Below are 144,179 nucleotides of genomic sequence, written 5' to 3' on the forward strand. Positions count from 1 at the left end.
ACCAGAAAATTAACCCAGTGCTGCAGTGCTGTGGTAAGAAGGACACTTTTACTATCATAATGCCACAGAGGGCATTGGTCATAGGTGAGTAGTTGAGTCTGCAGATAACTAAGAGAGTTTTTGGTGTGATTCTATAGTAGATGTACAGGAGATGACCTGTGTGTCGGATCCCATGATGTGCTGGCAAACTGGGACACATCAAATAGGAATTGTATTCTATTTTCATTCTAGTTTTTCAAATTTTTCATGAAATGCTAATTTTGCTACAGATGCATTATTTATGAAACTGAAAGGCTTTCTTCCCCCCCTCAGTGCCAGAGGGATTTTACATGCATAAGCCCCATTTAGTGTTAATGGCAGATACCAGTACACAAGCTCCATTCACTGGGAGCAAAAGAGTCTAGCACACCTAATTAACTAATACTGAACCACTTGCATAGATAATATTTCCTGTTCACTGGTGTTTAGTATTCTGGGTAAAAGCACAGTCTAGCAAACAGACCTCCAGATTGCATATCTAGCTGAAATATTCCATAGGAAAATTGACTTTATAGTTTAAATGTACACTGTTTCCTTTTTCTTCAACAACAGCATAGCTTGTATGATTCAATAGCTTACACCTATGTGGCTGTTAGATTTTCACAGCAAAGCAGCAGTTCGGATGTGTCACCCTATTGCTCTACAGTCAAGGTCCAAGGTCCATACTGGGGCTTTCAGTAAGTGGGAAAGAGCAGCCCCTCAGTATCAGAATCTCTCCATTGCCCTCACTGAGCACTGAAAATGGCTTTATGCCCTAATTGCTACTCTGAAGACTATAAAAATCTAGCTATTTTCATTAAAAGTATGGCTCTTACTGCTCTCAGCTTCTAAATTAATGATGTATCTTAGCACTAAATACTAGTTAGATAACCTACAGTGGTGTTTGTACTTTTATATTCAATCCGATAAGATCTTTCTCTCAGGGATTAAGTCAAAGCCTTGCTTTCTTTCCTTTAAAGCAGCTTCCTTGATACCATCATATCTATATTTTCCTCTTTGTGAGGGGTAGATGCTATCCTAGTCAAAAGAGGGCTAGCTGAAGAGCTGTCACTGTAGCTACAGCACTTTTGTCAGCCAGAGAAAACGCTGGCTTCAAACACAGCAACAGAAGACGGTTCATTTGTGGGGCCAGGACAACATTCAACTTCCCTTTGCCCAGACTCTTTGCAGAACGCTGTAATGGGGGATGCACACTTGCCATATTAGGGGTAAAGAAAACCGTGCAGTATCTACTAAGGTGTGAAAGTGGGTAGATGAGGATCTCATTTGCACCCATAAAGTGGATGAGGAAGAAAAAGAAGTGCAAGGTGTATAAGTTTCTTACACTAAAAGCATGATGTGCTTCTTTCCGAGGCACTGTGTCCCAGGATATTAAATATGGGCTTGTGTAAGAAGAGCAAATTGAAATCTTTTTGAACTTTACTTAAAGTTTGGGCTACTGTGGAACTTCTAGCCTCAGACCTCTCTCTCAATAGATTTACAATATCAGAGTTATGCTGTAATTGGTACCACACTGACACATAATGTAAAGTGTTACCTACATTTAAAACTTGAAAATAGTATTTGAATTCCATATTCACAGGTAATAAGAGTTCATCTTCCTGGTGGGGAAAATGAGTTTCAGAATGACAGCTCCTAACCTGGATTTTTTCCTTTTTCTTTCCAGTTTAGTTCATATGGTTTTCTCAATGTGGGGATTATTCTGCAGTCCTTGTTCAGGCAAAATCCTCCCTGAAGTCCTGAATATCGCCACAGTGATAGCCATTGAGAAAGTCTTATCATTATAAATATATCTTTGTCTTTTAGTCTCCATGTTTCCAGTGCAATATTTATCAAAAAGTGCTGCAATAGTCCACGCTAATACCAGCAGCATTATGGTATGTCTGTAATTCCATGTAAAACATTGAATTTAAATACAACAGTAATTGGCATTTCAACTTTCTCCTTCTCCAGGTTTGCAGAGCACTTCCAAAGAGTAAGTTTATTGATTCTCACAATAGCAAATATCTGTCAAGTCAAGTATACCTGGACAAGATCCAAAGCCCCGTTGGAGAACGCTTTGTCATAGTACCATTGTGCTTTTGCCTGAGAAAAACCTACACGTTCCAATTTCTTTGGTGGATTTCCAACAGAAAGTTCCACAACCCCCTGAAAAACAGACTCCTTTTATTCAGCCAGCTCTTCTCTTTACCCTTAGGTCATGTTATCTCTGAGCAATACGGTAAATCACAAGAATTTGCTTTTGCAGTGTCGTGAATTGACATTTAAATTATTCTCCTGATTCAGATCTTCTGACAATCTGGCAATAAGGTTGACACTTGAGTCCAAATTTGCTTATTCTGTGGCATTTGTGACAATCCCTGGGTGAGTTCTGCTCTTTTAAACACCAGATTTCCTCACGATCTTAGCCTGGCAGCCTCTATGGTGGGGATCTGTTTCAAGCTAAAGCAAGCTCCCAGCAGAGGAGTGGGCAATCTTTCCACGGTGCCTGCTGTGAAGCTTGGGAAGAAAACCACATGTATTCCCTCGTGCTTTAATTTTTTCTCAGAAACAAGTATCTAAAGATGATGGACCACAATCTGATGCCTGTGGACAGAGAGGGAAGGGAGAGACAGCTCTGATCATCTTTGTGCTAGAGAGGTGGGAAAGCATCAGTTTAACCTGCATCTTCAGAGATTGCCTCAGAAGATGTGATAAGTCTGCGATTGGGCACGAGCAGAGATGAGAACTATTCTTCCCTTCCTTCCCCTTGAGAGTTGCCATTCTAGGCAGCTGGCAAGCAGCTGAGCTGTGTCCCTTCACAATTAGTCCATCAGGCATGGTAAGTAGCTCACAATCTCACCACCTTCTTCATTGCATGAGTGACTGATTAATGAATGAATGGGTTTTGGGTTTTTTTTACAGAGTAATTCAAAGCTGCAGTATAATCACTTTGATAAGATTAAGATCCTGTTTGACATTTTAATAAGAATAAAACAAGCATTTGCTTGCTAGGACATGATCAGGAAATACTGTGGTTGCAGATAAATCAATACGTAATAGAAGTTGCTCTTTAGAAACTAAAGAAAATGTTATTTGTGTTTGAAATACCACATACTTTATGTCTGTGATCTTGTCTTTGGCTGGTATATTGCAAGGTTTTCTGTTTCCATAGGTCGAAGAAAGGCAAGAGAAGATAAAAAGCCATGCACAGAGCTAAGAAACACTGTCTGCATATGTTATTGCTGTGGCAGCATTGTGCCTTTCACATGTTAAGCACCAAATGGAACAGCAGCTAACCAGGAAAAGGTATCCTATTCCCTTTTGAGTGGTGCGATCTAGACTACTGCTGTATAGCAAATGGTTATGTGTTTTTCACAAACTGGATTGGTGACAAACATGAGTTAGATGTAGGTGGGAAAGAATGCTTTATTTAAATTCACATTAGCCAAAACTTTGATATTTGGCATCAAAAACAGCACTTAAAAATTGCATAGAGTTGTTTTTGTGGTCATTCAACTTCTGTCCTTTTCAGATTCAGCGCTTACCTCTCTCCTACCAGTGAACTTTGGCTGATGACAAGGAAGGCTCTGGGCTGCAAATTCATAAAGAGTTCAGCTTAGAAATGGTTGCTTCGATTAAAAAGTATTGCATGTATGAGGATGAGGGTGTGGATGTGCCAAGCAGAGATTTACTGCTTGTTCTTATGCGCATATTGTTTTCCAAGGGTACTAATAATGTGAGCCTTTGGACTTCCCTTGCTAATTGTGGATGGTTAAGTAACTCTATGGCTGCCAAAAAGCACTGAAAGGCCTGTGTTCATGTCCACTATCAAACCAGGTGATTTCATCAATCTAAATGCCTGAATCTCCTTCCCTCTCAGAGCCTGGCATAATGAACAACTTGTATAGGATCAGGCAGATATGAATTTGTGGAGATAGCAGAAAAATGATACCTTCCTATCTTGGGATAATTTTTAAAGCAGGAAGGAGCCAGGTATACTGCAATGAGTGATTTTAAACTAGATCCTCCATTCATGAATGTCCATATGTGAAAGGGCAATTGGCTTCAAAGCACTGCTGCACATTTATTAATGTTAAATATTATATACAAAAGCCATGGGGATGCACTTGCTTAGGCTGCCCCAGTACCCCACTGACATTTGTGCCTGTGGGAACAGAAGTGAGAGTAAAGATGAGTAATCATTTGATCTAAAGAGGGACACAGCTGTATTTCTAATGGGAATCCAGGCCTTCCAATGGCCAACTTCTTTCAGTCTGCCTTAGAGGAGCTGTGAACATCTCATTCAGGCATGTGCACATAAATACAGCAGCTGCCATTGCTGATGGCTTCGAAGTGTCTTGCAGTCAACTGCTGGCGCTGGTGGCTCCATGCCAAACCATGATGTGATTCTGATCCTGAGAGATTTTCATGCAAGACTGGCGACAGAGGTCATGGATCAAATGTAATGGGCTGACATGTATTAAGAAAGATGGCTGACATGTATTAAGAAAGATTAATGAGCCTGGGCACAAATTAATTGTGTTCTTATCAGATAAGCAGCAGGTCTTGCTAACGCTTACTTTCAATTGTATGAGAGGAGAAGAATATGTGTTGGGGTCTCTCATGGTCAGCTATAAGGAAACAGAGTATTTATCGTTATTTAAATGATATAAAACATAAGTTTTGTCTGGTATAAAATCTTATCAAGGGTTATTCCAGCTCAGGTCAAGGCTATTTTTCCAAGCTCCGCATTAACAGGGAAAGGAGCTGCAAGAACTGCCTAGGTTTATTATAGTGTCAAGAAGAAAACCAGGGTAGTGCAGAAATAAGCCTAAGTTTGTGATCTGAGAATAGTGAAGCAGCAGAAGGGTGGTGATGGGGTACAAAAGATGCTGCCAAGAAAATCATGTTATGACTCACTAACTAGAAAAGATTTAGTATTTTCATTCAGTTAAATGCTACTAAAATGTGAATCCAAAGGGGATTCTGTTCTGTAGGATAGTTTCCTTTTAACAAACAACCACAAATTCTTCCCTAAAATCCAGCTGTTTCTTCCAAACGTTTTTCACTGGCCTGAGGAATCTGAAATCATGGAGGGGCTCAGGAAATGTATGTGCATTTGTCATGCCTGTTCCTCCATTGCTTTTTGTCTTGTCTGGGTTGTTTGGGGTTTTTTTTAATGAGTTATATACTAGAGCGTTCAGGTTGCTGACTTAAGCAGATGCAAGTGAGGAGATAATGGAAGCAGCAGGTTATTGTGTTTAAAATTTGTATCAAAGAGCCTGCAAGTAGACAATTAATGCGTAGAATATGAATGAGGGCATTTCCTCCTTTTTCAGTGCCTTTTCTATGGAAACAGCCCATAGCCTGGGATGAGTGGGCTCAAGTTCTTGTGTCAGATTGCGTAAATCTGGGTGAGTTTCAGCGTGGTCCATGAGGTTAGTTTGGGTTTACTGAATCAGATCAGAACATATTGGCAGCAATTGGTATATTTTTCAGGTTTCTATGCAGCTCTTTGTGGGAAGTGTTTCATCAAATATTCCAAATTCAAGCTATTTGCAAACCAAAGCTGTCACAAACCAAAGCTGTCACAAACCAAAGCTGGATGTTCTAAATACATAAACGACAGTGGCAACAAGCAAAGACACATGAAGATAGATATGCGCAATAGAAAACCAGCTACTAATATAAATGAGTCAAAAGACAGGCCTCGACAAATCCCTCCAGGGGCACCTGTCCACTATATGTTTTAGAATAATTCAATGAGAAAAGAACCAGGCCAGTCCCAATTCTTCCTGTGGGAGTATTCCCAGGAGCATCAAGAACACCTCCAAGAGAAGAATATGAACAGCATTCACAATAGAACTTGGGAGGAGAGTGGGCATAGTTGTCCTTATTTCGCACCTGAGTTTAAGGCACTTGCCAAGTAAAAAGCTGTTTTTCTCTCTACCTGAGGTTTCTCAGAGAAAAGGCAATCCATCCTTACTGAAAGAAATCCCATATCCTTGAGCTTAAGTATCACTTGGCTGAAGTGAATGAAGGTGTACCTCTTTACCTGACAGAGCAATGACATTGGGATACTCAGGGTTTGATGCCAATAATGGTTTGGTGCATCTGTATTAAAATAAAGAAATAAAAGCTGGAATTGTGAAATTTCACGTTTAACACATTAAGTACCATTTAACCAAGTGCTCCCTAAGTGATACAGAGCTCCCCTTTCTTCTTCTTCTTTAAGCCTGAGAAGTAAGTTATACTTCTGCAGTTTCTTAACCCAGTGAGTGGGATTTGGAGGGACCCATCCTATGTTTGGGTGTTACTGTTCATCACCATTGTTCTGGAGTCTTAGCTAAAAGGTGTGATGAGATGGCAGGTCCTAGGGGGATTCCTTCTCTCTCAGAGCCTGGCATAATGAACGACTCATAGCATCAGGCAGATACAAATTTGTGGAGGAACACAGGAGATGGCAGAAAAAGGAGTGAATAAAACAGCAACAGAATAAATGGAGTATTAGTTGACCAGTGAAACATCTGTGACACAGACTCTGATTTCTGGTTTTGCCCAATTATTCTCCTTTCTCTTTTCTACCTGCAGAAATTCACTAACTAGAATGACAACACAAAGCTCGTATGGCAAATGTAAATCAACACAGTGCCACTGGAGCCGATAAAGCCTGGCTGTTTTAAAGTGGTTGAGGAACTGGCTCATTTTGTTGCAGTTCTTGTTGTCTAAAGAAGCAAAGCATGATTTAAAGAGAATTTCTTCAGTTGTAATGAGCCCTTGTTTTTACAGTATACGTAGTACAGTGCATGGAAGTATTTTACCAGCCTACCTTCCCTTCAGGAAAATGACACTATAAGGGTTTGATACAGTCAGTAAGTTTGGGGGTTTGTTCTGTAACGTTGCCCACTTTGGGGTTTTATCACATTCACAGCAATGCTTTGAATTTTTATTCATCACCATGTGCAAGCCCATAGCTTTTCACTGCTGCTTGTTAGTGTACATTTTGGACAATGTTAACATCATCTCAAATATTCAGGACAAGTGAGGAACTTGGTTTAAGTCCTTAGGAGAAGCTAAAAAGACTATTAACAAGCCGAGTCCATAAAAAACATCTGTTCCAGTCATGCTGCTGACTTTTTATTAGTCCTTCAAATCCATAGCAAAGATCTCTAGAGCAAGAAAAATGCTCTAGTGTGGAGTGCAATTTCCAATTTCTTAGCTAACCTGATTTTGTTGATTCATACATATGCATGATTCAGTACTGTTCCTGAATACAAACAAAAAAACCAACCCCTTTTGGGTCGTACTTTATTTATTTTCCTTGAAATGCCCTTGAAATTTCATTTGCTCAGTGAAACCAAACAAATAATTGCATACTAAAAGGAAAACGAAGAGTTGCAAGCTAAATAATTTGTAACATCAAATATTCCTCTCGCTGTGGTTAACGTTCGCTTTGAGGGGAAACAGGCAGCAATAAACAGCCCAATGTATCTTAAATGCAATAACTAATATCAATGTCAAATGCATGAAGTGAAAGTACCTTAGGATATGCTTTCACAGTTCTGCTCTATTGCTGCTAAATGGAATATGCTATATAACTATAATAGCAGTCAGACTTGTCATATTTCTCCTGATCTCAAAGGAAAAATACCCTTGGAGCCATTATGGGGCTTACATCTTTTTCTAGGCAAAGTTGTATTTTGATGGGGGTCTTTATGGTGGTTTTTAAAAGTTTACGCTCTGAAAGCAAACTTATCATAAATTGTATATTATACAGCTTATACCAAGTCACACTCCTGATAATTAGGGACATGCCAGTACTCTGTTGTGCACATTACTGCTAGCTAGCTGTGTAGTAAACAACAAAAGATTACTTCTGATTTGGGCTATGTAATGCTCATCTGTATGAAAAAAGGCAAATAAGCAAATTCTTTTAAGCAGGATTTCTGACAATGACCCCGTTAACCACACTGGGCAAAAGTTATCACTGGTGTAACTCAAACAATACCAGTGGAGTAATAGCAGGGATTGAATTTGACCCATTTTAGCTAAAATTGCACTCATTTCCCTCAACACCCCAGGCAGAGGCTTCATATGGCGATGAGCACTTTTCACTATGTTCCAAGTGTGAAATGTTGCTGAATGTAAAGTTTGTAAATTAAAATGGGCATTTTGGAGTCAGTAGTTGCCAGTGAGCACCCTGCTGAGAAAACAGTATTGTTTGTGATGCCAGCACTTGCGTGGAAACCCCCTCCCAAAGAAGACTATAGTAAGTCAGATCCTTTTCTGCTGGAAATATCTTCTTTTAAGAGGAGAATCATAGAATCATAGAATAGTCTAGGTTGGAAAGGACTTTAAGATCATCTATTTCCAACCCTGCTGCCATGGGCAGGGACACCTCACGCTAAGCCATGTTGTTGAGGACTGAGTCTTTGGGTGCTATCGCTATGGACTGTGCATTGCCATACTGTGGTCCCAAGGAACATTCCTAGCAGGATATAGGGTGATGATTTCATCACAGCCTGTCCTTCTCTTGACCTCTGTTTTGGTCTTAGTGCTAAAATAGCAGCTCCTGCTCTTTACCCTTTTGTACACTGTGATGGTGATATCTGCTCCGTTACAAGGTAAAGAATTGCCTTGGTCACAATGTGGTTTAATGGGTTTCTGCAAGGGGGGAGTCCTGATAGGTAGCAAACACCTTGATTTCATCATTTTCCTTCCATGTTTCAAAAAGCTGTACCAGACGTGGGTCAGAATGTGACTCCTGCACATTCAGTGACGTAAATCATTCTCCTTACGCTTATTATGCTGATTTCTTATTGAAAGTCTCCTCTAGCTCTCTTGAAAGACTCCTTCTGTGCAGAGACATGGAAGCAAACACTTGTAAGTTATTTTCTCCGATGAATACAGGGAAGACCAAGAAGTTGTAGAGTAGCTGTACACACAGGTGTGTGTTTAAAGATTTGAGTCCATTAATTTGTGCACTGTATGGTTCAGCTAATAATGAGAAGAATTGTACTTAAAAATGCCTCCTAAACAACATAAGCAAGTTAAGAACAGAAGCAGATGTGGGGAAGACAAAGAATGATGACTTGTAGCTATAGATGTATGTAAACCATAGAGGTTGACTCGATTAGTGGATTAATGGTGGAGGATAAAGTGACATTTGTGTGTCAATAGACATGAAGGTCAGTGAAATAGACTTCCAGAAGAAAATGCTATATGTTCTGCCCTGTTGGAACTGACTGAAGGAAGCTCTCATGAATGTTTCTATTGGCTGCTTGTTGTGGGGATAGTGTGGAAGGTAGCTGGGAAGGGAGGTCACCAAGGCCTACATCAGGAGTTATTTAGGCTAGTGAAATGTTTGGGAGAGAACTAAGACCTTTGGATAGCTTTCTTTGTCTTCCCGGCAAGGTAAGGGTTGGGAAAACAGATGACAAACTATTCTGGTCAACTTTGCAGTTGAGTGTTTCTATGATTTTCCCCCTGTTCCAGCCCTCCAATCTATCTAATTCCCCCGCACACCATGACCCTATAGAAGGATGTATAAAGAGGACTCTGGAGAACAATGGAATAATACACTGGTAACCTCACTTTTTCAGCTAGGGCTACCTATGTATGCCTCACAGAGGTGTATGCTCCATTTTCTACCCAGCACTATCATTCCTGTAAGCCTGTGTGATGTAGTTCAATATAACGTTTGTTACATCTGGCTAAATTGTACCCAATAGCCCCAATTTTTTCCCCTGCTGGAGATGTGTGAGCTGCTTTCTGGCTGTGGTGTCAGCCTATAGAGTCCTTACGTAGAGCGTGGAAGCATCTGGAGAAATCGCATTTTCATAATGTAGCAGCAATAAGTCATCATTTGTTCCGCTTAGATCTGCTCTGCAAATCTGATAGGAAGATTTCTCCCCAGGGATCTCATCTTGCTTCCTTTACTTGTTCACTGAAGACCATGAGAACCACACAAATGGGGTGAGCACAGTTTGACCCTTGGTAATTAAGATCACTTACCTTAATATGTTTGCTAGTTTGAACAGAACCAAGCACAATGACTTAGGACATTTACAGGGTTGATTTCCTTCATGCATGAAATACTGGAAGACAATATGAAACAACCTTTTAAGAACGATTCTGCTTTTGAGCCCATCCCATTCCTTTATTAGCAAATTACTGTTTTCTTTCTAAGGTGCTCTTTGGGAAGCAGACACAGCAGACAGGGAGAGATGAGTTGGTAAACTAATACCAGCTTTGGAAGACTTCTGTAAAGAGACCACGTTGCACCGCCAACATCATTACGCTTGGGTCTTACCTAAATGAAGTAAGTTGTATCCAAAACAGTAACCAATGTTTAGTGCCTAAAAATAAATACCAAGTTCAGGAAAAGCTAATATATATGTCAATCTGAACTTGAAATTCTTGGGGAAAAAACCTTGGCCTTAGAGCTTTGGAAAATAAATATTTTTGCCACGTGGCAATGGTTGTGAAGTAAATATGTCCCGCTGCTCTGATCTTACATCCTGTCACATTAATGTTTCAGAGCACTCAATATAAATATTAAAACTAATAGCTTCGCTCTTCAGCTATTACTCCATCATTCCCTGAAATCATCATAAAACATTCAAAGCCTTTTAGAACATTTACACACTTGAATCTGATGGTGGGGAAAGGAGACTTAACAGAGCACAGCTCGCGAGCTTAAATAATAGTGGAAAGCTGTTTATGGAGTATGCTTTATTTATTCATCATTTCAAGTAAAGTTTCAGTTTTGATGGAGAGGAAAAAAATCAAAGTCTAGCCGTCAAGGGAGAAGGCTGAAGTATTGCTTTTCTATACTGTGGACTTGTGTAAAGAAATATGGAATAAAAAAAGAAGTTAAAAAAAATAAAGCAGAGTCCATGAGAATCTCAGTCCAAGGTCAATCAATCTTAGGACTGTGGGTACGTAAACAGCTAATGGATTGTAAAGACACATAGCAGTGTTATGAATTTTTAACGAGCAACTCTTCAGCACAGACCCCTATAAATCAATGATGACTTATTGGCTGGATCAATTATGCAAACGTTAAAACATTTAATGACAGGTAATGAACAAGTCTCTGGAGCCCACCAGTCAACAGTGTTTTGCAGTTGTAGTTACAACTGCTTAAGTGAAAAGTCTGCAGGAAGCCTTTCCTTGGCAGTGATTTAAAGCTAAACTGAGGTGGTGCTAAAGTAAAAGAGCATGGTTGCGTTTCTCTTTGTATATAACCTTTAACAGGTTGGTAGGTGGGCACAGTTTTTAATGTACTTGTAGGCATGTATATTATTTTTTTACCCAATGGTATGTTGTGACCTTGGGGAACCTGCTTTCCCAAACCTTATTCTGCAGGTTTACTGCAAGGTATGTAGATATAAATGGTGCAATTTTCAAAGCAAAAAAGGTTGGGCTTTTGTGAGCAGACTAAATAGCTGTTTCTTATAATGCTTTATGTTGAAAGTTAAGACAGATGTCACAAAAAAGAAGATTAGATGAGAGGAATGATAGACTTTATTACAATTAGCCAGCACAAAAAAAGGACTGAAAGATGAGTGTAAGCTGAATAATATGAGAGAAGTCTTATGGAATAACTGGTGGCATTATGGTGGTTTAATTGCCTCTTAAAATTATTATCCAATGAAAGATGAAGGATTTTTTTTTTTGTGGATTTTTGAATTTAATAGTTATTTTAAATTTTAAACATTAACCTTTCTAATGGTGATAATTCTGCAGATTACAGGCACGTTGTAAATTAAACATACCATTCAAGAACAGGAACAGCTTTATAAGCCCCTGATCCAAATGCCACATTTCTCTGTTAACTTAGATAAGGCTTTACTCGGATTGACTGAGGCCTGCTGGCTGAATCAGTGAATTGAGTAAGCACTCCTTATTGCCATTTGCTTTACTTTCCCAAAGCCAACAAATATAAATGAAAGCTTGGAAAAGAGTTTGATCTTTGGTCTGAAGAATTAAAGTTTAAGTGTTTTGTAAAAGTGGTAGAATTATTGTATAATGAGAAAAATAAAGTTATTCTCAGCTGTATTCTTTACAAGGAAACTGCTCAGAGAGCATCCTAGTATCCCAAGACAATGTATATCTTAGCTGTTTAAACTCACCAGTAACGTCCTGCCTCTTTCATGTTTGCTGCCAGCAGCAGTTCATGAAAGCTCCTGTACTACCACCAGTCCAGCACCCCTCACTTGGACTGAATAGCACCTTGCTCTGAAAATTGCTCTGGCAATTGCAAGTGAGGTTTCATGTGAATAAGCAGATACTAGACCCAGCAAGAAGAGCCTGTTTGGGTTTCTTCATGCCATGCTCAAAGTTTGGGACGTGAGACATACAAGGGAAGTGCAGTCATGAGAGACTGTAAATAAACCAGAGTCATCCAGGAATCTGGAGTAGTTCAAAACAACTGCTATTTTGTAAATAGTAGGAAATACTAATAAAGCTCTGGAGACTTCTGATGAAATGAGGAGTGGCCCAAATGTTGAGCATCACTTCCTTTTCCAAGGGGGAAATGGAGAAATTGCTGCTCCTGGTTAAGGAGCTCAGTAGAACTCCTGAGAAAGATGTTTGGTGTGGTCAATCTTTTATTCTGGCATCTGGCATGCTGGCAAAACAGCGCATTGAGAAAACAGCAGATGTCTCGAAATTCATAGACTTTTTAGCTTCTTATTGAGACTGACATTACACTCCTGTCATTATTCTAAGTGTTACAAGTTATATCAATATCTCCAGCAGCTTAAACATATCCGGTGTGGAAGTTCTCCATTTTTATCAGTCATTCTCCATATTCAGGGTCTCTCATTGGCTGTAAACATCGTTTGTACCTGCACTGCAAGTATGATGCCAGCAGACACTAGGAAGAAAGGATTTAAAAGTTACCACCAATGAAATTGAGGGCAGATCATGTGCATTTCAAGGATGAGCTTACTGCAGAGTAGTGATACACCTTTTAAATGTAGATACCTTGGCTGGATGGCTTTTTTAGGAGCTCAATGGACAGAAGAGTCAGGTTGACAAGTGAGATGCTGCTGAAAGGAGTAAATACCCATTCCTACCTTCTTCCTACTGTGTCCAAGAGAAGGAAGTTACCCTTTTGATGCTATTTTACTTAATTGGTTTCTACATGTGAAAAAGCAGTGGACACAACTGGACTGGTGGGTTCTGCAAATGACCTAAGAGTCAATACTGAGGGGTTGGGGGCCGTTTATTACTTGTCAAATTAGAGCTGCCACTTTAAAGGAAGATCTGCAGCAGGTGGTGGAAGAAGCAAAAAACCTGTTAACTTGATGTGTTGATCCTTTTGGTTGCTTTCATTTGACTTTGCCTGATACAACTTCTGAGTTTTTATCAGGTCTTTTTATATTGTTTTCTTCCTGATTGACACTCTCGGGTTATTCTAAAACCTTGGATCAAGTAAGGTAGCTAAGATGTAGTAAGCGGGTTCTTTCATGTTGGAAATTCATTGTCACATTTGCTACATAAAACAACCCCTCATTTCACAGAAGAAATAACACCATCTCTTTCAACATCTTGTTTTAGGCTTCTCAGTGTATTTCATAAAAGACTGATGGACAAGATAATTTGACTGACACCAACCTAGTTTTTCCTGACATCCCCTGCACACGCAAGATCTGACAGCTGCCTTCCAACCATCTCTATGTCTCTGAAGTTCCAGTAAGTGCTGCTTCTGAGCCCATCTATTCTGTGTGTTGCACCAGTGGTGGCCAAAACCCATGGAGCCAGCATGCCTTGCCTGAAAAGGTGAGTTTTAGCTTGTGTAATACAGCCGTGACTGAGTCGTTGGAAGTGAGCTGCATAGAAGAGTCTGTGGGTCACACATCTGTAATTGTCGTATATCTGTATGCTAATTGCAGAGGTGTTTTCTATTTGACTGTGTGGTAAAATAACCAAAATGCCTTAGTTTTATGTTTCTGTAGTACTTTTGAGATTGTCTCCATGATAGGCTGATGATAGGAAGAGGAAATGGCCTCAAGTTGCTCCAGGGGAGGTTTAGACTGAATATTAGGAAAAATGCCTTCACCAAAGGGGTGATCAGGCATTGGAACTGGCCGCCCAGGGCAGTGGTGGAGTCACTGTCCCTGGAGGTATTTAAAAGATGTAGATGTGGCATGTTTAGGGATGTGGTTTAGTGGTGGGCTTGGCAGTGTTGGGTTAATGGTTGGACTTGATGATCTTAAGGGTCTTTTGCAACCTAAATGCTTCCGTGGTTCAATGGTTCTATGATGTGAGATGCAAATGAATTCACAGGAAAGTCAGTATCATTATTAAGACAAAAACTAGCTCCTGTGAAAAAAGCAATGCAATTCTTGGTTGCAGAAACTGGGGATTAGTTTTCAGTTAAAAACTATTAATTATTTTTACTTGTATTTTTTTCTTTGTGATATTCACACCTTGTGATCCCAGCTAAGATAGGAAAGACAAAGCAGAAAAGAAACCCCGAAGTGTGTGTGAGCTCTCTCTAGCAATACTTTTTGCCTAGATCAAGCAAAGAATTGGAAATCTTAGGAGAAAAATATGGAAAGCAAATGTTCTCAAGTGATTTGCAGCTTGCTTTTCAAAGCAGTGAACTATGGGTAAGACTGTTTTGCTTGCAGTCAGATGTTTATCTGAACTGAAGTGGAATGCTGTGCCGATATAAAGGTATTTATTTGCATGTGCCTTTTTTTGTTGTTCTGAAAAAAGAAGTTGTCTCTGGGAGTTCATTTCTGAAGTTATTGACTGCTTGGTAAATCACATCCTTTCCTTGCGCTAAGCTAAGAAGCGATCAAGTCTCCAGTGCTCAATTTGGTGATGCTCAATGTGTTTATTTTGCCTTTTTGAAAGTATATTTTTGCACTTTTTTATCTACTTCAAAAGTAAGTACATTAAAGCAGGGGTCAGAAGATGCTGACTGTACTTCACAAAAGAAACTGTCATGTGGAGTTGCAAGAATTTATTGAGGTCAATGCTGATGAGAAATTGATAGAGTAGATTGAACAGTCTACTGACTTTTCAGTATAGTTTTGCAGTGCTCTAATGAAATTATTGTCACCCTTTTGTGACTGTTCTATGTGCTCTCTATCTTCCTATGGGTGCTCTCGATCTTTCTGTTTATCAGGACACTGTTAATCTTGATTCTTCCCTCACTGTCTACTGCCAAATTAAAAAGTTGAGGGAACAAGCTGAGAGAAGAACAAATTGCAATAGCAAAGGTTCTTTTCCCCCAAAATTGCATATATTTTTGGACATGGGCATTACAACTAATGTTAAATGAATTTAACATAGAAAGTTCCTCGTACACAAGGCTTAGATTACAAAGCTTGGGTGTTTTAGTTTCACCTTGCTAATAGGTGCACCTTCTTTCATTCGCAGCAGTCTTAGCCTTCTAGACATCTTCTCTCCCACTCCTTTCACAGTGACAAGCTTTGCAAGTCTAGTTATTCCCTATTATGAAGTTTCTGCACTTCTTCTGCAGCCTGTGTCAGTCTTTCTCTCATTCCTCCTCTGTGTTGGAATCATCTCTGGTGTGTCTGTGAGCTAACTATTAGCACACAGCCTTACATTGCTTTTCTCTCAACTCCCCAGTGCAGCATTACCATGTGGGGGAACTGATGCTTCAGAGCAAGCAGTTCTCCAGCCAGCAAAGGGACATGTATTGAAGAAGAGCTTATCTGTGAACTCCCCAAAGCGTTAAACAGGTTCATAGACTTTCAGTCTCATAGTCAGGCAGTGATCTGCAACATTCTTCTGCTATTAGCTGTATATGCACAGACATGTTGGCCCTTGCAAGAGATGACCCTCACTTTCAACACCTACTTCCTAAGCAGGATCAATCATTAGAAATACTACATGTCACCTTGATTTAATAATGGACAAAATCCCTGCACATTACGAGGATTTCACTGTCTCATTAAGTTGGGACTGGGCTTGCTCATTGCTTTGTTGGGTTTAAGGCCTAGCATGTTCCTGGCAGTCTTTATACAAAAACCTGCTCTTCTGAACTTGGGTCCTGGAGTCAGAGTTCAATTGCTCTGGGGAGGTTGCATCATGGGAGCATCCTGGAGCACAAGGTGTTTGAGATTTTAGTGCAGTTCCTGTTCTCCTTCAAGCCACCAGCATTTTAGCCAATATAGAACTTCGGGAGTTTGGCATTATGTACAGCTGAGTAGACATCCAGAGTATCCCCATTCCTCAGCATGCCTTTTGTATCACTGCATCCCCACGAACACATCTACAGCTCTTTGGGAGGTGACTATGTTGTATAAGGTGTATGTATGAAATGAAAGATGTGTTATGCTTGCTGTCACTCAGAGCAGTGGTGTTACAACCATTAGCTCTTCTGATATGGATCATGACAAATACATGGCTGCTGATACTGGGTGATTATGGTATTCATGTTAATGGTGACTCCCGTGCTTTAGCTGGAATTTCATAATTGCATGGCACCTGACTCACATAAGGACAACTTTGTCCTAGCCTGGGAGAAGGTTAAAAGGGAAGAATAATGCCATGGAAAAGGCAGGACTGAAAAAGGGATGTGTAAAAACACATTTGTCATAAGGTCAAACATAATCTTCTGCAGATGAAACTTCAATCCTTTTATTACTCCAGGTGGGATTTTGGCTGTCTTCCTTGGATTCTGTAATTTATTGTGTCTCATTAAACAACTTAAGTGAGGACAACTAATCCTTGAATAAGGTAGTGGCTGAGTAATTGCAAACACTGATTTATTTTCAACCCCCTTTGGGAGGTGAATAGGTAGTGTAACCCTCATCTCATCCTCTGTTGCTGAGACCTTACGCTCACAAGCTCCTACAGAATTTTTTGGTGCCCAGCAATGCCTCGATTCACTGTACCTGAGAGACTGCCTGATCTTGAGACAGAGTTGGAATGACCAACCAGTCTAGTCACAAAGGGTGACAATGTGGTCTCGCCCTTTCCCAGCAAAAGAGCCATTGCAGTCAATCTGTGCAAAGATCAGCTGTAGTCAGTGGACAGGGTTTCTCAGAAGACCTGGTTTATCTGTTCATAGCACAAGTACCTAAATAAGAGTGTTCTCATCCCTGGAGAAAGACCACCACCAAAATGAGATGTGAGTTGAGTGTGTTGTTCTAGTGAATTGTCTCGCTGATCTACCCCTCTGTTAGCAAAGATTTTGGAAAGAAAACATCCAGTTTTGACCAAAAAATGTCTCAGTGATAAAGACATCTCAACATAACACACCATGCAAACTAATGTCCTTCACTGTTTAAAACGGGCATCTTCTTTTCAAGCCAAAATTCATCTAGCTTTTTCTGGATATGAGATTTTGCTATAACTTCCTCCATCAGAGAACTGGATTTCAAATATATATGTATTTTTCTTTTTTCCTAGATCATTACTAGCACCTGATGCATTTTTAATAACTATGTATAGACACAGTATGATCCAGAAGGGTGTCAACGGAAACATTATTTTCCTCCTGTAAGGAAGGAGGAAAATATCCAACACTTTGATATCGTTCTTGAAAAGCAGTCACCAGAACTACTAGTCACTGCATATGACCAGTGACAGCTTCAAAGCCATAGCCACTTTTGAGCATGATGAAACAATTCCTTAACCTTTAAGACTCTTACAGTCAGAGTAACTGCAACAGAAACTGCACTGAAACACGGCAGGGAGGTGAACCTCAGAGAGAAATGGGCTGGAGCATTCGAATAACCTGTGCTCCCATCAGTCTCTTCCATACACACTATATACAGAGCCTGGAGTCCTCCCAGTGCAGGTGACTAGATAAGCATGCCTTCGCAGGAGATGGCTCCAGGAGGGAGTAAAGGTGGTGTTAACTTCTTGTATAGCAGTCAAGGGAGATTGTAGTGGCCCCTCCCTCGACAGTGAGTCTGCTGGGTTGCAAGAATAGAAAAGACATGGAGTCAGAAGGAAAGCAAGCAAAGGAGGGTGTCTACCTCAGCAATTCAGCTACATAGTGGGAGGGCGAAGAAAGCAGTACAGGCTTTTATAGCCAGTAACTTCTCAATAAAAAGATCCCACAGTGGAACTCTGGATTAAATTTTGCTGTTTGGAAACTGTTCCCAAAGTGGTAATTGAAATTTCCCGTCTTGTTACAAAGGGTGCAGTAATTTCCCTGGAACCAGCCATATGCTGGAGTTGTGCAGTGTGAGCATTGCAAGGCAGTTCTTTCTGCCATTCCTGCAAGGCAAAAGCGAGAAAAACATTGTTCATTTAGGCTTTCTGGGCAATGGCTTTTAGTTCCAAAGCGTGGAATCATAAGGATACTCATTAATGAAGAAATGTTGATATATTCATTCAATTAACAACTTGGTAAGGCAAAGCATGAAACCTTTCACGTTGCTTGTTCTTACTGCAACGTGCATGAGACCTGTTCCTGCAATATCCATGTTTACTCATCAAATGGGGAAGCACTCCCAGTGTCAGAGACATTTATCTGCATTAGTCATCAGTACATGCAGTAAGTGTTTGTACAGTCAGGCCGTTAGTAGTGGATCTCGACTGGAGATTTGAGAGAGAGCTACTTTCTTTACATCAGCTCTTTGAGATGAGTGTTAACCTCCTCTGAATTCAAATTTAACATTAATGATGATATGATCTCCAATAATATGCTGACCTCAGTCTCACTTTCTGTTTTATTTTTCACTGCTGTACATCACTCAGTGGTGACAATACAGCTTTATTTCTCCTTCCATTGGCTCACTGACTCCTTTCTACCACACTATCAGTTTCCAGGGAGAAATGTTAGCATCTAAGGTCGGGCAGGTTTGGGTACTTTCAGACTACCATGGGTGAAGACTTCGATGGACATTAGTTCAGGAAAAAAAGAGCAGAGGAATATGCAGATCCCAGTCCCAGGTCAGTGCTCTTTCAGTATCTTGGTACAGCCTGTACTGTGCTGTTTAGACATACTCCTGTGATACAGTTGTTGGTGCTGATGCTGATTTAGGAACAAGCGATCAACTCTTGCATATTAAGCCCAGAGACTCACTTCTACATTTGTGGCTATGACTGGCTTGCATGAGCCTGACTGAGTTACTCATGCTCCATCTGGAGAAACTGCTCTGATCCTACCTGGCTTAAAATGTCCTTTCTTCTTATCAAGTTGGTTTTGTTTCCAGGTTTGGCCACTCTCTGGAACAGGTAATTTGTGCAGTTCAGAGTGATTTATTTTTTATCTTCACTCGAGCTCAGATGGAAAATTCTGACATAAAAAAAGATATTTCTCCTTTGTTTTTATAGGGTTTGAAACATTTTTCCCTTTTAATGTAGTTGAACTACCTCCTATCATAGTATGATTTATTTCTAGGACTGGTTCTTTTTGTAGGGTTTTGTTCCTCCCAGTAAAAATAATTCATTGAAATAGGGTTGTTTTTCTGCATCACTATAATTTTGTAATACTACATCATTTTCATCACGTAGTTCCTCCTCACGCCAAACAAGGGTAATATTCCACAGCCAAAGAATATGATGAGCCTAAATTCATTGATCGCTGTAGCGTGCTTCAGGAACGTGTCATATTCCCAGGAATATTGCAGAGATCTGCAGGGGAATATTCAGAGTTAACACTAAAGGACCCTAAAAGCAACATTTTGTGTTGACAATAAAGGTTAAGTTCATGGCACACTCTGCTGATGCTTTAATTTCACAAATCCTTGTCTGGAGCCCTTTCTAGGTTTATATTTCTGCAGGATGACTGGGATTTTAGCTGACTGACTTCTGTTTGACTTCAATGGGAGATCTGCATGTTAAACCATAGTGCAACATTTGGAGAAGTTCCTCGTAACGTCCAGACTAGCATTGTTTTAAATCTGTCCTTGGCAATGGCAAATGATGTGATTAATATTCGGTTGTTGCAAGATGGATTCAAACAAGGCGAGGTGAGGGCTGTTCTTCTTTAGCATGGTTCTTGGTTGTTAAGAAAGTAATAAACCTTCCTCGTCTCTGATGTTAGAGCGGACAATAACCATTAGCTGATCAACAGAAGAAATGTCAGGTGTGGAATCAATGCTGATAGGAAAATATTTCATCTGTTTACATGTACGAAGGATCACTGATAAAACCTTTGATCCCATTAAGGATATAAACTCTTCACATACAGTCGATGACAAGCGTGATGAGCTAGCTGAGCTCCACCAGCCTCACTGTGCTTAGTGAATGTTCAGCTAAAAAGGGATCAAATTGACTCATGAATTTCAAGATTCTGAGGAAATTACCATTGTGAGGTGACCCAGTTTTTTGATTAGTGTCATGAAAAGACAGGTCTCACTGAGAAATAAACGTAATAATGTCAACCATGTGCTTAAGTTCTTCTCTCCGTTATACACATTCACTTTCAAATTGTTTTGTCATTTTAGCATAAACTGTATCACTTGCTTTCATCTGAGAAACACAAGCTTAGCATAGTTCTGTGCAGAAATCAAAGATGAGCATGGAAAAAAGGCCCCTCTTTGCCTATTGAATCATTGATCAGACAAGCACAGCAGATATTTGCATGGATCCTTAGTAGTTAGGTCTCAGTAGCTGCCTTAGATAATTGTTGGAAGGGAAAGAAGAAAAGAGCAGCCAACTTAGATATTTCATCCATCTGTTTTTCCAAGTAATTGCAGACCTTCTTATACGTTGCCCTCTCACATCTATCCTTCTTCAAGCACGGGGGTCACCAATTGATATTGTTGAGGTACTGGTATCCCTTTGGAACCATCTAGTTCAAATCAGACACAAGAAATCATGAAATGAACTGCCTTGCCTTGTTAACAAATGAACACATTGAGGGGAAATTGGCTGACTGGGCCAGGAAGTGATGGAGAAAGAGACAGGGAAGCAAATCAAAGGTTCAGAAGTGCCATCAAATCTGAATTGCAATGGGACTGATTTCACACTATTATTCTCTCTTCAGAAAGCCATTTGACTGAGTTGGAAAATACACATGCAAATACTGTGAACTCCAAAAGATTTAGGAAGTTTTCACAGTGACCAGGCTATGGTCAGTCACTGGCTGCTAGTTGGAACCACAGTATTCCTGCTTTCTTATGTCACTGAGGGCTCATCATCCCCACTCAATTTTCATGACGTAACCATCCCTACCTCCATTTCTTAGCCCTCATCTCTTCCAGTGTTTCCAGCTCTTCCAGCTCTCTTTTCTCTCTTCCTGTTTCCCTCTACAGGTGCAGAGAACTTTCTGTGCTGAAAAGAGGCCCACAGTACAACAAAAGGATGTGAGGAAAGCTGCCTCTACAAAGAGAACATCGGTTCTTGTCTCTCCCCACTGAACATCCTGTGTGCTCCCCTCAGGACTCGTGACAGCTCAGTGGAGAAGAACCAGTGAGTATGCCCAGATAAAGCAAAGGAGATTTGCCTTAGTAAGAGCTAGGTGGGAAAGTCATCCTTGGCTCGTGATCATCACAAATAGCTTTATTGCAAAACCAGAAGCAACACAATTTCATATGTTTTTCTTAAGAAGTCTTAAAAGTCAGATGAGTTGAAAAAAGGAGAAGAAAATCTCTCCAGGTTTGGTAAGTGAAAATAAAAGGAGGGAATCTATTAACGTACAATCACAGCTCTTCCTCAGTGTGTCAGCAGCATCTGTTAAAAAATACAGGACACCTAAAACTGACGAGGAGCTCTTAAACCCTGGTTGAGCTGCAAAACTGGACTGTGCCAGAGAGCTGGTTGCTTCAGTCTGTTAAGATAAAGTTTTCCTATTAACTGCTGAAGTACCAGTGCCTGTGGATTCTTGTTTCTTCCCCTTCTCCCTTTCCTCTGCTTCTCCTCCAGTGCCTGCCAGTTATGTTAAGAACTAATATTCGGTCTTCTGAGGTACCTGTTGGCTTTGACCAGTGTTATAAGCCACCTGGTAATGGGCTGTAGTAGAAAAAGCAGTTGCCACTGGAGGTGAACACAAGGTGACATAAAAACTGAACAAAAATATGGCATTGTACTTTTTAAACTGCAAATTCAAGTCCAAGGTGTGAACAGCATAACCTTCAAATAATAAATGTGCAGACAAATCTTCCAGATGCACTGTGAGAGCTATTTTGGAAGACGTAACCGCAAGCCACATGAGTTAGGTGTAGTGATTGCATAGATGTAGGCTGCTCTAGCTACATGTCTTTGGAATGAAAGCAGAGCATTTAATGAAGGGCCTCATTTGATTTCACTGCTGAAGTTAATTTTGCTTTCTGAGGCTCTCCCAACATCTCAGCTCAAAGAGGAGGATATTTCAGGAAGAGTTTTCAGTTCTTCTTATGGCATATGCTTTTGGTGGAGATTTTCCTACAGAAATTAAGCTTATTTCTGTATGATATAATATGGGTAGCAGAGGTCAAGGTGGGAGGGAAGGACCCTCTTCATAATAACAGGCTACCACTGGCACAAAGAATCTCAACTGGTTAAACTGCCTACATTTCTCTCTTAAGTTAACAGTAGAATAGCCAAGTAGAAAGCATTCCCCAGATGTTACAAGTGCTCTGAAATCTGTTTGAAACTAAATACTTCACACTTCTTATGAATTCATATCCTGGTCCCAGAAGAGGATCCAGTGCGCTCACCATGGACTAATAAACATTTAGAAAAGTTAAATTACTTACAGATATTTAAGTATCATATAAATATGTGTAAAGTGTAGACACTCCCCAGCAGAAAACCCAACCTGCAAAGGTCTTTGTCTGTGTAATTTCATTGTCGTTCACCCATTTAATGAGGATTATTTTTTAACCTCTCCATTTCCAAACAGAACTTCAAATTCTATTGTAAGAGAGTGAAGGAAGAGAAATCTTAAACCAGGGATGTTTAGTCACCTGCAGAGTTAGAGAGATTGAAAAGGTAAATGGATTTGCTGCCTTCTAGATCAGTTTGCAGGCAATTTGTTTGAATTCCTCTTGAATGAATTTCTGCATAATAGTGGCCTGAAATGACGCAAAATGGTGTTGGAAACCAGACTCCTTTTGGATCATGGAAAAATCCTCTCCCTGAGTCCTTGTTATTCTTTAAGTTATCTGTTTTCCCTTCATTTATTCTTTCATCTTGTGCTCTGCCTTCTGGCGAGTGAAACACGAAGAGGAAGTGGGAAGGAGCAAGCTTTGTGTTTCCACTGCTTCATACATCTGTGAAGAAGAAGCAGACCCACATCATAAAACCAACTGAAAGCCATGGAGGTACCTCTCTAAAAAATGTAATGGACTGTACTGAAAGCCTAACTTTGACTGATGTGAGGTTTGGGACTTTATCCAGGTAAGAATTCATGCAGCAATGAGCACAGATAAGGCAGATGACCCAGAGTAGGGCCAAACTGTTTACCAGCAGATGTGTTTTTGAAAATCTTCCTTAACTGGTCATGGCAGCGGAAAATACCCTGCTGTTAAACGCATCTGCAATCCACTGCGCTCCCAATCCACCTACAAAAATTCTGACCTTTAAAGAAATGATGGAGAAGCTGGTGATTTTTTCCATGGCATTGAAGCTCAGTCTATTTTAGGCTCCAAGGCAATTGCAGCCCTTTTTGCTCCCTATTTCACATCATTTTTAAGTCTTGTTCTGGCCACTATGAACCCTTCAGCACTTCTCCCTGTGCAATCACTCGAGTCAAGATCTGTGATTTGTGATTTGCAGATGACATGTACATTTCTTGGCTGATGGCTGTTAAAGCAGTTTGCAAACCTAAGGCAATAAACTGCAGGGATGCGTTTGAAGCTCTCTATTGCCACACTAAATTGCCATTCTCATGCAAATGAATAACAAGTTTCTTTAAGATGGAAAATAAGCTGTTGTACATTTCCAGTGTTGTGAATTTCTGCATTAATATTTTAATGAAGTAATTTTGTCAATTTTTGTTATATACCTTCTGGAGATGGGTAACTAGTCTGTGTATCAAAACCAGTAATGCAACTTGCCTTATAGGAAAAAGAAAAAAACCAAACAGCTTCTGCATTCACCACATCTAAGACCTTTAATCCCTTCAGTATGGAAATCTATTATTGGGCCGTAGAAAAAAGTAACAGTTCCTAAAGTGTTAACGCAGTTATTTATACATTTCTGAACATCTTTCATTTAAATATTTATAAAATGCATACTGGGAAGTATGTACCTTTTAGAAAACTATGTCATTTTCTTAAAATATTCACTTCTGTTCCTCTTAAAAGATACCTAAAAAGAAAACCTGCTGGATTTTAAGTGACACTATAAATGTACAAACAAAATGTAATCTTAAAGAGAAAATAATATGATTACCATCAGAAGGATTACTGTGGTTCATTGTTCAGAGAGCAGGAAACACAAAATGATTGTTTCTACTACTCAGCCTTTGCTTGCAAAAAACCAAATGTATTGAAGTGCTTCAGTCTTAATGTGCAGCCTAAAGTCTACATATTGTATAAATTCCTAATCCTGTCAAAATGCAAGTCTGAAGATTAGCAGAATGTATAATAAATGTGTCCATGTCATTACACATAAAAATAGTATTGCTAAATCAAGTGTGGCCCTTTATAAATGTAAAAAAGCCCAACTTAAGCAGATTTGCACTTTATAATTCTACAGCTCTGAGGAGAAAAAAGCAAAATTGACTAAAACAGGTTCCCCATTTCTCTGATATAAATCAGTTTGCACACACACACACATAAAAGCCATTGGCATAGATTTCTCTAGCAAATAACTTAATATTTATTGAGATTTCTTGTTCATTTAATTATTAATGTCAGCAGCGTTGCAGTATTTCTATGAGGTTGCTATTACTGACCTTGTACCTGTTGGGTTTTTCCCTCCTCATATTATTTCCTCTACAACCATGAAAGCATAACACTTACCAATTATTTTGTGTGACAGAGTCAAAAAGACTTATGGTTTTGTTGTCTGTCGCTAGGTCTTTTATTTGTCAGCATTTCAGGGCTTGACTGACTGTTGTTTTACAAAATATTGCTTAGTTTAATTATTTTATAGTTGGTGCACTAGGTACCTTAATGATAAGCATATATAGAGCTATACATTTCTTAATGTATTGAAATGAGTCTTGTAGAAAAGTTCACTGAAGCCAGAAGAAAATATAAACCACGTTATACAGCTCTTTCTTCAGCTGTTGATATAACCTAGACACAGTAGTGCTACTCTTATAAGGTGTGCTGATTTGGACTGTTAAGGTAGAAAATTACAGGCACCTTCCTATAGGAGGGATCTTTTATGATACTAATTCTTTTCCCTTAATGAGATAGAATAACTAAGAATAATAGAGATTAATAGGGAATAATCATAATAGAGTAAGGTCAAATTACAAACCTACTTTGTTGTATATATTGTAAATATGAAGAATGATGGGAATAATGTCTGATCTCGCTCTTTTTACTGAGTTGTGACACTTCTGCATGGTCTAAAATGGAAAATAAGTCATTAATCATCCTGTTGGTGGAAGAACCGTTTTCAGACAGTCTTTTTCCTCCTACACCTTTTAAATAACCCAGCCAACCAGAGAACTCCGAATGACTGAAGCCAGCAGAAAGCTGCAAGATGCAGCACTATTGAACTCGTGGTAAAACTCTCACTGACTTCAACAGAGGCAAATTCCTCCCCAACATTTTCAAAGGTGCCTGGAGGGTGCGCATCACCAACTTAAGGAATTTTAAGGAGGTATTTCACACTGCTTGAAAATCATCTCTTTCAGATGTGTCGTATGCAGACGCTGAGATGTAAAAACAGCTGGTATAGCAAGCAATAAAATAGGGCAGCTCCTGTTCCTTAAGGATGAAAATAGCTCTGATCCACCTTCTGTGATCAGCTGGCACGTTGTACCAGTTTTGCAAGTTCTTAAGTGTACTGATCCAGATTCTGAAGGTCTTACATGCACAGTAACCCTCCAGTCATTGAGGACAGCGGGAGCTCTGCTAGAGTCAAGCCCTCAGGACCTGGCATAGAATTTTGTCTTAGGCTTATTATTTCTTTCACTTGAAGAACTAAAAATGGCCAAAGACCTAACTGTATCATTTGTAGCAGGAAATGAAATGTCCTGATCATCTAAGTCTTTCACTAAATCAGGAGCACCTCTAGCATAGAGTATCTTGGACTATTAACACATTTATTGGGCAGGACTGCATCTGGATCTGACACACACAGGCACTGGGAGAAGAAGTACTGAAGGCTGAGTGTAAAAGCACAGCACTGTAATCTCTGTCATTATTTTCTCATTATAAATTCACTAGGGGACTCTCAAAGAGTCAGGTCTCTCCCTTTGTGCATGCCAAGAAGCTTCTTCCTAATGCTAGTTGTTTGGGGAAAGAACACATCTGCCTCTCATCTGCTGTCTGGGAACAGAGGCACTACCCAGCCCAGCACCCATCCTCACACCTTTCCAAAGATCCCCTGACCCTTCCATGCACAGAGCAGCACTACTCCAGCAATTCCATGGACAGAAAGAGGGGCATCCCTAACTTGTAGAGATCCAGTTTCAGCCTTCTTTCACCCTGCTCCTGTACCAGAGGCAATGAGTACCGTACCTGAGAGCAAAGTGTTGTAGGTTGTCTCCTACAGTGCAGAGAGAGGCAAAGAGTGGTAGGTAGCACAATACTACTCCATAATTTGTAATCCCAAGGATTCTTTGTGTTTCAAGTTGCAGCGTGGCTGTGGGAGCTGTATGGTGCTCATGTGTTCAGCAAGGAAAGAAAGGCAGATGCATATCAACCCTTACTCCGGGTCAACTTCAGGCAGTTCTTTCTTTTTGTGCCTCCAGTGGACAAGCTGTCAGGTCACTTAAATGACCTTATGAGAGAGATCGAGATCTAAAGGCAAATCTATCACCTATGCTCTATCAGGAGAATAGGCAGGAGAATCCTCAGCCCCCTGGTTTTGCTTCTTTAAGGAAGCCAGCCTCTCTGGAAAAGGGTCCAATGGCATGCTGTCTGTGCTAAATCAGGGCAGACAGGGTTTTCCCATACAATTTGTTTGGGAAATGGCATCCAAACTGAAATCTTCAATGGGAAAAGAAGAATGTTCATAACAAGTCCTCACTTGCCACTGAAAGTAGGACTGGTGCCGGTGACCCTATACTGACAGCATAGAATTCAGGGCTTTCACATAAGAATATGTGTATGTAATAAGGAAACAAAACAGCTAAATCATTAAAAGGTGACAATTGCTTTGGCTCTTCTGCAGCCTGAATGTCTTCATTAATGACCACTGAAGCCAACAAAAAAATTCCTTCTTTGAGTAAGTTTTGGGTATGACTGCATATTTTTCTTTTGTTATAGGAAATGCTGCCATGTCACTAGTACCTCTGACAAGCAGAGTATAACAAGCAACAGATTCACTGGGAAAATACTTCCTATCTGTTAGAAGAAGATGACAGTTTTCAAATAGATGATGCATGATTTAGATTTGTTGGTGAGATACGTACACTGGATTTCGCATTAAATCTATCACCGAATACACATTTATCATGGTAACAAGAAAGCATCATTTAATAGAGCTGCTAATATGCCTGCTCAGGATATGTATTGGTAAACATACTTTAATTTTCTTTTTTAAAGATCCACAGTACATCTTTTTGTGTTCTATTCATTACAATATTCATTAAATAAGGAAATGAACAGCAATCAGAGAAAGTGTGATGGATGAAGAAAAAACTGTAGCACTAAAGAATGGTCTAGGGAATAGCTCTGATATGGTGATTGTTTTCTTCCAGCATGCTCTTTAGTATTGCCTTTTACCCCAGAAAAGCTTTCAGATCACAGCTGCTTCTATATTGATGAGTATGGGGAACAGGACAAACGCTAGCTGTGAATGTTCGATCAATCTTTATATAGGTAAAATTGCCACTCTCCAGCTGATTTATGTAATGATTTTAGTTTGTGCCAGGAAAGCCATATCAGAAATCCACTCCTGTGCAATTAATTGTTTAAATCAAATACACATCCTTGCTGCACAGGATACTTATGCCTAAATTTTGTAGGAGACAAGACTATACCTCTTGAATAAATGATGCAGAAACTGGTTGAAGTTTACTTTCTGTTATCCAGAGGCCGTAGCTGCTTCTTGCCTTCTTCAGATGTAGTCTATTTAATCTCCTGGAGTGTAGGAAATTATGTTCAAAATCTCTGTGATCCTCTATCCCTAGTAAGTTATGCAAGTAGTGGCAAGTATACACCATAAGTCTGGAGATTATATCTGTAATGTGTGGCTACAGACTGTTGATCAAGAGAGCCTGGAAGAAAAACATTATTTTCAGGTGTGAAAAACCGTCACCTTTATCAAATAATTTCTCTGGCATCTCTCCCAAGGCATTGTAGCCTATTTAAACTTGGGAGGTTAAGTTTGTAGCATTCATTATGACTGAAAATTTAGTTCACACAATCATGATGTTCTCTTTATTAAGTGTTACCGTTAAACAATATTAAAATGAACACAATGTGGTTGGCCTTTTGAAGGGTTCACGGGGTATTTCTTTCTTTGCCTTGTCTCTTAATTGTGTCTGCTTTTTAATATTCTGATATGCAAGCTAATATTGCTGCTGTACACCTTATTTGCCACGTATTAGCTGATTTATCTATGTGTATCTTACAATTTACAGTTCTGTCTGGTGCATATAATTGAAATGCTTAAGGGTAATGTAAATGTCTTTTGACAGAGCTATGGCTGGAATCTTTGGTTGGTAGGTTTTCTTGAACCTCAAATCAGACATAAATTCTGGCAGATAGGCTGGCAGTTTTACTGTACCTAGCAAAAATACATTCAGTGCAACTCCTCACCCATGTCATTAGATGAATTATTAGGTAGAATAACAAGTTTCGGAAACTCTAGCAAGAGATATTTGTGTATCAAGATACCCACACTAAAAGTGGTTGCCTCACCTACTAGTCCTTTCCTAATCTGATCTTGTTTTGTTTGGTACCTTCAGCCCCAGTTCTTCACTACTCCTTGGTAAATCCTTAGTCTCCATCCTTTGGAATAACTGTTCTGTATCCACTGTCATGACATGTGAAACATTAGGCAGGGTACTGACCCAGCCATGCTTATTGCTAGCAGTGGATTAGGAGTCCTAAAGGGGTCTTTCAGTTAAACTTTGGGGAGACTCCTCATGTAGTCCCAAGCGCAGGACTCTCAATGCACATAGTATATGTGTGCAGTATGGGAGGGCTTTCCTACTACCCATGGCCACAGAGTGACTAGAACTTCAGGAACTTCAGAAGGTGCCAGGATTTGTGCTGGAAGGCAGATTCCTGCTGTGTCCATGCAGCCTTGCTGACCAGCAGAGCTGGCAGATACATGAAGATGATTCTCTCTGCATCCCTCCAAAATGGGTAATGCTGAACATGTGTTCAGAAATGTTTTCCCATCCTCTTGCTAGGGGTTGAGTTGGCTCCATATTGCCTTTCACTATGGACGGCACCTCCTGGGCCCAATGCAGTCCTGAATTATCATCAGACAAAACTGGTGTAAGATCATTTACTCAGACTGAAGAATCTTCAGAAAGCACTATGTTCCTTGTGCAAACTGTGTTCTTCCCTCCAGCCATCCAGGAAATAAGCTGGGCAAGAGCAGGGCAGCAGTTCAAGCAGGCTCATTACTGCAATTTGGGTGATAATTTCTACATTTAGAAAGCAGATTGTTAATCATTATTGCTTTCCTCTCTGCATGCAGGTCCTTTCCAGGGCACTGAGATATCAGTGCTTGGGTTTCAGAGGCCCTGCTTTCAGCAAGAGCTGCACTTCCGAAGATCAAGACACAGACTCTTTACAACAGACTAATCCAAGGTGAAAACAAACAAACAAACAAACCTGAAGGATATGGGAGTTGGATCTTTCTATGGAAAAAATGAAGAGGCCTGTGTCATTTGCTCTGCCACTCAATTGGTCACAAATCCTATTCTGGTTAGAGAGATATTGCTGACTTTTCTTTTTAATAGAAGTGGGAGATGGGTTAGAAACCTGAGCATCGAAAGGCTTTTTGAAGATTGTCAAGTGCTTGGGGGAGAAGCAGGCAGTCAGCAACATCAAAACCTAATGTGATTCTCCTGAAAGGCACTCCGATGCACTGGAAATACCACATCTCCACTCCTGGGACCTAGTGCAGTTATCTAGGGAAAACTGAGTAATTTCCAAACTATTGACTTGCCAGTAGGGCTACATCAATGTGGCCTGATGGTTTCCAGCAAAAGGCTCCCAGTAGTCTTAAAAAAGCTGACAAGTCATAGAGCTGTTTGTTGCTGTTTGTGAGCCAGAAGAGTATGGGACATCAGTTACCATGAAGAAGGGGTTGCAGGTGTCATGAAAGCAAGTGGAAGTAGACTCTGCTTTGCTCACAGGACTTCTCTGTATGACAGCTATGGCCAAACCATTTACTGCCATCAAGAGGCAGCTATGAGAGAAGAATATGAAATATGTTCTTCCTTATCCAGGAAACATACAGTGTTTCCCAATGACCAATTTATTATTTTCACCCTGTCCAGCAATACAGAAGGGTGCATCAGGGATCTGCCTTTCTCTGCTCTGAATAACTTAAGTCAGGCTGCAACGTGTGAAATAATTGAGCTGACCAGAATTTACAGCTCTAGGTGGAGTTTCTTCTTTCTATTGGCTTTGTGAGTCATGACAATAAGAGTTACCACATGATGCAGAGTGTACATGCTCGTTTCTTTCTCATTTTTCATTTTCAGACTGTTCCATGGCTCAGATCAGCTCTAGCATGGTCCAGCTCTCTTAGGCAAGAGTCTCTACAGTGATAAGGTATCATCTTTAAAAATCAGAGCAACAGACAGATCATGCAAGCTATGCTCTTTCATTTTTCACTCTCATCTTCACATAGTAAGTCCCGCATGACTTTCAGAGAGGCCTGTCTTGTTTAATGTGGACTTTGTTGGGCTGTAATTTATTTTACTTAATAATTTATGGCTACATTATGTATATTAGCTGCACTTGTCTAAATAACAAGGGTTGCAATGGAAGACTTGCCTGTTCAGCTGATTATTTCTTGTTACTTTCTGCATTTCTTAAGGTGATTTTCTGATGTGTTTAGGTTGCTCTTTATTGTTCCTGGACTTGTGTCTAGCAGGAACACTCTAGCACAACAATATATATAGGCATAAGCAGAACTTAAATAAATGGACACCTAATATTGAGGGTGATTTCAGAAGGATAGGGAAATGTTCTAGAACTGAGTGGACGAAAGATCACTCCAAGCTAATTATTTGGTTAAAAGTGCATTTAAACCAAGAGCTCTTTTTATTACTTACTGTCACAATTTTGAGACTATTGCTATTTCTTTTGGATTCTATTTTTCATTCATAAAAAGAAGACAATGTATGCCGTAGTAAAAGGAAACTTCCTCAGAAAAGAGAAATAGATTGGAACATTGGTTTCTTGTCTGACACATTCCTTTGTCTGTTTCCTAATGCTCGCTAACAGCTCGCAGCCATGGCAGGCAGCTCACAGACCAAGTGCAGGCTAACCATTTGAATATTGGTAGGGAAAATACCCTGAGCACACTTTTCATATGGGTTCCTGGGACATCAATAGCTCTATAAAATGTAAATACATTCTTAATTACTTCAAGTGCCCCTCCTGCCCAAGTGCTTCTTTTGCATGAAACACATCTCACTGGTAATGAGCACAAATATTGCTAATGGACTGTCAAGGGCATATTGTGTAATCTTCTTGTTGCTTGGTACCACGCTGGCAATGTGTACACTTCACTTCTTGTTCAGTTCAGGAAAGTTCCTAGTTTTTCCAACCCCTCAGTAAGGGAGCTCTTCCGAAATGAGAACCACCACAGTCTTATTCTGACTGATCCTGTATTTCTTGCAGTCTGTCTTGGGCTCTCAATGTCAATAAGAGGAGACAAAAGCTCATTGAAATGTGTTATAGCTTCCATTTTTTCCTAAAGGAAATACTTTCCCAGAAATTCCTTTCCTTTTCCTGCTCCCCAGGTCTGTCTCAGGAGCAAACTCCATTTCTGCTCTTTACCCTCTCTTGGCAATACTGTCTCACACGTCTCCATGAAGGTCTGAGCTTGTTCATTCAGTTCTCACACTTTAAGGTGGATGTTACGTGTTGAAAACTGCTAGTAGGAGAAGCCCAACCTCTGAGATACTAGGGAGGAAATTGCTGGATTTGGAACAGAGCCTGAATGAGGCCCATGGTGGGGATATTACCATGAAAGGAGCTGTAAGGTGTGAGAAATGGAGTTTGCGATTCTTTTTCTCCGAGCAATGGGAGACTTGCTTAGAGGCTACAGAGTGAAAGATGTATAATTTAATGGGCAGGGAAAAGAGAAGGGCCACAGTGCCTGTTTTGAGAGTTGTACAGGAGGGAAGTTGGAAAAAAGGAATTCTCTACCCCTACACTGCTGCATGCTGACTTAAAAACTGTGCACTGACATTTTAGAGGTGAGTGTGGCTTTCTTGAAAGCCTGCATGAGGGCAGAAGATAAAAAGCTCTGAAACCTGCTGCTGCTTGAGAGGCTGAGATCTAGGCCTGGCTCTGCTGCATTGCTGCCTGCAAAAATAGGCCATATAATTTTAAGCCTTAGACTAAATAAAGCATGAATAAATGTAGGCTTGGAATGAGAAGGGTGCATCTGAGTAGTGATGTTGTCTCTGGAACAGCCTCCAGTTGGGATAGTGAGGGCAAGCGCAGTTGATATATCTAAGGTGCAGCTTCAGTTCTTTGAGAGAGATTGTATGATGACTGCAATAAATAGCAATTCACTCATCCAGAAAGGTCTTTGTAGCCTTCTGATTATTTGTAAAGGAGGCACACTGCTACTACTGGTAATTGTGGGGAGATGCACTCACCAGCTGCGAAACCCACAAATGGTGCTAGTAGCGTGGAAATGTCTATGTGTAAGTGAAAATTATGCATGTTGCTACCAAGAGCTTGAGGGGAGTTGGAGATGTGAAGGTGTCTGAGCCTTGTTTGTTGCTGCTGACATTCCTTAATCTCCTCTGTACACTATGTGCTTTATCAGAAGAATGCAGCTTCTGATAAAACAGTGCCCCTTTTCTCCATTTTCACTCCTTGCTGAAGAATCCAACAACTACCTAGAAGGTGGGCAAAGAATAGGGAGAATTGAATGAATCACAGAGTTGATGAAGACTTTCTCAACAGTTCTTCTGATGCTTTCTCTCAAGCTCAAGAAGAGGAGTATGGTGGGAGAAATAACTTTATCTAAGTCTTGCAGTGACCCTTTCAATGGGGAGGATTATGTCTCCCTGTAGACTATGTTACCCTGGCCAGTGACCTTGTCTCCCCTGTTACAGTCTCTTTTGCCTGTGGCAGTGATCCTATGGTTGGAAGTTCTGCAGTGCTTCTCCTGGGGTGTCAGGGTGTGACTAGTTCACGCTGCTGCAGCCATGGCACTGAATGTGGAAAGATGACTGTGGTAATAGAAGAGTCGAGGCAAAGGAAAAAGACCTGGAGAGGGAAAAACAAAGCAAAACCTGGGACAGAAAGGCAGCTGATCTAGAGAACTTGGCTGAGTCCTTTGGTGCAGACTGCATCCAGTGCTGGAGAACATAAAGTGTTTCAGAGAGGAAGTAGATTTACTCTTTCTGCTGCTGTGCTATCATCAGATATGTATCTCATTTACTCTTCCCTTTTCTTCCCCTCTCTGCAGATACATAAACTTGGTAGTAGGAAGTTCATCATGCTCCACAAAATTAGCACATCTGTAATTTATATGCCTTTTAACTTCTAGTTACATTTCATAACAGAAGAGCTGAGGGTCCCAGCAAATCAGTTATGGTACCAGAAAGCTGTGGGAGAAGATTGCTTACTTCCTAATTCAGTGTGACCCAAAGAAGTGATAGAAATAACTCAAGGCCAAGTTGTTTCCTCTGGAGTGTTTTATACTGGAGTGGCCCACAGCAATAAGTGCTTAAGTGGCATAAGGGAGTAGAGGAAGAGTATACAACCAGAGATGATATCTTTTCTAATAGCATTTTTAAGAATTAAAGAATATGACTCAGGAAATAGGATAACTGAAGCACAATGAGCTAGAAAAGGAGCTTTCTCATTAGGGGACAGACTAATGAAAGACTAAAGTTATCATCCGTGAGTTTTACTTGGGAGTGATTTTTTTTTTTCCCCTCTAAGTTTTCTTTGGAGATTCACCAGCCTCTTCCATGCTTCCCGTAAGCTCAGAAACAGTCATCTTGTCATGTTCAATGTGGACATATACTAGTTTTGGGGGAGAAAAAGAAAGTGTAGCATCTAATGCACATGTAGCAAAACCATATGGGGCAATTATATCCTCTTGGCTTATGACTCTTCAGAAAGCATGAAGCGGGTCCTCAAGGCTCTCTGTATTTGGAAGTATCATGTAAAATACCTGAAGGAACATTTGTGTCATTACACAACTTCATTTTTCTAAACATAGAGAGATTTCTCTAACAATTTTGAGAATGTGCATTAGCACATAAGAATCATTGCTGTAGGAGCACTCGATCTGTTGATTTTATTTCCGTGGTGGACTCTCTACAGTCTGTATCGTTTCCACTCCACTTCACTGATGGTGGAAAAGCTTTTTTCATGGTTTATTTAGCAGAAAGTCATTTTGATTAGCAAGATGAGTAATACTTTACAGCTGTTTGCAATTACTGCATCTGTTCTATCAGTGGATTCAAATATTGGAGGTTATATTGACAGGGACGCGAAATGCGGTAGAAACGGGTACAAGAGGGGACACACAGACGCACATGCTCACTTCATGGGTCTAGTCATGTTAAGAGAAATTAAACAGCTTGTTAGGCTCAAATCTGTGCCACAAACTCAGAGCTGGATTTAATAAATTTGAAAAGCAATTTCCTGTTTGCAGGTATGGAGGTTTAACAGAGGTTTTGTCCCAACTCGGTATAAAAGCTACGTGCTAATTCCGCTCTGCTAAAATACAGTAAAAGTTTGGCCATTCACTTCAAGGAAGATCAAAACTGGAGCCCACAAAGATGGAAAAGCAAAATGGAGTATCTGAGAACACCTGGAGGCTCTGTACAGTCTAAATACACATAATTCTATGCCTGGAAGCTTAAAATAAGGTTTTAATGCTTCTGACCTTATTCTTCCAAATACACAGTGCTCTTCTATCTTCTAAAGAAGGGCTTGATTCTTTTCAAAACTTCAGGTAAATTTCTGCCTTCTACATTCCCAAGTAAATCACTTTGCCATTCCATGATTCCACATTAGTGGGAGCTTCATGCAGGGGAGAAGTCAGATATCAGGGAAGCTGGATGAAATCAAGGTCTACCACAGCGGGGTACACCCTTCATTTAGTTGAAAAGGGGAATTGTGTTTATGTCTAGGTCACACTATGATTATAAGTAAACTCAGTTATTTCATTACTGGAATAACTTAATGGCAAACTGATATTCCCACCTCATGATTTTCTAATGGGCAGCATAATATTTCTTCCTTGATTTTAATATTTCTATTTCTTTGTATTCCACAGGCTATTTTAAACAGGTCATTTTGGTCCAAGACTCTTCAACTGTTCTTCCTATATGAACATCTCAGGGCAGAAGCTGAGCTTCTTGGCTTCATGAAATCTCTGTGCTCTGAGTGTAGATGAGTAGGCAATCTGATCTAACAGTTTTGTTACCATCTTTCAGGATGAATTTCCAAGTCCTTTGGATTTATCCATGCTCAGGGCGTTCTCAGAAGCCTGGTGGTTCAAGTAAGTGAGTTCATGTCTTTGTAGCAATGAGTACCTCTAGAGCACTGATTTCACTACATCATTTGCCCTGATGTGGTCCTTCTCTCCAGACATCATACTTGTGTGTTCATTTGATTTAACATCATGTTCTCTGGTTCTGAAGTATTCCGTCACCTGTGATTGCAGGAGCAGTGTCTGGATTTGTTTGGTACTTCTTTAATAACTAAACGGAATTGAGGCATTGCTAGGTGTTCTGAGCTAATGTTTTATTTATTGGGGTAAATTAGGGCCATGAGACAAAACCAGAGCTGCAGTTTGTCACTGGCTGTGAGATGGAGGCTTTGTCCTGGGTACAGCTGAGGTGTTCCCACAGCAGCACTGGAATCCAGCTCTGAGAACAAGCTCTGCTCGCCACCCCAAGCCCTGTACGCATGCAGCTCCCTCTCAGGTCATCTGTCATCCCAAACTGTCTTGTCTTTCCTCTAGATTGCCAGCATGCTCTCTCTTGCCAAATAGTAGTTAATGAATGTCTTTCCTTTAGGGACCCTGGAAAAAAAGGTGTTTAGAAGAGTTTTGATTTCCCACTAAAATTGGGTTGGGATGGCTCTTCTGTGTTATTGAGTACACATAGTGTCTCCATCCTTGGATATGGTAATAATAATTTTGTCTCAGCATTGCCCTTAGAAAGATTGATGTTGTTTACAGTGCTTTCTATGGGTTTGTATTGTATCAGAGTCCTGACATTCATCAGTGAAATTTATGTGATGTATTTGCTTGTCCATTTCTTTAGGTTAGACAGAAATGAACTGGGCAGATTTTGATCTATCTCTATACATGAGACATCTTAATGCCACATTTCTTTCACCCGTTACAGACTGCTGAAAAGAAGTACATTCTTATAGCAAGGATTAACACCGATTCCTGTAAAGGATCTTACTGAAATGTGGTCTTCCTCATTTATAGGCAGAACTGCCTTTCTAGAATACTCTTCCCACATCTGAAGCAACAGCTACAACCTATAGAGGAATGAGTCCTCTTTGTTTACAGAGCAGAAAACTGTACATGAGTGGTCACTGTAGTTATCCCAAATACTTCGTGAAATTATTGATGTTTCGGGAGTTTATGCCAGTGTCTCATTGCATATTTACAGATGATGGAGGAAACTTGTTCTCCTTACACAATGAGGCCTGAAGTCACCTGAAGCTATAAATTAATCCACCTTACTTGCCCCCAAAAGGATGAATTCTACTTGTTGTATTCCAGCCTTTAAGGTATAGCTGTAATTGCTTGAGCATTTTGAAAGCCACAGAAGTGAGAAGTGGAAAACACATGATGAGTCGTGATTATCAAATGAAATAGAAGTGCTGTCTTGAAGAATCTGAATTGAGAAGAAAGGATTTAAATCTATGAAATTTCATTTAGAGTATACATTTTATTTAGACCATATTTGTAATGTGGCAAACTATTCTACAAATCTGGCTGAAAATTAAAAACCTTTTGCAGAGAGAGATCCCTGTAGCTTCAAAATATAGCTTCAGGTGCATTCACATTCACAAACAGCAGCACCTACACTGTACTGTTAAAGAGTCTTTTCCAGCTCAGCTTGATGGGCATGTTGATGCAAGTTTGACAAAGAAAACATAATTCAGTTTTGCTGGTGGTGGAGATTTTAACAGTTGCTTGAAATAACTGATAATCTGCTACAAGAGAGCTAAAGAATTACTGCACGGTATTTCATTTGACTAATAACAAAAGCTGTTTCAAAACTCTGAGAACCATCCTTGAAGTACAGTGAAGAAGCATTTTTTTAATGAATTTTGCAGCGACTATCAGGATTGTTTTTTCACTCATACAATACTATTTTCTGTTCTCCAGAAAGAAAAACAGGAAAAAATGACGAGATAGTTCATTTGTCCTTTCTAATACTGTTCCCACACAGGATGGGGGACAGGTGGTGAGAAGGACCTGTGTATAGCTGAGAAGGACATAACCGAGATGACCAGAAATCTCCCATGGAGGTAAGTTCAAGAATGTCTAGACAAAATACAGGGCACTACTTTTTCTTTCATGCCCCTCAACATGTCTTTTACATCTACTCATATTCCTTCTTTCTTGCTGATTTGTGACAGTAAAAGGATGTAACTGCCCTTTACCTGTTATCTCATGTGTCACGTATCACTCTGCTTAGGAGCAAACCTCATGTAGGAACACTGCCCAGTATGTGTTTTCCTGTGCAGCATTTTAACTGCCTTTGCAGTTCCAGAACTGAAAACAGAGAAGAGGACTCGGAGGTCCCTAGGAGGAGGATACAGTTGTTTCCTGCTACAGAGACAGAGCTCAGGCTGCCCTAAGGGTTCAGTAGGGATGCCAAGGCTGTCCCACCAGAGCAGTATACAGGCAGCCACAGAGCACATTCGAAGGGCTTTTTGCAATTTGTGTGGCCTCCTCAGGTAAGCTAATGTGCTTGGAGGAGTTGCACCTTTTGCCTATCAAGACTCACACCAGGTCACCAAGGGAACCTAACCTGCACTTGACATCCATCCTTCCTGAATTTGGCATTGCAGCTGAAGGCTGAGGTCCTATGTTAGGAAGGGGGCAGAAAAGGTCTCACACTTGCCCTAGCTTAGATGTGTGCATAGGGTGGGAACAGACCTCGTTCAAGACAAAATTCACCCCCCCAGGATTAAGAAGCGCCATCTCACATTTCATCTTGATTTCCTCCCTCTGCTTTCTGCTTTGAGTTTTTATTTTCTTCTCTGCTGTTTTTGTAGATCTGGATGTATACGAAATAATATTCCAGCCACAAAGTTTTATCAGTGTCAGGCAATGTGATGTTTTTACCATTTTGGAGATAGGGAAGTCATATCTACTCTGCTAGACAGCTTTCGTGCCATGTTGAACAGCTAAAACACACACTTTTTACTAGCATCGTAGTACTCGATTATGATTAAAACCGAAGCACATCAGGAATCATCAGATTTTGTTACATAAATATTAAATAGGATTTCTTGAAAAATAACCATACTGCTCACATCTTAAGTGCTTAAAATGAGAGATGTGATTTCCAAGTGCTGAGTGTTGAGTAAAAAAAGAAAGGGGAAAACATTTTTACACTGAAAAGTGGATTGTGTGCCCTCTCCAGCATTAACTTCCGATCTTACATGCAAGGCAGATTGGTATTTATTCATGAGTGGGGTCTGCCTGTGTCATGCAAGTTCTTTGTGCACTTTTGAGGTCATTTCTGTAGTTCAGTATTTCCCATTCTGTCACACATCCATTCTTTTTGTTTCTTGGTTGTTTTTCTTCCTTACGAGTAGGTAAGTGAACACTTCTGAGCTGTGCACCACAGGGGACATACAATTCCAAAAAGGGCAGAGACAGATGGAAAAGTGGAGTTTCAACCTTTACAGAGGAAAATGTGTGTCCATTTAATAATAATAATATTAAAAAAAATCCAACACCTCAACTCAAAAATATTGGCAGCAAATTGAAGTCCCAACAATAGCTCACAGGAAGTATGGGACAGCAGAGAATTATTCTATGAGCAGCAACAAAAGTAATGGCCCAAGAATCTGTGCTGCCACTTGGTAGCTGCATACACACAAAGGGCCAGTGCAAGGCTTAGGTTTCTTTGACCTGCTTCTTTACGATGAAAGAAATCACTGCTTAATGGTAAAAACACTATGAACTTTAATAAAACAGAGAAAAGGGTAAAAGGGAACAAGAAGGGAAAAAGAAAGGCTAGGAAGATTAGGAAAGCTAGCTCTTTTCCACTAGAAAGATGTTCGGACAAATACAGATGACATTTCTACTGTCCCACTTACCCACCTACATTTCTGCTCTCCCTTTGCACAGTAAATATATATCTGAATTGGATATTAGGACATCAAAGTTAGGGATGCCCTAACTTTGATGTCTACTCCCTCTAATTCTAGGAGCAAGTCTATACTGTACCTGCTTCCAACAATTGAAATATCATTGCCTTGAACTGAGTTTGTTAGCTCAGAACATGACAAAGAATTGTGAGTGGAAGAAAGGAATCACTTTTCCCTTGGCGTCTTCACTGTTGTCCCCTCCTGCTTCTCCATTCCCAGTGTCATGAAAGACTCCCCCAGCCTCAGTGACCTCCACTGACAGTGGTTTCCCCCTGCTGAGGAGTTCTTCAAACTCCAGGTACGTGGTCCTGCTTCAAGAAGTTGCACAATGCTCACTGCCACCAGGCTCTAGAAGCAGAGACAACCCTGGGGTCCTAGTGTTTGCTGGGGCTTTACCATGTCATGTGAATCATTGGAGTGGGCTTGCTGGCCCCGAGCTTTTGCTGTTTCTAGAGAGTATAAAGATGTCAGAGCCTGGGAGAGAATCAGCACTGAGCTGTGAGGCCAGAACTTCAGCACACTGCTACACATTCACCCACAGAAGATGGGGCACTTGTGTTTCTGTGTGAGCACAGCCTCCACGTGAGTCAGTACTGGGGTGCTGTGGGCCCAGAAAGGTTGTGGGAGCTAGTTTGTAGGTAAAGGTATCTCTATGGGAGCTGCTTTGTGCTTGCGTCCAGTTCAACTACTTTGGATATCCTGGGTTTGTTTCTTAAGAAGATCATAGAATCATAGAATGGTTTGGGTTGGAAAAGACCTTAAGATCGCCCAGTTCCAACCCCCTGCCATGGGCAGGGGCACCTCACACTAGACCATGTGTCACCCAAGGCTCTGTCCAACCTGGCCTTGAACACTGCCAGGGATGGAGCATTTACCACTTCTTTGTGCAACCTGTGCCAGCGCCTCACCACCCTCACAGTAAAGAACTTCCTCCTTATATCTAATATATCTAACCCGAACTTCCCCGTTTAAGTTTGAACCCATTACCTCTTGACCTATCTAGAACTATTCTTTGTCCACCAAGCCAAAGGCATAGATGTATTTTCCTCTCTTACCATTCCCCATCTCTCAGTAGATTTTTCCCTTACAGTTTCCTTGTAGATCTCCTTTCCTCCCACTGTGGCCTTACCAGCAGGATCCGTTAGAGTTTATCACCCTTCCTTCCATAAGTCTCAGCTTGCTCCTTTCCTTTGCCACAACTCACCTTATTAATGTAAAATAAAAAAGATAGAACTTGCATACTCACAGGAAGGCCTGCAAATCCTGTAAAAAAATACAAAGTTGGAAAAAAGATGGAATACAAAGGAAAGAATTGAAATGAGTTGCTTAAAAGGTTTGTGAAAGTGTGAAAAGACTTACTTTGGTTGTCCAATATTTGTCATTCATTTAATCAATTAATTTACTTCTCACAGCCAAAACACTGCCATTAAAAAGGCTTACTCAGATGCTTTACCCTGTTCATATTGATTCATTTTCAGTGAAAATATCAATATCTTTGTATAGATCTAGACCTTAAAGTTACTTAATTATTGATTGAGAAACAGTTGCTCAGACTGAGCAGGCAGATTTCTGCTGTGTTCAACAATAATAAGAAACCAAGCTTTTGCATGGATAGACATTGTGTAGGACCATCCTTATTCAATGTATTACTTGTCAGAGGGGAGCAGAAGTCTACCAAAATGACTTTTGTGTGACCTAGTGTGGTCAGCAATTCCCATTTCATTCATCAGCTATTGAAAGCTAACTTAGAGAACTATGTACCCTGTTCAGTAATTGTTTCTTACTGTCACTCTGAAGACAGAATGAACTTTCCTGGTGAAAACCACAATAGTAAATAATACATTCAAATCATGTCACTTTTCTGGCAGCCTCAAAGCATGCATTTGAAGCATGAGGGCTTTTTTATATTGAGATGTAATTGATTTAAACATTTGGTGGTTTTGGTGACCTGTGAGTTCTGTTGAAACAACTGCTGGTGGAATCTTTGTAAACAGGAATCGGAGATGAACAGGGCTGAAGTTTCATCTCACATTCTGTAGCTCATTTCTTGGTTTGTAAGAAAATCTGGTGTTTTGACAGTACCTAGAGGTGGAAACAAAAAAGGGGGCAAAAAAGTTTTCCAATGACCACGATTTTAAGTGAGGAAGACAAAGCTGGACACTAAGAATTCCCTGGGGTAGGAGCAAAGCTTGCTGCTGTGAGTGCAAATGAGGTGGTTCTGTGCAGATCCTGAACAAAGGTATATCAGGATAACTAACTATAACCTAAGTTACTTAGTGCTTCTATAGGACTTGCCAAGTCTCAGCCTCTTGCACTTCACAGCCATGGGCTGAATGACAGGGTGAAAACACTACGTGTGCCAGCCAGAGCTGGCTCAAGGCTCCTCAGCAAGGCTAGCAAACCTGAATGTTGTCACCCCAAGAGTGAGGGGTTGGAGCCAAGGGAGAATCCCAGCCCTGCATCCGATGGGGAGGGCAGGAGGGCAAAGAAGGAGCAGAGCTGAGCTGTGTCCTCCAGCAAGTATCCCCAACACCACACAGCTGAGTGTTTTCTTTGGTGGCAGTAGCTGCACAATCCTGTATATCCAAGTGTCTGCTGTAGGGCAGTCAGGTACTGGCAAGGAGTAGTTTTAATAGGTGACCATGGTTTTGCCGGTGTGGTGCCATAGATAGTTGCCATTTCAGGCCATGCCTGAAAGTGAGCTTGTAGCCAAAGCATTAGAAATATAGAAGCAATCATCCTACATCAGCCATGTCTTACCTCTGACCAAGACAAGACTACAATTCATTGACTCAGAATGCACAAACACTGTTAATGATAATGATTTACAAAATGCTGCATCTGAAGTTAATCAGACTTTACTGTCTCTCCAGCAAGGTATCATTTTCAGTACTTCTCTAGGTGTGATGGACCAGTTTGAAAATGCTCAAAGGTCTTCAAGACTTTACTGCAACCAGGACAAAGAGCAGTGGAAAGTTAGTCTGGAAGAATGCAGTGATTTGAGCTGGATATCAGTTGTATTGGTGATGAAATGCCAAGGTCAGTCTATCTGTGTATCAAGATCCTATGAGTCAACTGGTCACTGGTAAGTAAAGGCCATATCAGGTTTACATGGTTTAGATCCTCAATTCTGCAAAAACTAAATTGGGTAATAAATGGAAGACCCTTGAGCTCAGATGGAAGCAAGAGCCGCCCAATGTACAACTGGGTCAAATGAAGTCCTAAGAGCTGATCATATTTCTATAAGGAAAAAACCCCACCATGGCTTTTCCCTGGATGTTCTGCAGTTTTAGAGGTTTGACAATAATCAGATTATATATGAATTTAGCTAAGAAGAGTGTAGTTTAATAATGTTTAAAATAATTTGGTTGCCCTGCATCACATAACTACTAAAGATAGTAATGTATCAAAAATAGAAAAATATGAGAAAAGGATAAATTTATTCTACTTTTTCATATTTTATAAAAAATTTTATAAAAAATTTTTCAACTTTTTATAAAAACATTTAAAATGGAAAAGATGCAGAGTTCCAAGGCTTATTGTTACCACAGGACCTGATTTTGCATGAAGTTACGATGTTTGCTGTTCAGTTGTTAGGATGCTAATAAAGAACAAATCACACTATGATAAAGTAAAGGCATCTGTGCAAAACTGGCATGTGATCAGAGTCAGGCCAGGTTACTCTCTACTGCAAATTGGCCAAGAAAATAGTAGATCATCCCTTTTCCTATGGAAGGAATGATAATTGGGCTACACTAAGAAAGATTGCTTAAGACATCCCCAGTATATATGAGCCTATTTACAGCGTATCTTCCAAGCAAATCCTCCATTTCAAATGCCAGCATGAGAAACAGAGATTAAATTTGTGCTTTAATTTGTTTTGGGTTTGTAATGTTGATTTTATATTGATTTTAATTACATGTCATTGAATTCTGGGTTGCAAATCGTGCTCTCTGTTCAGTGTGTATGGGAAGGGCAAGAAGCATTCTTTTAGAAAGATCATATTCTTCTCTGACTCTGTTCTGCATATTCACTGTTGCCTGCACATGCCTCTCTTCCCCGTGGAGTTCATATGCAGAATGATGTGGTACTCTGGCTGTCCTGTGTTTGCAAAAGCATTAGAAATACAACAGGTACATTGGATCTACATGGGTTTGGGCCAAATGCAGATGTCATTGGCAAGGCACACATAGGAGTTTCTTTTTAATCATGCCAGGGAGCAACACTCATTTTAATGAAGACCATGCACTTTCTTTTACCCTATGCCATACATCAGAGGAAGTCTCCATGAGCATGTAGAGCACAGGAAGTAATTGGGTTTAGAGCAGTGTGATGAAACTGTCTCAGCAAAATCTTCTCAGTCTTGACAACTTCCTTTTCTTGCCGTTTTCTACCTTTGCATGCAAAGATGAGAAGAACTGATTGGAGTCTTTAAAAGGAAGACCTAAATGCTCATACCTCTATTCAATGAACTCTCAGTTATTCAAAGCTGAGAGGTAGATCCAGAGCACCAAGACAGCTTCCTGCACAGACTCATTTTACATGATCATCTAGGAAGAACAGACTTGAGATTAATGGAAAGCTTAAATCTACTTACATTTTTCAACACTGAACAATTTGACAAAGATGGCCTGTTTCTGAAAGGAAACTTATTTCTTTATCACAAGCTTAAAAATCAGCTCAGTGTTTCCTTCTTGTGTAAAATCCAGGTACTCTGGTGACTCCCTGGGTTACCTGAAGAACCATTTGTTAAAGAAAATCTATCCAGGGAACAACCAGTTCAATTTACTCATTCTTGCTTGGTCTTTATTTTGAAAACTCACAGAAGTTATTCAATTCCCATATGGTTCTTTTCCTTTCACTGTTAATATGTTGATGACCCTGTGTCCTTTGTTGGCTCTGCACCACAGGTGGAGCAGCAGTGTCGATATCAGGACATTCTTTCAGCGCTGATCCAGAAGTGAGAAAGCAGTGCACAAATTGCTGTGTTCTCCTGAAGTCCTGCAGCAAGTTGAGTACACAAAAAATCACAGGTATTTAAGCACAGATTTCACATCTAATGAAAAGTCAGAGCTATCTTCCATGTATCTGGAAGGCAGTGGATATTGGAAGCAGAATATTCTTAGGACCTGATTTCCAGATAACCTATGCATGGAAAATGTGAGTCTATTGAGCATCTAGCTTTTGTGTGACTTAGAATGATTATTTGTGTGTGCAGGTACCTTACTTTGCATCTGATAAAGTTCTAAGACTGTGTATAAGTTAGGCCAAAGTTAGGCATCTGTACATAATCCTTTAATATGATTACTACTCATTGCTATGATGAAAATGGTTCAGCTAACTTGATGGGGGTTTGCCTCAGATATCCTTGTTATTGTTTTGGATATTTTAAGGCTCATTATTAAACATTAAAGGCCCAATAACCGAACTGTGTAAAAAAGCACAGCTCTCTGACTTCAGTAGAGAGAGCCTGATTTACACCAGCTGAGAATCTGATTGTCGCTTTTGAGCTATCGTAATTGCTTAAGTGAAACAGCCAAAGTAATTGGTGCAAACTAATACAACTGATGGAAAAAGATTCAGTGTTTGTCAATACCAACTATGCTATGGAGAACCTAATCGATGAATTAGTCTATCAATTAATTAGTCTAGGCAGAAAATGACTCCCTGTACCGTTAGTCCATGAAAAGATCAATAAAGTCAAATGTCTAGTTTAATATTTCTCATGTAATGATTATATTATGAGAAGGATATAAAACCCAATGTGTATACTGTTTCAATTACAATTGTCAAGTGTTTAAGATGCATTTTCAAGGGACTGACGTTCCTGCAAAGAAGTAATACCACACTATAAGGATTTATGTATGCTGAGCCCCCATTTTCTCAGCTCTTTTACATGGGGAACTATAGCAAGAACAGCTGGCTTTTAGGCCAAATCCTTCTTTTTGGCAGGGACTAGACTGAGCCACCTCTCTGGGCTGACTTTGGCAGTTCACAGCTGTTGTAGTGTCAGCATCAGAAACACACTCAGCTGAAAACTGAGACCTCAACCTTTTTCTGGTTTAGTTGGCTGAAGCACTATTATTTGTGCTCAATATGGCTATATGGACACCCACACTTTGAATTATGCATATTTATAATTGACTTTGAAGCAAAAATAAGCAAACACATCTTCTGTTACAATCTGTTAAAGTCCCTAATTGTGAAGCCTTTAAAGTCTGGCTGTTTGCCCTATAGCATGAAAGAGAAGTAGCCATTCTTCCTTCTATGCACACACATAGAATCATAGAATAGTTAGGGTTGGAAAGGACCTTAAGATCATCCATTTGGTGGTTCTGAATTTTAAAATCATGCATTGCACCACGGAATTAAAAAGGGGGTTGGATATCACCTGCATAAAATGCAAGAAGTGAAAATTCTGTGGAAACCCAAGTAACTAGCAATTAGTCAAGCTTGGAGGCTGTTGAAAGCAGATATTGCAAAGGGAGGTGAAAAAGAAGTCCAAATCACCTGAAAATAAGATTTTCCTGAAAGGCAAAATTCGTTGTGGTAATCCTGTGATAATCTGCTGTAATGAATACGAAACATATCAAAATAAGGGTATCTATAGTCCGTGAATAATTCCTGCTTTGAGATGATCTAGGCTTTGGTGAACATGTAGATTACTTTTAATGTTGGACATAACCTTTTACGTTTTTCAGCCAGTTTCTAGGCTACAATGCTATCTTTAAAAGCTTAGTCTGTTGCAGAACAATAATGTGTTACTTCATGTTTCATATTCCAGTATCAATTTTTCTATTAAAAATAGATTAAATTTTAAGTAACTAGTGATGATATGTTCAATAAGAGCTGGCGGGATGAAAAATTAATGTCTGCAGTCCTCCTGTTTTGCAGGGATTAACTGAACTAGTCAGAATAAAATTTACGTGTGCCTGCTTTTCTTGGTTTCAGCATATGCTGCCTAAACCTCGTACTTTGTACATGCTTTAAGGTGCCAGTAATAATAGATTTAAGGTATCAATAGTAAAATAGTGGCTCACTTTGGGGTAGGGAATGGTCACTTCCAAGCTGTCACACAGGGAGTCGTAGGACGTATGTGTCCATGTTACTTTGTGTCCTCTGGAATGCCTAGTTTTGAAGAATCCCAACCATGTTGCCACCATGCTAACATCACTGTTGTGTAACCTCTTTGCAGGAGATGTCTAGTGCCTGAAGAACAGCCTCCCAGCAGATGAAGAGTTGGTAATAGAAGGAGTAGATATATTTAACCCTTTTTTCATATGGACAACATTCTGGGACACAGGAGGTAGACAATCCTTTTTCCCATAATGCACAACATAATGCTAATGTCATGTTCCTAAAGCACAACCTTGTCTCAAGGATTAGCTGTGTCAGAATAAGACAATAAACTCCTACTTACCCAGCTCACTTCCCAGGATGAATGTCCCTAAAAGGGCATTTTTCAATCTAGACCTAACAGAGTGTGGCGTGGTTTTCCTCACAGTGAATATCTGCAGGTTAAGAAGAAGCCTTGAATGGTGTTAGGTAGCCTCAATATCCCACAAAGGTTGCTGTAAGAATATATTAAGGCTGGAAATTTTGGGGGCATGAAGGAATTGGCTCCTTCAAGCAAAAATTTGCACAACATTGTCAGCAGGACATTTTTTAATGCAGATGTGGAAGATGTGCAGGTCTAGGATCAGTCTCTTACAATGGTCCTCTATGAGAGTAACCAGTATTCATCGCTGCCTAATCCTTAATTCACAGTGTCACTAATCCTGATGTACGTTATCTGGATAAACTTTTAACTAGATATTAAACTCCCTGATGAGTGCACTACATTTTCTTAACAACCAGTATGTTCTAATGCAACTAAAGATAGATGAAGTAAAGATACAGCTGCATTTATAATTTCTGCAGCTGGTGGTAGCTGACACCAGTCTTTACATGGACACTTCTGGAGACACTAATGTGTGTGCCTGAAGATAAGAGGCTATTTAAAAGAAAATATATCAACTCTCAAGTGAGAAAGAGATTTTTATTCTCCTTTTTCCCCCAAGGTGTGGATCAGAATAAGAAACTAACCAAACAGGTTTTAAAGTCAGACAGGATGCCGGCAATCTGGCTGCAATCTCTGATGGGCCTCCAGCTCAAACACACGTCTAGCTGGCTTTTCACAAGACAGAGGTACTCCTCCTCTGTGGCTAAAGAGGTACCTTGAGAACTCATGCAGCACATTAACAGAAATCTGGTTTTTAATATTAATGGTGTTTTGCTTGGGGGGGGGGCTTCTACTGCCCAAAACAACAGAGTGCTGCTCCACTGGATCTGAACAATCACAGAGATAGTTTGAAGGAGTTTTAGCTTTTTCAGGTTTTCTTATTCAAAGTCAGCCTGTAGCAGCTACAAGGTTAGCAGTTATGGGTGGATGTATGTGATGCACACATTGCCATCAGAAAACATTGACCCAGCTCCTTACCTGGTTCAGGATGACTCACTGGTGTCACTGTGATGGGATTGCGCTGGAAGAGGCAAGGATCCCACACTTTGTTCACCAAACATTTCCAATCACTTCATATTAACATAGCTTTTATGTCCTGTTTATGGACAGGGGCTGACGTGTGCTTGGCACTGAGCATGAGACTGCCTCAAAGAGTTTACACCTATCTGCCAGCACATGAAGAGGGCAAGGAAATGCACTCAGCTCTGATGGGACAAGAGAGACACCAATAGGCTGTGGTCTGTTTCTGCAGCCTGAGCTACCAGCTGGGAGAAACCAGGAAAGTGCTTGTTTAGAAATACCTCAGTGAGTATTAATACCACAGATGGAGTAATTGCCTTGGTATTTATGACACTTTATTTGGGGATGGGTTGACGTGCTGTTATGCTACTGTTTAAATCTAAAAGGGTTTAGAGAGCTCAAAAATCAACATGCACAATGCTATGTTCTTTCCCTTTAAATAATTACCCCAGGTGGCACCAAACCCCATGGACTCTGCAGCCAGGTCTCCACCTGCACGGGATCTTCGTGCCTTGGAGTCCACCTAAAAGCCAGATTCTGTGCTGGATCTCAGTGATGCCTTCCACATCCAACTGGGAGCGTCCCAAAGAGGATCCCACCCAAAGAAGGCTAGTGCACACCAGCTCATAAGGCTGGCACAGCTTTTCTCACCAGTGTTGAGTAAATCCCCAAATGCTGCAGATGCTAGTGAGCAACCAAAAGTTCTAGTGCTTGTCAGAGTGCTTTTTCAGACTCCTAGTGAGCCGTGTCTGTTGGTACAGCAAAATGGAGACTAGAAATAGGATCTCTCCACAGAGCCCTGTAATTCTGCTTCCAGGCCCCTGGGGCAGCAGCAAGAACCAAGGTGAATAAAAATGGGGAATAGTTATTCACAGGGGGAGAAATTTCTTGCTGTAATCACAGCAGCTTTGCATAGAGTGTAATTCTTGACTTTGAACCTGCAGAACATTTGTCTTGGTTCTGGTTTGTAGTTTGGACTGAGACATACATGAGCTCTTTTCCCCACTGTAGCTCTGGCAAAAATAACAAGCTCTAAAGCTTGTCCAGTATGCTTCAGCAAACCAGGCAGTAACGCTCGCTGCACTGGACCATGACCATATGTACATGCCGGGCTGTCTTTTTACTTCCCTTTTCTGTGTTCAGACAGTGTCACAATGTCTTTGATACAAATGATTTCATTGACTTAATAGTTGATTGTATGCCACAGAAGTTTGCATTAGCCTTGGAGGTCATTTTTAATAACACTGTTTTGCAGAGCCCAGCTAGTGCCTTCAACGTACAGAGCTATCCATCTGCTTTCAGCTGTACCACGATCCTCTTCATGCCCTACATAGCCCCATAGCCTGCTAAGTGTGAGAAACTTCCCAAGGGAATGCCACCCAACCCTGCTGAAAGCAGGCATCTTCCAGGCAGGACAGTGGAACCTTTGCATTGCTTTGTGCCACTGGAGTTGGTAGGGTTTTCACATGTTGTATTTCACTCTTTCCTCGCTCCTAATGCCTAAATAAAGCAAACAGGAAGATCTAGCAGCTGCCATAGAAGCAATCCTTATGACCTATCTAGATAGGCAGAGATGAACCCACTTTGTTCAGAGGCCTATGTATTCCAAACCTGATGCCTAATCTGCTAAATCAGCTCCTTGCAAAGCCTGTTGCTGCAGGGAAGAAATAGGTGATTTAATTGCTGATTTTTGATGTATTTCCTGAGTCGAACTCTGTCTAGAACTCCTCCATGTTGAGGAGACATGGAAAGGAAATTTCTGTAAGATGGAGAAATTTGCTTATAAATGATATAAAAATAATCTGGTGAAAACTGTGTTTAGTGACTCATGCAAAAGAGTCTTGAAGAGTCAATTAGACATGCACAAACTAACGAACTGCAAAAAAAAGGCTTTCTCGCCATTAAATTCCTCTCTGAAATCATCAATATTCTTAAAAAGTGTAATGATTTCTTATCAGTGCTTGAATGAACCGTAAAACTACCTTTTGAAATATTGACATTTCCACAATTTTGAACACAAGAATGTTTTCCCTTCTATATAGAAGCTGACGGGCCATTGTCTTGCAGTATATTTTATTCCTGCTGGAGTACATACTGTGTAATGCAAATAAGCGCTCAGTAGCCTACATTTTCCCCTTAACAGGTTGAATGAGGCTCCTTTGTTTCACATACTTTAGCTTTTGAATTAAGGCTTAATCAAGACATTCTTTGTGTGGAGTGCTTTGTATGGATAAGAGAGGTAGCTATCTTGGTCTTTGGAACTGATAGCAGAAACATTTCACAACTGGCTTATGCTCTCATTTGTGGGGATGCTTTAGCAACATCAGGTCTAAGGGATTATCAAATCATGGTAGCTCAGTTAATGTCAATGAACTATAATGATTTACACAGTCTAATGTCCGGCCCCTGTGACACTCAATAGCACAAAGGAAACTATCATAAAAATAGATTAAGCCATAGGTAAAATCTGTGGTATGTAATACTGAACTTCCTTATTCTGCAGTGGATTATAAGCATGGTTTATTCCAGAACTAATATCTACAGTTAATTATCTACTGCAGAAGTCAGTGGAACAGTTTCTTAAAAGGAAAAAATGAAATACTCTATTTCATAATTAGAAATAGATTATAATATTAGATTATAAATATAGATAGATGTATAAAATATAGATATATAAATATAGATATATAGATACAAATATAGATTATAATAATAGATTATAAAGAGTATTTCAATTTTTCCTTTTGGAAATACTTGTGTGTGGCTTATTTAAAACTGGACTGTGTTCTAGATGACAAGACAATTTAAATATAAAATGCCAAAAGCAAGCATTTGAAGTGATTTGAGACTTCTTTCCCCTCCCTTTTCCCATTTTACTTTCATTTTGGAAGAAAAGTAGATTTTGAAGCCTCCGAGTCCTCTTGGAGTAGGTTTTCCCCTCTCCAGTGTGCTCAGCTGATGACACCTAGTTGGTTCCCTGTGTATTTTGGTGGTGTTTGTTGGGTGTTTGGTGTTTTGGTTGGGTTTTGGGGGTTTTTTTAAGGAAGAAAAGGAAGAAGGCATAAGTAACAGACTTCTATTGAATGAAAGTCCCTAGTGGTAGAAGCAAAGGAAGTGGTGGTCTGGGCAAAGAGCCATCCATCCCATGTGTCTCACGGTGTCTCTCTGAGCATCAGGGCACTGGGAGTTTCCTCCTGATGTTCCTGCATGTTCCTGCCCCTGTGCTATAGCCCATGGGCCCCTGGGAGGTGCCACTGCAGCTGTCTGTAAAGAGGGTAAGTGAAATGATTGCATTTAAAGTCACCTTTCCTTTTGTGTCCTAGCACAGACAACACTGAACCTCAGGACTAACAGCAAGTCCCTCAGGACTAACAGTAGAGTTTCTGGTGTTGCCACCTTTGCTGGACTTACCCTAATATTAAAAGCAGTTTTGAGGAAAAAAGCCGGTGCAGACACATCTGTGTTTCTTATCCCAGCCTGGACTGAGGAAATCTGCCACTTAACAAGGATACTCATTTAATCACAGACATACCTTTATCTCTAGTCTGCCTTATAACTACATGACAGGAAAATGCAAATCCTTCACTATGCTACAATTTAACAGCAGGACTCACCAAAGCCTTACAATATTTATTAGGTCTTTTATTTATTGTCAGTTGCCTCCTTTTAAGTATGGCACGGACACACACCGACACCTCCACTGTATTTTACTTATAACAGTGGGTGTGGATCATTTTCCTAAACTAGTAAAAAAGGCTTTTAAAAGGTGCCTGTCAGCTGCAAAGCTTTTTATTATCCAGTGTCAGCCACTGGAAATTATGTACAAACTAAAGTCAATGGAACAAAAGTTAATTATCTAGTAGGGCTATTGTTATTATGTAGAGGAGCCAGCTCTTATTGATTAATGAGTCAGTGCTGTGTTTGCTCACAGGAATATTAATATCTTGTGCACAAGAGAAGTCATTAAAATGAGCAAGGAAGACCTTGACTTTAAACTTAAAGTGCACATTGCTCTAGTTATCTGAATCATTTTGTCAGGTATAGCATCCTAGTTATAAATTATTGAAACAAGTAGTTATTGTAAAGATAGTTCACACAGATGGTTTTAAATTAAACAAGTCGATACACTTTTCCCATCATGTTCTGCACTGTTACCATTAGTAGGCTTTAGGTGGGCAGAAAAAGAGTTAGGAGGTAGGATAAGACTCTGGTGTGTGAGCCTTTGCCTCACCTAACCCCTCACAGCACGGGAACACTGAGAATAACACCATGTCCATGCTGAGCTGATGGGAAGTGTAGGTGTAGCGGACAAATGCAGATGGGTCAAGAGAGTTCTCTCATGAACTGACTGCATAGCATTGCAGATGGCCTGATAATAATTAGCAAGTAGGTATTGAGGCGTATTTCCGAATCTGAGTTCCAACACATTACCTCTTCTAATATTCCCAAAGCCACAAAATTATGCACTGAAAAATCTACATTACTATTTGATGAAAATGTATGTTGTGGCATTATGAAAATGGAAATTCAATTACACCCGCTTTTAGATCGTGCTAAAACCTGAAACTTGGAAAATCAATGTGCATCTGCAAAGTTGAGGTCCAGCATCCATTTACACTAATGTTATGTTACCTCGCTCAGACAGAGTAGAGGGACAACTAAATGGGACTATATTTTATTGCCTCTAATTTACATAGTATTACTTATCAAGAGCAAGCCAAAAGCAGTCCTGATATAAATAAGAATTAGGTATCGTGTAACTTAACAGGAAAAAATATCCAAAGGAGATATAATTTAATTAGATTAAAATATAAGTAGAACTAAGAAAAAAGGTTAAAACTTTAAATTATTGGAAATATTAAGCAGTATTTGGGGCACTGATTGAATGTTGTTTTGAATATATTGTAGGTACTGCCTGTTCCTGTAAAGATTCAGATACAAGGCTAAATCTAAACATTGTGTCTCCTTAACTTCCATGAATTACTCCTGCACTTCATGGTAAGCATATGTCTTGGGGTCTTGCCAGAGGGTATTGATGCTTCCAGAATTAAACCCTATGTTTCATAATACAGATCTGTGGGACCAAACCTGTATCATCTTTCCTGTGAGCCTCTGCCAACCTCAGGGAACAGTAAACCTCTCTCTTTCATCAACATAACTCATTTCCAGGACCAACTGTTACCTTATTTGGCTTGTTGTGACAGCAGAATAAGAGGCAAATCTCCAGAAGAGGCTGATCAATTAGAAACCCTCCAGAGGATAACACAGAAACAGCCAGTGGTCTGGAAAACATAATCTACTAGGGAAGATTGAGTGAGTGGCATAATTTAACCTGGAGAAAAAGAGACTGAGGAGGGTGTAACTGACTTCAACAAATGCGAAAAAGCTATGGCAAGGAAGAAGGGAATAATCTGTGCTTTGTGTTCAATTCATATAAGGAATCTGTTCTCAAGGGTAGATAGACAAAAGCATCATCAATTTAAACTGTAGCGAGGAAGATGTCAATTAATAATTGGTGGTGGACTGCATGGCAGGTTTGAGGAGATTCATCCCCTTGTTCCTTTTATGTTCCATTGTTCTGAAGCTTTTTCCTCATGCTGGTCCTGCAACAGAGGGATATGAACAGGTTGTAGCAGGAACAGAATCTGCCTAGAGAGTTGCAAGGTGGAGGGAATTTGGCCTCTTCATCCCACTTTTCTCTCTGTTCCAGCAACGTCTTTAGCGGGGCCTGGGGCAACGTGCAATACTGCTGCTGCTGTGCCAGAAGTCTGGATGTGGCTGACCCAGAGAACCCTGCAGGATAGAAGAATTCAGCAATGGGAGATCGGGTGAGAGCTGTAATGATTTTTTCTTTTAACCATTTGGGGTCGAAGCCAAATGTCAACAGAATTTCGGGTGGGGCAGCAAAGCTGCTTCTGGCCAAGAGGATACCTCTCAGAGGAAGGAAACTCCCAGCTGCAAACAGCAGAAAGAACATCTCAAAGTAGAAATTACAGAAATCTTCTCAAATGGAGCCTAAATCCAGAGTAATTCCATTCCTTCCACTCTGGACTGCCCTGGTATGGAGAGCTAGCACTTCATCCTGGGTCTAGGACATGTGAGCACGTATGTACACAGCACCCAGGAGAATCCCATTCCTCCGGGGTCCCAGAGGACTACATCAGCACGGACTGGGCTGGCACGGAGATCACTAAATGATACAGTAGTCTCAAGGGGCACGTGCTGTTCTTAATTAGCCCAGCCCACCTTAATGGCGTGGATTTGTTCTAGCATTTCCCTGGCTGTTGATGAGCTGCCATGCAAGGAACTGCAAAAAACAAGTGTTTGAATGCCAGTCACAATGCCATAAAAAATGACAGCTTCTCAGAGGACACCTTTGATGTTCTTGAACTGCATTACAGATACAATTTTCATCATCCAACGAATAAATATTTTGGGTGAGTTTAGTGTATTTCTAGCTCTTTTAGCCATGGGTGGGTTTCTGTTCTCCCACTGCTAACTTGCAAGGAGAGAAAGAAATCAAGACAGACCTAATGATTTCAATAAAGCATCTTATATTTTTGCATTTTTAGAAAGAAATCTATTAGATTTGCACTGAAATGTTTTAAGGTTAATAGATTACCTCTGAACCCCAAGGAAATCAAGCTTCCTGTGCCTGCCTGTCATTTACTGGAGTGGTTACTTATCTGTCAATATTTCTTCCTTTTTTTCAAGTCCCAGGCCTACTTGATCTTGTCCATTTGGCACTGCTGGAGGAATAACAAGTTTCTTCCCGTCGTGCACCATTCTGGGATACATCATGACAGAGAAATCTCAAAGCCCAGGTCAATTATAACAGAAGATGTGTAGCACCTCTGCCCTCACAGAGTCTTCTGGGGATCCACTTGGCAAAATGATATAAAACTATTTCTGAAGACTTCCCGTGATCTGGCCCTGCTTGGAACTAAGTCACCAGCAAAAATGCAGGGAAATATGCGTATGCACCACTGGTTACCTTCCCCCTTGTTTGCCATAGAGCCGACTGACGTGACATGTGTGGGGAAAGGCCTGGAGCTGGCAGATTCCTCACTATCCGGTAATTACTTTTTAATTAGAATTCATTGAATACAGAGAGATACCTTCCATCCTGATGATTTTAATATCCCCTGTCAGGCATTATGAGGCAGTAGCTGACAGTGAGTTACACGAAGTAATCCTGGAGCTGGTAGTGACTTACATAAAGTAACCAACTTAACCATTTGTCTTAGATAAAATACGATCTCCTTCCTCGCTTCTTTGCGCCAAGTCTGTCACCGGCGCGTTGATGTAGTGTTTGTTTACCCTCGTTCCTGCAGGAGGAAATATCATAGTTCATGCATCAAATTACTGTAACTGACTGCAGCAGTTGTATTTAAAATCATGCACAGTGATGTATTTCCATGGTGTCGTCGATGTATTTTCAGGAGCTCTAATTTTTACAAGTGTATCATCTGAATATCATTTATCCGAGCGTGCAGTTGTAAAGTCTGCGGTAATACCTGATCTCATTAGAAAAATCAGCCCTTAAGAATGGAGAAGAGTAAGTAAATCTGGAACTGACTGGATATTTGTGGTATTTTGATAGAAATAAGAAAGAATTTCAGGGTTTTTCTTTTTTTCCTTTTTGCTGCAGGGCCTCTAAACATAACCTGACATGTGATGTATTTTTGAAGTCAAAGTTAATAATTCTCTTTACATAAAAAATAAATACCCCCTATTGAATACGCGCTCTAAAATTAGAATTGCATATTTCTAAGTAATATACCTAAGGAAAGTGATTTATTCTAATGCAATAATGGCATAGATTTACAAAGCTTGAGTGATACAATGTTTCTCGTTATGGTTGTAAAATATTTGTTGCCACTGTGGGATTTTCTAGATCATTATTTTAAAGAAGGAAAAACCCACTTTGACAGATGAACTGGGGCCATTCTGAGCAAATCACAGATACTTCATATAACAAGGCCTCCAAAGAGGGGAGCACAGACTTATTACTATGGCAACCCAGATCAAAACACTATTTTAGTGGAGAGTTTCCAGTTTTACAATGCAATGATGATTGTTTATAGTACCATTGAAACCAGATTCAGCAAAGGTTCAAGAAATGAGCTGACAAGAGGAAAATCATTATAGATAAACTGGGGATACTTGAATGACATATTGTGGAATCTGCTATTATTTGATCAAGTGATGAAATTGTTACACAAACATAGGTAAATAATGGTATAGAATACAGGCTGATGAACCATATTTTGTTAGTAGTGTTGTATTGTGTATCTAGAAGATAATTATTGGTTCAAAGTTGCAAAATACAAGATTTAATAATAGAAATTACTTAAAAAAATCCCTGTCTATTAATTGTCTCTAATAACTCGAAACATTTAAATTTTACTAATATTTTACTTCCCAAATAATTTAGTAACGCCTACATAATAACAAACGTTGCCTACACTTGGCATTTAGACAGCACCTCTGGCGGGGTGCTTTTTTTCCTGAAAGGGCATCAGATGGCACATGGGCTGGATAATACATGCTTAATCCCATAATAACTTTGATATCAGCTAATCAGTGCTTAAAGACTGTTAATCCTACAGCAATGAACCTCTTCAAACCTCTCTCGTATCTGCAATGGCAGGACAAGGGGATTCTTTTGTGGCAATAGTCTAGGAGCAGCTCTGGGCTCTCTTCAGCTGCTTTCTGCCTCGTATCTGCTGGCCCAGGGAAGTGCACTGGTTATTAACCTCCTTCCTTGCTGTAATGGTCCTACTGGTTTCAGTGTAGGAGCCGCAGGAGTTTGGGGACACTGATCTGGTTTTGCTTAGGATTATTTCTCAACGCAGGAGCCATGGGTAAGGTTACTTGTTCTGGCTTCCTCCCAATTTCATGCCGTCCTTCACCTCAAGAGCAAATCACAACCACTCCCCTTACCAACCTTCTTGCTAGCCCTGCTTTCTCCTCTACTTTGTCATATTGATGCTTAAAAACCTGAGCTCCCCTGTCCATGTAACCATGGCAGCATGGTTAAAGCCTCTGCTCCCACAGCATGAACAGAGGAAGCTCCTAGTTACTGTAGAAGCAGCCAGAGACAGAAAAGCTCCCAGTTTGAGAAGCAAAATGATAAAGAAGAAAGGTGGATGAAGACTGACCACAGCAAATTGCCTATACCTGGAAAAAGCCTGACCATGCCTGAGCACGCCCCAGACACAGGTCCTCCTTCTGCAGGAAGGAGCTTGCTTTGATGTTTCCCTTGGTGGGACTGGCTGATGGGACAGCTCTAAGAGCATCAGGGCCCCAGGATCACCGTTGGCACATAGTCTTACCTCTCCATCCATAGAATCATCGAATAGTTAGGGTTGGAAAGGACCTTAAGATCATCTAGTTCCAACCCCCCGAAAATAGTTTTCTCTATGGGTTCCTCAAGGTGAAAGTGTCTGTGAACTCAGGGCAATTTTATTTCCTGAAAGAAATCAGAGATTTACTCACAGAAGCCTTTAAACATTGGACTGAAAGAACAAAGTGGATGAAATGTGTTCAGGGGGGTGATTTACTGTGTAGTTTGTATATTATTGTGGGTGGAGAGAATTTGGTTCTTTGTGGAAGTCTGAAGCAAAATTTTGCCTTACATTTGGTATTTCAGATGATGCAGGGAAAGCATTTTGTGGTATAGTCATACTTGGACCAGAATACAAAACACATCCTTTAGTAAACTGCGAAGCTTTAACTTGTTCAAGTGACACTTACCCAACAAATCATTTTGAACTTGGAAGCATTAGAGAGGTCACATTTTTACACAGCTGATCTGCTGCTGAACAGTCTATTTTTAGGCATTAAGAACACCCAGGCTTTTTTCAACACCAGATATCATGTCTCATCCCTGAATTACATTTTCCTGAGTTTATTATGACCATTTCAAGGAAAATTAAGCCACTCCATTAACATCTGAGACGGGAGCACCCTTCAAAAATCCAATCCAGTAGAGCAGTTGATGGTATTTATTGCTCTTCCCTAATGTACTTGTATTTTCTCTGCCATGCAAGGTCTATTCAGACATCATCATACAACTATCAGGATTGTGTTCCTTGTCTCAGCACCTAAGAGATGACACTGGCACATACTTAATCATGGAGCAATTATAATCTAAAAGACTTTCCAGAATACAGATTTAAGTCCCCACACAAGTATAAGGAAGCAGCAAGTGTTTTCCACTTATTCCACTATGTCTGTACACTCTTGCCTTTTCCATCTAACCTCACAAACATCTGTCTTCAGCCAAGGAACAGCAACAAAGATGTCAACATCTGTTCTACTCAGCCAAGTACAGCGCTGATGTTCAAGTTTTCCAAGATCACTGATGTCCTACATTATTAATCAAGGGCCTCAGAAATAATTTTTCTGCTGACAGGCTATTTATAAAATACATCTCCTGTCTTTAAAATATGGTTAGTGCCTGATCATATAGCATGGAGCAGGGATGAAGGCTGCTGGGCTGAGATTCAACTGGTGAGGACTGTGCTAGTCACTTGGAGGTCATTAAAAGCATCTGAAAGAAATGGCCAAGGTAACTGCAGGTCCCTCATTGCTCCTTGTTTCTGGCATGGTTACATTTATTATGGAATGTCCCCATTTAACATGAGTCTCCAGGAGTTCATGTAACAATAATGACAAAGAACATTCCTTCCCTTTATTCATCCTTGCTCACCAATAATTTACTTCTGGTTATCCAGTTTACCTTGATGCCCCCTGTGGTGGATGTCCTGTCTGGCCAATGTTAGGGAACATCTGAATTCTGTTTCCTCAATGTTACTTCTGACAGTGCTTCCCACACCTCCGATCTACAGAGGCTGTGAGTTATGCTGAGGTTAGGGATAGTAGAGAGATAGTTTCTGTCTTCCTGTGATACTTCTTGATGGGCTGAGATAACTGAGACAGTAAAGGTACCAGTCTTCTCATTTAATACAATCATATACACCAACACAGACTCTTTTTCACCTTAGGCCCTGCTCAGTCTGATAACTTCCATTCTCTTGATCTTCAAGCTCACCATCAGATCACTGTCTGAGGCCTCTGGGATGGTAAAAATGACCTAAGCCTGAATTTCTCCAAATCAGTTTAAAAACAAAATGAAAATAGGAGGTGAGCTCATGATTTTGATATTAAATAGACACAGTCTTCAAGGGAAAAAGAAAAAAAGGCATCAAAACCCCCAGTGATGACCATTACATAAATCTCCTTGTAGGCTGGGCACGGAAAATGTGGAATATGAAAATAAGTCTATGAGAGAGAAGCAGAACAACCCTCTGGCTTAGAGATTTCTCTATTCTCCTCTTGGTCATTTTCTTCCACTCTGTCTCTCAACAACAACTTGTAGCAGTCAGAACGTCTTTAGCATTTCATCCCCAGCCCACGGAGCCAGTAAGATCTTTGTTTAACAGCAGCTTCCAGATACAAAATAACTCACACATTTGAAATGCAAAGCAGCTCCTAAATTTCAGAGAGCTGCCAAGTGAAAATACCCCTGTGAGGCGCAACAGTGGCTCTGGGGAAGACGCTCTCCAAGGAAGGAGCAGCACAGAGCCAGGCTCGCGTGGGTTTCTGCTCTCCATCACTCACATAGATGTTGTTAAGAACTAATTGCATAACCTCATCATCTCCATGCTTAGAAGTCAGCACAGCTTTAGTCCTGCCCAGCTCTCCTGCCACAGGATAAATCCTCTCCATCTATCTCATCTATCAGCTTTGTATAAGCGCTCCATCCAGCTCTCTGTACTGTTTTTATCAACAAGCACTGTCAGGTTAAAAAGTGGATGACTTACTTCCCCAAGCGCTCTGAAGAATTCAGTGCCACAGAAACATGTTTAATGCTGGATAACCATCCACCTTTCCCAAGTGAATCTTTAATGGCTGGGGCTGCCTTCCGTAGTGCGCCGACCAGAAGGAGCTGTGATTAAGCCCCACACTCCGTGATTTCCATCCAGAATTTTCCGCTCAGCGGTGACAAAATCTGATGTAGTTTTCACTAAACTCTCCCCCAATTTCCCACTGGCTTTTAGTATGTGCAGATAATTCAGAATAAAGCCCCTTGTCACAGTAATATGTATTCTAGCGTAGCGCAGAGGAGCTGTTTCACCATGTAAAAGCCATATTGCCGAGCTGTATTATGCTTTACCTGTCACCATGCCAGGAAACATTTAACAAGGAAGGAAAACAAGGAGAGTGCATGTGTTGCCAGCTATTCAATATAGGCCATTTACTATTAAACTGTGGAAAGGTGCTGGAGTTTAAATGCACCCTGGCTTTCTTCTGTTACTGGTAGCAGAAAGCTGAAAGGTTTTGCACTGTTGACCTACTGTTCAGTGCTGCTAATTTGGCCCTGGACTATCTCACCAGGTCTTTATGGTTCACTGGTCTTTTCTGAGCCTCAAGGGGGGTTGGTTGGTTTGTTTTCAAAGGATTTATACCACCCCTGAAAGTGAGGTTCTGGCTGAGTGATTGGTTTCAGTTTCTGCAAGAAAGGGTGGCCCAGACTGCCTGAGTCCATGCTGATTGCCTGAGGGATCAGGGACAAGGCTCAGTCTCATGCAAAAACTAGGCACAACCTTTAGGTACAAGTGTCTTGCCATGGTAATGCCTTCATCACCCAGCCAGCACAAAGCCCTGAGGTTCCTACTGGTGCCCCCCATGGAACAAATGGTGCCTTTGAGCAGCACTAACACTCACCAATAGGGAAATGCTGGAAAACAGGGGGTAGTCTAACTCTTCTCTTTTGGGAGATGCCCAACAGTGTCACCCTTCGGTTCTGCTTCCTGCCACAGGGGCTGTCTGTGCAGTGCATGTGAAGCACTAGTTTGGCGTGAAGCTGGGACTGCAGGACATGTTCTCCCTTTAGTAAAAGATGGAAACAGAAGGCTGCACCATACATAGCATCTGGTAAATCAAACTTTATCTTCCTTTCTAGGAAGTGGAGTGGCTTTGCTGGAAAGGATGGGACATGCCTTCTGCACAGCCCCGCTCTGGGTAGCCCATGGTCTGCAGAAGGGCAGAGGTGTCCCTTCGAGTTCCCGTGGGCAGAGCAGAGGACAGACTCACAAGTCCTGCCTTTCAGCAAGAAGATATGGTATAAAGCACCACCTAGTAAGTCTTAGTAAGTAGCTGTGTAGTTAAGCTGTGACATGATGGGTATTTTTAGTTTGTATGACTTGTTGCTTTCATTGTTTTAATCATTTGTTTTCTATATGGTTGCTTTGGGCTGTTGGGGCACGTGCACATACTGTTACAGTGTGCTTTTGGAGTGAAAATTCGGATCGTGGATGCAGAGTAGTGAAAGAGTAGCTCATAGAGAAGGCCTCTGCCAGGCTTTGTCTTCCTGGAGTGTGGACCTGTGTGCCTCACTTGTCCTGGAGTCTGATTTAAGTACCACAATGAAACCCAGGGAGACAAATGATTGTTGCAAAAATGAGGTTGAGGAGTGTTTTGCGACAGCCTTGTTATAACGTGATCTACTGTGATCAGGTGTGTTATTCTGTCACTTGAGCATGTGTCAGTGTAATACAGTTTGAATCCAGGGCACGAGGGGATAGAGGTGCCCTCCATTTACAGTTGTTTCCATGTAGGAACCTTAAGCTACAGGGAGAAAAACCTGAGCTAGGCAAGGTATTATACACTGAGCAAGACCCCGTGAGGACCTTTTAGTGCTTAAAACAAGGGTGAACATTGCAAAGTGTGGCTAGCAGCAATTCTGGGCCTCTCTACAGAGGCTTGGTTGGGGATTGAGGAAGAATAAGGCTGCTCTGAACCATACGAGCTGTGAGGAACGATGGCAAGGCTGGTGCTGATGGCTGTATAGTGGCTCTCTCTTCCCCTGTTGCTCCTGTAAGGACATCTCAAGCCACGGATTTGACTGTTCCTTCCTTTCTCTTTAAGTGCTTTGAAAATACTATTTCAAAGTGGAAACAAAAGGCACAAATAGATGCAGTCAGCAGGCCCATCTCTCCTTCCTCCCCCCAAATAGCACCGTCGTGCTGACCCTGGCAGTCATTGTATTGGCCCCCTCTTGACTGGCCTCTATGTCTCCCCACCTGGTGCTCCAGTGCTAATTGGTACAATTAGCCTCTCCCTCCCTGGGCTAATTGCTAATGACTGTCTCACCATCCCCATGGGGACCAGAAGAAACTTGCACAAGGGGGAAGGCTGCAGTCACAGAGACACCAAAGGGGGAAGTAGAGAGCTGGGACAGGCTGGTTGCTCTCCGTTCATGTCGCGTTCACTCACACAAAGCATGTAACTCTTTCTCTCAACAACATATAACATTTCTATGCATTGTATTATCAATAAAGTAACAGGGTGTTCAGCACCAGGGAGCCAGTCATAGGGTCTGTAGGGCCCTTTGTGGCATTCGAGCACTTGGGCTGCTAATATGCACAAAGTAAAACTCCTTAGCTGTCGGTCCAAGGTCTTTATAAGACATGTTTTATGCCAGTACCTATCTAGAGAATATTGCTGGAAGTTGCTCAGAGGCTTGCAATAGTAGAAAAGTTAATATCCAGATTGTTCAAAAGGAGCTGGGAACAAAAGCCCTATTGGTTCTTCAAAGGAACAGTGTGATCTCTATACAAAAAAAATACATGCTCTTGAAACTGCTGCATGTTTAATATTAATACAAGTATTTGTTTGTGACTATATTTGAAATGGGTTCAGATGGCAAGTTGTCCTCTGTTGTCCTCAGCAGACAGGGAGCCTTGGTAAGAAGAATCTGGTTAGAACTAGAGAACAGATTTATAAAAGAAAATATTGAAACTGTCTTTTCATGCTGGGACCCGCCAGTATTCAATAGAACCTTTTCTTTTTTAAAGATACATTAATTGGATGTATAAATTACACTACTGCCCGTGCTATGTGTTAGCTGACCTGGCTGAAATCAGCAGGTGAGGATTGAGGGGGTGTGCTCAGGGATATGACTTTCCAAATACATGGATCTAGATGAGGGCTGGGGAGCTTTCCTCTCTGTGTGTGTTTAGCTCTTGCCATGTTGACGAGCGAACCCAGCTGAGCAGAAGAACAGAGTCAGCTCAGTGGAAGATCAGGCTAAACCCGAGTGGCACCAGAGCTGGTGTCATGTACTGAAAGAGCTTTGCCTGCGTGGGAATGATTTTGTGTTGGTTTGACCTGCAGTATAACACCCTGCCCCACAGCTTAGCCAGGGAAAGGGAGGAGTAGAGAGGGAGTCCCTGACAGTTTGAACTTGTCAACCTGGAGATCAAACCTCTGTAGACATGCAGGATTGTAAATAGGTGCTCTGTTATAGATAGATACTCAGTGTATCACTTGCAGGCAAATGGAGAAGTGTTGAGGGTAGAAACAGTGGGGTTTTTTGGCTTAAATTCTCCAAAACTACTGCTGAATGTAAATTCTTTATGTTCAGGTACAAAGCTGTGAGAATTAGACAGAAAGGAGATTGCTGTGAAGTTGATTTTATGAACTGACCCCGAAGAAAAGAATACCTGCAGATGAGTGCAGCATGAAGGTATTTGCTGTTGTTGAGAGCACATATGTGAATGGGCAGAGAAGACAAGCATCTGTCAAGCCTCACATGTGACTAGTGTTTTCCAAGAGTTATTGCATTTTCCTAATGAAATGACCTCTTTGAGATGAGGCAGTGTTTATTTCAAGCTATATAATGTCTTGCACTATCCCAGCTTCTTCAACCTTCTTCAAACTTGAGCTCAGTTTTTCCAAGCTGTGTTCATCTTGTAAAGCTATTCATATATCCAGGCATGGGTCTGTACATCAAGATATAATTTGTGGATAGACACTGACATTTAGAAAAAAAACAAACCATCAGACCAGGAAAACATCTGCCGTGAACAAAGGTTTAAGGAATTATTCTTGTCTCATGAAGTAGATGGATGGATGGTCCAGGGCACTTCGCTGGCTTTGCTGTGAACTCTACACTGTGGGGAAGGCTATGTGGTGAGGGGGGCAGAGGTTGGCACAAACAACCTGAAGCAAGAGGGAGGCAGGTTGGGCCACGGAAGCACTCGGTGCCCTTGAGTAAGTGGCTTGACTTGCTCATTCCTTAGGGTGGCCTTGGACAAGGCTCTTAAATTCCTTTTCCTCAGTCAACCCAGCTGGCAAATTTGTTTGGGGGTGAAGAAACACCAAAATGACATTGAAGAGCAAGCTGTGCCCCTGCGTTGCCCTTTCCAGGGTAAACAAACCATACCCCAACATCCCCCCCAGCCCACCATTGGGGCTTTCAGTGTGTCCTTTCTGGAGCCCTGTGGAAAAGCCTGGATGCAACATGAACTACACAAATGGTACAGTTGCATATTCAGATATAGTACAATGTTTGTTCATCTCTCAAAACGTGTGTACAGTACTGATCACTGTATTATCTGTGTGCTTTCTGCTAATTAGCAATGCAAATACAGAAAGATTCTTCTCCTTCCCTCCTTTGCCATAAGCGGCTAGAAATGCATTACTTTTATCCTCCGTTACCTTTTCCATGATAAAAGAGATGCTAGACATAATAAACCAGTGTATTCAGCATCTAGTGGAAAGATAATATTATAAGTGCGAAAGATGGTTTTCCTGCAAAAGGACAGTTTTATTCATGGGCTAACAGAAAGCATTAGTTTTACAGTTCAGGGTAGAAACTGCCATAATTCTGGTCGTATTGTTTCTTCTGGCAGGGAATAAACTCTCTTCTTTTTTTATACCTAGAGGTGAGTTTTTACTCTTTCTCTTTGAATTACACTGGTGGTCATCAGAGTGGTGGTGGAACAAGAGTGTGATGTTGCTGGAGTACTTCAGATGTATTTGCTCAAAGCACTGCCACTATAATTCAAAGTGAAGAGAGTAAAACTTACAGCAGGCGCTCCAGAATGGAGGACACCGAGGTCTTTGTTTACTGTCCTCGTCCTCCTTCCCTTTGGGCAAGAGGCAGCATCTGACATCTGCGTTGCTAGGTACACAGAGTTACCAGCCAATTACTACTTACAAGCACAGAGGAGTGGGGAGGAGAGAACCAGGCAAGAAGAGGTGCCCCTGATGCCATCTGGGGACACACAGAGGCCAGTGCAGGGTGCAGGGGCTGCTCCTTCCCAATGACAGCTCTCATCGAGACCAGCAGACTAATTTAGGGAATAAAAGAGATTTGAGGGCACCTGGGGTTGGAACTAGATGATCTGAAGGTCCTTTCCAACCCTAACCATTCTATAGACAAAGAGTTGCACACTTGTAGTCAGCAGTGCTTCACTGCTGAAAAGCTACTTGGGGTGAAGAGAAAAATTGGGTTTGTTTCCATGCTGTTGTCACCCCTAACCTTAACTTTGCACCATCTGCAAAAGATTTAAGCATATTTATCTTTATAGAAACCTTACCATAAGTTGCAGAATCATCCTATGCCTATATTCCTAGTGGGATGTGTATTTATGTAGGATGGATCTGGGTCAAAATCAAGGATACCGAAATCCAAAGTTCTCATTGAGCATTTGTGATGCTGTCATCTGCAGCTCTCCTTTGTGTTTGTTTCTTCTGTGGAGAGTCATATAATTTGTTGTGACCATTCCCAAATACATCATTATTCCAGAAAATTACTCAATCCTTTCTCTTTATCCACTGGACAAACTGTGGATGTTGTCCCCACGGAGCTGAATATGTGCATTTGGCACAGATATATCCCAACATGTAAAAATAGTGACCTGATCATGCACAGAGCTCTTTTGAGCAGCTGAATACAGAACCCCCTTCTACTAATATTCTTGCCATTAAACCAGATCTGATTGCTGGCCTAAGACATGCTGTGGGACACCTGAGTGGAGACAGAGAAAGTGTTCCCATACCAAACTTTTCTTTAAGGATTACCTGATTCTCTGTGTAATTTATGGCAGCCCCTGCAAGAAATTGCATCACATCCACGTGAAAAAAAATACAACCTAGTGGAAAGAGTGAGATTAGACATAAACTTGCAAGCTCTGCTTATAATGTGGAGCAACAATACATGAATGTACTGTTCTGCTGCTGCTGCTACTCTGGAGAAAGAATGAGGGTAAAACGTGTGAGAGAGCCACAGTTAAATTACTCACTATTAGCCCCTACAGTGTGCTTCCAACCTGCGTTGATATATATATACAGAGAGAGCGAGAATGTCACAGTTAAATTTTTTTTACTAGTATAATGAGGAAAGAGACCAACAGAAGAAGTTCCCTTGGCTAATTTTCTAGCCAGCAGCCACTGCAATGTTCCCACTAGGAGAGACTGAACATGTGAGAGAGTGATATAATAAATAATGACTGGCTTTGCTGGGAAGGAGAAATTATCACTGTGCTTGGGGGATCTAAGTATGTGCTCACCCAAGATACGGGCAGGGGGAGGGAGGCAGGAGCGCTCTGTCGTGTCTTGAGAAGAACATTCAGCGATGTTGGATTTAAAAAGGATTTCAGCCACTTCTTTGTCTGCTAAACCAGGGATGGGAAAGGCTGGATGGAGCCATTCTGTGTGAGATACATGAGGAAATGTCAAAGAAGTTGCCAATCTAAGCTAGTGTTTTATATCTGCTCCCTAAAATGGAGTCTAAAGCAAAGGTGGGCTCACAACCATGCCCAAGGGTGTGAAGCCCCACTGACTTCTCCAGGGAGTGCATTCCATGGGCACAGCCCATGGTAGGTCCTTCCCTTGGTGTGCTGCTCACCCTCTGGCACAGGCTGAGTAGTCTCAGGCCATGGAGAAGTCACTTCTTGGAGGAGTTCCATGCAGAAGCTGTGTTCAGCTTGGGATTTCACAATGGCCAGGGTTAAGGCTGTGCTGCTGGAACCCGTGAGCTCTTCTTGTGGGAAATAACACTGAAATGGTTCAACCCTGGCTGTAATGTCTCCTCAGGCATAGAAATTAGCCACGTATTTTAAAATCTGGAAGGTTTGTTTCTATTGTTTAGATTAAAAGGGAGAGCAAACCAAGATAAAGTCACATCGGTACAGCTGAGCACTATGTGCGTGTGCCTGTGTGTTTCTACTCAAAGCCCTGTCTTGCAACGTGGCACTTGCTCCTGCAGGCACACATAGTCCTTAGAAACACAAAAGTGCAGTTCAGAGAAAAGGTCTCTTACAGGAAAGGAGTGTTATGGCTTGGCCAAACACAAGCTGTTAGGGCAGCTGGGTAAGGTGCAATGGTGCGTAATGCAGATGTCCATTCAGATGGTCAAATGGTTCTGCCCACACTTAGGTTCTATTAATTAAACTATGTGGAAAAAATCATAGGAGTTGTCTTTGCTAAAATCTCTTGGCCTTCCATAATGAAAGAGTGAAATCAACTATTCTTGTGAGATTTATTTTACCCAAAAAATCTCCTTAGAAAGGCTTGGAGAATTTTGGACCCATCTAACCTGATGGGTAGATTCCTGGTTCAGGCTTCAATTACAGACATTAGGCTCTAAACAGGGCCTCCTTTCCCGTTTCCAAAATTAGTATTCTACTTTCTACATCTCACTGTTTCATATACAGAAATAAACAATCTGGGATTTAGTATGATTTAGTTCATTTAAATGAAAGCGACTTTCACACAAAGAGTTGAATATTCTGCTTCTTAGACTACATTTCAAGCTTTTTTGCAGAAGAAAAGCAGCACCCTTTTTTTGTGTGCTCCAGCATCATGAAAATTTGCATGGTGAGATGCATTTCTCACCACATGCCGACTGCAAATTGTATTTGAAATGGAAAGTATCAATTAAATAAGCTTTGCTGAACTGCCTGGTGACAGCTGCCATGCTGCTGAATGTTGATGACACTCGCAATATCAACAGATATGGGCCCTTGCACTGAAGATTATGAAACACTTTCTAGCCATGTAAATACTGATTTAACAAGCAGATTAAGATCATAATTTCAATCATTAAAGGTAGAAACGTTCACTGGGGAAGCCTTTCCTCCACCAGCACACCCAATTGCATCTACACTGGTGCTGGTTCAATGGTTTCAAACCCTGCGTAGGCTAATGGAGGGGCAAGATGAAATTGGTGCTCTAGGTCAGTGGGAGGCTGGGCTTGAGTGCTCAGACAGGCAAAATCACCCTGGAATCCAGGGGTGATACTGGAGGTCTGAAGACCTGGAGGAGCCTCTCATCTTGCCTAGCCAAGGGGCTTGATCTGGCTGAGGGGACAGGGCAGCTCCCCACCAGCTCAGCCCCAGCACAGTGGGCATCAGGAGGTGAGGCTGGATGTAGTATTTCAAAACTAAGCCAGTTTTCTTTACAAAATGCCTGTTTGCTTAAATCAATTGTTCTTTTGAATGAACGTGGCAGGTTTGAGTGGAGCTGCCTTTTTTTTCCAGGTTGCAGTTCCTGGCCTGAAGTGGAAGGCTGCAGAGATGCCAGGGGAGAGAATTCAACTGGGACCCTCAGCATCCCTGTTAGACAGTGTGCCTGTGGAGCTGCTGGCTGTTCTGTGGTAGGGTTTTTGCTCTGTGGGTTTCGTTTGCTAAGTTTATAAAATCTTGTATTAAGCACAAATGAAAAGATCTTTTTATATATAAATTCTTTAAAATCTTGTGAAAAGAGGTAGAGGCATCCTTGTTGCCAGAGAAGCTGCAACCCCCGGTGAAGGGGAGGTGTTAGAGTGTATGGACCTGTGACCAGCAGGTCGAAGGAGATGATCCTCCCCCTTTATTCTGCTCTCGTGAGACCCCACTTGGAGTGTTGTGTACAGTTCTGGTGTCCTCAACATAAGAAGAACGTGGAGCTGTTGGAGTGAATCCAGAGGAGGCCATGGGGACGATCAGAGGCTGGAGCACCTCCCGTATGAAGACAGGCTGAGAACATTGGGGCTGTTCAGCCTGGAGAAGAGAAGCTGCGTGGAGACCTCAGAGCAGCTTCCAGTGTCTGAAGGGGGCTACAAGGATGCTGGGGAGGGACTCTTCATCAAGGTCTGCAGTGGTAGGACAAGGGGTGAAGGGTTCAAACTTAAACAGGGGAAGTTCAGGTTAGATATAAGGCAGAAGTTCTTCCCTGTGAGGGTGGTGAGGCACTGGAACAGGTTGCCCAAATAAGTGGTAAATGCTTCATCCCTGGTAGTGTTCAAGGCCAGGTTGGACAAAGCCTTGGGTGACATGGTCTAGTGTGAGGTGCCTCTCCACTAACTGAGCCATCACCTTAACAACCCTCCCATTTCTCAAGCACAAACTTTCATTTCAAACATGCGTTTGCCATCCTCACATGAAAAAAATCCCAAGTAAATGTGAGTCATGGTCTGATGTCCCTGTGCCAACACACAGAATGTGTGTGATCCGGCTCCTGCAAAGTCTTGGCGAAAACATGACCTGGGTATTGCTTTTATGAATAGGACATGCACTGCATTTTTAATTTGAACAGTGTGCCTAATCATGTCTGGTGTACAGTACTTAGGTTAACAACATAAGCTAGACCTTGAGAAATACAACTATTGTAATCTCTTCATTATTTATCCATTTTAATCTCTATTAGGAGACCATGTATAATTTATTTTTCATTTCTGCAATGAATAATATAACTAAGACCTCTTTATATTATTTTTTATTTGAAAATTCTGTTTTAAAGCACTCTGTTGGATAACATTAGCTATATTTTCCTTTTTTTGATAATAAAGTGAAAATAATGTGCTAAGCTTTTGCACGGGAATGCACATTAGAATGCCCTTAATGCAGTGGTGTGCCTGGCACTCCAGAGACTCAAGGCTGCTTCAGCTGTGTACTAAGACCTTGAAGTTGTATGGCCCAGCACTAAAGGCCTGAATACTTATGCTAAACTGTTGAATTTCTGTGCTTTTATAATCCTGCTTTAAATTTCTTCTCCCCTTCGATCCTATCCAGATTGTCCCCCTTGAAACTGTTGTTGCTGTCACCAGAGCTGCTCATTTTGCTGACTGAGTTTAAATGACGACTGGGCATGGACCTTAATGCTGCAACCTGGAGTAGGCAAAATCCTAGATGGGGAAGGGGTGAGTAAAAGATTTTCTGGTCAGAGAAATGTGATCCAGGACCTATGGCTTCTGCAAGCATCTGTCTCAGTAGTCTTGAGCCCTTATCTCAAGCTGTGGAGAGCTTCCCAAAATGTCCCATGTTCGGGGGGTTGCTCCCCAGAGAGGGCCTTCAAAACAAAACCTTCCTCTTTAAAAGTGCAAATTGCGAAATACAAATAGTCCTAGACTGAGGGTCTCCTGAAACAAAATCCCAACAAACTGTTTGGAATGACAGATGAACATAAAGAGGGCTGCTTCCACCAGTTTGTTTCTTAAAGGGAAGTGGGTCTGGGTCGAGGGGGCAATGCAGAAAGACAAGGACACCCAAGTCTCAGTCCTGAGAGACATACTCTTTGAGCAGCCTCTTTCTGGCGGGCCTGCACTAAAATCCTGGCTCCATCCCTATGCTGCCATCAGCCTGTGCTCCCCAGGAAAGCTCAGCTCTGGTTTTAGGGGGCCTATCTCAACTCCCCCCAAGAGGTGGCAAGCAGACAGTCTGGTCCAAATCTTGTCCTTGAAAGTTCCTCCTCTATTTTAACGGTTGCCATCACTCCCACAGGTATTTATCCACCTGGAAAAACAGAGCTAAGGAAAAGAAATGGGGCAGTGCTAGTCCCGTGGGATTTATATACTGAACTAGAAGATTGGTGCAACCTATTAAATATGAGTCTTGTTGGTCTGGGGACACAGGATTGCCTGACTTATTTGGTGTACGGTTAGGTCAGCACCCTGCCTTTCAAAATTCCCTGCATGACTGTGAAAATCCAGCATTGGTCTATCTTAATTCAGGATTAAAAGTCTTCAGGAGGTACTGGTTTAACTCCTCTGTGGTCTCCCTGCTGCCCTCCCTCCCTTGCAGTTTGCAGCAGCAGCATCTACAGTAATGGAGAATAGCTGTGTAGTTTAAGCAAAAGCCAAGAGCTTTGGACACCAAGAAAGCAATCCTCTCCACTGCCTGCCTCGAGGAAAGGAAAGCATTGTGCCCATAGATGTAGGGCCCTAGGGTGGTTTTAAATTAGCTGAAGACTCTACTTCTGCGTGAAGTTTGGCTGCAAGAACAGTGTGGTAAAACACATATTACCACTTTCCTACATTATAGTTAATCACTATTTTCTAGAACAGTTAAACTGCCATCCCCTCCCAGAGAATAATTACTGCTATTTAATTGTATTTATAATTTAGTATACACCTGAAAAATATGCTATAAAATATCAGGGGGGTTCCCTTTAATACTGGTCTTCCATTTACAAACTGTCACATTTATAATGCGTCTTTAATCTTCTGTGGTCTGCTAGAATTTTATATTAAAGTCTGCTTTGTGCTTTAAATATTAAAGATTCTGCAGTACTTCAAAAGATGATAATGCCTGATGCTCTGGTGGTGCTTAAATCTCAACAGCTAAATATATTGAGGAATGTTCGGTGGCCCTGGCTTAATTAAACATGTATGTGTATTTTCAAATGCAATCTTTTTCTGCTTGTTAGGTTTTTGACAAACCTCCAAACAGGTCCAGGTGGAACAAAGCATGTAAACAAGCTTGTGAATGCAAGCTTAAAACACTCAAATTAGCACCTTCTTACAATTAATATGCAAACCCTGGGATCTCTGTTATTGATAATGCCATTTAATATTATTTGCAGCTGAGCCTTATAGTCTAGCCTTTTCAGTTTGCTAAACCATGTCCACTTTAATTATGTGAAAATGTACTGTTAGAGACTAGTCATCCAATGAGACCCTATTTACTATGAGAAACTTACTCTACCCTGCGTAACATAGTATGAATTACAGGGCTGCAATAGCTTTTCAGCATGCCATTTGCATTACGGTGTCTAATGGTCTAATTTAGCACATACAGCTAAATCTGGAACCATCGAGGCAGGCGCACAGGTTAACATGTAATCTTTTTATTGTTCTCATTGCTTGTTCCCCACCCCATGTTTATTAACATGGCTTAATAAATTCACTTATTGCATCTTCTCCTAGATTGGATTGCAAGTGCTATAGTCGAAATGCAAGAGCAAACTTTCTCCAGTAGGAATGATACCCACTGTTGGGGCTTTGCTCAGAGCCAGGGCAGGATGTGAGCCCCTATCGGCACCCTGCTACCGAGTGATAGATTTATTAGGAGCAGACTTTATTTTTGCTCTGACTTCAGCATCTGCTCCTGCAGGTTTCTAGCAACAGCAAAATGTTTGGGAAAGGTTTTGTTCTTCCCAAAATAACAGGAGGACAAAGCTCAGCAGCCCCGGCACAAGCAGAGATTGTGCCCCATGGCTGGTCCACTCATGCAGCTGGTTTGATTGGCAGTCATGCTAATCTGACTCCTTTTGCCCAGTTAGAGTAATTGGTGCAGTCACAGTGTGTGTCATAAGGTAGCTTTTGCTACCTCAAAATTAGTTCATATCCAAATGACCTGACTGGTCATTTCCTTTTACATTTTGCACTTTAAACTGTAGGGTTTCTATTAAATTAAAGTTAAATTCAAAGATTTAAAAATAAAGCAAACATGTATGAACACAGACATATTCATGCATAGGTGTATATGACACAAATACAAACCAAATAAGTCTGCATCTGTGTAGGAGCATTGCCTTCCAATTCTGCATAAATAGAGACTGTCCATAATTTGAACAGCGAAGGAAATATTCCATACCTGAAGAGATGTGGGGAATTATTCCATCTGGTTTAGTGCAAATATGCAGCAATTGTCTGAATGCTGTAATTGTGTGAAATATGATGAACATATCTATGAATGCACCCGAGAAATGTTCTTTTATTCCAATGTAATAGGTAAGGTGATGGCAGAAACTGGGGAAGCTGAAATAGAGCTGCTGCAGTTTTACAGGTGAGGCAATGTTAGCAGGAAATGACAAGCAGGCTATAGTTATTATAATACCTAGGGCAAAGCAGCAAGCATGCACAGTGATAGACAAATCTAAATTAATCATAGCGTGGGTGGTGTGGCATTTTAATGTAAACTTACTCCACTGTAGGGAAACTTGTAAGAATATTGTAAAATAGGTGAAATACCAGTCATCATATGTGACTACCAAAATGGTTTTTATAGGAAATATAAATGCAAGCACTTTATCTTGCATTTTAATATTCTCCTGTTCAGACAGAAAGGGATGGGTTAGCTAGTCGTCATTAAGTCCTTATGAGAGAAAACTCTTTGTTTCCCTGTTGGATTCAGGATGTTTTCTCAGTCTGTAACCACCACCTATAATTAAAATGTCGTCCCAACAACATCAAGGTGCAGAGAGTAAAAGAGTCAGCTCACCTCTGGAGCTGCACACTTTATGGTGCTCCACAACCCCTCAGAAATGGAAGCTCAGAGAAACTGTCTCTGTGATCTTTAATGGATTTTTAAAGATGACAAGAAAGGAAATGGGAAACTAAAGGCATGGAAGACATAAATTCCCTAAAGGTGCATTCTGAAGTAAATCAGAGCAACTGAAAAAGTGAAATCTTTGAGCCCTGGGATATCTCCCAGGTTTTTCAGCTGGACACTTACGGCTTGTCGAGTCCCTGAACACCTCTGCTCTGGGCATGCTTTGACACACCGAGTCACAGAAAGATGAACAACATCACCTGAAGTGCTGTTTGAGGGGCAGAAAATTGCTCCCATTGCACACTGTGCTGCCTTTACTCTAAATCACATGACTTATTACAACCTTCCCTTTATAAAAGAAGTGCCATTTAGGTATGTTAACTTCTCCAGCTATAATAGGCATGTTTCCCTCCTTATTTCCACAACAGCCAAATGCAGTCGAAGAAAGAGGTAAAGATCAGGTTTTATAAAATCAAACTCAGATTGTTCTCAGGGCTACAGCTGCATGAAAGCTAAATAACAATAGGCAAGAACAAGAAGCTTAAAAAACCTCTGTGTTACCCAATACGTGTTACTTAGATATGTCTGTTTCTACAAACTGGTAGGGGAAGAAAGAAAATCAGTTTTCCTTCCAAAGACATCTGACCACAGTTGTGCTTTGTAGTTCTCAGTGAATAATACACGCTGAGGCTGAGTGCAGCCAAACACATGAACTGGATATACTTGAGTGGGAAGGGGTTTTATGCAGACCTGGTTCAATCTCTTATTGATATGTGGTGGGCGAATAGCAAATGCACCACCTCCCTTGTTTTGTTGGTGTGGTTGCTGCCGTCCCTCTCTGGTTTCTCTTCATGTGGCACCACACAACCATGTATTCCTGCTGCACTGAGGTCCCAGCCCTGCTCCCAAGGCTTTGCTGGGCAGGAAGGACTCAGCACACTGTGTTATATTGGGAACCAATATAATATAAGACCTAAATCTGTCAGGGCAGCCACGGGTGTCTGCAAAGCCCGTACCAGCCTGCTTACATTTTACCAAAGCTTTAGGCTGAAACATTAGAGGAATTACCACATTGTAGTATTTAGTTACTTTGGTTCTTCTGGATGTTCATCTTCATCAAAAGAGAAGAGAGAGAAAAATTCTGTATTAAAATCACCTCTTACCCCCTATTTGTCTGCAATCTCTTGGTAATCGATTTGAATAAATGTGATGCTTTGAGTTACACACTAGCTTTGGAGAAACTTTAATTCCCACCTTTTATATTTTTTGTGTGCAATATATCTATCCTCCAGGAGAAGAATAAATCCTTATATAGAGTGAAAAGAGGAACATTGGTGAAGATGGTGGTAAGTATTGCAGAGGAGTGTTCTGGTTATATGTGTACCAGACCAGTACCTTTAGACCATTCTGCTTGGGAACCGTTATTCTGGCTTTCTTCTCCAGTGTGGATGGCTCTATGGAAAATGTTACCCTTTCCCAGTCAGTCACAATTTTACCCAACAACCATAAATAACACCAGTCAGATATGAGAAAAAGACACATTTTCTGTATTATCCGGCATTGTGAATCATTGATTCTGCTTTCAAGTGTGAGCTAAAGCATGCAAGAAAGAGGACTTGCTCAAAACTACTGGTATTACAAACCTAGTACTGTGGCCTGGAAATCAATTGTAAGGTTCATGTACCAGCATCATTCCTTCTATTTGTATTTTAGTAAAACATGTTTTAGGAGGGACAAGATAGGGCCTTTAACATTATGACTTTATTGCCAGTGTGGCGTGCAGCTGTGTAAGAGGCTGGAGCTAAATCCTTTGGCAAAAGGCAGAGCAGTTTCCTTCCCCAGCAGGTAAAACATGAATTCAAAGGCCACAGGAACTTTGGGTCCAGTGCAATACAATCTATCACTTCATAGGTGCAGGATGAGTGCTTTGCTAGAACATCTGCCAATATAAGCTTTGCTTGAGCAAGTGGCACAAGATCAGCCCCTCAATCTGAGCACCTCTCTGTTACAGTAGGTTTGGGTTCTATTGGCTCTCTAGCATTAGAGCCCTGTCCATTAATGAGCATATCTGGAGACCTGTATAGGAGGAATAAGTGAGAGGGATCTGATCACATACTACCTGATACAGCACAAGGGGGATGGCAATAATCATAGTGAGAATTCAGGGTAAATGCCCTAAGAACCTGTCTTTAATCAGCACAGCTCTCTTGCTCTTTTTTCCCCCTTTCACCTTTCTACTTCCAGCCGCTTTTCTATGCAGCTCTGCCTCTTACCTTTCTGATGCCATTATCTCTAGGAAAAGCATCCCCAAACAGACCTTTATTTCTGGCAATCTGTTGGCACCTTTGTTTTTAAAGCATGATTATAATTAATCAATCCCATGTAATTACTTTTAACCAGAATTAAAAAGCAATAGATCATCTCATTGTGTCAGGCTGCTTTCCCGTAGGTTATCATTTTCAGACTCCAGCGTACTTTTTGCCTGGTGAAATGTTCCTCATATCTCTATCAGACTGATTTATTGGATTGTTGCTTTTCTTTTTCTTTGGGGGGGATTATGCTGGTCATTTTTAGCGATGCCTTTGCCTCCAATCAGAAACACCTTTGTACAGCTTCAAAACACGTCAGGATTCACAACCTGTAAATGTCTCTGGTTCTTGATTTCCTTTTAAGTGCCTGCTACATTGGAGAAAAGGTAATAGCAATTCCAGAACCGAAGGAGAGAGAAATCTTGCTGTGTATCAGCCAGCTGCTGCCTTTTCTACTCATAGTACTTAATTGCATTTACAATTTCCTCAGATTTCCAACTATTTCTGTCAGATTTGCTTTTAACTCACTACAGATTGTGTGCATTGACTGTGCAACAACCTCACTCCGAGCTGAAATATTTAATCACTACCCGTGGATAAATGTTTTCCTACTTTATCCTATGTTGTTTAGAAGTGAGGCATATATAAGGAACAAAAAATCTGTCAGTATGCATTTCCTATTGGAATGTTGCATAGGTTTTTAATTGGAAAATAGGCTTTTAAAGGTAATCATTGCTGAAGACTGGAGTTAGGAAGTGAAGCATATTTTTGCGTGATTTTTCTTCTTAACATAATGAACCTTTTTGTGTCTGTCATGGAAAACATGGAAATTTCATTCTCTTCTCTGTAACTATCTTCACTTAAATGTTTTAGGTTCAGTTGCTTTGAATGGTTTGCAAGTAACCTAAAGGGCTGTGTTAATATTAGCCTGCAGTGAGCGTATACTGGCACTTTGTTGCTGTTTGGAGAAATGACCGGTTTACTTGGTTATATTGACAGCTCTACTGTAAAATTTGCTGGCATTAAAGGTCAAAAAGACCCAGTTTTTCCTCCAGTTGCTTCTATCCAAAAGAGAATAAATCTCAGAGCAGAATCACTTCTCTGACAATAATTTATGAATTATGCACTGACTGTGTTTGAATTGAGAAAGGCTTTCATATCCTTTCCATTAGCTCAGATTAAGTTTTCATATAGATGCTGGGAAGCATGCTAGCAATATCCTTAGCTCATTTTTATGAAAATTTTATCAGTGCTTTTTTTTGTACTACACTTCAATTGGGATGTCTCAGAATCTAAAGCTCAGCTTTGGACATGAACTTCTCTCAACCTGGCTGGCTGCTGCTCTAAAGGTTTCAATATTTTATGGGCTCTGGCTAACTCAGCCGTGAGATTCAAGCTGCAGAGATTTAACTCTAATGTAAAATCATGAACGGATGAAAACTGGGATGTCATAAGTAATACATCTACAAGAGCAGGATGCAGTTACCATTTTTAAAAGGTTTTTAAAAAGAAAACAGCATTCTCTACTCCCTCTTTGTATCCTAAAATGAAAAGCCTCTGAGCTATTGTACTAATACATAGCCATCTTTTCTTGCCTGCTTTTCTTCAATTGCTGCTTAATTGTTGTGGGTTTTTTCCTTCAGGTCCACCATCAACAAGAAAGCCCCTAATGTCAGCTTCCTAGAGAAATGGGCATCACATCGCTTAATGTTTATAGGCCAAATCCATTCCTTAGCATCTTCTCTTTTTGTCTCAAAACTGATTTAAAACATTTGGAAAATCTGTCTATTCAGCCGGAGTGTTCTGGTGCATTCTTTCCTAGAAACAGTGGGGTCAGATGCGATCTGTCTGATGGACTTTTTTGCTGCAATCTATAGCCGTTTCCCTTGAGTCCTGCCGAGCCTAGCAAAGCAGCGCAGCCCTATAATGGCCCCGATGACAATATGTTCTTTGTGTGAAAGAATCCAGGGGGAAGTGCTGGAAGGTGCTCTGGTCAGTAAAAAAAAATAGTTTTAGTGCTTGCTTATTTTTATCATTATGTACGTTGCCTCCACTGGAAATATTTTCTTGACAGTAAATAAGCGTCACCATAAAACATTTAACAAGCATGAAGAGAACAAATACAGAGTCCTTTTCATCTTAAAAGGCTTCAGTTGTTAATGTCTGTTATTAGCACGTTTCATTTGAGAGGGCATAAAAGAGGGACTGTATCTTATGCATTTTCGGACCCACAGTCAAGAGTTTAGTCTGTTCACAAATGCAGCTCCCTTATGGGCGATGACAGAAAGATTTCTCTCCCTCTTCAACAATGTGTCCTAGTCCAAAACTCTGTTAGGACAAGATGATGACTGAGGTTTGTAGTTGCTCTTTGGCAGGGCTACTCAGGCATAAAGTGTAGGTATAATTAGGGAAGCCCCTCTGTAGAAACAGCTTCAGCTGCTCCCATCATTGGTACCCATCTCATGGGCACTCATCTTCCCTGACATGTTGGTTCAGTGGGCAAGTCTTGCCTTTGTTTTCAATGGGTGCCAGCAACACCTATTCACCCTGCTAACTGCAAATCACACTCTGCTCTTTCAGCTTTACACACTATTCATTGACAGCTGGGAATATTCAGAATCAGAAACATCTCAACCCTGTATTGATGGTGTATGAGGCAAAACACAGCTGTGCTGCATTGGGTCACAGTACCCCTTAGCATTAAGTCCTCCATCACTCACAGTTAACAGATAATTTGAGGTACATACGAGTTGGACATGTACAGGTAAATAGGTGCCTCTTTTTTATTTCTTTTCATTTCCATAATTAAATTAATTTCCATAATTAAATTTTCATAAATAAATTATGATTTGCCTGATCATAATCACACTGTAAAGCTGTCACAAAAGTGTGGCTTCTGCAGTGAGGGAACACCAGCCCGCTGTGGTGGAAGGGAAGGATGGAGACATTTAAAAAGGTCAGTAATAGACCAGGTTTTACACTTTAACTTCAATTACCCACACACAGGCAAGGCAGAACATTTATCTGGCTTGGCATCACCCTGCTGCGCTTCCCCTTGGCAATGCCAGTATATGGGCAAGCCTTGATGGCAAGAGCATGACCGAGCATTGCCAGCAACAGCCACACTGAGCACCTGCTGAGCCGGCCGGACACTGAGCTTTTCCCCACGAGCCCCCAGTGTAGCTCACGCAGGGCATGCCCCCGCAGACAGCACCAGTGTTAAACCTTGCCTGCTAATTTAGAGCCAAGTGCCATGACTGATTCCGCAGCAACAGCCCCACAGGGGTGAGCAGATTTACCAGCTGTCCACGATTGATCTCTGAATGTTTGATGTTTGATTTGCCTTTTTGCTCCCTTTTAGCTGCAAGGCCATTTGCATTTGTGCTGTCCTCTACCCCTGCTCTTCTCTCTTGGCAATGGGCTGGGTCTTCTCTTTTCAGCCCCTTGTCCTTTGCTGGGTTGCAGATCTGCAGTCACTCCTATCCCCACTGTGTTTCCATTTAAGCTGGGAATGGGGAAAGTGTGGGACTACACTAAGAACCACACTGAAAATGGCCTAAAAGGAAGAGTTTTGCAGTTTGGTTGCTTTTAGTAGATGGTTTTCTCTGTATTAGCCACCTGAGGCTTTTGTTTGATGTTAGGCATTGTGTGAAATCCTTTACCCAGGTCATCTGGTATTGCTCTTGTGGCTTTGCTCTGAAGTGTTAGTGCATATCAGCTGAGAGTCTGGAATGTCTGGTCCCATGGTAGGCACATTGGGAGCAGCCCCAGTGAGGTCAGCTCTTCACATAGCAGGGTCCGGCCAGTGCTCCATGAGGTTGCATGAGATACTGCAGAGTGATGCCAACCCGCAGATAGGGTATACCTCTCCGAAGAGCCTGTTGGGTTGTTACTATGTGCTTCAAGCAATTTCTCCTTACAAAATGGGTCTCTTTAGCAAAGTTCTAATAAATTGCTTTTTGGAAATGCTTATGATTATAGAGCCTAGGTTAAAATCTACATGTTTCTTACAAGTGTCTGTGATTAAGGTATCTTTCCTAGCTGCTCACTGGAGATAAGATGGGTACAGCTGGATTAGATTTAGGGGGAATGGTTTCCCCATGCTACATAACTCAGCAGGATTCCTAAAATCTCATTTTGCACAGTAGGAAACACAGATGTCCTCTGGGAAAAGAGGGTGGGAGAGAGTAGGGAACATGTAGGAGCTGTGGTGCTGTGAGGAAGATGATAGCCTCACTCATAATCTCCCTTAGATTTGCCTTGCTAACTCTTTTGGATCTCAGTAAGTTATCAGTGTTAATACTGGTGTGCCCTTTTTTATTCTTTTAAAGCTGATATCAAAAGATTCGGTATCTGGGGAGCCAACAACACTTTTCAGACCCACCACCAGCTGAATTACATGGATAACATTACTCTCCATCATGGCCAGACAGGACAGCAGGGTATGGCAGGATGTCGTTTGTGTTCTGGAGGATGAAGATGCTGGGTCTTTGGCCTAGTCTGGGGCCTGGCTATCCCTGGCTGTTCTCCAAAATTGAGCCATTCACTAAAGGCAAACCGTATCTTAAATATAGCCACCAAAGGAACAGAAAGACATCTTTGAGAGATCATCTAAATATACCAGATCCTGCCTTAGTGCAGGAATTTAGAGAAGATCATCTTCTTTAACTCTCCTTACATTTTCAGGTCTCAGGAGCATTTTCTCAATATCACACAACCAAGTGAAGCTGTTTATAGCTGAGCAAGGAGGAGGGCTGCCATGTAGACTACAGAGAAGAGTGCTGTAGTCTAAGAGTCTGCATAGATCCACAAAGGCACTTTAGTTTTGGATGCTTCCACCCTTATGGGGAATGAGACACAGATTCCTGAAGCATACCTGCAGATCCAGAATTAATCCAAAATACATGGCTATTTCTAAACCAACATAAACCACTGTACACAGACTTGATGGCTTTCCATCTCCAGATGGACATTACTTACATGGCCAATCATTAAAGGCAAACCATATGGCCATATCTCTTTTCTGTCGTGCTTTTCTCTTGTATGTCAGTGTGTGGAATGTATTTAGAGTACCTGACTGGAAGAGAGGTGGGAGTTGGTCCTTTCCACCTTACAAGCCTTCTACCAGCCAAGGAGCTCTAGCTCTAGCAAGGCAGATTCTGTACATTCCCTTGTACTGGGTCTCTTTTTGCAATTCCACTCTGCAGACAGTGCCATTAGAGCATGTAAAATTTCATTTCCATCTCATCAGTGTCAGAAGCTGATCAAAGATTGCCCACAAAAAACTATTGTGCTACTGGCTGCATCCAGAACATATGGGCATAGCATTAGTCACCATGGCCTCCACAGCTCCTCCAGCGATTCTCATCAAGGAGAAGAGGCATGTCATATACTGTAAAGGAAGGCACGTTTCCACATACATGTCCTAATAGTGAACACCTCTGACTCTAGCACATTAGGAGAAGTCAGGAATTGAGCCTTATTTAAATCTGTAATGTAAAGAGTTGACCTCATTGCCACCTAAACCACAGTGCCCAGGGCATGTGTGTTATAAGCCGCTTGCATGCACTTTGTCTGGGGGCAGCCCTCCAGTGCGAGCAAACACAGCTCCTGCCTAGGGCAGCGAGGCTGATAGGGTGCTAAGAAACAGCAGAGCTGGGATTTTTCCTCTTCTAATACCACCAGCTTCTGATTTCTGCCTTAACATACTGAGGGATGACACGTTCCTTACACTCCTCACACCAAGGGGTATTTTCTGTTGGCTAAACAACATAAAGTATGTCATTTTACTTAACCATCTTTGTAATCTCGGATAATGAAGCCAGTAGGCATGTATTAAAATTAGCATCACTGCCCCGAGTAGACGTTTGGGTCCTGCGTAGACTTCTCCTCTGGCTTTGTTCTGCAACAGGGAGAATGCTGATGAAAGTGCAGAGATGCAGTTTACCAAAAAAGGCTCAAATTGCACCATTTTAATGGGGAAAGCACCCGCCACCCTTCTCCACAGGGCCCTGGGGGCGTTTTGAGCATCAGGAGTTGGTTTTTAGCTGTCCTCTCATTCTTGGTGGCTTGCAATGGATGAAACCCAGTGAGGGGATGCCAGCGGCCACCCTGCATGGAACACGGGCTGGGAAGGACCACTGAAGCCTGGAAACATGGAGAGACACTGGCCGGAGCAGGGAGGAGGGGGCCTGAGGGTCCCATCAGGCTGTGTTTTTTCATGTAAAGCTTGTTAGCAGCAGAGGTTTGCTTGGTGCCATTTCATCTTCTTCTGAGGCAACCGACCTTGTTGTAAGGACGGCCGAAAGCAAAGTCCAAGTCACTCTTTGGAGCCCTCAAGGATTTATAGGGCACAGGAGCGTCACCCAAAAATGGCCACTGACCACAGAAAATAATCTGCAGAGGAATTTGCAGAGGTCATAGACACCATGAGGCCTGCAGAGAGAAGAGCAAACGCTTGCTGATGGATGTACTGCTTGTTTAAAAAGCATTTGTGAGTACAGTGCCATAGACATGCAGCCATCCAGACCTCCTTATTTGTTTTCATGTAGACAGGTATCAGAAGTCATGCCTCATCCTGCCATATCTGAGGTACTGACTTTCCTCAGGAAATTCGCTGGGACTGGATTTCTTTTTCTATCAGCTCCCACAGATCCCATAGTCTATCATTTTGTTACTGTTTATTATTAATAACCATCTGTGTAGTACATAAATATATGGTTGTTTCTTGCTTCCCGTGAGTGCAAAGAGGAGCAAATAAATCACTTCTACTCCGACTCTGTTTACGTGATGATGAAGTTGAAAGTTTCCATCCTTATGTTTTATATCCTCTGTGATACGGACTTGATTTGAATTATGTTCTTTGTTTCTTTACTCCTTCTGATGATCTTTCATTAGCTGCTGTGGTCCCCTGTCTGTCTGTCCACACAACAGAAGAAACTGATGCACAAACCTTCTCCTTTGACATTTCCGTCGGGAATAAACTTCCCTGTGTGTCTGCCCTTTGCTAACTTCCCACTTGTGTTTGGGTTTGCTCTGAAAAGTAAATAAAGGGCCATTCCCAGAAGCACCGTATCTCTGTGAAAAGCCACTCTGTGAGCTAAAGGTAGTTTTCAAATCACATCAGATGATAGCCTTTCTGTATAAAAATGAACTTTCTAAAAACTATTGCTATATTAGTTTAGAATGAGATATTGTCTCATAAGTACTTAGGCAAAATATCTCCTTAGGAAACATACCTGCCAGTTTTCTTTATGAAGAAAGATTCTGTGTTACAGGAATTATTTGAACTGTCTTTGTAGGGATTTTTTTCACTAGTGTTTTTCAGATGTCCTACATCTTGTAACAGATTATATTGGTCACAAATGATAATGCACAGATACAGTTCTTCGGCATTTTAAATGTATTTTCTTCTAGAGAATTCCAATGGGAACAGGAGTGTTAGAATAAAGCCAATTCCTTCTATGTGTTTTCAGGAATCTGTGCTTTGGCACACTGACACCAGAAGCAGAGGGTGCACTGCACTGGGTATCTTGTGCTTTTTAAAGGCCTCCAAAGGAGGTGCTTGCTTCTTCTCGTGCAGTGGAGCATCCAAAGCCAGTAGGACAGAGTGAATCAGGTCATGAATGTACAGTTTGGAGCTTATCTTGTTTGAGGCAGTAATTGTGCTGCCCAGCACTCACTAAGAAGCTGCTGTTTGCAAGGCAAATATTTTGCATCGAGTCATTACTGGGTTTGTTACAAGCTGTGGACACATAATAAGAAATGACTCCAGTAATATCTCGATGATAGTCCCTCCACTGATCAACTGCAAATGATCTGATTAACAGTCAGCTGCTGATTCCCAGTTTTAATTAATCCTGATGGGCTATTGATGCACTGCAACTGTTTGTCCTAATAATGAGTTTTGAAATTAGACTGCGACGAGCCACTTAGACAGCTGCCAAGGAAAATAATCATTTAGGAAGGCAAGCAATGGAGAGGACAGAGGAGGGATGGCTGCTCTTTGACGGGAAATTCACATGGCTGTGTCACATGTGCTTTATTTCTACATTTGGAGCACATTAGCTGTACCAGCAGTAAGTGGTGACTGCGAGACACATAACTAGCTTTACAATTAAGAATGCTACTTCTCATCAGTATGCAAAAGCTAAACATGAAACATGAAGTGTGTTAATAGCAGGATATATGTACTACAGGCCATTGAACAATTTAGGTCAGTCCTTTGCAATGTTTAATTAGACTAATATATCTGTTTGCAATTAATAACAGATGTGACAAGCTAATGTGTCCATGTACTGACAAATTAACCTTTGCCCATCAGCTGCTCGGATCTGTGAGAAAAGTGCCATGTTTTGCCTCTGTTCAACTGAACCTAAATACAATTGCAGGATAATTATAAACATAAATGTTAATAGAACGTGCTTTCCATGGGAAGCAGAAACCCAAGACGAGTATTTCTCAGCCAGGCCATCGTACTGTACTTTGCCACGTGACAGAACCTGCAAATTATATCTTTCCATTTGTCTCAGTGCAATTAGTGTTTGGTTTGACAGATGCTAGTTCGATAGTCCTCACCGCCAATGGACATGGGACATACCAGAGACCCTCAATTAATAGCCAGGCTAAAAACGCTTCCGTAGCCGTTCAGTCTTTGGCTTTATTTGTTGTCTGCGAGCGAATGTGCCCTCAATTTGTGACAAGCCTTGCCACTGAAGTGACGTGGCAGACGTGTCTGTCAGGGCTTGGGCTGAGGCCATCAGCATATTCCAGCTAAGTAATGGGAGCATCTCGCACCCCCTGGGCTGGTGGTCTGTTTGCATTTCCAATGTAACCTCTCTTTCTCACCCATCCCCACATATATATATATCTATAAAAGATATATATATTTAAAAATTATAGGCACCTTTTATGTATATTATCTCTGTATTATAGGCATCTTTTCCTGCTCTGCATTAGGCTCTGTTAACAAACCCCTGTTCTTGATGGGATTTATTGAGATTGTGTATATACTCACACACACACATATATATACTCACACACATACATATACACACATAAATGTGTGTACATATATATACATGTGCATGTACTCATCCACATCCATGCACACATCTATTACTTATTGTAAAGGTGTACTGCACGTAATATTATAATATAAAATTTCAAATTCCATGAAATGGTTGTATTCCTCCAGATTTGACCTAAACTGCATCCTTGTTATATTTAAGGTCTCAAAAGTGAGTGACGTGTTTGGATGCTCTGTGTTTGCATGCTCACCACTTCTGCAAATCAGCCTTTAGGGGCACGTTGATGTTAACATCTTGGCTTCCTTTAAGTGCTCTCTGTCAATGGCTGTCAAAGGCTAGATACTGACCTAGGCAGGCCCAGTCTTGAAGGCCTTGTTCTGCATTTTTGTGCTCTTGTTTAGGAATATATTGATAGGTGATGTCCTTGGGGCTGGCTTTGTGCTGGGATGGGATGAAACCTGTTGTGTGATTCAGTATGGCATGTTCTCAGGAGCAACCAAGTCTGGGACTTCTACTGCGACCCAAGAGCAGCCATTCCTCCTCTGTCATCTCCATTGCTTGCCTTCCTACATGATTATGGCAACAAAGGTCTCCAGCACTGGTCAGCTTGAAGAAGCTTTCAGCTCGATAGGCACTTTTCATTCAAACTTGTATTTATACAAGTTTGTATTTGTTGCATACAATACAACTATCATATTTATACAAGTGTAAGTATTGTATTTATAGCATCACATCTGAGATTGAGTAGTATCAAGTTATCATCAGCCTAGAACTAGCATCAGGATTTGAGGGAAACTCCACAGACCAGGTGTCCCATAGACTACAGACCAGGGCAACATTAAAACACAAAGGAACTATCAATTACATGTTCTACTCCTCCGTGAGACGTCTGTTTTGTGCTGCTCAAATATGCACATTAGGGCTAGATGTCTACCAATATCCCTTACCAAGTAAGTGTTAAGAGGCAAAGCATCACTGTCTTTCAGCCATAAAACCACAGTATCCACCTGTTTTCCCTCCTAAAGGTCAGTCACTCGCAGCCTGTATGCACTGCCCCTAAAATGATTGTCACATTGTCATCAGCATTCAGCACCACGGCTGCAGAATAAAGGGAGCCCAGCCGGCCACATGAGAAAAAGGAGATAAAAAGAAAGCAGAAAGCACAAATAAAATGCCTTAAGTGTGTGCTGCAGACTCTTACCCTCCATTGCTAATCAATTGTCCTCAATTGATGGTTGGTTCTCTCTGGCATGTGGAACAAGCTGCGGATAGAGTGGCAACTGCCCAAATCCAGGCACAGCCTTGGCCCAGGAGAGCAGCAGCAAGATGTCATGCAGATCTTCCACCCAAAGAGCAAGCAGGCATTGCTCCCACAGCACAGAGGGCTTGTCCTCCTTAGCTCTTCTTCTGTCCCATAGCCCACATCTTAAGCAAATCTTGTTGCAGTGAAATTGCCACCTCGCTTGAAACTCTGAATGGGCATTTCTCCGTTCTACTTTGGAATGACTGGTTTGATTTTTTCCTTCTGCTCTGGTAGGCGTGTTCATCCTTCAAATGTGAACTAAGTGAGAAAGGTACGTAATCTGAATCAACCAGCAACTGGGAAAAGAGAAGCCTATTTTGACGATGAATGGTCTTGGAAGAAGTGAGCAGCCCCAGTCCTTCCCTCAAAGCTCTGATGTGAGGACTTCAGAGTTGAGGGTGGAAGGAAGCAACTCTGTGTGCTAAGAACCCCAGCATTACAGCTGCTTGATACAGGGAGCAAGCCCTACAACAGAAAATGCTGCCCAGAACAGTGAAGGTACAGACTGTATGTACACTCGCAGAAGAGGTATCCCTTTGTCTAAAGGATACTTCTAAGCACTGGCTGGAGTTTCAGGCTCTTCCCTTTCTTTTAAGCAAGAGTTCTGGACTCTGCTCTGTGTGTTTAGTGATGGGATGCTGCGGGGTACATCAGGTTTCTCTTTACAGAGCAACAGAGAGGAAGAGTTACACCATACTCAGGTACTGCAAGTGATCTGCAGCAGGCCTGTGCTAGCTGCACTGTGGACTGGTCCTTTCAGAAGGTTTGCTTTTAATAATTGTACAACTGCTCGTGTGTTTGAAGGAGGGAATAGGTTTTGAGATTACTCCTGCCCCCTTTTTGCCCTGTGTATACTTGGGAGCATGGCGGAAAGGTAGCTGCTGGTGCTTAGGGGAAACAAAACGTGTAATGGCTTGGAAAAGCGTGTGTTTTGCTGGGAGAAGTTCATCCCATGTTTCTGGGTAGTTTAAAAATAAATAAATAACAATAAAAAAATCTATAAATGCTACATAACTTTTTCATGAATATGGCCTTTAGCGAGGCTGAACTTCCAAAAATGGGTTTGAACTACTGCAATACCGTATGCTGGTAGCTCCCAGTGTAAGGAAGCCTGTGTTTGTGTGCTTTTAGGAAACCACTGTGACAGCTCTGTATGAACCTGAATGGCAGGAAATATAGAACCAATAATTCCTAAATGATGTATGAGACTTTGGAGTGGATTTATCCCTCTTATCCCACTTCTGACAAGCTCCTCACCAACAAGCGAGTGATTGCTGCCTTGCGTGTGGCTGCTGGGATGAGGGATGTACCTGCGCCTCTTCCTGCAGGAAGCCAGTATGGAGCTTTGGAAAGCTGAGCAGTTCATAACTAGAGGCAGTTTCTGCCTTTTGGGCTGGCATGTTCCTGATGCTGCAAATCTCACTGCAGAGGTGCTAAGGGTGGATGTTGTGTGCAGGGTCCCAGCGCAATGCCCAGTGCGTATGCTAAGCACTGACTACACTCTTCTGAATAGGCTTTTTAGCCTATAGCAAAGAGGAATAGCAAAGATAGCAAAGAGGAAATGAATGACAACCTGATATTTGACATAAAGGCAGAATTACCTCTTTGACCATCATTCTTGCTATTCTACTTAAAAATGTGAGGCTTTGTGGTGTTTCTTCTTGCAGACCTCAACTTTCGTTCATTTCTCTATAGAGCTACAATCAAAGGATACATGTATGAGGGGCCTAATAATTCCCAGAGATTTTTGTTTCAAGCCATTAAAGCTGAAATACATTACTCCCTTTCCAAAGCTTTCAGAAAATAAGCAGATGAAAGCTCTGGGCTTTCTGTTCTTCTTGTTCTTCCACTTGTACAAATAACATATAATAACACATGCATTCAAAAACTGGAGAGGAGAGTTTGCCCTTCATATCCCAAACCAGTATAAATTGATGTGGTTTAGATCAGCTATTAAAAACTCCTCTCTACCTTTGCCTCAATTTACAGCAAAGCAATACAGCTCTGGTAGACGGGTATTGTGGCTACATGGCTACATAACCTCTCATCATATGAAATTAGATTCTCTATCAAAAACAAAAGTTTTAGCAGGATGAAATTATGATTCTGGGAGCAGGTTCCTGCTCTGGCATCAACATTGATGCAAAATTGATGAAACTTCCAAGTGAAATTGCATTGTTTGATCTTCACAGTCCTGGAATAACATAGCCTAAAGCTACAGTTTCTGTAAACTTACTTTGCACAAACGACTTAGCTGGTACTGATGTATTGACATAGTGTGCCCATGAATGACATTAGGGCTACTTAGAAAAGAGACAAAATAACAGCAAAAGAATGCAGCAATTGGTTCTGAAATTACCTTTTTCCAGTGAACCTCTCTGAAAAATTACCTTTTTCTGCTGAGTCTCACTCAAAAATTACCTTTTCCAACTGAAGCTCTCTCAAAGTGCCTTGATGTTAAGCAATATAGTTTTTAGTTGAAAATGTCACAAGGCCATGAAAAGAAATTGATAGAAAATTTCAGGGTTCCTTGTTGATATTTGAAGCAGCCTGTGGATTTTTGTTCTTTAACACAGATCTCCTCTGCTGTGCTCCCACTTTGATTTCTGTATTGCCAAAACCAGCATGTTTCTAGGCTTAATGGCTTCACCGAGAGGAATGTGAAGGTGATTTAGTTATTGTTGTGGAGTTGATGGTACCAGTAGGAAATTGGTACACAGATGTCTTCTGAGCCCTTTCCAGTCGTGGAGAAGGGGGTGGTTTGCTTTTTAAATCATGAAATGGAATAAATAATCTCTCTAAATGTCTTCCTTTTTAAGGCATATATAAATACAATGGTACTCCGATTATATCGAACTACTTGGGTGAAGGTGTTCAGATATTAGTCTACATATATGGCTGAGAGGGAATAGTGAGCCGGAGCTCGTGGAAATCAATGGAAGGGCTCCCACAGCCTCAGCGGGCTTTAGCTCAGACCTGTAACTGGAAGTTAAGAGACCAGGTGAGTGCCAGTAGGAATTTAGAACGGAGGATTGCACAGGCAGGGATCAGGTTTTCCTATACTTGATAAGACCTGAGCCTCAGGCTGTTTGTGCAGGTGGATCTAACACTTGCACACAGCCTTAGTGAACTGTGGCAGGTAAAACAGGCAGTGTATTAGCAAAACTGGGAGCCAGGAGACATCGAGATCAAAGCTATGGGCACCCGAATAACATACTATGAGGCAGCTAGGGGATAATTTTACAGTGCATTGGCAGTAATTGCATGTGTGCACGTTCTTACTGCGGTAAATGCAAGGTTAACTTTCTAGGAGGAGTAAGGTACTTTGCATTTACTGGGGGTAGGAGCATGGGTGCAGGCAATTACTGCAAAGAGCTGACTCGCCATGAGCTCTCCATCTCACTTGCAGACGGGTATTTGGTCTAAACCAGCAACTGAGGTCCCCTCAGTAGTCAATGGGGACAGAGAGGCCCCTCTACCTGTCCTGATGGGACTTTCACCCCCTCTGGTCACAGGTTTAGGAACTCCAGGGGACATGCAATGGAGATACACTGCATCACACGCTCAGTGCTTTCACAGAGGTGGTGCTTGTGACACACATCCCTTCATGTGATACCCAGCTTTGTGGTTAACCTGCAGCCTGCCTGCATCACGTAGCATTGCTCTTGGTGGCCTTATCCCAACAGGCCCTTGGCCAGTTCCTTTAGGCACTGCCTTGAGGCATCTGTCTCTTCCTATTGACAGTAGAGGGAAACCAAAGACAACCATGACTGAATGGGGCAGTTCCTTCTTGCAGATGTGGGAATGAGAGCAGGCAACTGGCTGCCTGGATGCTCTGGGTTGTTGCTATGGTATTATTAACTTTACCTCTGAAATGTAGAGCAGGATCAACGACTTATGGAGACAGTGGACAAGGAGCTGCCCAATAAGAAGGAAGAAATGCTGCCTTAGACTTGTAACTCCCTAAAGAACAGTGTCTCCAGCTGGGGGATACAACCTATCATGGGAGATAAGTCATACACAAATCATGGTTTTAAATATGAGTTGCTTGAATCAATTAAAGGATAAATAGATAAATGAATTAAACAAATTTATTAGAGATATAATAATTTATTAGAGCTATATTAAGAAGATGAATTACAAATCCCTTTTGGTTATGTATTGTGCTACACAGGGAACAGGACAATGCATTTAGGAGAGGATACCTGAGCATCAGCTGTTATCGGTCGATGAACACTGCAAGATCAGCTTTGGAGTTTATATTTAATTAATATATTGAGCAGATAAAAGCCAGATAAAAGCCTAGAGGAGGAATAAAATGCTTCTTGTAGAAACATGCATCTTCTTATGTAAGTTTTTGAGGCACTGTAAAATATGTTTATTACAAATTATGGCATTTCAAACTGATGCCACTGAATTCCTGAATTCAGGATCAGGCAGAACCCTTCAAATTGTGAATTTTTTGCTTCCCTGAGAAAAACCTGTGCCATACCTTCATTTATGTCATGTATTTCAGTGTAAATCATTGGTCAATACTCTCTGCCTGTGGCTCTGACATTGCTATCAGGATTGTAACTGCAGCTGGCTGGAAACAAACCGGTGTGCGTTGTGAAAGCGTTTGAGGTGTCAGGATTTGTTTTCAATACCTATTAGTGCAGGAAAACGAACCCTTCTGTATTTTTGCATTAACTGATGTTTAATGAAAGTCCCCATAGCATATTTTGGAGTCTATTTATGTTGCTTGGTAGCTGTGGAGGGGTGCCGTGCTGCACTCCAGCGTGGCTCTGAGTACGGAGTTTGCTGGTGGTAGTGGGAAGTTTACAGGGATCTGGCATGGAAACATAGTTTTTTGCATAGTTTTGAGGCTGATGGTGCCTTTTTCAGTTCTCTCTTAGCTCATGGAAGACTCAGGGGGCTTTTCCAATAGGGTCGGTAAGAAGGATGCAAACCTAAGTACTTACACTTTCAGTGTAACAATAATAATACAGGATGCAGTAACAGCATTTGGGGTAGGGCAGATTTTCTTGGTGGTGGATGCTGGTTTTCCTCTTTAATCCTAGTTTCTTGTGCTGGTCCAAAACTTTCTGGATGCAGTTTGCCATCACTGATAGGGGGAACAGGGAGGCACCTTCCCACGTGTGGCTCAGGCAAGGAGCACCATGAAGCCCTTTAACCTCAAGGGTGATGCCAGCACAGGATGTGCAGGTACCTGAGCAGAAATCACTGCGCTGTAGAGCAGGGTGCAGTGACAGCCAAGGAGCTAATAACAGAAGGTTCCCAAGCAAATCCTGACAGCCTCTGTGCAGGATCAGTGCCTTCACTATAGAGGCCGGGAGACCATATAATTTCTTGTTCAAGCCCTTCCTTTTCTCAGTAAGGAGAGTATCCCTGTCAGAAACACCATCGAGTGGTTTCTTTAGTGGTCCCACCACAAGGATGTGGCACGGAGAGGTGTGACATTTAATGGGCCAAAAGGATGGTTTCTATGACCCTATGAAAATCACTTGCAAAATCAAACCAAGCTACACTCTTTACCAGGCACAGCAGTGAATGTCCTACAGTTTCCCTGAAGGAAAGAGTACTCTGAGTCTTTCAATTTAAAAGATGTGGGACAGGTCTCTTCCCAAAACAGCATCCCTTTCAGCCAGCCAGTCTGAAAGTGTTCTTTCTGCTGAGCCCAGCCTTGGGCAGTTTTTGGGTTTGCATGTGGCCAACATGCCCCAACACCTCCCATATTAAAGCTGTTGTGTTGATTGTTAACCAGGAGACACAGGCCAGTGCTTTTAGCAATAATTAACATGGTGCACACAGGTGTCCTGGCATGGGGATACCATGTTTTAACACTCAGCTTCATTTCATTCTGAAACAAACCTGCTGTAACCTTTGGCATTTTGCTCATTAACTTGCTAATGGACACATCACAGGATTCACGTCTGTAATTATACAAAAGTTAAGGGGAGAAGTACGATTCTGTGGGTTCCTGAAATCCATTCCAATAAGCAGGAACTCTTTTGGGGAACTACATTTTGAGGCAAGCTGGATCAGTTTCCTGTTATTTTATAAAGATAGGCTGGGACTGAATACCTTGCACAGCTAAACCTTGGAGTTGGAGGTACATAACTCTAGCCTGGGCTAGAGCAGTGGAGGTCCCCCCTGCAGAACAGACCAGGTAAATACAATCACTGTATGAGATGTCTATGAGGGTATGTGGGGAGGAAAATGGTGATGTCTCCTGTTCCATTATAATTTTGTATTCCTTAAATATATGGAGTACAAAATAAAAGAGGAGGACTAAGGTCATTAATAGGCCGGATAGGATACTATCAAAGTGTCTGTGGCTCCCCACTTACATTAGCCATGGAACGTGCTTCCCATAAAAAGCCTGGTAAAATAACTGCAGTCCAAACAAAACCTCCGAAAGAAAATGCTCAGGTTAAAGTCCACATCCCCTAACGACCTTGGGGTTTACATCACATCTATATTTCATGCTCTTTCAAATGTTCCTGACATTGTTTTCCACCTAACAGGGTCCCCAAAACCACCCTGTATGCCTTTATTCCCAGTAATTTCAGAGGCTCTATCAGACAAGCTGCCTATTGGCGTTGTTGATAGCTCATCTGCAGATCCAAGCTCCAGCTCCATGTGAGGAGGAGGAGCCAGTGCCAAAGGAATTCAGCTTGGCGTGTGCTGGGGCTTGATTCCCCCTGCACTCAGCAGGCACCAAGCCCCAGCCCAGCCAAAAGGCCGCATCCTGCACCCCTCGCTGCGGCCGAGGGGTCCGAGTCTCCCGGTGCTATCTGGGAGCCCACCACTAGATGTCCCATGGATTAAGCCTGAGGGAAGGATCGCTACATTCGCATTAACAGCGATGATGAAGGTTTGCAAGTTTAATAATGCCGGGTTGAGTTTATGAAAGCACGGTTAGAGCAGCTGCACAGTGGTGGAGGCGGGTTATACTACAGCTATCACACGTGTTATACTGTGTACACACTGTACCAGCTATTTTGCAAGGAAACAATTCTAAAGACCTTGCATTGTCTCGTTTAAAGCCCATATTTCAGCCTTCCAGTATCTGAAGGGGAACCTACAGAGATGCTGGAGAGGGACTCTGCATCACAGGCTGTAGTGACAGGACAAAGGGTGATGTGTTCAAACTGAAGCAGGGGATATTTGGTTAGATCTAAGGCAGAAGTTCTTCCCTGTGAAGGTGCTGAGGCGCTGGCACAGGGTGCCCAGAGAAGCTGTGGCTGCCCCATCCCTGGCAGTGTTCAAGGCCAGGTTGGACACAGGGGCTTGGAGCAACCTGCTCTAGTGGAAGGTGTCCCTGCCCGTGGCAGGGGTTGGAACTGGGTGAGCCTTAAGGTCCTTTCAACACAAACCATTCTGTGATTCTATGATTCTAAGGCATGCTGCATAGCACAGCTATATACAGAGCACTGTAAGACCAGGCCTTGGTTCAGGTCTTCTCCACCACTTGAGCCACACAGAACTGCCTGCCCCAGGATCAAGCTTTTCCCTTTTTTGTTCTTTTTAAGGACACACATTTTTAACAGAAGCAGGGGTCACATTTTTCTTTACAAGAGGTACATAATCATAGGATCACAGAATGGTTTAGGTTGGAAAGGACCTTAAGATCACCTAGTTCCAACCCCCTGCCATGGGCAGAAGACTCTCAGTGTTAACTTTTAGGAGACTGAAGACAAATTGAAGTTATATTTTATTCTCTGTCATAGCCTGCAGGTGTCCTGGCTTACAAAATGGGGCAGAGACATGAGGTTGGCATGAGCTTCTCCAGATCTCCAAGGGGTGCAGAAACCCTTTCCATAGCAATGTCCTTTATGATCAACCAACACATGCTGGGACCAGGGGAAGCAGAGGAAGCATTCATCAGTACAGTTTAAAAATCCATTTAAAATATGGAAATAAAGTCCAAAATGCTGCACTTCTGCCCAGTGCCTCTGAAGGAGACCCCCAGAGAGAGGGGTGTAGCCATTATAGAGATTCCTTCCCAGAAATAAAGGACTGGAAGTGGGAAGACAAGCAAGTTTATATTACACACACACAGATGAGGGGTGAAAAGGAAGAGGATATAGTCACCTGGAGCCAATTTCCATGGACTTGCTTTATGTGCTGAAAAACCTCTGGCAATACAGAGCTGGCTGAAAAAGAAATCAGCTGTGATAGTAAAAAACATACACCCAGTATTTATGCCTTGCCCTTTAAGAAAAAGAAAAGGAAGGATGAGTTATTGTATGATCGTTTATATATTACAGGGAATATGAGACTCGCTTGATTAAAAACTAGCTGAAAGAATAAACCTGTTTCAAACCCCCAGCAGATTAGTTGATATAAGGCCAGGGATTAAGGATCTCTCCAATGTCATTTGCCTTTTTGTTGGTGTGCTGCATTATTGCACCCTGGAACATTGCTGCACTAGCCATAGGCAGTGACATGCAGGAGAAAGGGCAGAAATGAGCAACTACAAGCTTTTCTTCCACCTTCTAAACTTACCTGGTAAGTAGCTCAAAACATGGTTCTCTTCTGTGACAGCCCCCAGGCTGTTGAGTGCTTGTAGGCAAAATGCCACCCAGCCCTTCACCTTGGGGAAGCAGAGGGAAGAAACAGCAGTGGATGAAGAATTAAAGGATTTGTTACAGGGGTTTGGGTGGGGTTGGCTTTTGAAGGGAATTTGCTGTGGGTTTATTGCAGTTAATTTGATTTATGAGTATCCCAAAGGAGACAAAAGTGTAGTTTAAAACCACAGACCTTCAGTACAGCAGCAGAGCCCAAACCCCTGCAAACAGAGCCAAACCCTCGGCTGCTGCAAAGCTGCAGTGTGGGAAGGCAAAAGACCAAAAGTCCTTGATCGAGGAGGGTCTGGCAATGACATTGGCTGTTGTGCTTAACTGCACTGTGTGAAAACCTTCTTTAGCAAATTATTATGCCCATCATTGCTAGTTGTGTGGAGAAGAGAAAGCTCAGGTAGGACTTATTGCTCTCTGTAACTACCTACAAGAAGGTTGTAGAGAACTGGGGTGGTCTCTTCTCCCAGGTAACAAGGGTTAAGACAAGAGGAAATGGCCTGAAGCTGCACCGAGGGAGGTTCAGATGGAGATTGGGAACAATTCCTTCCCCAGAGGGTGCTCAGGCATTGGAACAGGCTGCCCAGGGCAGTGCTGGAGTCACCACCCCTGCAAGTGTTCACACACCGTGTAGCCGAGGCCCTCAGTGACATGGGTTAGTGGTGGTCTTGGCAGTGCTGGGGAACGCTTGGACTTAATGATCTTCAAGGTCTTTTCCAGCCTGGTTAATTCTATGACTCTATTCTAAACAGCAATGTAAACTGAGTGTCTCAGAGCTGGGTCGTTGGCTCTGTCAGGGCCGGCAGGCTGGGGGTCACGCTGGTACCCTGAATTCGAGCATGAAATCAGAACAGACGAGTTCAAACACCAGTTCAAACAGACTGCAAGTTGGGCTTGGGGAGGAGCGCTGCTTTCTGCTGCTCTGCTGGCCTTCCTGGAGAAAGGAAAGGTTGGGTCTGAAACCGTCTCTGAGCAAAAGGGAGAACCAGGAGGTATAACACAGCAACCTGGGTTAGAGCTGCTCATGAGGCACAACAGCACCGGCAAAGCCCACCGTAAATCACGTGGTGAATCAGCGTGTTGGTATGGATGTATTGATGGCTGATGTCCTTTGAGTTAAATAACAGAATAAACATGGATTTGTAATCTTAAACCCCCTCCTGCCGTGTTTAATGAATTTTTAGTTCAGGATGTACATAAATAATCAGGCAAGTCAAACAACAAGAATTACATCTTACAATGAGCAATAATTAAACCTAAACTATAGATTAAGTCTCTGTTACACAAGGAAATGTAAATAACCTCTGCCAAAAAGTGCAGGAGTACATTTGCTCAGCTTTAATAGTCAAATGCACCAACAGACAGGAGGCTTATACAAATACTGTCTTCCATTATAATGTAGAAAACGTAAAGCTGCATCAGGAGTAATAATTATTTCTGAAAGCTATTGAAAAATAAAATAAATCTGAGATTTGCATTCAGGAATTAATTTTTAACATTAATAATAATAATTCCAATGAAGTTCATTAGATAAAATGAAAAATTGTTTATTAAAAAATACTCTTTCAGCATGCAACACTGAGCAGAATTGTCTTCTAAGCGGGACATGAAGTAACACTGAGTCACATTTGATATTCCTCTTCTGAAAACTTAATAGGGAAAATGTGGCTGAGACTTGATAGCCTATAATGCCTGCTTGGGTTTTTCTTTGGGCTGGTTGGTTGCTTTTTCTATGAGCATACTAATATTTCATATTCTTCTTTTCATTCCTGTGTTTAGGAAAAAAAAAGTCAAGGAGTGAAGCACAACCTTTGGTAGACTGATCTGTGAAACCCCATAATCTTTTGATACCGCCTTGATTTCTAATTGTGTTTTTCACATTTTTTAGCAAAAGAAATATGAAAAAAGCCCAGAAGTGTAACCTATATTATTATACTTTAATGTGATGTTCTACTTTTCTGTTTGTAGTTCTTGAAGTTTTTGTCTTACTTCATTAAACATTTAATAAATCACTGCCAGTTTTGTGACAGATTTTAACCATAACACAAACAGCGGGAGGTGTAAACTCAGTTCGCTTCGTATAGGCATATAATATCCGTGTCGACATCATCATCCCCTCAGGGCATATTGGCAAAACGGCCAATGGAAGCTAAGCTTTTTCCGACAAAGCTTCGAAACTAAAGTTTTCTTCTTTTATCTTACTACAAATCAATTGGAGCCCTTACAGCAAAATCCTATAAAGTAACTTCAAACACCGCTTCTTAGTCTCAAAATTTGTATTATGGCTAAAACTCTTTGAAGTTTTATGACTGAAGTTTGGAGAAAAATGATTTAAGTGCTATCTGCTAGACATCAGAGTGTCAAAATTCCTCTCCGTTTTCTTGACACATAAACTGCTACCTACTGTATGTTTTTTAGGGCTTTTTTTTTTTTTCCCCTTTCTTTCAACCACCTAACCCAGCTTGCTTGATAAAAGTTTCTTAACTGCAGTTTATCCCATTGAATTAATAGCCTTTCAAGCTTCAGCTTAAAATAACTGATTATTGTTTGGTTTTTAACCTCTCTGACGGCGCAGGTGGTAAAGGGGGTGGGAAGAGAGACACTTTGCAAATGCCCTGTTGATTTTTGAATAGAAAAGGAAGCAGGTGAAGTGCCCAAAACAACACATGTGCAGAACATGCAGACGAGTCCTTGTTTTGGGGCAAGTGTTGGCAGAAAGTCTGTTGTGGTGACCTGCACAAAGGGGATCAAAAGCCCCTCCTGCACGAAAAGCTCACAGGACACCCAGAAATGTTGGAGGTAACTCGAGGTTTCATGCTGCTCCTTTGGAAACACATGGGTGAAAGAGACCCCATCCACATACCACAGCACCACATTGGTGAGTAGGCAATGGTTAAACACTTTGTGTTGATATTGAGGTACCTGGGAGGCCAGGAGATGGAAGGATCAGCCCTTTCCATCAGGTGGAAGTTGGTCCTTTTAAAGCAGGCAGCTGTCAGTGCTGGGCATGCTGGTCTGTGTACAAACACCACCATGAAAAGCCACTTGGAACCACTTTATTTGGTTAAAATTCCCATTAGGCACAAAAAGCTGAGGAACTGGGAGCACGGAAAGAAAAGCTTCATCTAAACCACACTTTTTCTATTTACTGTTATTTTGATTTATTTAATTAAAGAAATAATCAGAAAAGAATGTCAAAAGTATTCTGTAATACTTTTGTATTACAGAATGTATGCTGTAAAGGAAAAATGGTGGTGTAGTGTCAGAGTTGCATCAAAGTGATGTGTCAGAATGCAGTAAGATGGTCTGCATACCAAAATTAAGCAAGGAGCATGATATCTTTGACAGAAAGCAATGGCAAAAAATGTTTAAAGGTAAAAAAAAACCCAAACTGCATCATCCTGCATTACTGCAGCCTTGCAGAATTTCATTCACCCAAGATGAGTGATTTGTTTTGATGGGCAAGCAAAATATAATCATGTGAGGGAAGGAGTAGGGAAAAGGGAGGGGGTCCATTATCGTCATCTTGCAAAAGGGTGGGTGGATAGATTTCGTGCCTGAGCTGGTAAATTTGTAGTACAGCTTTGCATGGCTGGGATAATATAATAAACTGACTTAAATATAAATGCCATTTAGGAGCTATTCCATAGTGAACAGTTAAAATGATGGCATTCAACAGAACTGCCACAACAGAGCCTGCTGTTGCTGCTAATTTGCTGAAGTGGATCTGCTGTCTTTACTTCCTCCGCTGCTCCTGCTGCACCTCAAGGCACGCTGAGGGCTCATCCATCACGTGCCGGCTCATAACAAGGCAAGAAGAGGGAGCTCGATTGTAGCATACAAGAAACTGAAGTGTAGGTCCAAAAGGTCACAGGAAACCATCAACTGTTTAGAACGGGCGAGCTGGATAAAGATCTTGCAGAGGAAAACATTGCATGAAGACTGTTGGCATGTTCCTCCTCCACTGTTAGCAGCATTGCAAGCGATGCTGTGTGCAGGCAGGGCGAGCTGGAGCACGCTGAGGACAAAGCCCCAGAAGGCCACATCGTGCTTGATAAGCTTTTAATGCAGAACAATTGCAGATTGGCATTAATGCTCCAATGGAGAACTGAGATACACAACCTTATTCCCTTCTGTCGTGTGTCATTAGGTCAAAAGAGTGGATAATAACAGCGAGGCATTAGTCCTACCAGAGTGCTGCACTGACACATGCTACATGGACATGTGGGCACGGTTTTGGCATCTAAGCATGCTCTGCCATGACGTGACTTTTAAATAGGTGCTCTCATGTCACGCAACACACAGCACTGAGCAGGCCCTGGGGTCTGGAAATGTGCCTTGTCTTTTTGTGATCATTTCATGATCATTTCATGATGACTTAATGATCTTTTCATACCTTTTGTGAGATGGTAGGTAAGGGAAGCCACACTGGTCCATGCTATCCAATAATGGCCGGGGTGGGTATTAAACCTCTTGGCAAACAGTTGAACACACTCTTCCTAAACTGATTCCTCATGATAACCCACCAGGCTGCAATGCAGATGATAAAGCTCCATCTGACAACGCAATCCAGACTTCGCACTACCAGTCACGTCAATCAACATCTGAACTAATGTCAGAGTCTTCTCTTTCTAATGAGCTGCTGCGCTGAGACACAGCCTTGCTATCAGTCAGATACCTGTAATGAGATAGAATGAATGGCAAGACCCCTCTTCAGACACTTTCTCTCATCTAGCCACAGACGGGCTTCGTTGTTCACTTATTTCAGTACAGAGCAAGAGTTTCTTCCCGAAGGTCTCTACCAGTATCACATATATTCATCTAACACCTCTTTTACATTTGTTTTTTTGCAGCTCTTTAGAGAATTTCTACCAGGAATTAATCTGAGGGTTGTTTTCTTTTCCATGCTAATTATTTGCAATCCCAGTGCTTGCATATAAGGGCATCTTAATGTACGCTTCCAATTCAAAGTATGTTGCCATGTCCCCAGGTTGGACACCTCGTGTAGCACTCTGCTTTCCTTAAATTATCTGGCTACAAGGCACGTTTGTCCAGCTGCTCATGCTTGGATTTTAAGCAGCAGCTACCATGCAGTGGTGTATCCTATTTACACATCCCTTAATATCACTGGAGGAACCAGAGGGATGTGCTCCAAATCCATAGCTTTCCATCAATGTAACAAAACCACAGTAATGATTTCTTTATCTCTCTTTGCCTGTCATACTACTGCTGAATGGCCTGAACTGAACAGTTACTGCCAGGCCCAGAGGTTCTGCCCAAGCCAGATCTAGGGCTGTTTGCTGAGAAGGTAATTTATAGCTGCAGTGGTTGACAAAGTGCCCATAAACTGTAGGAGAGGAGAAGTCGATGAGCAATAAGGAAAGCTGCAGCATTTGATACAATATCTCCCACTCAACTTTTATATGGAATTCCTTTTTAATTACTAAATTAAGAAAAGCACATGGGTTTGTTTCTGTACAGGGCTTAACACTCAGCACAGACAAGTTGGCTATTATTTGTTACTCCTATCAAAACAGTCATTACAGAAAAGCTGGGCTCGGGTTTGTGTTGCAAACTGAGGTTGTGACTTGTCTCTTTCTCATCTTCCCAAATATTTCAGTCAGGTTTTGTTTATCTTAAACCAACATCTTACATCTCTCAGTGGCAGGTCTCAGCATGCAATTATTTATTCCCTTCTCATTGCATGCCACATAAAAAGCATTATCAAGTTTGTATCTTTAAGACTAATGAGCTGTTGGTTAACACTTTTGAGGCAATTAACCAGCAGTATCACTTCTTATCAACTGACAGAGACATCGTTGCATTCAAATTTCTCCATGGGGTAACACATACATCCAGAGTTCAGCCCCTGATTGCTCTGACAGACAAGGCTGCAGGTGAAGAGCAATGGGAATCCAAAAGTGACCTGTCCATTAGAGCCCTGATGTCCTGGCTCATGTGGTCAGTGATGCACTGGGGCAGATAGGGCGGTGGTACTCAGCAGAAGTGCTTGTGTTTGTTACTCCATACGTGCAGCCCCTCTCAGGCTGGTTATCAGAGCCTGCTGCCTGCACAGGGACCCCAGCCAGGGCTTCTCAGAGCCCTGTCACTGCCTGGATGCTGCAGCAGTCCTGCAGGGCCAGCAGCATCTGGCTTAGGACAAAGCTGCCCTTCAGGTTCCTCTGGTTGCTGCCAAGGGACCAATAAAGCAGGCTCAAGCTCAGGACAGAACAAACGATCTTCAGCAATGGCTGTACCATTATCCTTGACCAGGGGACAGACACAGAGGAAAACCAGGTGAGAAGGTGATGAAGTCTGTGAGGACCCAGAATCTTTAATTTCCATGCTCAAGCACCCACAGGGATTTAACTTGGAAGGTGCAGAGCTCTCCTATGCCTTTAAAATGCATGGCTTTAAAACACGTACATTTTTTTCCTGTACAGTTGAGATTTCTTGCTGTGAAATAACTTCTTGTGACAGCACTGATCCTCCACACACATCTAATTGAAAACTTTTGTTTGTTTGTTTCCAGGATTAGTATTTCATTTGATATTTTCTTTTAATTAATAAAAAAGTGAGGGTCTCCTTTTCAAGTTTGTCCTTTGTCAAAAGGCCATTTTTTGTCATAGTGTACTTTGTGCATCCTTGCTGGCCCACTTGGCTGTGGGAGGAAAGATTCATGGTCCAGCACACACTTCTACTGGAGAGTGATACTGGGGGCAGCATGAAACAGGGGCAGGCAGTGCAAAGGTGCCTGCACACCTTCCCTGCTAGAGGTATCACAGCCCAGCCACTGATGGTTGTTAGCAGAACAGGCACGTCTGCACAGAGAGGACATAGCCACTCTTCACCTCAGGGACAAGCCTAAGGGGCTTTATTTTGCAGCCCAGGCTAAGCATCCCACCAACACAGAGGACAAGCCTAATTCCCCTAAAGCAAGCACGTTCCTCACGTGGCATGGCAACCCCTCACAGGACATTTGTAGCCAAAGCCACAGCTTCATCTCCTTGATGCACACCCCGCTCCCAGGGCGCTGCTCCAGGATTTTGCCGGCAGAACTTAGCATAATCCTGGGCTGCACCTGAGAGAGGGATTCCAATGCCTGGATTGTGGCTGCCAGTCCCTGTCGGTACAGAAAAGCCCTGATGGGAAAGTGTGGTGACTCTGAGGGTATTGTAAATCAAATGAATCCATAAGGCTCCGGGGAGGTAATGTTCCACCTGAGATTCATATGCAAACTCTGAAATATTAAAAGCACCCCAGTGAAGGCATTGCTAATTAAAAGGAGAAAAACGTTCATGTGTAGAGAACAAATTATTTAAAACATAAATTATTTCTTATTTAGATAATGGTGTCTAATTAAATGTTGAAAGAGCCAGATAGCAGTTTACACTGTAAAATGATCTGTTAAACACGTTCCCGTTAACATCAATACAGCTATTGACAAGCAGATCCAATTTTGTTTTACTTTGAGAGAGCAGACAATAGCCAGTTTTACTACTGCTATCTTATTTTACAAGCATTAATGAACAATTAACCAACACTAGCACTCTTTCCATCTGTAATCCTGTAGTAGGATCACTAATCTCCACCACTAGCAGCTAATGATGAAGGTCTCTTAAGCTTTACTTCTTATCTCAGCCAGTTCTTAATACTTGCATAAGTATGCTTTCTGAGCAGGGCGGCCCCCCATTGCTCTGCGACTTGAATACAAAAGACTGGTGAAATTTTTGAAGGGTTTTCTGTTCAATAACACTTCTATACTTATGTTTGCCTTCCTACAACAACAAACACAAGTGATCAGCAGAGGACTAGCAAGGTCACTAAGGGCTCTGTGTTTCCATACTTGTTCTAATACTTATAAGAATGTATTCATGCCCTATTATATATATTCCCTGGCTGCTCAGGCAGAAGCTCTAAACTAAACTAAACTGAAATGAAATAAAGGGGGGAAAAAACAGAAGACTAAAACAGTATTTACTTCAAGAACAAGTTTGCTGTTTGTGTCGAACAAAAGGAAGTTGGAAAGCGGTTGCCATTAAAAATACATGCAAGATAAATGCAACTTATAGTACACAATACACATGACATTTTCTAACTTCTCTTTCAAAGTGTTCCTGTGCACACCGTACACACGAGATCTGTGTACCGGGATGACAGGGAAGTTACCATATGCCGTTCTATTTATTACATGCACACTGCTTGAACATGGTGGCCCTGACCCAAGCAGAACTCAGGACAATTCAGGGGTAGTTTCTTGGCCTTGATACAACTACTCCAGCTGGGTCCAAACATCCACTGCAGCTGCTGGATGTGAGTAGCAAAAGGCTGGTTCCAGCCAGGGAGGTGATACAGGCCCATTAAAAGCACAGCTGGACCCTGATAGCATTAAAGTGTGCAGTAGGCGGATGAGCATCAAGTTGCTTCACCATACTTGACATGGAGGTACATCCTCAGATTGCAACAGGTTATCAGGAACTGGAGTACTGCGTACAGTTCTGGTGTCCTCAACATAAAAAGGACATGGAGCTGTTGGAGCGAGTCCAGAGGAGGGCCACGAGGATGATAAGAGGGCTGGAGCACCTCCCATATGAAGACAGGCTGAGAAAGTTGGGGCTGTTCAGCCTGGAGAAGAGAAGGCTGCGTGGTGACCTCATAGCAGCCTTCCAGTATCTGAAGGGGGTCTACAAGGATGCTGGGGAGGGACTCTTCCTTAGGGACTGTAGTGGTAGGACAAGGGGTAATGGGTTCAAACTTAAACAGAGGAAGTTTAGATTAGATATAAGGAAGAAGTTCTTTACAGTGAGGGTGGTGAAGCACTGGAATGGGTTGCCCAGGGAGGTTGTGGATGCTCCATCCCTGGCGGTGTTCAAGGCCAGGTTGGACAGAGCCTTGAGCCACATGGTTTAGGGCAAGGTGTCCCTGCCCATGGCAGGGGGGTTGGAACTAGATGATCTTAAGGTCCTTTCCAACCCTTACGATTCTATGATTCTATGATTCTATGAACTGAGAACAAACGTGTCTACAAGCTATATCCCCAGAGACTTTTTAGCAATAACTAGTAGTATGGGGCATTGCTGAGGAAATGTGCTGTATAAGCAGCTAGAAATTGAGAATTAATGTACCTAATGCATTCGAAAGCTGCCTCCTTGTATGCTCTGTTCCAAGACGTCTTCTAGTCTAAGGCATACAAAGAAGCTGAATTCACCTGGCACCCATGGTTGAGAGATAGCTTGGAAACAACTCCTACTGAGTGTCACAGACACTAATTGGCCCCTACATGGATACAGGCTGGTTTTTTGTTGTGCTTGTACAACGCGTATCACAATGCTGACCTTTTCTTTCACCAGACCTCCTCAGCACAGACAATAAATAGCATTAATTAGAGAAAATACCCGCCCTTGCTCTGTACCTCTGCAGGAATTGTGACTAAACCTCACTTTTACCAAAAGAAAGTACCACTGAAATCCTAAATAAAGTAGCCTGGGTGTGCATGGTGGAAGGCGCAGGGATAAAGGGTTCTGGGACTACCTGCAGTCTTTATTTATTCAAGTAGAACTTCTATTAAAGTCGAGAGGGATTTTGCCAAAGTGAGGCCAACCAAGATGTCAGCAGCAGGCCTTATCAAATCCAGAGAGTGAAATGACTGCTTATGGAAAAATCACCAGCCATTAGTGAGAAAAGAAGGAAGATTTTGATTTGTTTCACCCAGCTTTTTCATTTTTAAGCCTTTGCTGTTTGGCTTCATATCTGATGTATGGAGATTTCCTTGATGTGACAGTCACCCACAGTGAGGGTGGATAGCTCATTCTCATTCCCATTCCCCTCTGCAGGCTTCAAATCTCAGCAACAACTCCAGGTGACAATGGCAGGATCAGAAGATGGGGGAGAGGGGGTGGATGGAGCTAATTTCTGCTTGACGCATTAGAAGGATTCCCATTACAGTGGTTGCATAGCATAGAGCTTGGCATGTTTATTTGGATTGCCTGCATATTTGACCATGAGATTCATCCATTACCCTGACTGCATAGCAATATTTGAGCTGTCTTCAACCCAGCTCAGCTGTACAAGTACCAGAGAGAAGAAAATTAACTGTATTAACACACTTTAATTAATATACATTTCTATACTAAAAGGGCAAATTATCCATGGTGGAGATCCACAGCTAAGCCCATTCTGATACTTGACATAGCATCTAGGTCCACATTTTCCTGCATTGTACACCATAGTGTCAGGGCTATGGGGAGTGGCTGGAACAGCAGTAAAGTGATGGGCTAGTGCAGTAGACAAGTGTAAGCACAGCCTGGTCAAATGATTGCTTGGATTAAGCATAAAATTAGTCACTATTTTCCTTCAACTGCTCCCAAAATGCTCGTTTACTTCCATTTAATTTTTGCGTTTTCCCAAAGGGATTGTCATTTTTACTCATACCTGCTGTACAAAGCAAATGTCAGTGTTTAGTGCATTGTTTCCATCTTTATATGATAAAGGGGAAGATAGAAGCTAATTAACAATACTGTTTCCAAGATAGAAAAAGAGCTTGTCTGTGATGATAGTGCTTTGAATTAACCAGGATGAAGCCAAAACCTTGGCTCAACATTTCCACTTTGTAGGTATTGGATATACTTCTCCACCCCCACCCAGCTCACATATTCATTACCCAAATTGCCTATCCTCAAAGTGATAATATAGTGTGGTACAACATGCCCCGACAGGACACAAATTGACTCTGTGCCTAGATACTACACAGACAGTGTAAAGCAAATATCTCACTCTATTATCTGTTGTCTCTATGAATCAACAGATTACATGGTTCACTGGGTAGCTGAATAACTTTTACACAGTTTGCTCATATCTATTTACACATATTCCACAAAAAATACATTAACACCAAAGAAAAAATGTAGAAAAAAGTATACCTGCAGAATCCAGATAAATTACACATGTGAAAAAACACAATAAACAGTCATGCTTGTATTCCATATACAGTATCTGTAGATATGAAAGAAGACTCTTCTCTAGCGACAGAAACCTGAGACCAATAGTCCTGTGCAAGGCCCTAAAAATCTTAAAAGCAACCTTTAATGTATGCAAGTTTGTGGCTCAGATTATGCACCACATTTTAAAGAGCCCTTAGTGTTGCCCAGAGTAGTCCTACCCTCAGCAGAGGGTGCTTCACTGATGATCTCCTTGTAGGTGCATCTCCATCCATGTCTAAGCTGTGGCTATTCAGAGCTCCACATCTCCTGCATCCACTGTCATTCCTAGCCACCATTTTGCCAGTTTTTGGAAGGGAAATCAGCATGCCATGCCTTCTTTTTTCATGCCTTGTGTGACAATGTCGTGAGCGGAGCAGTTTGCCCCATGTCACCTTAGAAAGGAGCAGAGCTGCAGCCAACTGTGGGATTTATACACAGCTCTCAAACTGCATACAGATACCCTGCTGTCTGGATCACTTGTGTTTGCCAGCACTCAAGAAGCACAAGTGAAAACTCTGCGAGAGAAGAACAGAAGGTGTCTATGCCTTTCAGTGCTGCACCTTACAAATCCGAATGCTCGAATTCCACCCCCCATACACACACACATATACACATTTTACATACATATACCTACACACACAGAGGGACCTAACCAAGCACATTTCCCTATCCAGCATCTTCAGCAATTCTCCACATTCTTCTCCACCCACCTCTGTACCACTGGGTTATTTGCACTGGTGCATTACAAGTTGTTCTCTCTTTTCCTCTTCTCTGTTGCCCCAGCCAACTCTTTTCCCTCCCAGATACCATTTAAACCTATTCCCTGACTCAGTTAGCACTCCACTTTTTCCCTGTCTCACTCCAGACATTGACTTTTCCAGACAGTCACAGTGGCACTAGAAGCTCTTGCCCTATCTCCTGTCTCCTGCATCCCTGATATATCTTCTTCCAGCAGTGGAAGCATCTCCCTTCAGCAGAGATAACAGGCAGTGAAAACTTTGGTCCACCTAATCATCAACTGCTTTTTACCTTCTTTAAAAGGTAAGTTCGTCTTGAATTTCTGAGCCAGTTATTTCAAACCTAATACAATAATGAAGCAAAAGAGTTTAAAAATGTATTGTACCACATGGAAGTTAAATGGTAGTATCACAAACTTCCAATTACATTAAACAGAACAGCAACAGTAATTTATTTTAAGATTAAAGCTAAACAGAGGGATATATTCAAATTTAGTAGCTTGCAGTATCTGTTTGTAGGTATGAAATAAATAGCTGTGAAAGGAAGGCTTTTCAGTGCTAATTAAGTAGCATATGAACAGTCAAAAACTGCTGGATATTGGATTTTTAAGAGCGTGGGGTGAGGGGGATTTCTAGTATTCTGAATTGGTTAATAATATTTAACTTGAAAAGGAAGGTTTGTTATAGCTACTAGGTTTTCCACTGTAAATCATGCCTGCTACTCTGGGCAACAAATCCTACATGCTTTTGGTAATGGAAGATGCTGTTGTAACAGCCTTTTGTGCATCCTGATTGAAAATTCAGCTGCATAACCCTCACTGAACTGTTTATCTTATGTACTTATTTAACTAACATTCAAACTGACAAGTCTCCTATTTCTGGGCTTTCTTTTTATACTTTAATGTATGCCTTATCAGATGAAGCTCAGCTACTACCAAACTTTGCATGTTTTTGATTTTGCACATAAACTGAAGGGCAGAATTCCAGTCTATGTCCTCAGTCATTCAATTTTTCAAGATCTTTGAACAAGACTTCAAACCCTGCAAAAATACAACCCAAATACAGGCTTGCTTCTCTGTCTGTACAAATACGTGAAAGAAACTGGTATGTCAAGTTTCAATGTAGGCAAGCCTAATTGAAGCTTTAACTACATTCGAAACAAGAGGCAGGCAGCACTACCAAACTGACTTATTCAAGGGCAGAAAGACATTCTGGAATAGAGCTCGAAGTATTCATTACATATAAATTATCCAATTAATTTAAGGCATTTTTTCTGATCATTAATAATTCGCAAGCTGCTCCTGATGGTGGTTGATATGTGCATCAGCCCTGATCCTGACAACACTTAGGCGCGTGTTTAGCTTTTTATTTTCCCCATCATCCCATTGAACCCCATCAATTTTCCCTGTGTGCTGCAGGTGAGCCTATGGAGAGTTTTTGAACAGCTTGTTTCCCTGGGTAGTATTTTAAGGAGTAATCATTTGCTTAAGTCATGCAATATTGTGTCTGCACCTAATTGGGTGAATGACAGTTCTTGAAGAGAAGACTGAATGCTGAGTAGCAAAAGATGAACGTTCTTGTTCAAGCCCATTTTTCACACAAAGAGGTTTTATTTGAATAAAGCAGCGGTTTCACAAACATTTATGTGAACAAAACCAAATACTGATGCAAATATTCATAATTGTGAATAAAGCAGGACATGACATACCCTACATGAAAACAGACCATGGGAATGAAGGGTTCTGAGTGCTGTTTAGCCATAGGTACTTTACAATGTCTCCAGGAGAAGGTGGAAGAGTAAATGCCATGTATTGAGAAGCACTGTGGACTGCATTTTTAAAAGTGGAAGGCATTCCGAGAAGCCTGTTGTGTAATTTGGCTTCCTGGCCCATGCGCAAATTGTAAATTATGCAATCCTAAATGATCAACAGGTTCTTGTCCTACCTCTGCACAGAAGCCCTTGCACTTCTAAGGTACTTTAAATGAGACAAAACCTCACGTGGCTCGTTCTGTAGCCATCAAGAAAGCCACGAGCTGTCTATTTCCTGTCATGCCTATGGTCTCCACACAAATCTTCACTCCTGTTGCAATGCACTCATGGGAAGCTTGAATGATTGTCATTTCTAGTGCTGTAAGGATACGTTATTATGAAGTTGTCATTTCTAGTGCGTTAAGGATATCTTATTCTGGGTATCTTCTTCTGAAAGAAGAAAAGAAATATTAGTTAGCCAATTTCTAATGAGATTTCTCATGTGCTTGTTCCTATTTCTCCACAGGTCCATTTTTTCTGTACCTCAGTTAACATTCTCTTAGATACAGAATCATTGAACCATTTAGGTTGGAAAAGACCTAGAAGATCACTGAGTCCTGAATGTTAACCCAGCACTGCCAAGTCCACCACTAAACCATGTCCCTGAGTGCCACATCTACATGTCTCTTAAATACCTCCAGGGATGGTGACTCCACCACTTCCCTGGTCCGCCTTGACAATAAATCAATGCTTGACAATAAATCAAATACTGCAGCAAGTCCCCTGTAAATAAGATGTAATTAAATGCAACAATTCTCACTGATGGTTTAAACAATTATGCACATCCAGAGCCGTGCTGACAGCTAGGTATAATGCCTTACAAACTTTCAATTACCTGCTGTCCACCAACTGCTGTCTCACTCAAATCAGCATAAACTGCAGATCACTTAGGTTCTTTCCAGAGAGACCCACTCAAACATAGTACGATCCCAGAGCCTGACATAACAAAACATGATTGCTAAAACACAAAGGGAAGCAGGCTGATTTTTGTATCTGATATCTGACAACAACATGGATATAGTGAGTATTTGATTCAATTTTGTGTGTCAGATGGCAGCGGAGCAGACAATAAGGTGTCCACAGTATTTATGAACAGGCAAACACCACAGTTCACTGACGAGACAAAATACTTTTAGGTAGCACTGAACCTGTCTGCTTGCATTAGGTTGGGGCAGATTTCCAGATTGGATAGAAAAGCTGCTATTTTTTATGTATTTTAACCATTCTCATTGCTAGCACAGGACTTAGGACAGCTCTGGCCAATGTCTCTGTGGCCCTCTCACCTAGCTGTTCTTTCAACAGAGCCTCTTTCATTTGTACTCGGCATAATCAGCCAGGCTGGATTTCAATCGTATTGATGCACTGCCCACATAGCATAGGAAAAAAAATGTTACCCTTAAGGTCACAAGGAGGAATAACCTACTGGGGTTTCAAATCAAATGGCTCTGGACTGTGCTGGGGAGGTTCTGTCCCATGCTCCATGGCAAGTATACTCAGACAGCAGCACATCCAGTCTTCCTCTCAAACAAAGCATGATTTTTTCAGTCACTGCTCCACTGAGCATCAGTTATTATTAATTATTAAATTATTGACATAATTTCTACTGTATTATTAGGAAAAGCCTTTCCACTGGATTTTCTCCAGCCTTTCAGAAAGCCCATGCTGTAACAGCCGCACTGCCAATACTCCACTACTGCAGTGCAAGCATTTAAGGACAGACCTGAATGCTCCCTTCAGTTGCACAGAAGTATTTCCAGTAAGGCCAAAATCAGTAGAGATTTACACATCGCCACCTGTGGAAAGTGTGATACTCCAACCGATTCAGTGCTCTTACATCAGTGCAAAATGCAAATATAAATGAGTGACACTGCACTGAGAGAAGCTTTCCTTGGTGGAGAGCCATAGGTATAGAGGTACGTTGAAATTACCAGTTCAGGGGGTTAGACACTACTGGTGTTCTATGCAAAGCTCTCTGCATTTATGTTATTCTGGGGAATGAAGGCTTTGGGAAACCAAATGTCACTGTTGTCTGTGCAGCAGTCACTAATACAGTAGCACAGGCATGTGCCTTTGGGCTGGTGGGCACAGCCTGGCAAAGCCTAATAACACCATGCCTGTGGCAGTGGGTTTGGAACTAGATGATCTTAAGGTCCTTTTCAACCCAAACCATTCTGTGGTTCTATGACCACCTCAGCAGCCCTGCAGCCCTCGCCACGTGAGGAGCTGTATTGCTCGGTGATTTGTGAAGACAAATAGTGAGGCTCTTCTTGCTCACTACAGAAAATCTGGCCCCAGGTAGGCAAAGGCGCCTTGTCCTCCATCATCCCAGGCTGCCCAGGGCAAGGGAAAGATGCTGTTCCCAGCAAGGCAGAGGGAGCCATCACCATCCAGAATCCTGCTCCTGCCCTCACACTGCAGCAGCATCTCCTGCCCTATCGGTACCTTTGCTGGGGGACTCTTTGGTAGGTAGCCTGCCTCCTGCTACAGTGATATTTCAATCAGACAGAGGCTTTTCTTGGGGTGGGAGAAGGGGGGGAATCAACTGTTCCCTCTCAGAAAGTTTCACAGTGATTCTGTGAATTGCTATTTGAATCTGAACGCATTCAGAGACATATTTCCCCCCACAATTGCCAGCTGGCCCCAAACTCTCTGCCCTGACTGCACTCAGAAGTCTTCATCCTAATCCCAAACTATTCATCCCAAGACTTCTGCTGCCATCAATAGATTTAATATGTTTTTAATGCCTTCCTTGAACTTGCCTTGTCTCCTGTCAGCCAGCCAGAAGTGGTTTTTATCAGGAATAAGATTCAAAGAGCCTGCCCTGCAGCAATCCCATCGTGCACTTCTTTGTCAGAATCCTAATGACGATTTATATATACTTAAGAGACTATCTCCAGCTGTAAAACTGAAAAGCTTCTGGGGGTCTATACAGTTCCCTGACCTCAGACCTGTCTTTATATTTTGATCTTGGGGATAGTGCCTCCCAACACTCTGAATCCCCTGGTTATCCCTGCGGTAACAAAGCGCGAGCTTAACCAGTAGTAACAAGACTTAAAACAGGGCACTCAGGATCAAAGTGGCTAACAAACTTGAGTATTAGCCACTGCATCAGCCCTAGAGATAGTCACATTAAACTGCAGCATGAATATGGCTAAGCCCCCATGCTAAAACTAAACATCATGCTCCCGAGGATGTGCGCCTGAAGAGTTGTTTTTGCCAAGGTATGTATGAAAGCATGCTTCATTTACCATGCTAAACAGGAATCTACTGCAGACGCTGTCCTCTCAAACAGAGAGGAATTACACAGCTATGTTGCTTTTAGGCTCCATGGAGCTATTTTTAGGATTTTTCCTGCGTTATTTGCTTTTACTTTCATCTCAAACAATAACAGAAGAGATTTTGCCCTATTGATTCAGGAGAAATGAGGAAATACAGAGAGTGTGAGAGCACTGATGAGTCTGGATTAACTAAAAACATAGCCAGGATAAGGTTCTGTCAATGAACTGACACTTCATTTTCCTCCCATTGTCTGATTACCAGAAGAGCAGTACACTAGCAACTAGGATGATCACATGAAGGCGGGAAAACACAACTGTCAGGCTTCAAGGACAAAGCCTATTCTTACATTGCCATTCCTTAAATCCAGACATTAGAGCAAAAGGAATGAGAAAAAAGCAGCTCACTCATGGCTAGCTTACTGAGGATACTGCAAAAGATTATGCTAATCTTCACTTCATTGTCCTCTGCAAAATGTTTTCATACCATGCCTTTTATCTGTGGAAGAGATGCACAACCTCTCAACTCTGTGACAGCGAGCACTTTCTGTGTGGTTTCTGCGTAATTAACACCAGCACTAGACCTTTTCATTTTTGCTACTCAAGCTTATGGCCTTTTAAGGGTACCCACAGGGGAGCATCCCTCACCCCTTTGCTTGTGGCCTAAGTGATAGTCGCAGCTTATCCTTAGCTACATATACCATCTGTTAATAGCAGAAGGATCAAAAACTTTTGGCTAGCCTGCATTTCCCAAAGAATGGGGGCAGGCAGCATAAACAACACATTAGACAAGATTTCCAAGAGTTTTAATTCTGAGCTGGGGCCTGAAGACTTTTGGTTTTATTTAAACTGCCATTGCATTATTGTCTATATTATGCTCACATGCACAGTCGTCTTAGGAGGTGGCTTGAATCAGATAAAAGTCAGCATTTAAGATTAAATCCATTCTAACATAGTCTGATTTTATCAACAAAGTGTGACATGCTGGGTACCTGTATTTTTTGGCAATTGGCACACAATAAACACTGAAGCTGCAGTTTTGCCCTAAAGTGACCATCCCACTTTTTGAGAGTAGAATCAGATGCTTGACAGTGTGTTTGATGCCAGTGATAGTGGAAATTGCACCCCAGCAGTGATACTATTGCGTCTGAGCAACGCAGACACGATCTGACTCTCACAATTGATGTTTTTCTTAACTCCAGAAACTATGGAGTGCTTAAAAAGTGAAAACAACGAATTATTGTGTCGTTTCAGCATTAATACTTATTTTCACCAGCTTTCTTACGTGCAGATTTTATCTAAAGAAGTGATGGGGGGGGGTGTTAGTTCTTTCCTGCCCAGGTACATGATTTCCCTGCTCCATTTTCCCACCAGGCTTTGCTGTGCTGGTGCCCTGGCCTCCAGGCACATACACACCTCATTTCAGTTGAAGGTAGAAGACACACAAGTGTATTTCACAGAGCAGCATGTGTTTTCAGGCTCACTACCTGCTTTGCCCCCTGCCCAGGAGCAGCCATACCTAGCAGCAGGGCAACGACCTGCAGAGGCTTTGGCTTGTCCATGCAATTCCCAGGCCCACTGAGGTTGCAGTAGTTCATCTTTGTCTCTTGCCATGTCCGAGACTGCGGGAAGGCTACCATCAACCCAATGAACCAAACAATGGTGTTATTTTGGTGGTGTCCAGGAGATTAAAACTGAAGCTGCTTTGGAAGCAGACTAGACCTCTTGCATTTTCTTTCTGGGCCTGATACTGGATAGATAGAGCTAAACTCATTCATGGTCTGTCCAGAGCACCGAACGTGGTAGATGGGCTAAAAGCACAGCTTTGCTTTCCATTACCATGTGTGTTGACATACTCTTCCCCTCCCCGAGACAGATAAATGTGCCTTGAGATAGTCTGGCAACATGACAGATGGTAACTACCACTGTGGCTTATTATAGTGCTGCCAATGTCTCAGATGTGCATTAAACTCATACACTGATAGGAAAGTCTCAAGGAAATGTTGCTCTACATTTTTCTGCACAGGCATAATCCCTTTTCAAATAAAAAACCCCAAAGACATGAAGATTTAAAACCCTGTCTGTCAGGATGCCCTGTACCAAAGGGTACGTACTACAGAGAAACTTCTGATCGGAAGTAACACCATGTTCTTAAATCTGAAACCAGCTTGTTCATTGCTGCACATAAAAGCCTCATGACTCCAGCCAGTTCTCCTCCAAACAACCTAAAGTTTACCACACAGACAAACAGGTTTAAAAACTTACAGGTGGGAGTTAAATTCACATCACTTCAGTGTTCTGAACTAACTAATACAGAGGGGGTTTATTCTTTTAAATACCACCTTTTGAACTGTTAAGACTTTAATATGTTCTCAAGTCCCATCAAACCCAATGCAAATTCTGTTTCTATGGAAAATATAGACAGGTCATAAGATGTTTGTGCTCACATTTTATCCCTGGAAACCTGAGCTGAAATCCTGCATTAGGTGGCAAATGAATATAAAAGTGCTGATTGCTGGCAATCCCTGTCCATGCCTGAAAAATCAATCCGTAATTTGCCGTTATACCTTCTTTTTCGCTTAGAGAGGCTGCCAAGAAAGGATCTTTAGAAAACTGGGCTTAGTGCTGCCAGGATAAAACAAAGTGAAGAAGTTTCCCAGCATCCAGCCACACTTTGTCAGGCTCAAGCTTAGTCCTATGAGCCTTCATTTTCATAGGTACTGCCAATAACATCTGATTTTACAAAGAAATCTAGGAAAAAGGATCTGCACTAAGAACAGTTACCACAGACTCAACCTACTGTGAAGCTGCCACTGAGAAAAGTGGGAAAACAAACACCTTTCCTACATTTTGAAGCTGCTGTACAAGAAACAGTCCATGACCTGGAAAGTGGGGTTGGAAGCCGCTTTTGCATTCTCTGTAAGCACAAATCACCAGAGTTGCTATCATGATAAAAATAGCCATAGTGTCCTAAAGAGATAATTCCAGATTTTTTGGTTCTTATTCAGCTCCACTGACATACATGGAGTTACTTTAAGTATGCATCAGTTTAAGTGAAAAGAGAACACATCTAAACTCTGAAGGCCAGATTTTCAGTTCACATTTTCTGTGTCATGTGGATAATTTTAAACCATCTTAATAAAACCACTTATGTGCAAATATAAAAGTATAACATAAATATAACATTTCCTTGTCACCAACATTCACAGCAGGCTTACAATGCCCACAGAATAATAATTCCTGTTAACTGTATAAAACTTCAAAAGAAGGCAATTTCCTACCCTACCTTTAACCAGGATCCCAGTACAGTGACACTCCAAACAAAACTAAATAGGTCTGTGTTTCTAAGAGGAAAGCCTTCATTACACTCAAACCAGTAAGGTCAAAACCTTTGGCTCACTGCCCATAACTCTATTGTCTTTCAGAAGTTCCCAAAATTTTCCCATGATTTGAAAAGAAAATGAGATAAATTTGCTAGTATCCCTTTAAAACAACTTTTATAAAGGTATCCAAAATGCCACTCTCAGTAGCTGGTCTGTTAAATCTCCTATTAACTAGAGACAAAAAGCCTCACCACCAACACAGGTTTTCTGCAATAAAGGCTCAAATAATCTAGTTGGAGTTTCATTAAATGGACAGTCCACCTAATAGTCACAGCTCCTGCAAGTGCTAAGAGTCACTAGTTTCTGTCCTCAGTGATTAAACTTTGTGGAATTATATTACGCCAGATCTCATACACCTCTGCAAAACAGCGTTGCTGTGAAAACACCACTTACTGGCTACCTAGAGTTTTACTTGCTATAAGCTGTTTAGACCACATGAAACCTGCAATACACTGTTAGATCTTTACAAATTTCATTAAATCTTTTTCGGATATCCAAAAAATCCTGAACTACTTGAATCTTTTGTCTCCCAGCACTGGGGACTGACCCATAATCTCTTTCCCAGCCAGTATACCAAATCTGTAGCCAACCTTGTCACTGACTCCAACAGCTGCTTAAATTCACCAGAGGGGATAGCAGCAATCCTACTTCTAAAAGAACACCACAAGGCTTACGTTCATGATGCCTTGAGGAGACACTGAAAGGAAGGTCAAAGGTGAAGAAAAGATAAAGTGCAGTACAAGAAGATCAGTAAAGTTGAATCTTCTTGATGAAAAACTCATGTCTGTTTCTTCATGATGCAAACAACATAACTTCATTTCAAAAAGCCTCTGGTTTTTGTTGATTTTTTTCCCCCTTCTCTTTTGGTTTGGAGTATTTTGAAGTTTATTGAAGGTTTTTTTCTTCTTTTTTAGGTCAGAGCTCTGTGCATCTAAAAGCCTTATTCAGTTGTTCTTGTCACGAGTACTTTGTCTTACACAGGCTGCATTACTCTTGTAAACAGAGGCAGCATCAAAGTGAAAGCAGATAGAGTCACATCAGTGGATTAAGGCCTTCTGCATGATAAAGTAGCTACCTAGGGTGGGATAAACTTAATATGTGAAAGAATGTTATTGAGGAGGAATAAAGTGCCAAAACTCTGTCATTCTCTTCGTAATGTCCTAATCTAATGCCTGACACCAAGGCCTTAGGCCAGTGTTAGTGTTAATCAATGAAATACCCATCTGTGTTCCCTGTCCTTATCGCTATTTAGAACTAGCCTAAACTCAATTATTTTCCCTTAGAGACCAAGATGGGATATTAAGTTGAGTGAAAGGGATTGTGTCCCACAAAGAAACCTCAGTGTTAAAATGCAGAGGTGTCAACATTGCTAACTAAATTTCAGTTAAACAGAGATTAAATGCTAGTTCTTTGGACATGAAACACTGCATAGATTAAATCTGGTTAAAAACCCTTATTTAGAGAGTGGCTAAAAACTGTTAAGCAGTTTAATCAACTTATAATGTAAATTTTGTTCCCTTGTATGCATTATTTATCCCCTGCAATAACCATTGTACAATAAATGTTTGAAGAGCACACTCAGCTAAAGCAATAGGAAAGCACAGCCTCTTGCTGTTACCCAATGCTGTGAATGATACAGACATTGCCAGATACATAATGGTTATCTGAGGAGTATGTAATTTATCCCACGAGTGAACTGCAAATCTCATAATTCAAGACTGCCTTAGTCACAAATGAGTTATGGAGGTGTTTTTCACAAGTGGGATTAATCTCACATCCCATTGATGCTCATCATTGTATTTTTGGTTTATATCACCAAGATATAAAATATTATCTTTTTGTTTTATTAAATTTTTGAACTTGTTTGGCTTGTCTATTTGTGCTTTTTATATAAATATAAATATATATATATAATTAGAACTCTGAAGGCAGGAAGATTTTGCAGAAGTACATGGATATTAAAGGCATTTCCAAATGGATATATAGAAAAGAGATAAATCAACTTCTGAATTAACAAGGAATAAATACTTTCAGGGGCTTTGTAATGAACGCTTTCCAAGGTTAATTTTGAATAGTATCTGTGCTGAACTCACCAGGTGCTTTTCTGTAGCATTTTCTTTTCCAATCCCTTTTTAAATTGGAAATTAATTGGGAGTGCTTCCTACTACAAGCATTTTTATTTTTTTGGAAAATCTTTGTAAGGTAAGCAGTCAAAAATGTTACATAAATTAATAGCAAAACCATTTCCCTCTAAATGAAGAGATGTGCAATCTCTTAGCTATATATGAATGAAAGAGATACTGAAAAGACTAAAATCAGATAAGCATTCCTAATACGACCACCATGGCAATACCAGGGGAAAAAAAAAAAACAAAACAGAAGAAACACCTCTTTACCTCACTTTCTTTGACAGTAATTCACCAGGTGCAACCATCCTTATGATATTGGTCTTACTCTTAGATATGGAACTCGTGGTTTTAGTTCAGTACACCTTTTTGTTTCTCTTTGAACTACGACTATAATTTTCCTGATTGCCACTTTGCATCTTTGTTTAGCATCCCAACTAAATTGACTGGAGAGAGAGCAGTAACGTTTCCTTAACACTGGTAAGCACAGGATGCTGACAGGGGGTTTGGTGCTGTGAATGTTCTTTTCTCTTGTTAGCCAGAAACATGGGCATAAATGCAGTGGAGCTTTCTGACTGGGGGGGTCCTTGCTCTTTCTCTCCTCTCCAGCAGAAGTTACACTTAGTATGTACTTTCTTATTGGTAAGCAAGATATATGCTTTCTCATTTGCAGAGTACTGCAAAGAGTCTACTTTTTTAGACTGTAAGACCTTCTCTTTTAAAAAGCAACAGATTTCTGTCTTGGTTACTTGGGACCCCAGACATGGGAGCTGATTTTATGTGATATACAGTCAAGGGGGAAAAGCAAATGCATTTGTGTGAGGGTTTGGGGTTGTTGGGTTTTTTTTTCTTTCTTCCAAGAGGGAGGGATATGGTATTTCAAATTATAGGCAGTTGTGAAATTCCAGTTTACACAGTGTGGAAAATGTAAGTAGTTCTTGGGTCATTTAGATATTTCTCAAGGTGACAGTTGGAAAAGTTCATAAAAAAGCATTGTTTGAAGCCTGAAAAAGTAATTTTGTCAAGATTTATGGGGAGTATTAAAGACTTGAGGAACTAAGGGATTCAAAAGTCTGCTTCTAACGTAGCTGAGTGAGCTTTGGCTTGTACTTTAGGAAGCACTGTATCTTCTTGGGTTAGCAGAAATTGTTAATGACAATATAGAAGAGAAGGTTGGCGCGAGGGCTTCTCTTAAAAAAAAAGATGCTTTTTAGACCCATTCTCCTCTCCAAGGTCTCAGTATTACTTTGACTGAATAAAATTGTTCCTAGAGGGTTGCATTACAGAGGCTGAGTCTACCCTATTTTGATGAATCCCAAACTTAAAGAGAGGCACACACGACAATAAATAAAAAGGCCGCTGCTAGTAGCAGGCATTTAGAAGTCCCATACTGGTGAAAATCTGAAGACAGCTGTATACTGTTCTCATCACAAATCAACCTTTCATGTTCACAGTGACAACACTAAAAGAATGGGCTGATTTAAAATTCTTAGTACTCCTTTGCTTTGTTGTTGTTGGGGGTTTTTTGCAAGTTTAGGGGTATTTGAGTGGCTTTAGGTGGGTTTAAGGTTACTTTGGTGGCTAGGGAGGAGTGTCTGGAAAGGGCATTGAACACTTTGCACTTACGAACTAGGGCAAAGTTTTGCTACTTGCTTCTCTCTCCAGCCTGGCATTGGAGGGTATTGTGTTATTATGGCTCCCATCTCATGAGACAGACATAAAACTGGAGATTCATCCACATGTATATAAATCAAAACTCAGACTCTCTGCCACAAGTCGCATCAGTTGTATTAATACTGTGGCTCTAATTCATTCTTCTTACTTGAATCCCCCTGCAGGTGTTACAAGCAGTGTGCTTTCTGCCTGTAATTGCTGGATACTATTTCTGTGCATGCTACCCTGCAGAAATGGCTGCATTTCAATGACAGCTAAATGCTTCCCTGCTTAAGCAGCATGCAAAAAGTATGGCCAACCACTTGGAATCCTTGTAGGAAACATTGTGAGCTTTGGGATGCTCTGCCCCACCTCCATCACAGGGATGGAGCTATAAGCTACAGGACAACCGATCTCGTGCAAAGGACACCACCTAATGCAATTCCAGTATAAATTATGGATGAACATTGTAGCACAAGACAGTCAGAAAGCTCATTGTGTAATTCAGCAATTCAGTCGTGGTTGTTGTTAGTGTACAGTACTGTACATTATAGGTGGAGAGGGGAACTGTCTGAGTGTCAAGTGGATCAAAAACAGTCTATGAGAGCCAGCTAAAAAAGGCTATTGTATTTAGTTGACTGAAGTGGAGAATGAAGTGCTCTCCCCTCAATTAAGGAAAGTGTGGTGGAGCTGATTAACCTGCTTGTTACCTTTGTAACCTGAGATTTAGATTGTGAATGAATACATAGAGCTGTGGATTCCTTTTATCAGACAAGAGCCTGATGAACAGTTTTAGTGAGAGAACTACAGGCTTGAGAGGTGCTGGCACTTAGCCTGTTTATGAGACAACACTTAATTTATAAGAGGTGGTCAGTGCTACTATATACATGTCACCAATCCAGAGCACGACAGGCATATGCTGTGCCGCCACTGCCTTGCAGGTTGTACACACAGACCTAAACACTCAAAATCCTTCATCCACACAACTTTCCTGAGCCACCACAAAAGCTGCATGGCTTCGGGTTGGGCTGAGATCCCACAGCATCCCCTGATGCTGCACCTTGCGCGTCTCATCTCTCTACTCATTCTTTGTCTTCTGTGCATCTCAGGCTAATGGATCAGACTTCATATTTATTAACGTTAAGCATCTTTTACCAGCTCTCCTTCCCTTTCCGGAAAAGGCCTGAGGCTACATTCTCCCCTCAGTTACATCTGTCCAATCCCATTGACTTCAGTGAGGTTGAACAGGTGTAAGCAAGGAGAAAATTTGGCCTCCTGTTGTCTGTGAATTGCATTATCTGTGTTCACCACTGCCTTGATTTTATGTCACTGGCAAGTATAATTAATTTATAGTTTGTCTTCTTCTCTTAGTTGTTTAATAAATAGATGAAAACAGAAGACTCCCGAGGGACTTACTCCAGTTACCTGTAATAGAAACTCCCCCACTGATACAGCTTCTTCAGGAATATCCTTCATACTTCCTCTTCTCTTTATCAATTCTTTATGAATTTTCATTATCTTCTCTGGATCTTGCAGTTCTACAGAATCACATTTCTTGTGTTGTCATGATGTGATTTGTTAGGAAAAATATGGTGACACTATTGAAAATAGAGCTGATCTTAAATTGAAAATACCTTCCATCTGACTTTTGCCAAGACCAAGGTCTGCACTTAGCATGAGGAACACCATCAACTAGCAATTAGATGCAATAAATCACATTGCCTGAATTGAATCAAAGGTAAAATCAAGAAGTCCTCAGGGAAGACAATTAACACTTTACGAGATTTATCTAGTTTTGTGAGCCTGAACTGAAGCCTTCTGAATAGCAGACACTGTTCTATATGCTTAGCTGTCTTAAAAAATTAGGGCTACCTGACTACCTTCCAAATGTCCCAGCACAAGACCTGTTCTTTATTAAATTAGGATTGTATAAAACTGTTGCTTGATACCAGCATAATAAGTGTTGATAAACAGTCATCTAAAGCAGAAAAGAAAAAGTTTCACCTCGATAAGAAGAAAATCCCGCCAAAGAGATCATCATGGCTATTTCTGCTAAAACCCCTAAACCCAATATTAATGTACTTTAAGCACAAAGAATGAAATTAGCAATCCTTACATGTCTTTCAATGTCACTTTTAGCTTTTTGAGCGCTTTAGGCACTATCATCATCCTTCATCTTGTTGGTGTTATATGAAGAGGCACACTTCAGCCAAAGATCATCCAGCAGGTCAAAGGCAGAGCAGGCTTCCCAAGGTCCAATCTAGCATGCTGTTCTCTATATTAAACGTGTTGTGCACCTCAACAGGTCAGTTGAGTTCAGTCCTATTCCAACACACTTGCATGATTGGCAGTGCCTTTTGCTGTATTAGTGGTGCATTTAGAGTAATTATTGAATGGCATTAAGTCAAGAGCAGGCCACCCGCTCCACATGTGGCTTTCTTCTCACCTCCTACTAAATTAATGCCTCTCCTCCTAGACATATGGATTTCCTGTCATGGAAACAATCTTCTTCCAGTAGAGATACAACAGACTATTTTGCCAGCATTATGCAACTTTCACCTGATAACTAGAGCTCAATGTATTATGCATGTTCTACTGCTCTAATAAATACAGGATTGACTTGTTTACTACCACCAGTGTTGCCTCGATTAGCACTGTGTTTCTCTAGGCCATTATTCACTGGTGAGAGGAAGTTAAGACCCACTTGGTTCTCCATTAATCCAACTGTGTGAAACAAACTGGTTGATTTTTCAGCTTGTGTTGTTTGTTACTTAATGAGGAGAAATCGATTATTTCATTGCTATCATTAACACCCTATTTATGAAGTGCAACATCGTTTATTTTTCTACTTTGAGCAACAAATTAGTACCTCTTGTTTCTCCATGGAAATTCTGCCTCAAAAGTTCCCTCATTGGGCCAAAATTTACATCAAGATTCCACAGCATAGTGCCCTGGAACAGGCTTCCAGACAAGCCCTTTGGCTATTATCAGAGCAGGAGTGATTTTCCCTTCTCATTGACAGCAGTTGAAGTTGAATCAAGCCTGGCATCTAGGATCCAGGGCTCATTCACTTTGATTGCCCACATATCTCCAAAGACTGTAAACAGGTAAGTAACCCTGAATCTACCCAAACTTTGAAATTCCGGCCCTATTCCTACATCTTTATATAGCATCTAGCAAGGAATTCCCCAGTGGAATTAGAAAGACTCCTCAGAAGACTACCAGTGAAGACACAATGAATTCCTGTATTTTGTTCAGTGCAGGCAATAGACAGTTGCTAGCTGAGGTCAGATGCCCTGTCAAGTACGTGATGTACCAAGTCCAACCAAACCCCAGCTATTGCCAGGGTAAGGTGGGAAAGGAACATTACAATTAGTGAAATAAAAGCCCTGCAAAACAACATCAGGAACAAAACAGGATGGACTGAGAAATTAAGGCAAGCAGAAATGGGTCCACAGAAAATCCAAGTACAAAGCTGTAGATTAAAACATTAGACATAATATATGTATAACAGGAGTTAAGACAGCCACAGCTGCTCCAGGAACAGGCTGTTCAGAAGCTAGGTGTATAGGATAGCTCAGGTTCTCAAACACAGGGACTCCATGTCTTGTATTAGATCTGTAAGCAACTGATGTGGTTATCTTAAGTGCCAAGCACTCAGCATGATCCACTTAGCCCTCCACAGATTTTAGGCTGCTGTTTCTGGAAACTTAGCCCAGCGCAGTATCCATTGAACAATACATTTAATTACCTGTAACAAGTTACGGTCATTAAAAGTCCAAGACATTTTTCACAGTACTGCCAATACCCATTACTTGTCCACAGACATTTGACACCATCTTAGAAAGGTATATCCCAGGCAGAAAGGCATCTGCAGTTCTAATCTTGCCCTTTCCAATCCCTTCTGGACATGTATTGGACCATTGTAGTGATTCACTTTAACATTACAGCATGTAATGGTTTCTGCCATGGTCTTACCTGCAACAATCAAGCTGCTAGGATATGACAAGTAGCACTCCACATTTTTAGGCATATTTCTCAGGCTGCCCCAGTTCTGATTCTTTTCGCTTGCTCATCTGCCAGGAAGGGTCAACCTCTAATCAGCATTTGCATTAGATGGCCATTTATAGCGGGGCTATCCTGCAGTTGTTTATTGATGTGTTTTGAGGGGACATAGACCATACTGGCAGGACAAAAAGCCCCCACACAAGTGCCGTTCATGCAGTAGAAAATAATTTTAACCCTGTACTTCTTAGTCAAAAAATACATATCTCATCTTAATTTTGTGTGTGGCAGCTGGAAGCACAATACCTGTAAAGCCAGGCACACTTCAAAAGAAGGATGGGAACTAAAAGCAAAAAAGCCAACCAAAAAACCAGCTGCTTTTCCTTCAGATCTGAGAGTCCATCGGGTGCACCTTTTTACATTGCTCTAAAACGCAGCAAGAGTGTTCTTGTAGCATTTCAAAGAGAAGCCGAACGCACAGAGATCACTGTTTTTCATGATACTTTGGAGAGAAAAAGGATTGTGGTGGCTGGGAGATTCCCATCCAGCAACAGAAAGGTTTTTTGAAGGATTGATGTATAGTAGTGCCCACAGGATACCACTGACTCAGCCCACTGGCTCCCTAGAAACCTAAAACTGGCCTTGCTGGTGTTATGTGAGGTGACTGCTATTGAACAGGATGATTTTGCTGTAACTAAGAGTTCTTCCTTGTGGTCCTCAAAAGCACTTCGTAAAGAGAACCATAGTAAACACAAAAGTCAGAAAGTTACTGTGTGGAGAACATAGTAATGCAGAACACGTTATACTCACGAATTTCTGATGTAAAGCTATTTTTGCCTCTCTTTAGCCTGCCCTGTAAATTGCTACTGAAATAAAAGCATGATTTTGTTACAACCTGCTTCTCATCTTGTTTGGTTTGCAACCAGTGTTAAACTACATGTCCCATGTGGTGTCACCAAATTGCAAAGGCCAAAAGAAACAGCCTACCAGCTATAGACTGGTAGATATAGGAGGAAAAACAAAACCACCAACACCCAAAGCATGGATTTAATGTTAAAGGTGAGGAGCAAAGAGGCAAAGGAGGGAACGGGTTGGACAGTTTTATTCACAGTTTAACTAAAACCTGCTGGTATTATCTGGATAAGCCATTTAATTTGTGCCTCATGTATGTCACCTCCTCTGAAGCAATGAAGCTGAAGCCAATGCATCTAGGGGACTGAGTGAAGAGTCATAATTCATTATGGTTCTGACCTGGCAAGAAGCTGCTTAATTTCTTCTATGTCAATCAAGCCCAAAGGAGGGAAGGCCCCAGTCATGACTCTTATGGAGAACATTGCTGCACCCAGTAGTTATGGTCTAAGAGACAGCCTGACCTTTGCACTGTAATAGGGTCCTTCTTCCTACTACCAACAACCATGCAGCCAGGGCTGTGAACCAGAACTGCTTGAACACACCATGGATTTGAATTAGAAAGCAGGGTGCATCTTTAGAACATTGTACAGGCAGATACCATCTAGGTACTGCCAGAGAAGGTCCTGCTTATTTTAGGAAAAATAGCCACCTTCCTGCCTTCTAATGGTGTTCACGGCCAAACAACTGTTCTTCATCCCCATCCTGGACACCTGAATCGTTTTCTCTTTAAGAGATTGGGTATCTATCCCACTGTTAAGCCTTCTTGCAGGAGGAATTTGTTACTTTCTTTTTCCAGAACATCCTAAACAACATTTACTGTGTTGTGCTATTCTGAGAAGTGACGTTATGAAGTCAGCAACAAAGTGCTCTGTGTTCAGAGAGGCTTCCTACATTCCTAATTAAACATGGTTGGGAAACACCTCAAAGGATGCTCAATATCGAACTTTCACCCTGGAGACTCAAGGTGAAATCTGACTGCCAGCCAGGCTTCCCCCTTTTCTTCACAGCATTGGCAGCAGTGATCCGTCTCCAGGACCATGTACTGACAGCTTCACTGGGGCTCAGAAGCTTTACAGCAGTGGAAGATCTTGACCTGGGGATCCCCTTAACAATGTCACCCTAAGCAAGCGCCCCACTGGGATCTGAAACATTCTCTGAAGTGGCAGAGCCCAACCACAGTAGCAAAGAGGAGCTGAGCATTTTGGGGAACTATGTTCTGGCACAAGATACACCAAGAGCCAAGTTAGGGTGCTGTAAGACCTCTTCTAATGGCCTAGCTGAAATGGTTTTTGAGTTACCAATCCAGTCCTTTGCTTCAGTGGCTGCTACGGTGCTGCAAGTACCAGTATGTGAACTAAGCCATTTTAATGTGATTTAAATTTACCTGGCTGTGATTGCCCTGAAACGGGCCAGGAACACAGACAGGATTTGTTTGACATCTGATCTGCAGGATGTATTAATCTCCAGCTGAGGGGCACTAGTGAACCAGAAGGAGCAGGTTCTTACGCTACTCAGTCATACCTACACCTGCTAAGTACCCTGCTCTGCCTCCTTCATAGGAGTAAAATGGCCTTTGAAAGGTAGAGGTCCTGTTTGAAATATTATTTGAATACATTGGCTTTTTACTGTAGGTCATATATGTGACAGAATAGCCAGAGTTTCAGCTAGGCAGCCATTTGTTATTACTTAAATGAAAATAAGTGATACATAACAAACTCCTGCTTTGAAATCAAAGCTGCTCATCCACATTGAACCGACATGCTGTTTTTCAGAACTGAATCACATCTGGACCAAATAAAAATACTTTGTAAAGGTTATAATCAATTACTCTTTTTCTTATTGGTGCATATTTGTGTTGTATCTCGAATTATTCTTTTTTCTCCGTTCCTCTTCTACTTGAATCAACCATGGAAATTACAACCAAGGTTGCTGCCAGGTTCCCAGCAATACATTACTGTTTTTACTGTGGAGCTGCAGCAACCTGGTTGGACAGGAATGGCCCCCTTCTCCCATTAGGTATTATGCTCATCCTGCCCATAATATACTGGAAGTCAAACTCTCATATAACCTGAGGGAACTGTTTCCTTTAATCATTTCCCCACCGAACTGCAAACACTACAAGAATATATTCCCGCTAAAAGAAATAAAAAGGTTCCTGTAGCTATAGTTTGGGTTTGTGTATGCTGCAGAAGGAGGTCAGCTCTGTTAATGGCATGTGAGAAGTATGTGTACAAATGTGCTCACTGCTGGGCAACCACTAGCCTTTAATGTGTGGGGAAATCAGCAGAGACTCATATGGATGTTTCATTAATCCTCCCTCTATCTTGGTCTATACAGGCCTGGTGCATGCGGGTATTTAGGAATTTACATGCCACTGGTTCTAAGGTTTGAGGCCAGATAAGAAGGTTCATTAACTACCATGCAAATAAGTTCAGTGATGTCTTTGAATCATGGCCTACACATAGTCATGCTGCTGCTGTGCTGGAAAAGTAGGAAGAAGGGTGCCAGCACCTATCAAAGCAGTAAGGTGAGCTACAGCTCACAGTCATCTTATTCTGACTGAACAGAAGAATCACATCCAATTCCCCATTCTAGCCCAATGGTTTTTTTGCCCTAAGAATGCTAAAGACAAAGAGGAAGACAAGGTTCAACATTTGCAGGTACACTGTGTAAAGACATAAAAAGTTTTACTTTGCTTACAAATACAGTTCTTTTTAGCTGTCTGCAGAAAGAAAATCTGTAGCTTTCCCTATGCTGTTTGACAAAAGTAGAACAGATTGTTCTATGGGTGGCTGGTTTTGGCTTGCTTTCCATCTCACAAGCCCAAGCTGGGGAACAAGGACAAATTCTCCATGTTTTCTAAGGGCAGTTGGAAGAGTATGTTTGCTGCAACGAATATATAAAAGTTCTCAGAATGCAAGGCAGGTGACCAAAACATGGACTACAATAACAAGCAGCATGGAAAAAGTCAGAGAACGTAACAACTGCTTCTGAAGAAACAACTGCTGTAGGGCACTATTCATATTTCAGCTGTTCAAGTCACTCAAAGCAGTAAGCATTACCACCATCTGCTCTGTAAGGCTCATATAACTGAGAGGTATTTGAATGAAATATATAGGACTGTCCTTCACAACCCAAGTTGCATTATGTTCAAGTTAGTTTCCCCACTTCCATACAGAAAATCATAGGCAGAGTGCTAGATGTGTTTTTACCCTTTACATATTAAATAGAGCCACTGTACAAGCAACAACAGCTGCTCAGAAGCCTTATTGGAAGAGCTCATAAGTTTGCTCCCTCATTCACAGAGACAGTAAGTAGATCAGCATCTGTGAACAGCCTATACCATCAGGACAATCGCTGCCAAGAATAAACTAAATAAAACCTCCACAAAGTGTGGAAGATCAGTCTGATTTCTTATTCTGACAGACTCACTAATAGTGGCTTAAATTTGGAATCACAGCTGTAATCTTATACCAAGAACCTTTCCAAAGGCAAGATGGCCTCTTGGTCAAGCAGATATGACAACTGCATAGAATCAAAAGTTAAGGTTTTGCAATATCTAGTTAGTCTTATTAAAAACATTAAGGAATATGTTTGGTTGCATAGATATATCCTTGGAACAGATACGTGAGGGTGAGGCTTAAGGATAAGAGATTTGTTGCCCATACCTGGTTCTGCAATGTACCAAGAGCAGATCCACATCTAATGGAAGCTGGTCTTATATGTAGAAGACAAAGGTAAGCTGCTTCCACATAAGCACTTCCCCTTTTGTCATGCCCCTGGCAAGGCTGGAATCAAGTTGGCAAACAAGGCAAAGTATGGCAAGCATCTATCCTCTGGCGGAATGAGGTTCTCTTCAGAAGATCCTGGCCAGAGGAGGCCTGGGTAACCTGTGACAATGTAACTCCAGAGAACACAGACCATTAGGAAGTGAAAAAGAGAGACGCCTTTCTGCATGGATATATCTGTATGTCCTGCAGAAATGCCTAGATCTCTCCAAAGAGGAGTAGTTTTCATTCACAGTCTCTAAGGAACCTGTTACCACTGCACAAGGGAAAATCCATCACTTAGCCCTCTCCCATTACATCTCACAGGTCTGGCTGGAACTAAGGGCACAAAGTGATAGCTTCATTGCCTTCCAGTTATTCCACATTTGTGGTAACAGGAACCAAGATCCGATAAGGCCACACTAGTCCACATAATGAATGAATGGGAGTCTCTAGAAGGATGTAAAATCTTGGCATAGCAAGATATGTCTCAAGTAAGTGACTTTCTACTGTCGTGTGGCAGGAAACAGACTCAGGGTAATTACATATGGACTCACATCAATACCGATTTCTGAAAGCAGAATGTGACTAAACATATCTGCCCTAGCTGATTTTATTAATGACTGATTTCACTAGCACATGCGAAATTCAAACCTCCCATCAGTATGGAAAGAACTCTGCATAAGTTGGCACAAAACAGGAGCTTTTCTGTTTAGGTTAGCAGCATTTCAACTCAAGGACTGCACTGAAGTTTGTTGGAATCCTAGGCAAAGGATTGCTATGGACTTTTAGACCCAAGCAATTAAACGCTGATTCAACCACTTACCTTTGAGATGGTAGGGCCAGTGGTGCTTAAAGTGGGGTGAGGCTCAATGTTTTGCTGACTGCTGTTGGAATTGGTAACAGACTTTGCATATTATATCACCAGGTTTTTTTGGTTGTGTTTCACATGCAGTGTTTTTCTGCTTTTGACTTTGAGGTGTGAGGGGGAAGGCTCTAATCATATGGCCTTGTGCAGATGCTCCATTTGCATTTCTATTAATCCAGGCCCTCCTGGAGACGTTTGAGCATAGGCACAGCATGCTCTGCGTTTGAACTTGTGAGAACCCACACCACTGCTTAATAACTTAATACATATGTATAGCCTCCTTCAGACAGCCCACTAGGAGGCAGAAGCAGGGGGAGGTGCTATTAGTGCATAGGCTGCAGGGCTCTATGTAAATGCATTTTGACAAGGAGGATACCTTGCCAAATAAAGAACCCAGCTCCTTAGTGCTGGGCCGGTGCTGATTTAGGCTAGAAAACTTGTTTTACTGGAGTTTGTACAAATGAGAGCTCACATGGATCTGCTGGAGAGTGTTTAAGGTGTCTAGCAACTTTGCTCGCAGCGCTTGCATGTAATAATGACACATTTGACACAAACAAAACAGGAACACAGAATAAGTCTGGGTCTTTGCCCCTCTCTACGTTTACCTTCCCTGAACACCTTCACAGAAGGACACCCAACCCTTCCTCAGAAAAGTGCCACAATAACCCTAAGAAATGGCCGTTTCCCCATGTTTGAAATGCTTAATAGCAAATGGCTTAGAGCAGCAACCAGTGGGTAGAATTGGGCTCAGATCTCTTACTAAAAAAACAGCTTTCATTGAAAAATAGAGGCAAAGGGGAAAGTTTTTTATAGAAAACATGCTCTGGAGCCCATTGCTGCAGAACACCTGCAAGAAGAGAGAGAAAAGACCCGTGGATGCCAGCACAGATGAGTGCAGACAGGGCCAATACATTAGCATGCCTACATGGTCTGAGCCCTGTCAGTGAGGAGAGGGGCACGCTCGAACCCCAACACACTGTTGTCCATACAAAGCCATCCCAAACAAACTGCCAGCCACCTTGCTGCTGCTCCTCCCTGGAACGTCCTGGCCCAAGACTCAGAGAGAGGCCAGAATGGGATTTCAACAGGGCTTGGCCACATCCAGATTGAGTACCAACAGCAACAGGCAGGAGAGAGAAAGGAGGAGGGACTGATTCTGGGTGTCTCCCTTTTCCCCCTCAAAACATGGCACTGTTCATTTTGGCACAAAACAAAAGCTAACCAACTTCCCAAATTCCCTCTTTCCCATCCCCACCATAATTCCTGCTTTCCAGCAGATGTTGCATAGGGTTAATGTGAAACACTCCGCAAGGGCAACACCATTTTAACATAATTTTCTTACTCTTAAAAAAGAAAGTGTCCGTTACTCCCTTCCACTCCAACACCCCTCTGAAGTCCCCATTGAAGTCTTCTCTATGCAGGCTTAGCTCCCTGTGAAATCGGTTTACACCAAATTCCAGGAAGAGGCTCTTCTCTGTCCCATAATAAAACAAACTGAGCAGGGGGGGATGCTAACCTCCAGGCCTGACACTTGGCTGCAGATGAAATCGCCACACAGGCAGTAAGCAATCCAGACCATTAACGTGGCAGCTGCAGACAACTGGGAAAATGACATGCTGGAAGCAATACTGAGAGAGGAGGAAGAGCACCCAGGTCTGAGAGTCAATCTTAGTCCATCAGGTAAAGAGAACAGATGCGAGTGGGGATAATTGGTGATGAGACACTTGAAATTAGGTGCATGATAGGTCCACCACTGCCTGGCCACATTCATTTTTGTTACACTCAATGAGCACTGATGGGTTGGGGGGGAGCTAACAATATTCCTTAAACCTTTGCATCCTCCTGTCACATTTCCATGATTCTGTAATTCCCTCATAGACACACAGACAATTGTCCTATGCAGGTTGTCACCCACATAGCTCCACTATGGACGTGTGGCTGCAGCAGAGCTCACAACATGGGCCCTGCTCTTGTTCCCAAGAAGAACAAAGCAGAAGGCAACAAAGCTCATGGCCATGCCCTTAACCCCCACCAGCACACCGCAGCACTCGGGATGAGGGCATAGGACAGGGCAGGGTAGTGTCCCTGGTTTTGAGGTGATGGGGAGCTCCCAGAGCTGGCACCAAGGTCCCACAAGTACAGAAAACAGCCAGCATGCTTTAGACCTCTTTTTGCCATCCCAATTAGCAACTGAGTGTATGAAATCATCCCTCAAACCACATAGTGCTGCAGTTGAAAATGGCAATGCCCAGCCTCATAGGGACTGCTCCTGCCATCCCACATGAGGAGCAGCCACCCCCTCCAACAGCTGCAGGCAATGGCACTCCTCACCAAGGCCGGCAGCGCCCGCTGTTTCCCCTTTTCCTTATGAGCTTCTTGCAAATGACACATGAACCCATACTTATTAATTTACATTAAGTTCATTTAACACCAATGAAAGAGACCAGAAGTGTCTAATGAGCAAAATGTAACGAGCTACCAGCTACTGCTAATCATGTTCAGTTTATGCATTCTTACTTCATTCTTATAGAGTATTATTGGAGAATAAGTGCTTTGCTCTTATCTTACAAGAGGAAAAGAAATAAATTCTCTAGGTATCTTACTAGCAAATAACAAAGGAATGAACAAGCTTAATAAATCTCCAATCTGGTTTTTCCCCCCACACATAATGATAGAGATGCTGTGAATTCTGTGGACAAGGTACATGAAGAAGCACCCACAAGTACTGAAAATTTAATTAAAAGTCAGAAAGCCATTGCAATGAAGACTCAGCAGAAAGCCATTTATTTTTAAAATCTAATATATTCTTCATGACTAAAGGCTAAAGCACACGCTGACTTACACATTTAGCTGTAACTGATTTCAGCTACTTGATGATTCTTTTGCGCACAGGGTGGCGCTCAATTTGCAATGGAGTAAATTGGCAGGATTTAATTTGGTGGGTTTTTTTAACTCTGTAAGAAGAATCCTCATTAAAACCTCACGATAGGCTGTATACTTCTTTTCATCATTAACCAGCCTAACTGCAGGTAAAAGAGATACAATTATAGATTTAGATAAATCCTATTGTCAATTTACAGCTCAAAGACTGGTGAGTTTCCTCGATTTAAATAGGTTATTTTTTCCCCTTAACCTTTCTTTGTTTTAATGAGGATTCGGTTTGTCATTGTCTGGGTGCTTGTTTGCAGGAAAGTTTCTCATCATGTGAAGGAGATGTAAGGAATAAGGATAGAAGATCTTCTGCTGAATTGCAAACCCCATCACAAACTGTGGCCCGGACATTCAGCCTTTAAATATTCAGCCTTCCATGAAAAAAGATGAACGTCAGCTGCCTTTCAGCCCCACATTTGCTCTATGTCCCACGCTTTGCAGCTCTTCACTTAACTCCTGCCCAGTTTTCCCTTCCTTGCTGTCTCTTATTTAATACCACCTCCCACCAAAGCACTATCAAATCCGTTCTGCCCCATTCAGTGCCACAGGCAGCTCTGCATTCAGTCCACATAGAAAATGGATGAGAAGATGCAACTCAAACCCAGGAGCTCCCAAAAGAAGAGGACAGACCGTGCTGTTGCTGAGAGACCCTTCTGCTCAATAGGAGCCCAAAACAAGGTCCTACCATAGTCAACGAGGCAGATTCTCAGACAAACTGCACAGGTTACAGCAGCTGAGCATCTGCACACTAAATGTCTTTGCACTAACTTGAAAGACTAACTAAACTTCTAGATTTAAGTCTTAGTCTCCAGGTAGGTTGGCAAGAGGAAAGCTTCCACACAGCATCTTACTTTGTAACAGCAACTGGGAATGCAGTTACTCCTCTTGTCTGACTGAAACACTGCTTCCCCTTTCCTCTACCAAGCTTCTCCAGCAGCTACTGAATAAGCTCAGGGACTGAAGGGATGACACAGGGACAGAGCAAGTGGGTAGTGTCATTTTCCACCAGACTGTTACTGATGTCTTTGAATACTTTTGGAAATTCACTTAGGAATTCATCACTCATCTTCATTCTAAATACTACCCTGCAACATATGAGAATGGATACAGCAAGCCAAGGAGGAAGGAATTGTTCCCATAAGCAGGCTGGAGAAAGAAGTGAGAAACACAAAGAAAAGGGATTTGTAAGAGGGGCTGGATTTTAACCTTCCTTGGGGTGAGGGAATAAACATGGCTACTACTCTAAGCACTTAGATGTTGAAAGCTGTTGTTCTTCCTCTTTGAACTTTTTACCAGATGTAGCAATTAAATGATAAAGTTGTCTTTAGCTCATTAGCTGATGAGTTAATTGTATGCCAAAATTAACCTTTGTTAAGCTCTTAATAGAACCTCTTTTATCTGAGTAGCCACAGCCTGTGTTAAGATTCTTAATGATCTGGGCTAAAAATCAATAGTTTTTATGACTTCCCTGTAAGAACTGGGAATTAAATGTATCTTTAAAATACTATACTTTAAAATACTATAATGATAACCTCAAGCTGAAATTGAAATAAAGATACTCCTTGGTGATTTCAAGGACAACACTTTCACCAGTGCAGAGGCCGTGTAAGCCACTAAAGAACATTGCCACTGGGGACAGCTCTCCTGCCTTCAGCACAAAGATAAATCAAGCCAAGACTAAGACCAAGATTCTGGTTTTTCAAACATTCTTGTGCTGCAGCCCTGTATTTCACATTTATGATCTTCCTATGCGTACCAGTGTTCAGTCAGGAGTGACTGTTCTCTTCTTTAAAAGCTAGAGGAGTGGATTTCATTTTAAGACCTAATATACCCCTACCAATGATCAAAAGAATCTAATCATTCCCCATGCAGAGAGCTGATAGATGATGTGCTTTCCCCCACATAATCAGTTGCTAGCAGATTTGACAAGAATTCAACAACAAGAATTCAACAAATTCAGTCTGCATTAAGTCTTTTTACATTTAAAGGAGAAAAAATCCTATTATTTGACACTTAAATTGTATGCGTTCAGCAGAAGACAATTGAATATCTCTTACTGAATATTACTTTGTATTATTTCCATGTATGAATTGGGAAGATGTATCATTAAACTTATAAAATCCTCAATCTGAGGTGTCAATGATCAATAGTTTAATGCTTTTCCTTTTCTTTGGGTTCCCATTGCAGCTACCCACAGAAACCAAACTTTATATACCTTCTGGTACCAACCCAGAGACAAAAAAAACTGAACAATGAAACACATCTTTAAAACTGAACACTAACTTCACTAAGGAGACCTAAAGGCTATTGAAAACCTTGTGATTTCAGCAGAGTCTTGGCCAGACTTACCAAGAATTATTCTCCATAGCCTTCGCTTACACTGTGAGCAGCCAGACTATCATCTCCAGGTTGATTTTCTTTCCCTGGTGCCAGAGAACAGCTCCTTCTTGAAACATTGGGAAGCATGGTTCCCTGATAACGTTAAAGTGTGGCTTGCCACAGTGCCTTGCAGCCTGCACCACACCTTAGCCTGTGTGGAAGCCCAGAGATGAGCTAATTTGGAAGCCTCACCATCCATATGTTAACTGTTATTAAGGGGAAGAAAAAGCAATAAAAATAATGACAATTCGTAGCTAGTTTTGGGCTGATAACAATTTTACCCAAACAATTTGTGAGGGGATGAAATGGGAAGAAAATAAAGGTGAGACTTTGGTTTCACGGTAAAACAAATGGAGTAACACCATTGCCATAAAAGGTTTCAAGCATGTTCCAGCTAAACGAATTCTTTACATATTCTTTTAACAGCATGGCCCTGTTTATGTTGTTTACATTGCAACAGATTTGTATAGGGTCCATAAATCTAAGGCCCTCCAGACATGCCAGGATGCTGGAGAACAGTCTAAATGGACTGACCTCTGACAACTGGACCTTGTAGTAGAAGGTGCCTCCTTGGGTGCTATAGCTGGGGTAAGTCAATTTGAACAGATAGGGTAAGGCAGGCTGGGAGATGGGAATTATCAGTCAAGATTGCTCTGCCAACAGGCACAGTACATTGTACGATAGCAGGCTGAAGGTTGTGCTATTCCCTGGAGCCAGTTTGATAAATAAGAAGGTTATGGGTATGTGACTGTCAAGCATGAAGAAATTTTTGTTGATGTATTCTCAGAAACTAATTCTTTTTTTCTTTAATAACCTGCAGGGCTACTCTTCAGCAGGATTACCAGTCAACTCTGATAGCCTAGGCTACAATAAGCTGAATCACACTCTAGTTCCTTAACAAATCTGTTTTGTTACTGGCTTGCTTTAACTGTGCATAGGGAAGTGCAATGCAGGCAAAGGAAAACAATCTGAAAAGCTAACTAAAAAAGAGCAGACGTTAACAGAGAAAGGTTACATCTCTTTAAAGATGCAAATTGATAATGGAGCTGTACATCAAAACAAGAAGAGTACTGTTCATTTTTAAGAAGGTGTAAATTGCTAATCATACTTCAGGCTTTTTGGTTTTTTTAATACCTTATTGAGAGTTTCTATCAGTGAAATTTTACACAACATTGAACACTTTAAAAATACAAAATATGGTACACTGACAATACATAGCATTCATCAGTCTCACTTCTGAAATGCAGTGATCTCAGCTACCAACTCCTGCCACTTCCATTGAACACTGCGGAAGAGTTGAAATAAAAAGTTACCCTCCCTACACCTACAGAATAGATAAAGAATTGTATTTTACCTCTCATTTCTCAATACATACAAACAGGGAGCACAATAACACAAAGGGACTTACAGAGTAGGACCTGCCTGTAATCGCAGGGTTACCCACATAGGCCATTTGCATGTTCTTGTACACGAAGTCCCATTTTCTTTTAAAGCATTTAAGAGTCTGGGAAGGACACCAGTACACAGATACTGGAGAACTTTATAGTTGGCCCAGAAAATTAAAGCCCTGAATGACAGCCCAGTTTCTCATATAATACCTCCTGCCTTGGCCAGGTTAACTTGGTTTAATTTGACAAGTACTAATTAGAAATGACCTGTCTGCTCACCAGTGATCAGCTGAAACAGAAGCCTCCACAGACTTCTCTTCCTTGTGTCTTACTGTGAGGCATCAGACAGGCACTAGCTTTCCTGCAGTGCTGAGCAGCTTGCCTCATTCCTCCTCTCTACAGTATCAGGTCCTGCAATTCGCCATTGAAATGATGAGCTGCCTCAGGAAATTTCAGCTCCCCAAAACTCCATCTCACCCAGAGCTTGAATCTGTCGCTTTTTTTCTTTTATATATTGCTTTTTTAACTACAAGCTCTCCAGCCCCTTGTGCAGCTCCTTTCGATTTCGTTTCTCACCTGCCTGACAAGAGGCAGAAGTAGGAATTAGCATTGCTTTCACATCCTCCCCCTCTCCTCACATCTCAGGGCACTCATGTTTCTCTCTCCATCACACAACCCAGAACCTGACCTGGAGCTGGCTGGACAAGGCCACAGTTCTGCTCTCCAACAGCCTAAAAGCTCATCAAAAACCATGCTGAAACTACCCACAGACTTCAGTTGCCTTTTATCAATCTCATGGCCACAGCATGCAGGGCAAGCAGCCAGAATGACTGCAACAGAGTGCACCAAGACCCTGCTCTGGGCACCAGGTACTCAAAACGTCTGTTGGTCGCTTAATTTGACCTAGATCTCCCAAACCATCACACTTTTATAGAGCTGGTGCTAGAGACATTTATTTTGCTCTGCATGCCAGGCAGGGTAATGCAAGATGGAACACTAAATCAAGCCACGAAGGTTGATCACCCCACAAAATAAGCCATTTAAAGGACATCAGCTTTTCAATCACATTCTTGGGCAGATGGTAAAACTTAAAAGGCATGTGGGAGAAAGACAACCCCCACATATACTTTGTATGGTCTCAGAAACAGTGTTAGAGTCTCTATGCATGCGTTAGGGTAAATGACCAGAAGGGTTGCTTATATGCTGACTTGATTGTGCCTCCTTCAGGGGCTCTAAAACCATAATCTGCATCATATGTGGCAAAACACAGGCCCACCCCAGTTCTGCACTGGAGCTGGAAGAGGTGGTACCTGAACCCCAGAGGAGTGCCATGCAAGCAATGGCCTGCCCACTTGCTCCGCCACCCTGAACCAAAGCCTTTATTCAGCTCACTTAGCTAGACTTCAGACCTGGTCCCTGTTTCTTAGTCCTCCTGCTGCCCCTTTGGCCAGTCTTCTTGCTAGGCTGGGTAATATCATTCTGCAAATTAACTTCATAACAGGATCAGTCACAGAAATATCCAAATTTAACCTTTGACACTAAGCAATTGCCTCCACAGGGATATGAGCAGCTTCTGGGTTTGTGAAGAGAAAAGCTCAGCTTGCATGAGCAAAAACAATTCCTCTCATGACAGAAATTTGCAACAATGGACTGACCAAAATCAAAGAAATAAATGGGGTTTGCTGTGTTGTAAAAGTGGTGGAAATGCAAAATATCCTGGCTTTGTATATAGATGAGATGTCAAGATGATTTGAAATACTCTTAGAGGTAAGAGCAAAAAAAGGTGAATAAATAACATGCAACATATGTGGAATGTAAAGAAACACTGTAATTTGCCTTTTTTTTTTTTCTTCACAGAACAGAAATACATAAACATGAACATGCCAGGGATAAGACATGATGCTAAGCTACTGCAGTGATATGTGCTTTAGGTATGTAGGTAGGTGGAATGGATGGATCCAGAATAAACACATTACACCTTATTTATTACTTGTCTCAATCCATATGTTATTTCCCATTGTCCTTCGCACATTCTTTTGTGTGAATAGTTCAGGTAAAATTCTGAATGTTATGAATGCATAAGCCACAATGAGATTCAGCTAATAGAAAAAGACCAAGCTATCACCCCAAAGCTGCCTCACTCTTTGCTTGCTCTTTTCTCCTCAAAAATGCAAGCTGCTTTTTGTCCTAGTGGACCAAGGAAATCACATCAGCTTGTGACACTCTACTCAGTTTTCAAATCTCTTCAATTTTGGCTTCTAAAGGCCAAATGGTCTAGGGTGAGATTATTATTGTCCTGCTTGCTATTGCCTGTAGGAAACTCTTCTGTATATTTGCATGTATGTACTTGTACCTTCACCTGACTTTCTTAAGTGTGAATTTTATGACAGTCAGTATGTGTATAAGCACATGCTTTGCCTATTTGCTCCAATGAAGTGATCACCATGGAGGGAACTGGACAGATAAGAAAACAATATACCCTGTCTCTATCAAACAATAATTAGCACAGTTTGAACAGTTACACACATATACAGAAACACTAGTATTGCCAGTCACCACTATGAAACCACCACCAGTAACCACTGCAGTGCATCCTAGCTACACATCAGACCTTATGGAGATAACTGCACTACACCAAGTAGATTAAACTCACACACTGATTTGTGTGTTTATGTTGTGTCTGCAAGTGCTCCTGAGACAGTTTCTGTCCAGTGACCCATACTGAGCAAGCCATGACCACTTAAGCCTCCACTACAGAGCAAACATCAAGTCCTGAGTTTCCCATTGCAACTCATTCACAGATGAACACTAGTCCAGGCACATCTGCACATGTGGCAATTTTATCTCACTTGTGCAGTCCAGATAAGGACTTAAATCCAAGTTTTTCTACATTGCTGAGGAATGGGCACTATGTCTGCACAGTCAAATGACAATCCAGCCTCTGCCTTCTTATAAATGATGATCCAACCATTTGGATAACTAACATATTCTGCTGCTCCACAGGATGTTACTTGCCTTGGGATCCAGTCTGCCTGTAGCTCAGCATCCTTGACAACATCATTTGGTCCACCTGGGATATGGACAGCTGAAGGTGTGCAAAGATTCATCTTTCTGGAAAGAGCACAAGAACTCCTAGAGCAACTGTGAAAGTGCAGCTGAAGACACAGCTCACCACCTGAAGGTGGCTTGGTTGAATAAATGGTGAATGGAATATTAGTTGCATATTTACAGTCCTTATGATTATGGAGGCCTTGTCGTCATCCTCTTAATGGAATGTGATTCAAATTAACAAGTGTGATCAAATCAACCTGACCATCCGGCAAAGTGGTCAACTGCTGAAGAAACATTTTTAAGTTGCAATAATCACTGTTTTGGCTGAAATCACTGCTATTAAGCAGGACAGTTTCTTTACTATAGCCCCTAAGTTACAAAGCCAATAGGCAGATGGAAAATTTTGTTTTGGTTATATGGTTGTCAGCTTTTTAATAACTATATGCCAGATTAAATCAGCTGACTCTGCTGTTTTGGCCAGGGTTAGAAAAGGCTTTTAACTATATTTTAACTGGTTTTTATTCATGAAAGGAGGAAGGATTCAGACAAAAGGAAATTAAGACATAGGAGCTTTAAAGGTAGCTAAGGCTCAGCAGCAGCTTCTGCCACTGTGCCACTATCCCTGTGCTTTGTAGTAAGTTGTTTTGTGTTGCTTATCCTGCTTGCCTAGGCCAGTGGAAGCCTTTGCTCTGTCTGTCAAGAGTAATCCTAATATTGGGAGACTCCAGGCAAAGGATTGAACATGGCCTGGCACTCCCTGTGGCTGTTTGTTTGATGCTGATTTCACAGCCATTGAATGAGCCCTTAACCTCATCACTTGCAGCTCCTGTTTGGCAGCATGTCAGGTAACAAAATTGGCCTTGAGAAATGCCAGACTTTGCCAGCTCCTCTTCAACAGAAGATCCAGTTGTTTTGTCAGCAGTTACTCAGCCCTTGATATTCCCAGGTTAGTTTTACTAAGCTTAGAACAGAAGTGGAAACACTGTCCCACACTGCATCTCACTTCTGATAAACTACTCTCAGAATTGCTAGGGTAAGAGCCTACCTCAGCTGTAGGAGTTTAAATATAACCCCACTAATTCTCAAAACATCTATTTTGTACCACAGAAAAATCGGCATAATTTGTTTGTTAGCTTGGACTATGATGATACCAATAGGTGGAATTGGTTACAATCAGGCAAGGAAAGGAATAGTGACTAGCTCCACCCCACAAAAATTGGGAAAAAAATATTTCTAGGCAGATCCACAATGGAGGGAAGAATGGTGAACCTTGTTACTTGAAAAGAACTTCCATCTGCTTTTGTATTAATACTGTCTTTTTAAATCAATAATCAAAGTAGTTCATACATCTGTTAAATGGCTGCCTTAATGCCCAAGTCTTTTCCATAACAAAATCCTCAATGTACTCAGTACCTATCAGCCTTGGGTCGATGTTTCTGATCCAGTAGGCTCCAGGACAGTTTCACATTATAACCCTCAGTAACTCACAGTAAATTAGGATGGATTTTCTCTTCTGTTGCTTCAGTTCTGAGAGGAAGCAAGATGTTTGAAGTGCCTGCTGATGAGAGCCAATGCCATGAATATGCATTTTCTCTCACAGTTCATGTGTTCATCAGTATGATCTCCACTTCTTTCCCATTTAGTTTACTATAATATCTATATATGTATATAGATATATATTTCTCAGCTGGGGGAGGGCGAGGGAGAGTAAACTGTCTCTGGTTTCTCTTGAAACTCTGCAGGGTGCCGTTTCGATCAGAAGTCCTTAATTATTACTAAGCTTCCTTCAGGTATATGTTATGCTGACAATCTGTCTTCACATTGATAGTTACGTATACTAAGACCAATAAATCCATGTGCAGTAGCCTTCAGGGAGGGGTTTTTTGTGTTATTCTCAGCAACATGTAACAAGAACAGCATGTGAAAATCACCATTTTACCAATCTGCCTCCGAGACCACCCCAAAAAAGAGGAGGATGATGGTATTAGACAGGAATGACCTACTGTGACCAGGTTTCTCAGCACATGCTGGTGTCTAGTAGAATCTGCAAACCAAGATGATTGTGATAGATTTACCTCCTGTCTCCGACACAAGGGTCCTCCACTTCCAGTGCTACCAGTTGTCAAACATAATGTGGCAAGATGAGAATCCTGACCCTTGGCACTCTTCAATGAGCAAACTGGAAGAGCGTGTACCCTTGATGATGGTCTGTCACAGGGATGCATAGCAGCTCCTCCATTCCTTCAACATCTGCAGGGGTGATGCCTTCATTCACGGACAGCTACAGCTCAAGAGCAAGGTTTCTCCATCGTTAGACATCCTCTAACAGCAACCCTGGAGGTGGAACAGGCAGAAGCAAGGATGAGAAAACCCCAAAGCTGGTGCCCTTGTGCAGGTGCTGACTTCTACACACCCTGAGCAGTGCTAAAACTGCACAAGGGCAGAGCAAGAACCCCACACAACTCATGTGGGGACAGATACCTTCATCCTGGGACTGAACACTGAAACCTCACACGGCTCCACAGCTGCATCCCACTTGCACATAAGCCAGGGAAGAGTCAGAGGTGGATCTCTGCAATACTGAACCTTTGAACAGTGCAAAGGCTGCTGAATATTTAGATATCCGAGGCCCCCCCCTCCAGCCCTCCAACCCAGTAGGAGTAAACATGCAGGGTTTTAAGATGTGCAGCTCTTGATTCACAAGCTGGATATGGGGTCAGGGCTATGGGGACTCAGTGGGGCTATTGCGATGTGACATAACGTACAGCAGCATGTAAAGGTCACTGCCATTCTACAGTGAAATCAATACACTCCCTCAAAAACCTATTAGGCAAAATATACACTATGACAGGAAGTTTAGAAGACTACAATAGAGCACCCACCTCTGCGCCTTAGATCTGAAGCACAGCAATGCAAGCGGGAGAGAATTTTGCAGAGAGCAATCTCCATTTACACTACAAGCACAATTTCTCTCTCACTGACTGGAAGCTCAAGAATTAGCTGGAGAATCTCCGGGGTGTTTGTGAATCGGCCTGAAATCAAAAGTGAGAATAAACTTGGGCAACTCAAAGGGAAAATACAGGAGGCAAAAGGACATGGAAAGCTTCCCGAGTCAGCTCGGGCAGCCAAAGTCGTGTTACAGCTTGCCAAACCAATGCATCTTCCAAGTACATTCACGTGTGCAAGATTCCTCTCATTTATGTTGCTTTGTCACAACGGCTTTCACTGAGGAGTCCTTTTCAGCCCTGCAGCCCCTTCAGACGTATTTGCCAAAGACAATAAGATAGCAAAATGTGAATGAGTTAGCCCTGTAGCCGTACGTCATTACACAGATGTGAAGAAAAGACAAGTACAAGATGTTTTTAAAAGAAAACTGAAGTGAAAAAGCTAAATGTGTTGTGACCTTAGATCAGATGCCACTACTTTCTGAAGTAATCTTTACTGAATTCTTCTTTCTGGCTTCCCGAGTCCTGTTTTTCTGAAAGTTGTACATGGCTCACCGCTCCTTCCAGGCTGGATGCAGCCCTTCCTCCCCAATCCTGCATGCTCCCATCACTGCAGAGTGCGCATCCACTCCCATGGGCTGTATCCTTGTCTGCAAGCATCACTGAGAAACAGGGACTAAACAAGAGCAACACAGATTTCCTCCTGACAAGAAAAGGTTTGTTTTCCCATTGCGGTCTCAACATTAAGCTGCTCCCTGGAATTTTAGAGTTAAAACCATTATTATAAATCATCAAATGCCTTTTGTGTTAGTATAATGAAATAATATAATCATCTCTTGCCCTTGTGAAGGGAGGAACGGCAGGACCAGAAGACCTCTTGTCTTTTTTACTGGAAAGGAAACAAGCTGACACATCACAAAGAAAATCACCCACCCCTGGTGATTTTCTGGTGCCATTGATACTGCACAGCACCTGAAATGTTGCTCTACCAGAAAATTCCTCTGACTTTCACTAATAGCCAGCACAAAGCTGGCACTGAGTATCATCATTATTTAATGACTGTAAAATAAGGGTCTGTTACAGGTATGCTTAAGTGTTGCAAACCATCAGGAAAGACTGGAATCTTGACAATAGGCTGGAGGTAAATGGCTACTAAGCACCTGAGTGCATTTTATTCCGCAGAGAGACTGAAAGTCAGGGAAAGATACAAAGCAACATCTCCTTCCATAACACAGTTTAGGTATGGTCTGCAAAGGGCACATGCATTTCAGTTCTATCTGAGATTCATGTTAAAATGGCCCCCCAGAGGTATTCGTCTTTGGTTCTACCTTCTTTGGCTTTTGCAGTAGATCAAATTCCTCTTCACTGAACAAAAGGAAAAAGAAGGTATCAAACTTCCCTGCAGGTGAGGACACCTCACCACATTAATGGTTAGGTTAACTCTGCTGTACTTCCTCCAGACTCTGTTTGAGAGGGAGGTGATCCTTTTGGAGATAACTCCATCTTTGATACAGCTGTGATATTACTGCAGATGGTACTATTCCCGCCTAGGTCACACGAGGTACTGCAGGTACTTTAAATGCCTCTGAATTTGTAGGTATTTTTTGCCAGGGAATGTGCTCTGGAAGGCACCAGTGGAGAAAGCAGCCTATGAGCCCAGTGCAGCACAGGCACAGAGCTCCCCAGCACTGCACCGTCCCTGCATGGCATCAGGTCTCAGCAGCAGACAGAAACATCAGGGTCCAGGCTTTTAAAGCAGCAACTTCCTGACATCTTAAAAGATAAATTGGAGATTGCAGATAGTGTTCTGCTTAAATTGTGGATCAGTTGTAAAAAGGAGCATCATAAACCATGACAGCGCAGACCCATGTTTATAGAGTCTCAGTGGTTTACAAATGAAGTAGAATCTGCTTATAAGCTTTTAAATACTGCCTTCTTGTAGCCACTGCAAACCTGCAAGCTTAGAACATGCAGATCAGGCTGAGGTCCTCCTGCCTTGTGCTTCAGCACCCATAATAAAACTTAATGGTCAGGTTGTTGCCCTCCCCTCTACCCGCATTCTGTTTAAGTCAGCGACAGAAATAAGGAGGTATAACTAAGGACCATCACTAGACTTGCAACTGAAACTTATTTCCTATTCATATTAACAATACTCTGTTTACCAGAATAAAACCCTCATATAGTTGTATTGGTTCTGTAGCAGGAATAAATAATATTAAAACCTTAACTCTGCCCTTAAAGAAAGCAAATAGGACTGGAATACAGGAAATGGGTCTATGGAGTAAGTAAGTGCTGCTTTGATCTACTGCTTTTAGGAACACAACACAAGTTAAATTCAGCTCCTAAGTGGAAGCGGGTCAGCAAGCAGAATTTCCACAATAAAAGCTCTGTGGTTGCAGGTGTTCAGGCATATACATCATCTCCTTCCCTGAAGATGAATACCAGGATTTGCGATCAACTTGACACAAAGGATTGTACCGCTCACAGCAGGATTTATTTACATGATATCCCTGGAGAAGGATGCTCTCTCCCTCCCTCTCCCTCTCTAAAATATGGCCAGCAATATAGTACCTGCACACTCTTGCCATTTGATCCCATTTTCAGTAGCACATTTTATTTCCAGGATAGACAAGGATATTCTCCCACTTAGACACAGTATTGCTTGACTAGGATATTTGCCTCTCTGCCTTTCTCCTGATGTGAGAAAAACCAAGGTCAAGTTCCTGCGTCCTAAGTCTTGACATCTAACATCCTCGTGATCTGCCTGGTGAGTGCAGGGATTTGCTTCAGTCTTTCCATCTGAAAGTTCACCCTGGAGCTGAGAATGCATTTGCAAAATGGTTGGTTCCAGCATTTCCTAAATAAAAAAACCTATTTTTTGGTTTTTAAATCAAATTTCCTTTATTTATCCCACATTTAATGTACCTGAAAGAGACCAAGATCTCATCTCCAGATACAGCCATATTTTACTATCCCTTTCTCCTGTTTATGTTACTTCCAGTTCAGCATATTCTTAGCCTCTAAGGCAACTTCCCAACTGAAAAACAAGCAAGCAAAGCTCAGAAGTTTTCAACTCACTGCTGAGCCTGCTGGTGGCCTGTCTGGTGTTCCAGCATGTCCTCACAGCCTGCAAGCACAGGGAGTCAGCTCCTGCTCACCCCATATCTCTGTGGAGGCTCTCCTCCACACAGGAGCTCCAGGATTCCAGGATGGAGCCGGAGGCTTCTTTTAGATTTTTCTGGCCCTACTGTGTCCCAACTGCTGCGTTTTCCAAAAGCAAACCCTATGGCTGAGTAAACTGGTTATAGTTCTGCAGTGTTCCATGGCGTACCAGAGAAAGA

General features: G+C 41.6%; 4 long non-coding RNA genes across 18 annotated transcripts in view; all 4 read left to right on the top strand.

Moving 5' to 3' along the window:
• LOC115611989 overlaps positions 1 to 2,852 on the top strand; it is a 9,964-nt gene extending 7,112 nt beyond the window's left edge. The window contains exon 3 of the long non-coding RNA XR_003992829.1: positions 2,588 to 2,852. This is a non-coding gene — a long non-coding RNA (uncharacterized LOC115611989). The remainder of the gene's footprint in view (positions 1 to 2,587) is intronic.
• A 6,928-nt stretch (positions 2,853 to 9,780) lies between these two features.
• On the top strand, positions 9,781 to 13,806 carry LOC115611988. The gene is made up of 3 exons (XR_003992828.1): positions 9,781 to 9,996; positions 10,211 to 10,342; positions 13,591 to 13,806. It is a non-coding gene; the product is annotated as an uncharacterized LOC115611988 (long non-coding RNA).
• A 9,302-nt stretch (positions 13,807 to 23,108) lies between these two features.
• LOC115611987 lies at positions 23,109 to 30,891 on the top strand. Its single transcript, XR_003992827.1, has 3 exons — positions 23,109 to 23,216; positions 27,288 to 27,536; positions 29,677 to 30,891. It is a non-coding gene; the product is annotated as an uncharacterized LOC115611987 (long non-coding RNA).
• A 4,718-nt stretch (positions 30,892 to 35,609) lies between these two features.
• LOC115611986 lies at positions 35,610 to 108,862 on the top strand. Of its 15 annotated transcripts, none has more exons than XR_003992824.1 (20): positions 35,610 to 35,700; positions 37,619 to 37,697; positions 39,615 to 39,852; positions 42,428 to 42,593; positions 44,465 to 44,587; positions 46,750 to 46,860; positions 48,166 to 48,360; positions 49,331 to 49,528; positions 51,166 to 51,350; positions 52,984 to 53,073; positions 53,786 to 53,903; positions 54,790 to 55,150; positions 61,049 to 61,234; positions 63,512 to 63,613; positions 68,415 to 68,530; positions 69,927 to 70,054; positions 72,866 to 72,920; positions 74,699 to 74,752; positions 106,490 to 106,649; positions 108,622 to 108,862. It is a non-coding gene; the product is annotated as an uncharacterized LOC115611986 (long non-coding RNA). The 15 variants fall into 15 exon arrangements; XR_003992812.1 differs by having other exon boundaries at positions 61,049 to 61,224; XR_003992813.1 differs by having other exon boundaries at positions 42,445 to 42,593; positions 61,049 to 61,224.
• The last annotated feature ends 35,317 nt before the right edge of the window (positions 108,863 to 144,179 follow it).

This window comes from Strigops habroptila, chromosome 8, assembly GCF_004027225.2.
Source record: "Strigops habroptila isolate Jane chromosome 8, bStrHab1.2.pri, whole genome shotgun sequence".
In the NCBI taxonomy this organism is placed as follows: domain Eukaryota; kingdom Metazoa; phylum Chordata; class Aves; order Psittaciformes; family Psittacidae; genus Strigops; species Strigops habroptila.